The 141,383-nt window shown below is 54.9% G+C and overlaps 1 protein-coding gene and 1 long non-coding RNA gene across 3 annotated transcripts; one reads left to right on the top strand and one right to left on the bottom strand.

The window, feature by feature from the left end:
• Positions 1-15,997: 15,997 nt before the first annotated feature.
• OSBPL5 (oxysterol binding protein like 5) lies at positions 15,998-77,242 on the bottom strand. Of its 2 annotated transcripts, none has more exons than XM_050758284.1 (22): positions 77,042-77,242; positions 59,383-59,539; positions 56,881-56,963; positions 52,409-52,489; positions 52,073-52,174; positions 50,502-50,705; positions 49,601-49,685; positions 38,045-38,219; positions 37,537-37,729; positions 34,465-34,676; positions 33,003-33,084; positions 31,980-32,078; positions 31,429-31,525; positions 29,986-30,084; positions 24,063-24,160; positions 23,573-23,662; positions 23,354-23,490; positions 22,699-22,884; positions 22,264-22,390; positions 20,347-20,485; positions 19,628-19,730; positions 15,998-17,233 (listed from the first exon to the last, which is right to left on the bottom strand). In XM_050758284.1, exons 2-22 carry the CDS (start codon positions 59,516-59,518, stop codon positions 17,095-17,097), a joined length of 2,667 nt encoding a protein of 888 aa, XP_050614241.1. In that variant the 5' UTR covers positions 59,519-59,539; positions 77,042-77,242; the 3' UTR covers positions 15,998-17,094. The 2 variants fall into 2 exon arrangements, with proteins under 2 accessions (XP_050614241.1, XP_050614242.1); XM_050758285.1 differs by having other exon boundaries at positions 34,465-34,649; positions 77,042-77,240.
• Positions 41,398-48,274, top strand: LOC126936031 (uncharacterized). The gene is made up of 4 exons (XR_007719370.1): positions 41,398-41,650; positions 45,608-45,704; positions 47,194-47,341; positions 47,732-48,274. It is a non-coding gene; the product is annotated as an uncharacterized LOC126936031 (long non-coding RNA).
• Positions 77,243-141,383: the final 64,141 nt, after the last annotated feature.

Here is a 141,383-nt window from a genome sequence, read left to right on the forward strand (position 1 = left end):
CCACCTTGGCCTCTCAAAGTGCTAGGATTAGAGGTGTGAACCACCACACCCAGCCTTTGGACCACTTTTTAGTGGGATTATTTGTTTGTTGCTTGTTGAATTGTTTAAGTTCCTTATGGAGTCTGGATATTAGACCTTTGTCAGACAGATAGTTTGCAAATACTCTTTCCCATTCTGTAGATTTTCTATATACTCTGCTGCTAGTTTCTTTTTCTGTGCAGAAGTCCTTTAGTCTAAGTAGGTCCCACTTGTCAATTTTTGTTTTTGTTGCAATTGCTTTTGAGGACTTAGTCATAAATTCCTTCCCAAGGCTAATGTCCAAAATGGTGTTTCCTAGGTTTTCTTCTAGGATTCTTATAGTTTGAGGTCTTCCATTTAACTCTTTAATCCATCTTGAGTTAATTTTTGTATATGGTGAAAGACAAGGGTCCAGTTTCATTCTTCTGCATATGACTAGCCAGCTATCCCAGTAGCATTTATTGACTAGGGAGTCTTTTTCCCATTGCTTATTTTTGTTGACTTTGTCAAGATCAGATGGCTATAGGTGTGTGGCTTTATTTCTGTTTGTTGGTCTATGTGTCTATTTTTGTACCAGTACCATGATGTTTTGGTTACTGTAGCCTTAGAGTATAGTTTGAAGTCAGGTAATGTGATGCCTCTGGCTTTGTTCTTTTTGCTTAGGATTACTTTGGCAATTTGGGCTCTTTTTTGATTACATATGAATTTTAGAATAGTTTTACTCATTCTGTGAAAAATGATATTGGTAATTTGTTTTCTTTATTGTTGTGCTTTTTTTTTTTTTTAACAGGGTCTGACTCTGTCACCTAGGCTTGAGTGCAGTAGCATGATCACAGCTCACTGCAGCCTTGATCTCCCAGGATCCAGTGATCCTCCCACCTCAGCCTCTTGAGTAGTTGGGATTACAGGTGCATGCCCCCACACTGGGCTAATTTTTGTCTTTTTGGGAGAGATGGGGGTTTTGCCATATTGCCCAGGCTGGTCTCAAACTCCTGGACTCAAGCAATCCACAGGCCTCGGCCTCCCAAAGTATTGGAATTACAGGCGTGAGCCATCATACCTGGGCTCTTTCTCCTTGTTAAACCGTGACAGCAATGTTTCACTTGTTCACTATTACACCTACAAAAGGAGATTACCAAAAAAAAGCCTTCACAAAACCATGTTGAACGTTCAGCTCTTCCCACCAATACATCAAGTCTTAGGTTTTATTTATTTATTTTTTTTAAGATGGAGTCTCGCTCTGTTGCCCAGGCTGGAGTGTAGTGGCCTGATCTCAGTTCACTGCAACCTCCGCCTCCTGGGTTCAAGCAATTCTTCTGCCTGGGACTTCCAAGTAGCTGGGATTACAGGAGTGTGCCACCACACCTGGCTAATTTTTATTTATTTTATTTTATTTATTTTGAGATGGAGTTTTGCTCTTGTTGCCCAGGCTGGAGTGCAAAGGTGCGATCTCGGCTCACTGCAACCTCCATCTCCCAGGTTCAGGCAATTCTCCTGCCTCAGTCTCCCCAGTAGCTGGGACTGCAGGCGCCTGCCACCAAGCCTGGCCAATTTTGTATTTTTAGTAGAGTCGAGGTTTCTCCATGTTGGTCAGGCTGGTCTTGAACACTCGACCTTAGTTGATCCGCCTGCCTCAGCCTCCCAAAGTGCTGAGATTACAGGTGTGAGTCACCGCGCTCAGCCCTAATTTTTATATTTTTAGTAGAGATGGGGTGTTGCTATGTTGGCCAGGCTGGTCTGGAACTCCTGACCTCAGGTGATCTGCCTTCCTCACCCTCCCAAAGGGCTGATATTACAGGTGTTAGCCACCATGCCTGGCCAACTCTTAGGTTTTAGATAGGACCTGGGACTACTTCAGCAGTCTTAGAATAGAAAATTCTATGGCTGCAAAAAATAAAAAATAAATGAGGTAGATAAAGCTTTCCCACTCTGGACTTGCCTGTTCTAACTTTGTTGCCTTCATGAAATATTCCGTAAGAAAAGCAAAAATTCTTCATAATTGCTTGGCATAAGTAGCACCAAGGAAATTCAACAACAAAAAAATTAGTATGTTGGCTGGGCGCAGTGGATCTCGCCTGTCATCCCAGCACTATGGGAGGATGAGGCGGGTGGATCACCTGAGGTCAGGAGTTGGAGACCAGCCTGGCCAACATAGTGATACCTCATCTCTACTAAAAACACACACACGGCCGGGCGCAGTGGCTCAAGCCTGTAATCCCAGCACTTTGGGAGGCCGAGACGGGTGGATCACGAGGTCAGGAGATCGAGACCATCCTGGCTAACACGGTGAAACCCCGTCTCTACTAAAAAACACAAAAAACTAGCCGGGCGAGGTGGCGGGCGCCTGTAGTCCCAGCTACTCGGGAGGCTGAGGCAGGAGAATGGCGTGAACCCGGGAGGCGGAGCTTGCAGTGAGCTGAGATCCGGCCACTGCACTCCAGCCTGGGCGACAGAGCAAGACTCCGTCTCAAAAAAAAAAAAAAAAAAAAAAAAAAAACCACACACACACACACACACACACATACACACACACAAATTAGCCAGGCGTGGTGGCGTGTGCCTGTAATCCCAGCTACTAGGGAGGCTGAGGCAGGAAAGTTGCTTGAACCGGGAGGTAGAGGTTGCAGTGAGCCAAGATCCTGCCACTGCACTCCAGTCTGGGCAACAGAGCACTAAACAACAACAACAAAATTAGTATGTGAACCTTGATAGGAAACACGCCCTTCCATGAGTTTCTTCTCAAGAATGAAAACCCAGTTCTTCAATAGAGTAGGCCCTGGCAAACTCAATTAAGTCACCTGAGATTCCCCACTCAGGTGCCCACCTCTTCTAGGATTCGGGAAGAGGAAGGCGTCTAAGAAGCCTGGGGAAGACATTGCATCTCGGGCTCCAACTAAACTGTATTTAAGTAAGCAGCAGCACACATGTTGACTCCCTAAGGACTAACATAAGTCAATTCGAGGGCATCCTACTTAAGGTTCTGAGGCTGAAGCAATTTTATAATTCTACAACCTTAGTTTTTTTTTTTGTTTTGTTTTATTTATTTATTTATTTTTTGCACATTCAAATAAATAAATAAATAAATAAGGCTGGGCTGCAGTGGCTCACGCCTGTAATCCCAGCACTTTGGGAGGCCAAGCAGGTGGATCACGAGGTCAGGAGTTCAAGACCAGTCTGGACAAGATGGTGAAACCCCGTCTCTACTAAAAGTACAAAAATTAGCCGGGCACAGTGGCAGGCACCTGTAATACCAGCTACTTGGGAGGCTGAGGCACGAGAATCGCTTGAACCCAATGGGCAGAGGTTGCAGTGAGGTGAGATCGCACCATTGCACTCCAGCCTGGGTGACAGAGTGAGACTCCATTTCAAAACAAACAAACAAACAAACAATAAGATGGGGACAGGGGTGGGCATGCAAAACAGGTCCCTAAAGAGATGACAGATATTGGCCCTTTTCCCATGTCCAGTTACCATGGAAGTAGACATTACCCCTCTCTCCTTAATTAGGCTAAGTAGTTGTGTTTTCCACTGTGATTCAATAAGTTCCTCCGGTTCTACCTTGAAAGCGGTAATCCAGCAAGTACACATTCAGAAGCAAGCAGCCCGGAGAGCTGAGCACACTTCTCAGGAGCTGTTGTGCATGAATGCACTTGAAGTAAAAACACATGAAGGCCAGGAATTTCACACACACAAAAACAGATGTTGATACAATACCCATTGTTTAAAAGGACTAAAACAGGAAAGGCACTATTATCAAGGGAGAAAAATATCCATCCTGTGGAAAGTTTGGCTCAAAAAAACTCAGCGATGCAGGAGGGGTGGAAAGTCTGAGCCTCTCTGGGAGCACTTACAAGTTGAAAGGACAGAAGTCTGTGCAACAGGTCCCTGGGTGTGAACAATCCTTCTTTGTTTATTTTTCTTTAAGATGGAATTTTGATGTTATCGCCCAGGCTGGAGTGCAATGGCACGATCTTGGTTCACTGCAACCTCTGCCTCCTGGGTTCAAGTGATTCTCCTGCCTCAGCCTCCTGAGTAACTGGGATTACAGATGCCCACCACCACACCCAGCTAATCTTTGTATTTTTAGTAGAGACGGGGTTTCACCATGTTGGTCAGGCTGGTCTCAAACTCCTGACCTCAGGTGATCCACTCCCGCATCGGCCTTCCATAGCACTGGGATTACAGGTGTGAGCCACCGTGCCTGGCCGGCGATCCTTCTTTTACACTTTCTTGATTTGAGTTTACCGAGGAGTCAGTCATGTAGTAGTCATATTCTCTACTTGCTGCTTTTGGAAACATCCATCATTCATTATGACGATGTAACTTTGAAGAATAATGACCCTTGAAAAAAGACAGGGTGCAGTGGCTCACTCCTATAATTCCAGCACTTTAGGAGGCCGATGCAGGAGGATGGCTTGAGCCCTGGAGTTTGAGACCATCCTGGGCAATAGAGTGAGAGGCCATCTCTACAAAAATTACAAAAAGTGCTGGGCACGGTGGCTTACACCTGTAATTCCAGCACTTTAGGGGGCCGAGGTGGGTGGATCACCTGAAGTCAGGAGTTCAAAACCAGCCTGGCCAACATGGTGAAACCCCATCTCTACTAAACATACAAAAATTAGCCAGGCGTGGTAGCGGGCACCTGTAGTCCCAGCTACTCGGGAGGCTGAGGCAGGAGAATTGCTTGAACCTGGGAGGTGCAGATTGCAGTGAGTCGAGATTGTGCCACTGCACTCCAGCCTGGGCAACAAGAGTGAAACTCCATCTCAAAAAAAAAAAAAAATTACAAAAATTAGGCAGCCATGGTGGTGCATGCCTGTAGCCCCAACTACTGAGGAGACTGAGGTGGGAGGATCCCTTGAGCTTGGGAGGTGGGGAGGTTGCAGTGACCTGAGATTGTGCCACTGCACTCCAGCCTGGGCCACAGAGCCTGACCCTGTCTCGAGAAAACAAAGGTAGTGGGGAGATCTTGAGATGACAGCATTCTGGATTTAGGGTAGGCCCTAAATGCAGTGACAAGGTGTCCTTATAAGAAGAGTGACACAGGAAGATTGGACACAGAAGGGAGAAGGTCATGTGAAGATGGAGGTAGAGACTGAGTGATGCAGCCCAAGCCACAGAAGGCCACTGAAGCCAGAGTCAGGAAGGATTCTCCCCTTGAGCCTTCAGAGTTAGGAGAGAATAGATTCCTGAGGTTTTAAGCCATGTATTTATGGTCTTTTGTTCCAGCAGCCTCAGGGAGTGAAGGTACCAGCCATCCTGGCTTGCCTAGGACACTGCACTTTCAGTGCTAAAACCGAGAAAGTAATGGGTGAAGCCAGACAAGTGGGTCCCTGGTGGGTGCCCGGCCTTAGACTTGCCATTGGCATCCGGTACGTGAAGAAGCAGACACTGAGGGTCTCTCTGTAGCTGGCTGCCTGTGCCACCAGTGGTGATGTTGGCATTGGTGACAGAGCCCACATCTGGCTGTGGGGGGGTGCAGACTTTAGGGCCTGGTGTGTGGGTAGCAGGGCTCTGCAGGCATGCCATCCACACCTGACCCGGGCTGTGAACTTGAGCTTTGCCATCCCTGGGAATCACCACGACTGCACCCCCGTCAGCCCGGCCCACTGCCCAGCGGCTCTCTGGTGACCGCCTTCCTGCCTAAGCTGTTTGTGGAAGCTGCTTCTCTAGCAGCCAGACTGAATCGGAGGCCTCTCCCATGGCAGCAGGAGACCATGACCTCCGGGCACAGCCTCAATGGGGTGCCAGGTGCGGGTCTTGGGCAGTGGGAACAGTGCCAGGTCCATCATTGTGTATCTCAACTCACACCAGCCGTGCCTGCCGGGTGGGACTTTTACAGAAGAAACTGGGTTCTGGAGGTGATCACCCCGCCTGAAAGCAGAGCTGGCGGGGGCGGGGCGGAGGGGCACTGGAGTGGGTAAGCAGAGTCTCCTTGACCAAAGCTCTCTCCTCAAGCCTAGAAGATACTGTGGCCATCCAGGATTTCTGAGAAGGAGGAGCTAGAGATTTCTGAATCCTCCTTGTCTGCTCTCCTGGTAGAGAAGGGAGGAGGACAGAAAGTAATCCACCTACTTTTGTAGGGTGACTGTAAACTGATGCAAACAGGATGAGGCCAGTAGCATTTTATTACTGGCCTCATTCTGTTGGCATCAGTTGCATGGCAGCACATAACCAGAAAATAAATAAAAACAGAGCTTCCAAAGAGGAGGCAAACTCGCTCTTTATAGACCACCTCACTGTCTACCAGGTGCCTATGCACATGAACTGTTAGGACTGAGGCCTAAAGTCTAATTTTTTAAATCTTGCCCAAATTCTTATCTAAGGAGTCTGGGGAGTCATGCCCTACAAAGTATAAACTGTCATCAGGCTGGGCACGGTAGCTCACGCCTGTAAGCCCAGCCCTTTGGGAGGCTGAGGCGGGTGGATCACCTGAGGTCAGGAATTCTAGACCAGCCTGGTCAACATGGCGAAACCCCGTCTCTACTAAAAATACAAACTCAGCCTCAAAACAAAAAAAAAAACGTTGCTTTGAAATTTGGATCAGAATGTAAGTGTAATTCTTGTTACTTTGTCCCATTCTGAAAATACATTGGAAACAATTTTTTTTTTCTTTTTTTGGTGACAGAGTTTCAGTCTTGTTGCCCAGGCTGGAGTGCAATGGCACGATCTTGGTTCGCCGCAACCTCCACCTCCCGGGTTCAAGCGATTCTCCTGCCTCAGCCTCCCGAGTAGCTGGGGTTACAGGCATATGCCACGATGCCCAGCTAATATTTTTTTGTATTTTTAGTGGAGATGGGGTCTTTCTATATTGTTCAGGCTGGTCTTGAACTCCTGACCTCAGATGATCTGACCGCCTCAGCCTCCCAAAGTGCTGGGATTACAGGCATGAGCCACCGTGCCTGGCTGGGAACAATTTTTTATGCCAATAAAAATCCTACAGCCACATCTTCCCAGCAACTGCTGAGCGCCAAAACTGTCCTGGCTGATTCCTCTATCCAAATGCTGGATCAATGGCCATTTGCTGGATAGTTCCGTTCCTCTTTCCAAATGTTTGATCAATGGGTATTTGGCTTTCTCCTAAGTTTTTTTTTTTTTTTCTTTTTTTTTGTGTGTGACAGAGTCTTGCTCTGTCCCCCAGTCTGGAGTGCAATGCTGCCATCTCGGCTCACTGCTACCATCTTGGCTCACTGCAACCTCCACCTCCCAGGTTCAAGTGATTCTCATGCCTCAGCTTCCCAAGTAACTGGGACTACAGGCATGTGCCACCACGCCTGGCTAATTTTTATATTTTTAGTAGAAATGGGGTTTCTCCATGTTGGCCAAGCTGGTCTTGAACTCCTAACCTCAGGTGATCCGCCCGCCTCGGCCTCCCAAAGTGCTGGGATTACAGACGTGAACCCCTGCGCCCGGCCAAGTCTACCAAACATTTAAAGAAGAACTAACACCAGCCAGGTGCGGTGGCTAATACATGTAATCTCAGCACTTTGGGAGGCCGAGGCAGGAGGATCACTTGAACCCAGGAGTTCAAGACCAGCCTGGGGAACATAGGGAGACCCTGTTTCTACACAAAATAAAAAATAATCAGCTGAGTGTTGTGACGTGCACCTGTGGTCCCAGCTACTTGGGAGGCTGAGGGAGGATTGCTTGAGCTAGAGATTGAGGCTGCAGTAAGCTGTGATCATGCCACTGCACCCCAGTCTGGGCAATCGAGTGGGACCCTGTCTAAAAAAAAAAAGGTCAAAGGACTTGAACAGACATTTCTTCAAAGAAGATACAGGAATGGCTGGCCGGGCGCGGTGGCTCAAGCCTGTAATCCCAGCACTTTGGGAGGCCGAGACGGGTGGATCACAAGGTCAGGAGATCGAGACCATCCTGGCTAACACGGTGAAACCCCGTCTCCACTAAAAAATACAAAAAACTAGCCGGGTGAAGTGGCGGGCGCCTGTAGTCCCAGCTACTTGGGAGGCTGAGGCGGGAGAATGGCGTGAACCTGGGAGGCGGAGCTTGCAGTGAGCTGAGATCCGGCCACTGCACTCCAGCCTGGGCGACAGAGCGAGACTCCGTCTCAAAAAAAAAAAAAAAAAAAAGGAATGGCTAAAAAGCAGACGAAAAGATGCTTGGCTGAACGCGATGGATCATGCCTGTGATCCCCGCACTTTAGGAGGCTGAGACTGGAGGATCACTCGAGCCCAGTAGTTCAAGACCAGCTTGGGCAACATGGAGAGACCCTGTGTCCATTAAAAAAGAGAGAGAAAAAAGAAAAGAAAAGAAAACATGCTCAACATTACTAATCGTTAGGAAAATGCAAATCAAACCCACAATGATATACCATTCCAGATCCAGTAGGAGGACTATTATCAAAAAACGAAACAAAGCAAAACAACAGAAAAGAGAGTGTTAATGAAGAAATTAGAACCCTTGTGTACTGCTCCTGGGGATGCAAAGTGATGTCACTGTTGTGGAAACCAGTTCCTTGAAAAATTAAAAATAAGTCAACAAAAGCAGAAATAGACAAATGTGATTACATCAAGCCAAAAAGCTTCTGCATAGCAAATGCAACAGTCAACCGAGTGAACAGACAGCCTGCAGAATGGGAGAAAATATTTGCAAACCGTACAACTGATAAGCGGTTTATATCCAGAATATATAGCAACTCAATAGCAAGAAATCAGCCTAATTAAAAAAATAGGCAAAGGACTAAATAAACATATCTCAAAAGAAGATATGCAAGTCGCTAACAGGTATATGAAAAAATGCTCAATATCTTGATCATCAGGGAAATGCAAATTAGTACCACAGTGCGATACCACCTCGCACCTATCAGAATGGGTATTATCAAAAAGACCAAAGATAACAACTGTTGGTGAGGCTGTGGATAAAAGGGAACCCTTGCTCATTCTTGGTGGGAGTGCAAATTATTGCAGCCATTATGGAAAACAGTACAGAGGTTCCTAAAAAAAAATTTTAAATAGTACTACTATGTAATCCAGCAATCCCATTGCTAGGTAGATGCTCCAAACAAGTGAAGTCAGTATATCAAAGAAATATCTGCACTTCCTGGTTGATTGAAGCACTAGTCACAACAGCCAAGATAGAGAATCAACCTGTGTCCATAGACAGATAAATGGATAAAGAATATGTGCTATGTATATACAATGAAATACTATGCAGCAAGAAAAAAGAAGGAAATCCTGTCATTTGTAACAACATAGATAAATCTGGAGGACATTACGTTAGGTGAAATGAGCTAGCCCAAAGGTCAAATGCTGCATGATCTCACTCACATGCAAAGTCTAAAAAAGTTGAACCCACAGAAGAGAAGAGTAAAATGGTGGTTACCAGGAGCTGGAGAGGTGGTGAGGAGATGGCTGGGGAAATGTTGGTCAAAGGTTCCAAAATTTCTGTTAGACAGGAGGAGTAACTTCCATGTATAACATGGTGACTACCATTAACAACAATATATTGACCAGCCTGGTGGCTTACGCCTGTAATCCCAGCATTTGGGGAGGCCGAGGTGGGTGGATCACCTGAGGTCAGGAGTTCAAGACCAGCCTGGCCAACGTGGTGAAACCCTGTCTCGACTAAAGAGACAAAATTAGCTGGGCATGGTGGCGCGCGCCTGTAATCCCAGCTACTCAGGAGGCTGAGGCAGAAGAATTGCTTGAACCCAGGAGGCAGAGGCTGCCCTGAGCCGAGATCGCACCGCTGCACTCCAGCCTGGGCCACAGAGTCAGACTCCCTCTCAAACAAACAAAAAAACCCATGAAAAACCAACAATATATTATATTCTTGAAAAATGCTGACAGAGTAGATTTTAAGTCTTCTTATCACAAGAACAACTATGTGAGGTGTGCTTATGTCACTTAGCTTGATTTAGCCATTCCACAATTTATACATATTGTAGAAGATCATGGTGTACATTGTAATATATTCAACTTTATCTATCACTTTTTTTTTCTTTTTCTTTCCTTTTTTTTTTTTGAGACGGAGTTTCACTCTTGTTGCCCAGCTGGAATGCAATGGCACGATCTCGGCTCACGGCAACCTCCGCCTCCTGGGTTCAAGTGATTCTCCTGAGCCACTGTGCCTGGCCCTGTCACTTTTGAAGAATAAAGTAAAATAAGTAAAAATAGAATTACTGCATGATTCAGAGATTCTACTTTTGGGTATATGTCCATTAGACTGGAGGAGTAACTGCCATGTATAACATGGTGACTACCGTTAACAACAATATATTGACCAGGCATGGTGGCTCATGCCTGTAATCCCAGCACTTTGAGAGGCCGAGGCGGGTGGATCACCTGAGGTCAGGAGTTCAAGACCAGCCTGGCCAACATGGTGAAATCCCGTCTCCACTAAAAAGACAAAATTAGCCAGGTGTGGTGGTGGGCGAGAAGAGAAAAGGGGGCTCTTCGCTGGCCTGCCCTTCCCGAGCCCCTCCAGGGCAAGCACCACTTCTAGCCTTGTTCTCCCCACAAGATGTCTTGGGGGTCCCTTCCAGCTCTGATGCCCAACCAGCATCCCCCGCATCTGTCCCTCCTCCTTTTGGATATTATATACCCCAAAACAAGTGCTCAAACAGATACGTGTATACCCATGTCCATAGCAGCATTATTTATTTATTTATTATTCATTGTTTTCATTGCCGTTGTTCTTTTTTTTTTTTTTTTTTTGAGACGGAGTCTCGCTCTGTCACCCAGGCTGGAGTGCTGTGGCCGGATCTCAGCTCACTGCAAGCTCCGCCTCCCGGGTTCACGCCATTCTCCTGCCTCAGCCTCCTGAGTAGCTGGGACTACAGGCGCCCGCCACCTCACCCGGCTAGTTTTTTTGTATTTTTTTAGTAGAGACAGGGTTTCACCGTGTTAGCCAGGATGGTCTCGATCTCCTGACCTCGTGATCCGCCCGTCTCGGCCTCCCAAAGTGCTGGGATTACAGGCTTGAGCCACCGCGCCCGGCCCTTTTTTTTAATCTCTCTTTTTTTTTTTTTTTTGCGACAGAGTCTTGCTCTGTCGCCCAGGCTGGAGTTCAGTGGCTGCATCTCAGCTCACTGCAAGCTCTGCCTCCTGGGTTTACGCCATTCTCCTGCCTCAGCCTCCCAAGCAGCTGGGACTACAGGCACCCCGCTAGTTTTTTTTTTTTTTTTTTTTTTTTTTTTTTTTTTTTTTTTTAGTGGAGACAGGGTTTCACCGTGTTAGCCAGGATGGTCTCGATCTCCTGACCTCGTGATCCGCCCGTCTCGGCCTCCCAAAGTGCTGGGATTACAGGCTTGAGCCACTGCGCCCGGCTCTTTTTTTTTTAACTTTTCTGTTAGGTTTGGGGATACAGGTGCAGGTTTGTTATGTAGGTAAACTCGTGTCATGGGGTTTGTTGTACAGGTTATTTTGTCACCCAGTACCCAAGAGTTATTTTTTCTGATCCTCTCTCTCCTCCCACTCTCTACTCTCAAGTAGGCCCCAGGGTGTGTTGTTTCCCTCTCTGTGTCCATGTGTTCTCAGTATTTAGCTCCCACTTGTGAGAACATGTGGCATTTGGTTTTCTGTTCCTACATTAGTTTGCTAAGAATAATGGACTCCAGCTCCATGATCTCCTTCTTTTTTTATGGCTGCATAGTATTCCATGGTGTATATGTACCACATTTTCTTTATCTGGTCTACCATTGATGGGCATTTATTGATTCCACGTCTTTGCTATTGTGAACAGTGAGCAACATTACTTATTTCTTTATTTTTTTATATTTTGAGATGGAGTTTTGCTCTGTCACCCAGGCTGGAGTGCAACGGCCTAATCTCGGCTCACTGCAACCTCCGCCCCCTGGGTTCATTCGATTCTCATGCCTCACCCTCCCGAGTAGCTGGGATTTCAGGCACCCAACACCATGCCCGGCTAATTTTTGTATTTTTAGTAGAGACGGGGTTTCACCACGTTGGCCAGGCTGGTCTCAAACTCCTGACCTCAGGTGATCCGCCCGTCTCAGCCTCTCAAAGTGCTGGGATGACAGGCATGAGCCACCGCACCCAGCCGCAGCATTACTTATGATAGCCAAAAGGTAGAAGGAAAAAAACTGAGTATCCATGAACAGATGAATGGTTAAACAAAATGTGGTCTATTCATACAAGAAAATACTAATTCAGCCAAAAACAGGAAGGACATTCTGGCACATGTAACAATGTGAATATACCTTGAAGACATCTGAAGGGTTGACTCTTTGTAGTTTTGATTTGTATTTCCTTACAATTTGTCAAAGACTGAAATATAAGAGCTAAAACTGTAAAGCCACTGATTGGGCTTCAGAATTCGGCATCCACCAGGACAGGCCCTCCCCATCCCTTCCCCAGCACCCCCATCCCCCGCCCAGCACGAGAGGTTCTCCTTGCTGCCTGGTCACTTCCTAGGGAGGCGAAGAGGTATCTTGACTTTCTCCTGACCATGCACTCCAAGAGGGTCCAGGCTCCACCAGCGGAAGAGAAAAGGGGGCTCCTCATTGGCCTCCCCTTCCCCAGCCCCTCCAGAGCAAGCACCACCTCTAGCCTTGTTCTCCCCACAAGATGTCTTGGGGGTCCCTTCCAGCTCTGGTACCCAGTCAGCAGCCCCCCCGTGTCTGTCCCTCCTCCTTCCCTCATTCCCACAATATTTTCTGAGTGGAGTTGGGGGCAGGGGCAGGTTGCGGAAAGGTTGCAGTTGCTCCTGCACTCTCCTGTCCAGTCTGGGATGTGGAACAGAAGCCCAGGTGGTCTAGCCAGGCATAGCCCCTCACATGGAGTGGCTCAGGGCAGGGGAGGGCCGGGGACTGAGACCAGGTGCTCTGCTGCAGTGGGGCTGGAGGCACAGCTCTGGACACCCCCATCGTCAGCAAATATCACCACCCACTGTTTCATCTCCAGCGTCCGCATACAAAACTCACCTGGGGCATCCTTCACTGATGGACCCAAAAACCATGTTCAGGGTTTTATTATTTATTTGTTTTCATAGATTAATTTTATTCTACAGTTGTCTTTAAACCAAAACGACACTATTTTCTTCGTGCCAATCCCTGTACTTTCTGGAGAACGAGTGTACAGGCCCCTTGAGGGAGAGGCCTCCATGGTACAGTTTTGGTGAGGCTGCTTGGAAAAAACTCACGTCTGGACTGATTCCTAAAGCACACCGACCCACCGCGCCGCAGCTTTTGGCTCTAAGTATCGATTATTGTCATCACTGCCTGCTCCTCACTCTGTGTGTTTGGTGATGCACATATATCCTGGTTTCTCAGGATGTTCCCCAGGTCACCAGTCTTCTCTGCAGGTGCATCGGCAGGTGCAGTGCGCCGTGCTTTCCTCTGTGACCTTTCTCCAGGACATTCCAGGAACGGAGACACAGCATCATCATCACAGATGCTAAGCCCCATATCTTTGCCAGCAATTGCAGCAGAAACATTTGGTGTAAAGTCCTGCCTTTCAGAAATGTCTCTCTTAAGGCATGCAGACCACTTGAAGCAGCTCAGTCGAATCATACTCCATAAACGCACACAAGTCTCTCCACGTAAATAATAGCGGACTGACAATGGGCTTTAGTGGACATAGCTCTGCAGTCAAAATCCCAGATGGACAGATTTGGAAAATATGGGAGGCTTGGCCGGGGGTGGTGGCTCATGCCTGTAATCCCAGCACTTTAGAAGGCCGAGGCTGGTGAATCACTTGAATTCAGGAGTTCAAGACCAGCCTGGCCAACATGGTGAACGCCCGTGTCTACTAAAAATACAAAAGTTAGCTGGGCGTGGTGGCGTGTGCCAGTAATCCTGGCTACTGGGGAGGCTGAGGCGTGAGAACTGCTTGAATCTGGGAGGTGGAAGTTGCAGGGAGCTGAGATTGTGCCACTGCACTCTAGCCTGGGTGACAGCAAGACTCTGTCTCAAAAAAAAAAAAAAGAAAATAAAATATGAAGGCATCTGTCATCACAACCAGCAATAAGCACCATAAAGTGTCTGGCCAGCCTGTTGTGCTGGTTTCTGTCTTGCTTCCAATTAGAGATACAACGGGACACACAGGAAGAGTGTCAAACACGCATCTGGAATCAAACGCTCCTGGCGCATGAAATCCGTCACAGTCTGGCATCCGCAGTAAGCCCTGCAACTGAGACACCAGCACGGTTGGAGGCATGGAGGATTTTCTTCTGATGAGCTGGAAGCTCTTGCTGCGCCCTCTTCAATACAACCAGTGCAGACTGGGCTTTCGATTTCAGACCAGTTGATTTCCCCTGAACCTTGACAGCCTCTATGGCATATTCATTTGATGAATCCTGTCCCAAGAGTTGCAGAGTGACAACTGGAGCTCTCCAAATAGTGACACTGGCTACAATGAACCTTGCTGAACATTTGAAATGCTGGTCAGGTGCCCTCCCTTCCACCTCCTGCAAAGTTTCAAACCAAGGCCAGGTGATTACTGTTGTAAAGTGCTCCCTGAACACCTGTGTAGGCACCTCTTTGGGCATCTATTCCCTTAGGATTTTAGGCAATTATTCCCTTAGGATTATGCTCACCCTGGACACGTTGGGGTCTGGACTCTGTGTTTTTCCTCCTGGGATAGTTGCTTTCTCTTCCTTGTTGATGTAAAAGAGTTCTTAGCAAGAGGCTGGGAGCCATGGCTCACACCTGTAATCCCAGCACTTTGAGAGGCCAAGGCAGGACTGCTTGAGGCCAGGAGTTTCAGATGAGCCTGGGAAACATAGTGAGACCCCTGTCTCTAAAAAAAAATGAGCTAGACATGGTAGTGTGTGTCTGTAGTCCCAGCTATTCTGGAGGCTGAGGCAGGAGGATCACTTGAGCCTGGGAGGTTGAGGCTGCAGTGAGCTTCGATCAGACTACTGCACTCCAGCCTGGATGGCAGAGTGAGATCTTGTCTCAAAAATACATTAAAAAATAAACAGCTCTTAATAAGATAGAGGGAGAATTCTGGAGGGGATCCCAGTCTTGCCCCTGGGTGTGTGAAGCTGCTGAGGTGTGGGGGGAGGGCCTGCCCTGTGGTGAGCTGGAGCTGGTGGGAGGAGGACCCCTGGGTAGGCTGCCTCTGGGAAGGGCCATCTGGCTGAGCATGTTTGCTCTGCATGGGCCCAGGGTGCAGGAGGCAAGATAGGGGTCCCAGGTGGGGTGTCTAAAACAGCCTGCCCCGGCATCAAGATGCAGAAGGCCGTCACCCCCAGGGTTCACATTCTGAGCTCATGTTTGCCCCATGGCGTGTGGCCTCCACACAGGGGTGCTGGAGCCAGGCAGGGCCCCCCGCCCCTCCTCCAGGTGGTTTGGGGGGGTCTTGGGAGTCCTGGCTGTCTGAGGTGAACATGAGGCTCCCTAGAGGAGCTGGGGGCAGGACCCCCTGCCTCTCCCTCCACCCCAGCCACAGCCCCTCCTCTCCTGGGGCCTTGGGGGTCGAGGCAGGGAGGTGCTGAGGGAGGTGGTGACCCGAGGCCCTTTGCGTTCTCCTCTCCTGGGCACTGCCTGGCTGCCCTCGTCTTCTGGTTGCTGTGAGGGGTGGGCTGCAGTCTCCCTTTGCTGTCACATGGGGCCTGTGGTCAGGTGCCCCCACCCCTCCTTCAGGGGCACCCTGGGCAGGCCCACTCACTGGCCGTGGTGTCCGAGTAGCAGGGGCGGTGGCCACAGTGGAACTGAAACAAGGGGCAGCAGGTCAGGTGGTCCAGCCTGGGGGTCCCCTTCAGTGACTGGCAGCATTGGCCTCAGGGGCTGTGCCAATGCCCCCCAGCAGCCTCTGAGGTGCCTGGAGCGCCTGTGGGAAGTGTCACTCCGTGTCCCCTGCTGGCTCATTGGGCGGTGATGGGACCCCAGCCTCCCAGCATTTGCTCCACAGGGCGGGCCAGCTGCCCGTGGCTCCCTGCGAACTCTGCACCCTCCTCCCTCCCGGGCCCCTCCAGCCAGCCCCACACGGCTCCACGCTGGCCTTGAGTCTTCCTGGGAAGCCCCCATCTCGTTTCCAGAAGTCCCGCAAGAAGAGAACACACATGTGTCTGTTTATTTCAAGGTGTGGAGCACAGACACATCCCCAGATGGGGGAGGAAGGGAGACAAGGACATGGGTACAAAAACTGGAAACAAAACCATCCGCTACAGCTCAGACGGCACCGCCACGATGTAGTTTAAGGCTCTGTATGTATATACATATGTGTAGAGGCTCACACACACGCACACGCTCACGCACACGCAGAGCGGCACTGACACGGGGACTGAGGCCAGACGCGGAGGCTGACTGCGGCTCACAGCCTGCCGAAAATATTGCAATTATGTTTATTAAAAAAGTGTAAAATGGGAAGACTGTGCATCGGTCTGAGTAAAGTGGCGAACTTGAGCCTCCCCGGCCCACGTGCGGGGCCAGCTAGGCCACACCCCTGTGCCCCCCACACCCCTGCACCCACAACCACCTCCACCTGTGCGTGCCCCCACCAGAGCGAGTGTCCAGGTGTAAGGGTGGGTGGTTCCAGGACCTGCCTCTGTGGGGCTCCCATCCAAACTGCACATGGTAGAATAAAAAACCAAACTGCCCTCCCCAGCGTGGCCCTAACCTGTCCCTGGCACCCACCAGTGGCCCCACCAGGGTGGCCCCGGCAACGTGGACAGGGTCTCAGGAAGGCAGGCCTATGCGTCCATGTGTGTGGGGGGACTCCTGGGCCACTCGGGGCTCCCTGGCTGCTCCTCCAAACCTGCCCACTCACTGCTGCTAGGGTGTGACTGTCCAGGGCCCTGGCAGGCCCTCCCACCCTAAATCCATCCATCCCCCATGGCAAGTGGAGGCTGGACAGGGGGTGACACAGCAAGATGGCTGGGAGTGTGTTGCACAGCAGAAGCTGCATTTGGCTTTAGCATTAAGGCCGGCGCTGGGCAGAAGGCCCTGCAGAGAGGCCAGTGCCCCCCGAGAGGGGCCTAGCACACCTGGGCCCGCAGCGCCCTTGTGGCCCCGGGTCCCTCCTGCGCCTGGACTCCCCGTCACAGTGGCTGTGCTTGCCAGGCCTCTCTGCCTCCACGGAGCAGGCTTAAAGTGCTGGGTGCCTGGGAGGGAGGGCTTGGGGCTGGCCAGGAGCTCTGCCCTCAGGTCTCCTATTTGAGGATGTGGTTAATGAACAGCTGACACGCCAGGAACACACAGAGCAGGAACCAGGATCGGGGGCTCTGCAGGAGGCCTGGGGCCGGTGCCTGTGCTGCCCGTGCCGTGGAGCTCAGCATGGCGGAAAGGTGCCTGCAAGGACAGGGGACAGGTCATGGGGACTGTGACAATGCCAGCAAGTCCCCTTCCCACAGAACAGGATGGTGCCCTGGGTGCTTGACCAGGTGCTGGACCGAGGGCCGAGGTGGAGACAGGATGGCCCTCCAGGGGCATCGGAGCAGGTGGGGGTGGAAAGCGTGTTAGTGGGAGGGCCCCAGGGCACCATGGCTACACTGGGATTCCCTGGGCACATCCAGGGCAGAGGAGGGTCAGGGATCAGGGAGCCAACCTTTTACATCCTCCCTCCCACCTCTGCGATTATGGCTGAGTCATGCCTCTGCCACCTTCATATGTTGGAGTCCTAACCCCTTCCACCTCAGATAAGACTGTATTTGGAGATGGGGTCCTTAAAGAGGTATTTATTTAAATTGAGACCATTAGGGTGGGCCCTGGTCCCATAGGATTGGCATCCTTATACGACGAGGAGATAAAGACACAGACACAGTGAGAAGGTGGCGTCTGCCAGGCAGGAGAGGTCTCGGGATAAACGAGCCCTGCGGCACCGAGATCTCGGACTCCAGCCTCCAGGACCGTGAGGGAGCAGACGCTGCTGTCCGAGCCTCTTGCTGGCAGTACTCTGCCGTGGAGACCCTGGCCCCCGAGCTGGAGTACTCTGCCGTGGAGTTCCTGACCCCTGAGCTGAAGTACTTTGCCATGGGGACCCTGGCCCCCACGCTGGAGTACTTTGCCGTGGAGACCCTGGCCCCTGAGCTGGAGTACTCTGCCGTGGAGACCCTGGCCCCTGAGCTGGAGTACTCTGCCGTGGAGACCCTGGCCCCTGAGCTGGAGTACTTTGCCGTGGAGACCCTGGCCCCCGAGCTGGAGTACTCTGCCGTGGAGACCCTGGCCCCCGAGCTGGAGTACTCTGCCGTGGAGACCCTGGCCCCCGAGCTGGAGTACTCTGCCGTGGAGACCCTGGCCCCCGAGCTGGAGTACTCTGCCGTGGAGACCCTGGCCCCCGAGCTGGAGTACTCTGCCGTGGAGACCCTGGCCCCCGAGCTGGAGTACTCTGCCGTGGAGACCCTGGCCCCTGAGCTGGAGTACTCTGCCGTGGAGACCCTGGCCCCCGAGCTGGAGTACTTTGCCGTGGAGACCCTGGCCCCCGAGCTGGAGTACTCTGCCGTGGAGACCCTGGCCCCCGAGCTGGAGTACTTTGCCGTGGAGACCCTGGCCCCCGAGCTGGAGTACTTTGCCGTGGAGACCCTGGCCCCCGAGCTGGAGTACTTTGCCGTGGAGACCCTGGCCCCTGAGCTGGAGTACTTTGCCGTGGAGACCCTGGCCCCTGAGCTGGAGTACTCTGCCGTGGAGACCCTGGCCCCTGAGCTGGAGTACTCTGCCGTGGAGACCCTGGCCCCTGAGCTGGAGTACTTTGCCGTGGAGACCCTGGCCCCCGAGCTGGAGTACTTTGCCGTGGAGACCCTGGCCCCCGAGCTGGAGTACTTTGCTGTGGAGACCCTGGCCCCCGAGCTGGAGTACTTTGCCGTGGAGACCCTGGCCCCTGAGCTGGAGTACTTTGCTGTGGAGGACCTGGCCCCTGACATGGTATCTGGTTTGCTGCAGAAGCTTCTGGCTGAGCCCTGGCCACCTGCCTGACAGCTGACCTGCTTCTGGGGAGCCAGGCCTCCCTGTTTCTTTGCCCACACAGCCTCACCAGGGAGCACCTTCTGGAAATGCTCACACAGGGACAGTGACAGCTCTCGAAGGCTCTGGAGCCTCCCAGAGCCCAGGCCTGTGCCCTGGCTGCATCTCACCCGGGGATATCAAGCCCGCTTTACAGAGGGGAGGCTGAGGTCTGACAGCTGAGGTCCCACAGCCAGGGAGAGCCTCAGCCTGGCTCAGAGCCAGGAGCTTTGGACCCGAGATGGACCCTGTGCTCTGCTCCCCATCGGTGGCATCTGCTGACGGGAAGGGGCCATGTGGCCCTGGTGGCCTGCAACCGCCGGCTCTCGGCCACTCCCATTTGCTCCTTCCCCAGCCATTCCTGAGAAGCCACCGTGTGCAGGTGCGGGGCCACCGCAGTGAGCCCAGGCTGCGACCTCGCTCCACACACCTCAGGGTCTCTCCTGGGGCTACCCCAGGCCATGCTGGGCTGGCACCTTCCTCTGGGCTCCAGGACATCTCCGGCTCAGTATCTGCCAGGCATGGCCAACTTGGCTGGTTGGTCACACCGCACCGCCCGCCACTCCCACACCCTCTCCTGCCCTCGGCAGTTTTCCTCCTTTCATCACCCTGCAGGTCTTTTGCTTTCCAGCTCCAATGACAAGCCCGGCCCCGGCCTCCTGGCCTCCCCGCCTCCTGCCCTAGCTCTACCAGGTCTCCCGCACTCTCTGACCCAGAGCCTGGATGCACACAATGAGTGTGGCCCACCTGTGCAGCTCCTGCTGGGCCTCTCGGATGGAGAGGATGGCCTCGTGCAGGGCCTGCAGCCGCCGCGCCTCCTTCCTGCACCGAGGGCATGGGCTCTCACCGCCTGGGATGGCCCCGAAGGAGACACAGGAGGGGAAGGGAGAAGCGAGGATGAGCTGGAGGTCCGGAGGCACTGGCATGTGGGTCCTGGGGTCACATCCAGCTCGGGCCTCCACCCCACCTCATGGGAAATCTGCAGGGTCAAGCTGGAGACACGGAGATGAGGGAGGGGCGCTAAGGATGTTTCTGGAGGGAACTCCCTGGCTGGACCAGCCTCTAACAGGCCTGGGAGGCAGAAGTGGCCAAGGCAAGGCCCATCCATTACAGAGGCAGGGGCAAAGTCGGGGAGACACAGCTCCTGGTGACAGGAAAGGAGCAGAGGGCAGGGGCAGGATGCCACTAGACCTGCCCCTTATGCCACCCTCGCCGCTGGGGAGCCCCTGACCTGGGCCCGCTCCCTTTCTTCCCCGCCCCCACCATGCCCCACTTCGGCCCTTGGGCTGCCTCCCAGACTCTGAGAGGGCAGAGCCTGCTGGGGGCCCCTCAGGGCAGCAGAGGAGCTTTTGCTGGGAGGCTGCCCTACATCTGGGCAGGTGCTTCTCTGGCTTCCCCACCAGCCAGGTCAGCATCTGAGGCGCGAACCAGACAGAGGCCTTGGGGCTGGGCCCAAGGGGGCTCACCAGGAATAAAGTCACCATCTTGCTCCTCGTCCGAGAGCTCTGGGCAGGACTCAGGCGTGGATCCGCTGCTCTCCGTGGCCTGGCTATGGCCAGAGGGCTGGTCGCTGGCCTTCCGAAGCCGCTGCTCTGGGCCAGACCTCTGCGGAGAAACAGAGCTGCTGCAGCTGAGAGCCACCCACGCCCCCTGCCCAGGCCCCAGGGACATGGTGGCATGCTCATGCCAGGACAGTATTAGAGGCGGCTGGCAGGGAGGGCAGCTGCTGGACTGTGGAGCTGGCTGGAGGGGTCTGTCTCAGCCCCGGCATGGCCTGGAGTAGCCACGGCCCCTTTGGGCCTGTTTCCTCATGGGTGAGACAGAGCTGCTGACCCCTCACAGTGAGCAAGGGCCTGCAAGGTGGTGCAGATGCACCTGCCCTGGGCCCACCACGGGGTGGCATCCAATAAATGCAGAGATGAAGGCATGGGGGGCCGAGGGTGGTTCTGACCCCTGAACCACGAGGACAGATGAAAGCCGAGGCCACTGTGGGAGCTGGCGGGTCCATAGGAACCCCAGATGGCTAGGGTTCCCCATGTCAAGGGGCATCTCCGGGGGGAACCCCCAGACTCAGCTGGCTGCTCACAACCCCAGGAGTGCAGGCAGGGCTCATCCATTCAGCCCTTACTTGAGCTCACAAGGAACCCAGGACAGGAACCGATGCTCAGGGGTGGGGAAAGAGCAGAACCTGGCTGTGGAACTACCACGTAACAAGCCTTTTGGGCCAGAGAGGTGCCAGGGACGCTCTGCATTGGGTGTGGTCAGCGATGGTGCAGTTGGGTCAGAGCCAGGACAGGTGGGGTCAGAGGTGGGGCAGGTGGGTTTGGCCACAAGGTACTCCATAGGACGGTTTTTGAGGCATGGCGGAGCCCAGGCTGACTGCAGAGGCTGAGGGGTGGGAGGCTGCAGAGGGCACTGGGGATGGACATTTGCTGGAGATCGGTGGGGAGGGGCTGAGAAGTGGGACTGGGAGGGGCTGGGGCCAAGGGAAGGCGGGAGCTAGCTGTCTGGCCTGAGCTCGGGGGGATGGAAACTGTGCTGCAGACAAAGGGGGTGCAGGGGTGCAGGGGTGCATCTGTCTGCCTTCCTGAGGCTTCTTCCCTGGTCCCTTGGCAGGCAGAGCATGGGATATGAGGCCAAGGAGATACCGTGGTCCCCAGCTTTCTCGGGAAGTTAGGACCATCAGGCAAGCATGGCCTCTCATCTGAGTCTGGCCCAGACGGCATCAGCTGGGGAACATGCCCCATCCTGCCTGCCACGGGTGAGCACTGGCCGTACTCTGCATGCTCTGCACGCAGTAGGTGCACGGCTGGTGTGGCTCAGCACACCTGGAACGGGGGCGTGTGGGTTTGGCGCCACCTGGTGGCCGCTCAAGGCATGGCACCAATACACACCCAAGGCAGCTTCCTCGGGTTCCTCTGCGGAGCCTCCCTGCTGTCCTGCTTCCCCTTTCCAGACCCAAGATCTGTGCAAGTGCTGGCTCCTCCTCCTCCTACCTGGGCAGGGCCCTGGGCTGCCCTGACCTTCTGTTTCCTCATCAGTGGAATGGGATAATGTGGCTGCTAACTTGGCAGAGGGAGACTTTGGGGGCAGTGGACTGAGAGACAGTAGACACAGGGTCCCACATGCCAAGGTGCCCCTAGAACTAAGCATCCTGCAAATTCTGGTTTCCTGAGTCCCATGCTGGGCAGAGAGGGAAAGGGGACGAGGGGGCTGGGGGATAAGGATGTGAGGGCCTACGCTTGTGTCCCAGGTCCACTGGGAGACAAGGGCTAAGACTTAACAGAGCGAGGGGAAGGGAGGAGCGAGGTGAGGAGCGAAGGGTGGTGGTGGCCACACGTGCAGCTAAGAGCAGCCCTGGGTGGGGCCTCTGGGGTACTGACCTCAGGCCTGGGCCCTGGGCTGCCCAGGAAGGTGGTCTGGCGGGCCACAGCCTCCTGCTGCAGGGTCCGCAGGATCCCGTCTTGCTCAAACTGGGCGATGTCCTTCAGGGGGTCCCAGGGGCTGTGGCTGGAGGGTCCAGAGGGTGTCCGTCAGCACAGGCAGTGGCCTTCAGGTGAGGGGGCTGTCCTGGCCCAGCCTTCAGCCCCCCAACAGTGGCCAGAGACCTCCAGGAGAGTGACCACTGCCCATACCCCATGGGCAGGGCTTGCAGTAAGGACTGGCGGTGGGGGGTGTCACTATCTGACCCTCCTCCACTGGCTCCTCCAGGGGACAGGCTGAAGGTCAGAGGGAAGCTGGGAGCCCCTGGGCCCTTCTCAGCCCATCTGCTAGGCCCAGCCCCACCCTGTGGCCCCCAGGGCTTTGCCGGCACTCACTCCTCATATCGGTAGTGCCACTCCTGGGTGGTGGGGTCCAGGTGGAACAGCTGTGGCTTCCAGGGTGTGAGGCTCTCCTGGCGCTCTCGGGCCCGCCGCCGCTGTGCCTCCTCCAGTGCAAACTTCTCCTGTGTGGCTCTGTGCTGGTCGCCCTTGCCGATGGCCCTGGTGACGTGCTGCCAGAGCCTGTGGGCCAGGGACCCGCCCTGAGTCAGTGGCCCGGGCAGCCTGACTCCTAGGCAGCTGGGAATCAGGGCCCCTTGGCACCAGAAGGAAGGCACAGAGCAACCTCTGCCTGATTACCTCCAGTGACAGGGAGCTCACTACTTTGAAGGGAGCTTTTCTTTTGTCCATGAGATGGGTTTTTCCAAAACTAAGCTCCCACCTCCTGCCCTGCAGGGACCTCCCCTGTTGGTCACCCACCGGCAGTGAGGCAGTGAGAGGTCAGGGGGAGCCAGCTCCACTCCAGGCCACACCCCCTCCCTCCATCTGTCCTTTCCAGGACACGTGATCTGCCACCAGGGATGCACCAGGCCTGCCCTCCCTGCCAGGGACATCCTGGGGCCATGCTCACAGCACTGTAACCCTGCTGACCTGCCTGACCGGCCATGCCAGGCTGTGGTCAGCAGGGTCCCTGGGCGCCGAAGGGCCTCACCTCTCGGACTCCAGCTCCGTCTGCTCCTCCAGCGGCACCGTGTGCTGCCTCAGCCTCTGTCTTCGGACCTCCTCGCTCGGGGTCCAGAAAAGCGCAGCGCTTCCACTCCCTTCCTCCTTGATCAACACGTCCCTGTCCTGCCCCAGATGGCCAGCGGGGTCAGAGGCTGGCCTGGCGATGACCGCCCGGCCGTGCCTGCCCTGAGGGACGGCCCCTTACCCAGTGGCCACTGAGGCTCGCCAGGACTTCCTCTCCCGACGTGATCTTTCCCGAGATCTGGTTGATGCTGGTGCTACCCCCGAAGAAGGGCTGCAGGGCCACACCCAGAACACAGCCCAGTGAGAGGGGGCTGGGGCCTTCAGAGTCACATCCTCATGGGGGCACGGAACAGTTATTCTCTTGGGGTACCTGGGAGCCCAGGAGGACGGACCCAACACTAGCCAACAAGGCCTTGGGGACCCTCACGCCTCTGCCCAAGGATGCAGGGTCCCTGCCACAGAGACAGGGCCTGGACTGGCTCCGCTGTGTGGCTGCAGGCAGCAGCCTCCCCTCTCTGGGCCCTGTCTGTGTTCTGGGATGTCAAGAGCTGTTCCCTTCAAGTGCACTGCCTTGGGGAACCTTCCTTGGGGCCTGGAGAGGGTGTGAGGGGGATCGCCAAGGCCTCGTTCTTTCCCTGGCCTCGTCTCCCCCAGGCTGCAGCCAGCGCTACCTTGAGTTTGAATTCCAGCTCGGCCTGGAAGTTGTTCTTCGCACACTCGATGGTGACCTTCCCACCCAGCTCCATGGTCATCGTGCCATACAGGATTCCTGAAATGCAGCCAGTGTCAGGGGCCAGGCAGCCCCAGCCCTGCTGAGCCCCAGGCCCTGCTGAGTCCCAACCCAGCAGCACCAACCCCTGGGAGGGTGAGAAGGACAGGAGGCACTGGGAGCAGAGCCCACAGGGAGAGGCTGGTGAGGGTGTGGAGCCTGGGAGGCGTGGAGCCTGGGAGGCACGCCTGGTCCCTCAGGGGCCGTCTCCCTGACTAAGGGGACCCTGTCCTCGCCAGGGCCTTTGCTCATGCCATGTGTCGCCTCCTGTTCCAGGCTTCCGGGAGGCCACCAGCGCCGTGAGGCATGCATCGTGCTTCACTTCACTCCCCAGTTCCCGCTCCGACGTCAGGCTCCTGAGAGCAGGCATCTTCTCACTCACTGCTGCGTCCCCGAATGGCACCCGGAACACAGTGGGCACCGGCACCCACGAAGGCATCCCGTATGTTTAAAAAAATTAATACTTTTTTTTTTTTTCAATTAATGAAGGAAAGAACAACTCTTCCATTTCCGGCATATGGAGGAGTTAATCTAATTAAAGAAGCACCACCACCGCCGCCATCAAAACCCAAACATTTGCACTCTAAAAACCACTTAGAAATGTGCGGCAAAATATGTCTCTTAAAAATGAAGAAAAGAAACAACAAGCTACTTGTCGCAACAAAGGCTTGAAATACCCCCAAATCCCTCCAGAGGGCGCTGTGTGAGTGCACCCTGGTCCATGCACACGATGGAAAGCTATGCGGCCTAGAAAGACAAAGGGGCATTTCTGTGCAGCTCTGGGGGGGTCTCCAGGCTCCAAGGAGAGGAAGAAGGCCCAGGAGGTGGAGGTTGCAGTGAGCCGAGATCACACCACTGCACTCCAGCCTGGGCAACAGAGTGAGATTCTGTCTCAAAAAAAAGAAAGAAAAAAAAAAGAAAAACAAAACAGATCTGACCTCCAGATTGTGATCACTAAATATTATTTCCTACTGAAAGGAACCTGGAGCTTCCTGGAGAAACGGTCGATTTGAGGTCTAGTGTAGGAAATGTCCTGGGTCCACACGTGGTCAGGGCAGAAGGAAGGATGCCAGCCGAGCTACTGAGGTGTGCAGGGGGCCCCAGAGCCAACTATGGCCCCCACTGGCCAAAGATGGGGCAATATCAGTATCAATAAAGTTAACAACTGAAAGGTTCTGAAATCACCAAATATGTTCCTATCAAATAATACATGGCAATAATGACCTTTGCCAATCACCTTTGGAAGACAGCAGGGGGAAAAAGTCATTATTTTGAAAAGATAAAAAACCTGGGATTTATCCTAAAACAAACCAATCCCGTTGGGCAACCACGTAGTAGACAAGGGGGTTTCTCTTTCAAGAAGCCTTCCGGTGATTTAGTGAAAGAGGATGGAACGTCACCATCTAGCAATGCCTGATACATGAACGGATCCAGACGTTGAGAATCAATGTTCGCTAATGTCACAAAGAACAACAGGCCCTGTGCACTCTGCTGTGGAAAGACACGAAACCCCCGATTAAGCGTCGTGTTGAAAAAATTGTGCTGAACGTGATCAGGCGACTAGAGATCAAATCAATTGGTGGTTTATAGGAAATCCCCAGGGCAGAGGAATGCAGCCAGGAAAATCCATGCTGGAGGGGACTAGGAGGAAATGACTAATATACTGCAAGGGAAAAACAGGAGGGAGGGACACGAAGGAGATGTAAACACAGGGCAGTCATGCACAGAGCATGATGCAGAGACTTAGCCAAACGGCCAGCTGTCATGTGTGTGGGGGATCAAGACACAGGCACATGGCAGCTGGGGATCTGAACCTAGACTGCAGATTTGATGATAACAAAGAGTTTGTTTGTTTGTTTTTAGTCGGATGACAGTACTGTGGCTATGGTTAAGGGAAATCCTGGCCTGGCGTGGGGGCTCAAGCCCATACTCCCAGCACTTTGGGAGGCTGAGGCAGGCTGATCACTTGAGGTCAGGAGTTTGTGACAAGCCTGGCCAACATAGTGAAACCCTATCTCTACTGAAATACAAAAATTAGCTGGGTGTGGTGGCACATGCCTGTAATCCCAGCTACACGAGAGGCTGCGGTAGGAGAATCGCTTGAACCCGGGAGGTGGAGGTTGCAGTGAGCTGAGATCACACCACTGCACTCCATCCTGGGTGACACAGCAAGACTCTGTCAAAAAAAAAAAAAAAAAAAAAAAAAAAAAAGAAAGAAGGGAAATCCTTATCTTTAGTGATATAAAATAAAATACACAAATGACATGATATGACATCTGGGATTTACTTCCAATTAACTCGGGAGAGAGCATGAAGGTGGGCGGCTTGCTGTGCTGAGGGTACGTGGGGTGAACTGTGCTTCTATATATGTTTGAACTTTGCCATAATAAAAAGTTGAAAAAAATCTATGAAGTATGGAGGCGTCAATGAGCAAGCAAGAAAATATGGGAACTCCCCTACAAGAAAAAATAAAGAGGGAGAAGACGGCAGGAGGAGAGGAGGAGAAGAGGAAAGACGGGGAAGAGAAGGAGCGGCATTTGCTGATCTGAGATCTTGGTTTCCGAGGTTCCATGGGAAGCGGTAGACAGGTCCTTGGGTCAGAGTAACCAAGAGAGATTTTTTCCGAGACATTTCCACAGAGCAGGCGCTCGCACATGGCTACACACTCAACAAAAGGAACAGCCGCAGAAAGCCCGTTCATCCCAGAGGGAGAGTCAAGGAAACATTCATTTTGGGCCTGTGCTCTAGGGGTTAAAAAGAAACCCCAGAACTCTCCACGAACGTGTAGGGTGAGTTTGGGATTCAAATCTCTACTTCCTCTGTGCCCCATAAACAACCTACTAAGAAAATGTGAGAGCCAACAAAACAAGTTCAGCCAACAAAACGAAAACAAAGAAAAAACTAGCAAGTTAGAATCCCGAGGTTTTACTAAATACAGCCATTCTTCGAATAATTATTGAGCACCTTCGAGGGTATCACTATGGACAGTGAGGATACAGCAGCAGACAAATTATAATATCAGAATGACCAGCTAGAGATGACAAAACACTGTGTTTATTACAATGCTCAAAGATTTATCAGAAAGGATTGCAAACATGACCGAGGAACAACGTACGAGTATAAAAGAACAGGCAAGGCCGAGTGCAGTGGTTCACGCCTGTAATCCCAGCACTTTGGGAGGCCGAGGCGGGCAGATCACCTGAGGTCAGGAGTTTGAGACCAACCTGGCCAACATGGAGAAACCCCGTCTCTATTAAAAATACAAAAAATTAGCCAGGTGTGGTGGCGCATGCCTGTAGTCCCAGCTACTCAGGAGGCTGAGGCAGGAGAATTGCTTGAACCCAGGAGGCGGAGGTTGCAGTGAGCTGAGATGGCACCATTGCGCTCCAGCCAGGGCAACAAGAGTGAAACTCCAACTTCGTCTCAAAACAAAACAAAACAAAACCCCAAAAACAAACAAACAAAAAAAAACAGGCAGGTTTGATATGAAACCAAGTAGAACTTCTTGGGAAACAATATATCAAAATGGAAAACTCAGTGGATGAGTTATACATCAAGTTAATTAGAGTTAAAGATACATCTAAATAAATAATCTAGAATGCAAAGAGACAAGAGATATGATGGAAACATTAAGAGAGACAAAGCAAGATGGTTTAAATTCTATCTCATTGGAGTTCTAGGAAAAATGGGGAAATCAGGAGTGAGGCACTTAAAAAAAATGGCTAAAAATTTTCGGACTTCATCAAAGCCACAAAACCTCAGTTTCAAAGAGTTCAAACAAACAAAAACCCTCAATCAGCAAAAATTAAAAAGAAATCCAGAGCTATCAAGCTACAAAAAGACATGAAGGATTTTTTTTTTTTGAAATGGAGTTTCTCTCTTGTTGCCCAGGCTGGAGTGCAATGACATGATCTCAGTTCACTGTATCCTTCACCTCCCGGGTTCAAGCGATTCTCCTGCCTCAGCCTCCCGAGTAGCTGGGATTACAGGCATGCGCCACCACGCCTGGCTGGTTTTGTATATTTATTAGAGATGGGGTTTCTCCATGTTGGTCAGGCTGGTCTTTTTTTTTTTTTTTTTTGAGACGGAGTCTCACTGTGTCTCCCAGGCTGGAGTGCAGTGGCGTGATCTCGGCTCACTGCAAGCTCCGCCTCCCGGGTTCATGCCATTCTCCCGCCTCAGCCTCCCGAGTAGCTGAGACTACAGGCGCCCGCCACCACGCCCGGCTAGTTTTTTGTATTTTTAGTAGAGACGGGGTTTCACCGTGTTAGCCAGGATAGTCTCGATCTCCTGACCTCGTGATCCACCCGCCTCGGCCTCCCAAAGTGCTGGGATTACAGGCTTGAGCCACCGCGCCTGGCCTATCAGGCTGGTCTTAAACTCCCGGCCTTAGGTGATCCACCCGCCTTGACCTCCCAAAGTGCTGGGATTACAGGTGTGAGCCACTGCGCCAGGCAAGGATTTTTTTTTTTTTTTGAGATGGGGTCTTACTCTGCTGCCCAGGCTGGAGTGCACTGGTACCATGATGGCTCCTCAAAGCCTCTGCCTCCTGGGCTCAGGTTATCCTCCCACTTCAACCTCCCAAGGCTGGGACCACAGGTGCACCATCATGCCTAGTTAATTTTTTGGTACTTTTTGTAGAGACAGGGTTTTGCCATGTTGCCCAGGCTGGTCTTGAACTCTTGGGCTCAAGTGATCCCCCCACCTCTACCTCCCAAAGCACAGGGATTTATAGGCATGAGCCACCACGCCTAGTGGAGGAATCTTTAAGTGCATATTGCTGAGTGAAAGAAGCCAATCTGAAAAGGCTCCACACCATATGATTCCAACTACACGACATTCTGGAAAAGGCAAAACTAGTATTTTGCCAGGGCCTGGGGGGACTGAGGAATATGTGGATCCATCTATTCATGTTTAATCATAAGAGATTTTTAGGGTGGTGCAACTATTCTGTGAGATATGGTAATGGCAGATACATGTCCTTCTGTATTTATCAAAACCCACAGAATGAGCAACACAAGGAGTGAAAGGGAAGAACTCTGTACTCAGTTAGTAACAATGTATCAGTATTGGCTCATCGATGGTACCAAATGTAGCACCTCAGTGTGAGATGTTAGTAACAGGGGAAACTGTGTAGGGGATACACAGGAACTCTCTGTACTTCCTGCTCAATTTTTCTGTAAACACAACACTACTGTAAAAAGGAAAGTCTATTAATGAAAAAACAAAAAAGAAATCCCAACATTGAAGCACTATAGCAAGACTACAGGGTACCAAGGCAAGGAGAGTATCTTCAAAGCAGCTACAGGGAAAAGCAGATTATGTAACAAATAAGCTGACAGCTAATCATTCCCCACAGCAGTGGAAGCCACAAGGCAAAAAAGCACAACGCACACATTCAAAGGGCAGTAAAACAGCCTCCACCTGGAATTACCCACCTTCAAAAGTCATGGGCAAGGCTGGGCACAGTGGCTCATGCCTGTAATCCCAGCACTTTGGGAGGCCGAGGCGGGCGGATCACCTGAGGTCGGGAGTTCGAGACCAGCCCTACCAACATGGTGAAACCCTACTAAAATACAAAATTAGCTGGGCGTGGTGGCGCATGCCTGTCATCCCAGCTACTTGGAGCCGAGATTGCGCCATTGCGCTCCAGCCTGGGCAACAAGAGTGAAACTCCTTCTCAAAAAAAAAAAAAAAAAGTCACGGGTGAGTGAAGGTGAAGTAAAGATTTCTTCAAGCAACAACCAAAGGGTTTTAGCACCTAGCCGCTCTCACTGAGGGAGGAGCCTCGCTGTGCCCTCGGGGTGGGTGGCTGAGCCTCTCACCTTTGCAGTGGGCGTAGGGCATGGTGAGGGTGTAATCCTCGGCTCGGTTCAGGAAGGTGAGCGTGGCTTTGCCGTCCAGCAGTGCCGACAGCGAGTTCCCTGCAGAGACAAGAGGCAGCAGGACCAGTGAGTGGGGACAGCCCCTTTGCACCTGAGGCCACCCCTAAATCACAGGATCTGAGCCCCTTCCAACAGCTGAACACGCTCCTGGCACCTCCAGTGGTGTGACTGTGCGTGAGTCACTTAACCTCTCTGGGCCTCAGATTCTGTAAAATCCCTGTCCAGTGTGCACAGGACATCTGTGCTGAGAAGTTATTTCACCTTTGACATGTTAGTGGTTTATTGCAGTCACAAAACTGAAGATTCGCAGGGTGGGGTCTGCAAACTTTTTCAAACCCGCCTGAGCCCTGCTCAGATTTTAAACGTCCATGTGGAGGGAGCGCGCCCCGCTCGGGGCCAAGAGTCACAGGCACTGCTGGTGAGGAGAGGACAGCGGTGGAAAAGGTGGGCTGAACCTGAGGGTCGCACCTGGGACCCTCTCCCAGACTTCCACACACCCAGCAGAGAGCCGGGCACACAGAGGCAACAGGCGCACACCTGCCCATGGATGAAACTGATGAAAAAGGTACAACGGATGGGATGAAATGCAAATGGACACTTTCTGAGCACCCGAGGCTGCCAGGCCCCAGAGCAGCGCAGTCCAATGGGGCTGTCTGTGAAGACCAGAGCTTCCCTCCTGCCTGTCCCACTCCAGGGCCAACACTGAGCCTGTGTGATGTGGCAACAGAGGGACTGTGGTTTCATTTCTTTTTCTTTTTCTTTTTTTTTTGAGACAGAGTCTCACCCTGTCACCCAGGCTGGAGTGCAGTAGCACCATCTTGGCTCACTGCAACCCTCACCTCCCGGGTTCAAGCGATTCCCCTGCCTCAGCCTCCCAAGTAGCTGGGATTATAGGCGCGTGCCACCACGCCCGGCTAATTTTCGTATTTTTAGTAGAGATGGGGTTTCACCATGTTGGCCAGGCTGTTCTCAAACTCCTGACCTCAGGTGATCCACCCACCTCAGCCTCCCAAAGTGCTGGGATTACAGGCGTGAGCGACCGTGCCCGACTTTAAGTTTCATTTCATTTTAGCCAATTCAAATAGTCATGCAGTGCCGTGGGGCTGCTCAGCCCCAGTCCGCACCTTTCCATGTAGGTGCCCTCTCTCAGTCCTCACCACGTCCCTACAAAAGGTGCCCACTCTCAGCTCAGGGGAGCTACGGGCCAGCTCTGCCTGATGCCTGGGTCTGAGCACTTGACCACCACATGGTCTCTGACTACGAGGGGCTGGGAGGGACAGGCACACGGCCCCCACCTGAGATCTTGGTCCACTGGCTCCTGGAGCCCCCCTGACCATCGCATTTCCCTGAGGCCCCAGGCGGTGCCCGGGGTGACCCCCTCACCATAGAACCTGGACTTGGCTGTGATGCTGCCACTGATGCAGAAGCCGTCCTTCCGGTTGCTGACGTGGAAGGCAGACACGGGAGGGTGGTGGGACACCTGTAGGCAGGGAGGCGGCTCTGTAAACGGCCTCGGAAACAGGTAATCCCAGCTTCCCCGGCAAAAACCCCTCTCTGTCCCTGATGTCACATCCCTTCCCCTGGTCCCAGGATTCGGGTAGGGGCCTTCCTGGCTCTCTCTCACGACGGCCAGAGCAGGTAGGCCTCAGCTGTGGGGCTTGGGAGCCCTGAGTTGCCCTAGAAGGCCTCCTTGGGAGAGGGGACACACGGTCCTCCCTCTGGGGGGGCCACTGTCTGCTGTCACAGCCATGGTGGGTCTGCACTTTCTGCAAGAATCCCTATTGGCAGCGGCTGGGTCCACAGCCCTTCCACTGCGTAGGACGTGGGGCCCCCAGGAAGCGGGCCCTCGGGGTCACGCTTGCCCTTGCCTGCTGCCAGGGCCCCGCCCCCACAGAGCCCCGCGCCCAGGCCGGGTGCAGCGGAGGTGCTCTTACCTGCTCTGCTATGTAGAATGTACGGCTGTCAGTGTGGGGGTGGAACCAGCAGCAGCGGAAGGTCTCCCCCAGGATGGGGTTGTACGGCTTCTTGATTCCCTGTGGACAACAGAGACTCGTGTGAGGAACCAGGTGGGAAGAGGCCCGCTGTGCAGAGCAGGTGAGGGATGTGCACTGAGGGGCAGCGTGGGTGGGCTCCCCACTGCCTGCTGGCCTGGTTTGCTGCTGGCATCTGGGAACACCACCTCACCGCTGCTTTGGTGGGATAATGCTTTGCCTGTGGTTTACATTCTCGGGGGACAGCCTCAGGGGAACCCTGTCTACTTCTTAGCTCGGAGAGGGGACACAAGACCCTGATCTTGTCACACTCTCCCTGGACCTTGGGTGTAACCTGCACACAGCCTGCTGAAAGCCACGAAGGCACCAGGCCGTCAGGAGTCCTGCCTCCACCCCAAACCTGCTGTGCAACTCGGGCCATCCTTTCGCCTGAGCCTCAGTTTCCCCATCTGCACAACGAAGACATGGAACTAGGGTCGTGGTTTTCAAACTTGCTTCCCATGGAACCCCAGGGCTCCGTGGTGGGTCAGGGGAGCTGCAGGCCTTCTCCCTCACTACAACCAGAGCAGCCCTGCTGTCACTGGAGTCCTGGGTTTGGGGTTCTAAAAGGGGGTTCCATAGCTAAAAATTTGTGAAAACCACAGATCCCAAAGGTACCTTGAGGTTTAGGGTTGAAAGCCCCTTTCTTTTGGCACCACCTCTAGCACGGCCTGAGGCCTGAGGCTGTTTTCTTGCGGGGTGGGGAAGGGGTCCAGCTTGGGGCCTTGAGGGATGAGACTACCCTTGGGGGCCTGGCCTGAGCCATCCAGGGCCCCCACCCTGTCCCCTATCATCAAGGACCAGGATCCTTCAAGGCCATGTGGGGTAGGGGGTGGCCTGGGGACTCGGGAAAGTGCCAAGGGACGAGGGCTGAGCAGACAGACCCCTGGGCCGCAGCCCCGCCCTCCCTGGCTGGCAGGGGCTCACCTTGGGCTTCTTGTAGAAGCCAGACAGGTACCACTGCAGCACGAGCTTCATGCGGCTGTAGGCATCCTCCTCCACCGCAGCCCTGCCATGGGCGGAAGAACTCTGACCCCAGCTCCGGGGCTGTGGCCACCTCCCTTTCCTGACCCTCCCTCCTACCATCCCAACCTCCACCCACTCAGCTGGAAACAGGCCGCTTGGCCCAGGCGCTCTGGTCACCCCCAAGCAGGAGAATTTTCTCCGGGGAAGTGGGTTCTTCTAATCAGAAAGTGCCAGGGCTGCTCCCACGCTGGGGCAGAGAGGACACTGCTGACCTGGGCTGCCAGGGTGCCCCTGTCTCCAGGAAGCCTCCCTGCCCATGCTCTTGTTCCCACCCTGCTCCCTCTGCCTGGCTCCCGAGCCTGCAGCCCCCTTCCAGCCTCTGCAGCCCCCTTCCAGCCTCTGCTGCCCCCCTTCCTGCCTCTGCAGCCCCTTCCTGCCTCTGCAGCCCCTTCCAGCCTCTGCAGCCCCCTTCCTGCCTCTGCAGCCCCTTCCAGCCTCTGCAGCCCCTTCCAGCCTCTGCAGCCCCCTTCCAGCCTCTGCAGCCCCCTTCCAGCCTCTGCCCCCTTCCAGCCCCCCCTTCCAGCCTCTGCAGCCCCCTTCCAGCCTCTGCAGCCCCCTTCCAGCCTCTGCAGCCCCCTTCCAGCCTCTGCTGCCCCCTTCCAGCCTCTGCTGCCCCCTTCCAGCCTCTGCAGCCCCCTTCCAGCCTCTGCAGCCCCCTTCCAGCCTCTGCTGCCCCTTCCAGTCTCTGCTGCCCCCTTCCAGTCTCTGCTGCCCCCTTCCAGCCTCTGCTGCCCCTTCCAGCCTCTGCTGCCCCCTTCCAGCCTCTGCAGCCCCCTTCCAGCCTCTGCAGCCCCCCTTCCAGCCTCTGCAGCCCCCTTCCAGCCTCTGCAGCCCCCTTCCAGCCTCTGCAGCCCCCCTTCCAGCCTCTGCAGCCCCCCTTCCAGCCTCTGCAGCCCCCCTTCCAGCCTCTGCAGCCCCCTTCCAGCCTCTGCAGCCCCCTTCCAGCCTCTGCAGCGCCCCCTTCCAGCCTCTGCAGCCCCCTTCCTGCCCCTGCAGCCCCCTTCCAGCCTCTGCTGCCCCTTCCAGTCTCTGCTGCCCCCTTCCAGTCTCTGCTGCCCCTTCCAGTCTCTGCAGCCCCTTCCAGCCTCTGCTGCCCATCCCATCCAGCTCGAGGGTGCAGGGCTCAGGGTGTGTGGCAAGTGCTGGTGACTGACCCCCCTCTCACCACGGATGACCCTGGCTCCTCCCAGGCCCATCTTGGAGACAGGGCCCCCAGGAGGCTAGAGCTGCAGGAACAGTGGGCTGGGATCAGCCAGGGGATTCTCTGGAAGCCCCAACAGGGCAGGCAGGTGCCGAGGGGGCTGCGGGGTCTCATGCAGATGCAGGACAAGGTGTGGGGTGCCCCCCCCGGCGTGGCGCCCACCTGGAGAGCAGGTCTGCGTGGTAGTAGTAGTCAGAGAGCTTGTTCAGGAAGGAGCGCGGCTCCAGTACGAACGTGGGCAGCACCACGCGGGACAGGTCCATGCCTGGCCGCAACTGCTTCAGCAGGGTCCACATCAGACTCTTGTTCTCCTCTGACACCGTCTCCACCTGGGACGCCTCGCCCAGCTGCGGCAGACAGGCTGCAGTCAGGCCCTGCCCAGAAGAGCCGGGAGGAAGGGGTGGCAGGACAGTGGCAGCTCTGGCTGGAGGAGGCTGTACCTGCCACCCCTTTGGGTGTAAACCCCTGGCTCGGCTCCCATAGCCTCATGAGGCTGACTCAGCCCCATCAGATGTGAACTCTTCCCAATGTGTCTCCACCCCGCCCCGGGGCACCTGCAGCCCGGGTCCAGGCCCGCTCCTGTCTCTGCACCTGGTGCAGGGACCCCATGCCCTGCCCCTTCAAAGTCCAGGCTGCAGCCTCCCAACACCTGCAGTTGAAACCCGTCTGTGCATCGTGGGACCCTGGGCTCAGGGAACAGAGAGGCTGCAGCCCACCCTGTCTTCACGGCTGCCTGGGGAGGCAGGGATTTGGCTTGCTCTTCCATTTTTTAAAAAAGGTTATTGTAACATTTCTTTTTCTGTTTTTGAACCACTTTTTTGAGGTATGACTGGTATACAGGAGCCTTCAGATATTGAATGGGGACAAATGGGTGAGTTTGGCGGTGAGCCTACAACGCGAAACCGACACGGGCACCGTGGACTCACCCCTCACTTCCGAAGCCTGTGTGCCACTCACGAAGGCCCCTCATCTCCTCCTTTTCTGAGACACCTAACCCTCACCACAGCTCCCGAATAAGTGACTTCACTCCAGATTTGCACCTCACCGCAGCCCCGGGGTACCGGGACACTGGTCCTCCCCCTCCACAGAGGGGACAAGTGACTTCCCAAGGTCACACAGCTGCTATGCGGCAGAGATGAGATCTGAACTCTGCGCTCTCTGCATTTTTAGCCCGACAGCAGCTGCCCCAGGGAGGGGTCAAGATGGAGCGTGGCCTGTTGAGTCCTGCGTCAGGATCTCATCCCCACTGCTGGGACTCAGGCAAACGGCTTCGCCTCTCTGAGCATGCAGGGCCACGGACAGATCCTCATGGCACTGGCCTAGTGGATAGTGTGCGTGGACACCCAGGAGCCATGTCTGACCCCATGAGGGGTCACGGGGAGCCCAGTGCTATAGCTTTGATTTCCAAGCCAGCTTTGGGGCTTGGACATCATGGGTAGCTTCGGTGTCAGGAATCTTCCTGCTCTGTCCACGTGCTCCCGTCCTCCTTAACCCTCTCCACCAGGCTTCTGCCTTCTTCTCTACTGAGACAGTCTTGCTGTAGGTTCCCATCGCCTCTCACTGCTCCAGCAGCCATCCCTGCTTCTCATCCTGCCCCACCTCTCGGCCCAGCTGGCTCTGAGACACCTGGGCTCCTGGCTCCTGCCACCTCCCTGCCCTACCTCTGTGAAGCCTTATCTGTGCTTGGCCTCTGAAGGTTGGGTGCCCGGTCCCCTTGGCTGCCTGCTCCATGCCCTCTGCCCGGAGCCCCAGGCTCGCACCCACAGCAGCCCACCCTGCCTGGCTCACAGCAGCGTTGCTCATCACCATCTGGCTGAGATCTGCCCAAACCACCTTCCGAAATACCCTGAGTCTGCCCACTTCTCTCTTCTCCATCACAGCTGGGTCCAGGGCGCCCTCAGCTTTCTCCTAACAATGGCTCTTCCCTACGAGTGGCCCGGTGTCCACCCCCGCCCCTCGGCTATCCCGAGGCCCTTGCCTAACCCGCTGCTGGCTTCCCCAATACTCTCAGCCCAAGGCCCCCGGGGCCCTTGGTCCACTCCCCACAGGCCCATCCTAACCTTCCCATCCGTGCACGGAAGTCTGAGCTCTGTGGGAATGGCAGCCCACCGGGAGGCCATGGTGTTCCACTGAACACAAGGATTTCACAGACCACGGAGGAGCCCGCTCTGGGCCTGTGCAGAGCAAGATGTGAACACGATGCTGTCCAAACAGCAGCAAGGACCTAATTCCCCTTTCCTGCAGAAACCAGGACTGCCCCTTGCCCTCAGTGACAGCCACGGACTGCCCCTTGCCCTCAGTGACAGCCACGGCCTTGCTCTTGTCTCGCCTCCCGGATGAGAATGACAAGATCCCAGACCACAGAATCCCCTGTTCCTGACAGCGCCCACCCCAGAGCCCGGCTTCCTCAGCCTGCACCCAAGTTGCCCAGTGGAAGCTTAGATCCTGTGATTCCTTCCGGACTCCCCTTCCTGAGGCGCCCCACGGTGCCCAGGGCCACACGAGTTCTCTCCAGCTGCGGGGAGTCAGCCGCCCTGGCTGTTCAGCCTCAGGCATGCTCTGGGGACACTGCCGCCCGCCGCCTGCCCCCTGCCTTGGGCTCGTGCACCGGCCGTCCCTCTTTTTGGAACGCCATCCTCCCTCCCGTCACTCACATTTTCAGAAAGAGCCCATGGCCCGGCTTGCCTCCCTCACCCACTCCCCAGCCTTGTCTTGTGTTTGTGGGTTTATCGTCTGTGTTTCCTGCTGCCCATACACTGGAGGCCCAGGCCCAGGGCCCAGGTCTGTCTCGTTCACGGCTCTCCCAGGGCCCCAGGGGAGCACCAGGTGCGCAGGGGCCTGTGAGCATGGGACCCAGGTCTTGCATGCCCTCCTCTGTGTTCCCCCAGGAAGTGGGGCCGCCCACCAGATGGGGTCAAGGGCCCCTCCTGAGCCTCCTGTTCTCCCATCAGCGCATTCCAGCCTGAGGAGGGAGTTGCCTGTTTCCAGCGAACCCCTGCCCCATTCACGCATCTGCACCCCGGCAGGCAGCCAGCGAGGCAGCCTCTTTGGAAGAGAGGAGGAGCCTATTCACCTAAAAGACAGCTCCTGAGCTCACTGCCAAGTGATGGGGACAAAAGCCACCCCCTGGGCTCTGCCTGCTTCCCTGAGGATGAGGCATGGCTACCTCTGCTTCCAGAATGAGGGGCTGAGGCCGGGGAGACGTGTGGGGCTCCTGGTTAGGGGGGCTCTTACCTCCCCCAGCTCCTCCTGGACCTGCTCCACATACGTGGTCCCTCTCCGCGCCGGGACCCCAGGGGTCTCTGACTGGTCGCTGCCACTCTCCGTCTTCCGGCTATGTTCCTGGGTCTCGGTATCTGACTCCTCAGGGTTCTCTCTCTCCGACTTGTCTGAGAACGCGTCGTTCTCCAGGGAAGACCCGTTCAGCCTGGAAGGTGGATGGTGCCAGTGGGTCCGTCACAGGTGAGACCCCAGCACACGCCTCCGGGCCGCCCACCCCTCGCTGCTTGGTGCTTCACATACGTTCCTGCCTGTCATCACCTCCACAACCCACGTTTGACACGATTAGCCCCATTTTATAGAGGAAGAAACCGAGGCTCCCAGGGCACATGGCAGTAAACACGTCCCTGCCTGCAGCCCCGCAGCCCACCAGAGCAGAGGCTGGGGCCGTCCTCTCCCCCTCTTCCTTGCCTACAGGGAGACCCCATGAGTCAGCACCACCTCGTGCCCTCGCCGCACTCACGGGAACAGGTCTTGGTCTGGGTGGACGGTGGCCGAGGTTGGCAGCCCGCAGAGCGATGAGGGTGATGCATCTGGCGAGGTCCCTGGCTCCCCGTCTCGGCCCGGCTTGCAGGTGCCCAGTCTCAGCAGGCTAGAGCAGCGCAGGGCCAGCTCCAAGGCATCCAGCCAGCAGCGACCTGTGGGGGACACGGGGTGAGCAGGCCCCACCCCCACCTCTCTATATCCCCCATCCCCCAAGGAGCCACCAGGAGGCTCCCCTCACTCTGACTCTTCAGGGACCCACCCCCTCTATCCCAGACCCACCCCTGCCCCTGCCCCAGCAGGGACACGCCCTCTCTTCCCGCCCCGACATCCAGCTGCAGATTGTGTGGGGACAGACATCGGGAACCCCTGAAGATTGAGGACTTCCCAAGCAGGCAAGCCCGGCCTGGGGACAGGTGTGCCAGGGGAGGCAGCCCTACAGAGGTGCCTGGGGATGCTCACAGCACGTCCCCACCCACCTCCACCACCCACATTGCTGACAAGAGGCCAGCGTAAGTGACCCCTCCAGGTCACAAACCCAGGGTAGGAGCCAGCCTCCTACAGGTTTCTGCAGGTGGAGTCAGGAAGGAGGGTCCTCCCTCACTGGGAAGCACTGGTGGGGTCCCACCTGGAGTCCAGGGAGGAGGGTGGGGAAGTCTGAGGAGGGGTTTGCACACCAGGGAGGAGCCCTGCTGGAGGCCACCCAGAGGCTCTGTGGGTAGTGGCGGAGCAGAGGCCGGTCGACAGCTGGGCACCTCCAAGCCCTGCTCTGGGCCCTGTGCCCTGCTGTCTTCCTAAGCAGGGTGACAGCACCACCCGAGGGTCCTCCTGTGGGGCATGTGTCCATCTGGGTGACACCGGTGTCCCGGTGTGATTACTAACAGCGGCCCTTGCACTCAGAAGAGCATCTTGTGGTGGCCTATGACAGGTCACACTATTAATAAGTTTTTTTTTTTTTGGTTTGTTTTTTTGAGATGGGGTTTCACTCTTGTTGTCCAGGTTGGAGTACAATGGCACGATCTCAGCTCACCGCAACCTCTGCTTCCTGGGTTCAAGCAATTCTCCTGACTCAGCCTCCTGAGTAGCTGGGATTACAGGGGTGCGCCACCACACCCAGCTAATTTTGTATTTTTAGTAGAGATGGGGTTTCTCCATGTTGGTCAGGCTGGTCTCAAACTCCAGACCTCAGGTGATCTGCCTGCCTCGGCCTCCCAAAGTGCTGAGATTACAGGCGTGAGCCACCGCGCCGGGTCAATAAGTGTGTTTTTTGTTTTTGTTGTGGTTTTGAGATGGGGTCTCGCTCTGTCACCCAGGCTGGAGTGTAGTGGGGTGATCTCAGCTCGCTGCAAACTCCGGCTCCAGGGTTCAAGTGATTCTCCTGCCTCAGTCTCCCAAGTATCTGGGATTACAGGTGCCTGCCTGTAATTTTTTTTTGTTTTTAGTAGAGATGGGGTTTCACCATGTTGGCCAGGCTGGTCTCAACCTCCGGGCCTCAAGTGACCTGCCCACCTCGGCCTCCCAAAGTGCTGGGATTACAGGCGTGAGTCACCGTGCCTGGGCTATTAATTAGTGTTATTCAAAGAAGGCTTCTGGGGTCACATCAGGTGGGAAGATGGGGCTGAAGAGCATTGAAGGCGGTTCTGTGCCTCTCTGAGCCTCTGCCTTTTGGAGCTCCTGGAGACAGTGAGTTTCTCTCCCTCACTTTCAGATCCACGAAATCCTGCTCTTGTGGAGCATCCCAGGGTCCAGGGTAGGGAGGGACCTGCCTAGACAGTGGCTCCTGGGTCTCTAGAGCTGCCCTTCTCATTGGGTTGGAGGGATATCTGGGATCCTGCTGGTTCCATTGCAGGCTTGGTTGGTGCCAGAGTGGTCAAGCCTGGGCTGAACACTAGGGTTGGAGGAGGGATGGCAGTGGCTGGTGGTGGGGAGCTGGAGGGGTCACAACTGCCGAGTTGGCCCCAGGGCCTGAACATCTGTGCTTTGTAGCTGCCACAAAGGACTAGACATCCTGAATATTACGCATCCTTTGGAGCTCATTCTGAGACCTCTTCCTCCTCTTCCTGGAAGCCCACCCTGATACCCACAGGGGCTGGGGACATTCCTCCTCCCGGATGGTGGCCCCCACCCTATCAGGGGCTCAGCACATGCCTCAGCCCAACCTGCCTTATCAGATGGTTGGTTATCTACCTCACCCAGGAGCACAGAGGCTGTGGGCTACCCTGTCCATCCCAGGGCCTGCATGGGACCTGGCACAGAGTCGGGGACTCAGGATGGCCCAGGAGGAAGCACGGATCTGGCACCTGACCACCAGGGGTGATGTGGCACCAAGACTCCAACCTGACAGGCACCAGAGCCCCGTGGTCAAGGCCAGGCTGCTTTAGGTCTGCACCACTGGTGGGATGGGAGCCCCTCACCCTGCTGCTCTGGGAGGCACCAGCTGGGGTTAGAGGAGGTGGAGCAACCACATTTACCCAGAGCAGCCACTGGAGGGTGCGGTGGGGCAAGGCCCCAACCTCAGGTTAGAGGGAGGCACCGCCAAGAGGGAATCCCTCCAGGTGCAGGATCACCACAGTCACAGCTGCCTGAGCGGCCACTCAGGGCACACCAACAGCGTCCAATGCACTTGGCAGTCAGGGAAATTCACATTCATGTCCAGGCTCTAGCACTTTCTTGCTGGCAGTTTGCCTGTGCCTCAGTTTCCTGATCTGTCTAATGTGGATGATAACAGTAGAACCTGTTGGTTCAAAGGTGCCTGGTGTGAAAGAAAAATCTTGGGCCCCTCAAATCCCTAAGCTAAAGGGAAAAACTCAAGCTGGGAACTGCTTAGGGCCAACTTGCCTCCCATTCTATTTGAAGTCACCCCTCTGTTCACTTAGATAAATGCATATCTGATTGTCTCCTTTGGAGAAGCTCATCAGAAACTCAAAGAAATGCAATCATCTCTCTCTTATCTACCTATGACCTGGGAGCCCCCTCCCTGCTTGAAGTTGTCCTGCCTTTCCAGACCAAAACCAATGTTCATCTTACATATGTTGGTTAATGTCTCATGTCTCCCTAAAACCAAACTGTGCTCTGACCACCGTGGGCACGTCATCAGGATCTCCTGAGGCTGTGTCATTGGTGGGCATCCTCAACCTTGGCAAAATAAACTTTCTAAATTAACCGAGACCTGTCTCAGATTTTCGGGGTTCACGTTCTGGCATCCACTGAGGGATTCTGAGTGGAGATGCCCCTGACTTTTCACAAGTCTCCTATTGGTGCTTGGTACTAGCTTAAGCTAACTTTATGGCTCAAACCAGTAAGACAATTTGCTGAGTCCCGGAAGCACCCACCCCAGAGAATCCCTGATCTCTCAAAATGTGGCCGAGATCCAAAGTTTACTTTGCTGTACAACTTCTCTTTTTGGAGTTTTACTTGCTTCCAACACAACGAAGGCAAGTTTTTCCTGCTTCTATGACGACGGAAGGCGGGTAACTCCTTTATGGAATTTGAGCTCGCTTCCAATAGGGAAGATGAGATTTGTTTGTTTTGTTTTCCTGCTTCTAGGACAGTGGAGAGCAGTTTTCAGCCTGAGACCCATCCCTAGGTAAGTAACTGAATTGTGGTTTGTCTTGGCTAAAGTTAAGATTAACAACCAGCTGGTCTTAACTTCTCCTCACTATTAGAGCGCTCAGTAATCACAGAAGTTGTGCGATGGTTTGTTTCGCTTAACTGTTTTTTTGTTGTTGATTGTTTCTGTTTTTGTTGTTTTGGTCTTTTTCCCATTGAACTCTATCTGGCTTGATCAAATCCCAAGGAAGTTCCAAATTATGGGGAACAAGGCCTCTGAAGTGGCTAAATTACCCTCCCCGCCACACACACAATGGTGGTGTGATGGGGGGAGAAAAATGGCCAGCAAAAGGAAAAAAAAAAAGAGGAAAGATTTTGATTTTTGACTACTAAGGGGCTTTATTGATATAATAATGCCACATTTTCACTAGCCAGGCCAAACTGAAAGAGTAATGACTGTACTTCTGTGTCCTCATTAAAATTGGTCCGTTGAAATATGGAATGAGATTTAAAAAGATTTTTTTAAAGAAGCTCAATGGTTAAAAGTCAGTTTAATGAAAAGCTAACATCCAAGATGTGTGTGTGTGCATATGTGTGTGTTTGTGTGCAGGTGTGTGTGTGCGTGTGTGTGTGTGTGTGTGCATTTGTGTGTGTTTGTATTTAAGAGACCTTCATGTTTTTGTTTTTGTTTTTCTCCTAGGACCTTGTCTTTTTTTGGGCAAAAGGTTTTTTTCTTTTCAGTTGACTGAATTCTGTTTTCTTGATTTACTTCTGCTGTCTCTCCTTTCTCTTGCACCCTCTGCTGCGTGGGGGACCTAAAATAGTTTACAGTAGCCTGGGGTTCCTTAAAGAAAATGGAGAAGGCGCCAGACTCCCTCTGGGGGAGAAACTTGCTTTTTCTTATGAAACCCCAAGAATGTAAACAGACAAGTTTGTCTCAGCTCTTAAACTGCTTACTTTTGTATTGTGTAAACGGTTTTGTGTTTTCTTTTTGACTAAAATAGTTATTGCAACAGAGGCTACTCTTGGGTTTTTAAGGAAGAGTGTGGTTTAGACACTTAGAAATGTCTTTGTTTAAAAACTTTTTTTTAAGTGCACTATAAAAGCATTACGTAGTCTAACCTCATAATAATTCTCCCTTTTTGGAGACCCAGGATTCAGTGTGGGCTCTTCCCAGAGCTCAGAGATCCAGTTAAATGATAGGTAGTCCCTACTAAATAAAACTGGTCTCCTAATGCAATACTATGATAGACTTCTATAATTTTGTTTGATTTGGCATCCATCTTTAGTCTCCCTCTAGCACCACCAGACTTTTTCTCTCTGTACCTTATGATGCAAATTTTGCTATTTGACTTTCACCTGAGTTGTTTCCTTTAATATGCAAATTAAGACTATTTAGCTGACAATTGCCTAGGGTTGTGAAACAGGTTCTCAAGAATCTGAAAGTCTAAGATAGGAAAAAAAAGTTTTTATAAACCTATAAAATGTATTTCTATTGGCATGCCTAATATGTCTATGTATTTCTGCGTTGTGTACACAATGTTTCACTACTGAAAATATATAAAAGGGCTCTAATTGGCTTAAGAAAATAAACGCACTTGAATCAAATACTTGATCAAGAAAAAAGAAAAGATGAGTCCAGTGCTTTTTCAAGTTTATGTAACTTAAGTAAAATCTTTAATGAATAAGCTAGCTTTAAAATTATTGGTAAAGTAATATTAGAAATGTCTTAAGAATTGCCAGCATACATTTTTGTTTGCATTTATTAATCAAGCAATTTCATACTTATCCCTGCCAAACACCATAGGTGTCAAAATTTGGCATAAGAGTTATGAAACTGGCCGGGCGCAGTGGCTCACGCTTGTAATCCCAGCACTTTGGGAGGCCGAGGCAGGCGGATCACGAGGTCAGGAGATCGAGACCATCCTGGCTAACACGGTGAAACCCCGTCTCTACCGAAAACACAAAAAATTAGCCGGGCGTGGTGGCGGCACCTGTAGTCCCAGCTACTTGGGAGGCTGAGGCAGGGGAATGCCGTGAACCCAGGAGGTGGAGCTTGCAGTGAGTGGAGATGGCGCCACTGCACTCCAGCCAGGGCGACAGAGTGAGACTCCGTCTCAAAAAAAAAAAAAAAAGAGTTATGAAACTACAAACCCAGCCCAAGACAGAATGATCTTTGCTTGTGTAATCTTTAATAAATAAGACATTGATGGCTGGGCACGGTGGCTCATGCCTGTAACCTCAGCACTTTGGGAGGCTGAGGTGGGTGGATCACAAAGTCAGGAGTTCCAGACCAGCCTGGCCAATATAGTGAAACCCCGTCTCTACTAAAAATACAAAAATCAGCCAGGCATGGTGGCAGGCACCTGTAATCCCAGCTACTCACGAGGCTGAGGCAGGAGAATCGCTTGACCTGGGAGGCAGAGGTAACAGTGAGCTGAGATTGCACCACTGCACTCTGGCCTGGGAGACAGAGCAAGACTCTGTCTCAAAAAAAAAAAACAAACAAACATTGATATTGGTTTAATAAAAATAGCTACATCTTAAATTTAGTAAGATTACCATACCTTCTAATCTGGTGGCTTTAGGTAGTCTAGTCCACAGGCAGTAAGGTTTATTTTGAGAAAGACTGTTATAGTCTTTGTTTCAGCTAAACTATAAACTAAGTTCCTCCCAAAGTTAGTTCAACCGATGCCCAGGAATGAACAAGGACAGCTTGGAGGTTAGAAGCAAGATGGAGTCAGTTAGGTCAAATCTCTTTCACTGTCTCAGTTATAATTTTGCAATGGTGGTTCCATAATTTAAATAATGACAATTGCAGTTTTTATAAATAATCTAGGTAAATGATTAAAATAATTAAGTGAATGTAGTAAGACAAATACTTGCAGACAAACTCATCATAATTTAGAATTTAAAGTTAGATTAAATAATAGATAATTCACTATTTGGATATTTTCCAATAAAAATATATTTGTAGGAAAACATACTTTCTAAGAAAAAGTGTGTCCTTTTTAAAAAGATGAACAATTTTTGCCTAATTCAAAGCTTATTTAAAGGTCATGTATAAAACAAGGTAAAAGGAACCAGGAAATAAAATAGTAAAAGAGATGTAAAGAAAGTTACAAAGAAGTTTTTTTGGTGGGGGGTAAGAAAGTTTAAAGAGAAATAATTTCATATGAGAAAGAATCTTGTATGGTAAATTTAGTCCTAGAGTAAAATGACTGGTTGTTTAAGAAAGAGGGATGTTCAGGACAAACAAGAAAGTCCAAGTATGTCATGAATGATCTATGTAAGTCACAATAAGAGGATCTATTAAAAAAACAAAGCCTTTTATACGATCAAGTTGTCTATGACTAAAGGGAAATTATAATGGTCTTTCTAGATATTGGGTTTGATGTAAAAAAACAGTTACAGACTAAATAATTGGTTAGAACAATGACATTTTCTTAAGGGGTTGATTTACTCTGAATCAATTACAAGAGATTTTAATTTTTAAATTTTAATCCAAAGTTCAACTTTTATTGCATCTTGCCAGTTTCAGTTTTCTCTTCCCTTTTAAAAGGTACAAAATAGTAACACTTCCCTTCAACTCATTTTCAGCTCATATAAGTTTTGTTTTCCTCCTCAGGTTCTGTTTTTTTGTGTGTATGTGGCCTGATGCTAACAATGTTTTCTTAAAGAAAATGTTTTTTTCTAACATAATATTCTATACACTGTAGAAGGTATTTTCTTCTGCCTTTTGGTAAGTGGCCTAACAGATTTTATGTTTTATCAAAATAATTCCTATGCCATTATTATTAAGTTTGGCTTGCTTAGGAAAAACTGAGATTAAAAAATTTGTTTTAATCAAGGTTATTACATCCTTGTATCTTCTTGTATGTGCTTTTAAAATCCTTGTGACATCAAGTTACAGGGATTTGACTCGTGGGTATAAAAAGAACACCAAGTCCTCCTAAATTTTAAACACTGACAGCAATTAAATCTTCATCTTCAGGCCTGGTAGAAGATGCCAATCAAAATAAACCACATTCCTGAGACACGGAAATTAAAACTCTTCAACTCCTCAAGGCCCAGAGACTATCCCAGAAGAGGTAGGCATGTGAGACTGTAAGAGCTGACTTTGAGAGATAAAATAAGTTCAGTTTCTCAGCCAGGTGCGGTGGCTCACGCCTGTAATCTGTGGATGGCATGAACCCAGGAGGTGGAGCTTGCAGTGAGCCGAGATTGTGCCACTGCACTCCAGCCTGGGTGACAGAGCGAGACTCCATCTCAAAAAAAAAAATAGTAAGTTCAGTTTCTCTATAAATTAATCATTAATGTCAAAGACACACTGATGCAAGACTGGCATATGGGCCCCTGTGTCAGATAAACAAGGTTTTCATGAAACAATAACTGACTCCTTAATAAAGGTTATAAAGGCTTATGGAAGTTATATCTTATGATGAAGATGAAAGTTTTATAGACTGTAATTTTGGAAAATAATTTAATTGGCTTCATGATGTTATTAGGGCTTATTGTTTGGAAAACTAAGTCTCCTGTCTCAAAGAATGAAGGTTTTTGCCTTTCTAAAAAAATCCTTGAGTTATCACTTTGTTCAAATGAATGATTTTACAATGACTTGTAATCCTATTTTGTAATATCAAGTGTTTTAAACCTTTAATATTTGACAAACTTTCCAAAATCAAATTATAAATTATATCTTTTTCTAACCTAATCCTTTAAGATATTATTAATAGGTTCCCTAAAGTCCAAAAAGGACATGTTTGGCTTTTATTTGGTATAAAAATTATACACGAAGCATTGTCAAATACAAAATGGTGTTTGGTTTTCTTTGGGCTGTATTTGTATAAATATGTTACTGGTATGTGTTCCAAAATTATGGGAAACTCCTATAATTCTGATATGACCTAATGTACGTTATCAGTAATAATTATAATTGTTATGTTAAATTACTTTGTGCCACAGAGGTAACAAATTTCCTTGTCAATTATGTCTTTGACTATGGCTGCCCTAAAACTTTTTGTCATCCACAGACAATCGTTGTCTTGTTTTGGTCCTCTTTAGAAGGTGGTTTTATAATGGTTTTATAATCAGCTATAAAACTTCAGCCAACATAGTGAAAGCCCATCTCTACTAAAAATACAAAAATTAAATGGGCATTGTGGCGGATGCCTGTAACCCCAGCTACTCGGGAGGCTGAGGCAGGAGAATCGCTTGAACCCGGGAGGAGGAGGTTGCAGTGAGCCAAGATGGCGCCACTGTACTCCAGCCTGGGGAACAGAGCGAGACTTCATCACGACAACAACAACAACAACAACAAAGAAGTATGAAGTAATCTTTTTGACTTTTTGCTTAAAATATTGCTGATCCTTTGTTTTGTTTTTCAGAGTCAAGAAAACTTTAAGCTATTTATGGCTTTTAACAATTGAGTAAAGTATACTCCTATGAACAAAATTTGGAGCATATTTGTTTCTCTCTACCTGATTTTTACAGAATTTGGAAACTATCTGAGTATTCGTAACTTATGACAATGTAATTATTTGCATAAGTGCAATAAGAATCTGTTTTCATTTGTAACAGGACACAATTGGAGAAATGGGTTATTTTACCAAGGCTTTGCCTGGAATGATGTGCTTTCCTTTAAGGACTCAAACTTGACTTATGGAACCAATGAAAGCCCCTTGGAAAAACTGGCCTCTTACCTCGTCCACACAGTCCCTGACCTGTGGTAAGTAAAGAATGTCACTTTCTGACAGGCCCAGGAGCTCCAAATTTATCTTGGAACCTCAAGAAGATGATAATTCACCCAACTTATAGGCATTTCATGGCACAAATCCATGACTGGGCTCAGTTTTTTAAAAATCTTATCTGAGATTCCTTCTATGGAACAAAGTTCTATCAAAGACAATTTAAAAGCCTATGGAAAAAATAATTACTCTTGCTGCAATGTATAGAAATAATTAGTCCAAGTATAATAAAGCAAACCAGTCCTACCATGATTCGTCCTTAGTTAAAATGGGAAACTGGAGAGAAAAAAATGTGTTTCAAAATCTATAGTACAGCTGTTGTTAGATTCTAGTCTTCCCTAATGTTTTTCAATTTTTGTTATTTTCTACAGTTTGGACGAAATTCTAACTTTTCTTGGCTACGAGTCTTCAAAATAATGTTTTCAAATTTTTTCCTTCTTTTTTTTCCCCATTTTTCCTAATTTGGAGTCACTGAAGACTAAGTTGTGCTTTCTTAAAGCCCTGCAAACTGAAGCTAGGCAACTTAAACTTCAGAAGAAAATAACAGCAACCTATTACATACATAAGCCACTTTCATACCTGCCTCCTGATGTATGGACTTCAGAGTAATGTGGCCTATACCAATTTCCCAGGATTGTTCTTTTGTTTGTTGTTGCTTTTCTCCCTTCCTCCCCCTATTTTCTCTTCATAGGACACAAGACTTCACAACCTTCTAAAAATGAGCTTTCCTAATAACTTGGGACCTACGTGTGTAGGAATAAACCATCCTAGCCATGAGAGATCAGGTGGAACCTGAGACCAGAGACTCGTTTTCTTCTAAAATGCTTTCTCCAAAAGATTTTTAAAAAGAAAAAGGGGGGAAATGTGAAATGAAAATATCTTGGGCTCCCAAAATCACGAAGCTAAAGGGAAAAGTCAAACTGGGCACTGCTTGGGGCCAACCTGCCTCCCATTCTACTCAGTCACCCCCCTCTGTTCACTGAGATAAATGCATATCTGATGGCCTCCTTTGGAGAAGCTCATCAGAAGCTCAAAGGAATGCAACCATTTGTCTCTAATCTACCTATGACCTGGAAGCCCCCTCCCTGCTTTGATTGTCCTGCCTTTCCAGACCGAACCAATGTTCATCTTGCATGTGCCGATTGATGTCTCATGTCTCCCTAAAATGTATAAAACCAAACTGTGCTCTGACCACCTTGGGCACATCGTCAGGACTTCCTGAGGCTGTGTCACAGGCGTGGCCTCAACCTTGGCAAAATAAACTTTTTTTTTTTTTTTTGAGATGGAATCTCCCTCTGTTGCCCAGGCTGGAGTGCAGTGGCCTGATCTTGGCTCACTGCAACCTCCACCTCCCGGGTTCAAGCAATTCTCCTGCCTCAGCCTCCCGAGTAGTTGGGATCACAGGCACCCACCACCATGCCCAGCTAATTTTGTATTTTTAATAGAGACAGGGTTTCGCCATGTTGATCAGGCTGATCAAACTCCTGACCTCAGGTGATCCACCTGCCTCGGCCTCCCAAAGTGCTGGGATTACAGGTGTGAGCCACTGCACCCAGCCTGGCAAAATAAACTTTCTAAATTATCTGAGACCTGTCTCAGATGTTTGGGGTTCACACTGGCATGTGGTTGCAGCTCAGTAATTGTTATATGAGTGCTTTTATAATGTCACTGGGTTCTCACACCATTGAGGTGACAGGTGTTTTTATTTATTTATTTTTTTTAAGATGGACTTGCATTCTTGTTGCCCAGGCTGGAGTGCAATGGCACGATCTTGGATCGCTGCAACTTCCACCTCCCGGGTTCAAGCAATTCTCCTGTCTCAGCCTCCTGAGTAGCTGGGATTACAGTCGTCTGCCACCACACCTGGCTAAGTTTTGTATTTTTCAGTAGAGTTGGGGTTTCACCATGTTGGCCAGGCTGGTCCTGAACTCCTGACCTCAAGTGATCTACCCGCCTCGGCCTCCCAAAGTGCTGGGATTACAGGTGTGAGCCACCATGCCTGGCCTTTGACAGGTGGTATTTTAATGTCACGTTTTACTCATGGGGAACTGAGGCTAGGAATGGGGGCTCTGCAAGTGCAGGCCTAGCTCTGAGCCAGACTCATCCTGGCCAGACTTCAGGCTGCCCCCAGGCAGTGGAAGGGACTGAACTGGGGCCACCTGTACCTGGGCTACAACCTCAAAAGGGGGCCCACTTCAGGTGGGGGCACTGGAGAGAGGCGCAAGCTGTCAGGCACTTACCATCTGACTCGGAGGCGGCCCTGAAGATCAGGTAGCTGCTGGGCAGGGGCTGTGTGATGGAGCCCACGCTCTCGCCTTTGGGGCCCTGGAGAGAGAGGATCTGGGTGTCACCCAAGGCAACACCCAGGGCCAGCTACACAGACAGGTCAGGCAGAACCATGCGGACCCACACCCGGGACCACCTGGATACCCCCAGGGCCACAGGGCTACCAGATGGGGCCAGGCACCTGGCCAGGTAGACACTTGGCTGCCGAGAGGCGGGTAGGTGAGGGAGCTCTGTCCCTTTTCTTAGCCGGCAGCTCTGCCCTCAGCTTTCCAGCTCTGAGCCTCCCAACTCGGGGTGGCCAGAATCAGCAAATGCACATCCAGGATGCCCAGTGATGTCTGAATCCCAGAAAAACCATGAGTAGCTTTTTGGTCTAAGTATTTCCCATGCACGACTGGGGTCAGACTCGTATGAAAGAACCCTGATGTTTCGCTGAAATCCAAATGTAACCAGGTGTTCTGGGTTTCTCTGGTTTCCTACCCATTAGACCTGGCAGGGCAGCCCCGGGTTAGGAGGGGTGAGGGCCAGGAGCTGTTCCTCAGCCACCCCTGGGGAGTGGCTACTATTCTCCCTCCTGGACAGCAGCTGGGTGAGGGGCTGGGGTGACCTTGCTGCCAGCCGGCCACCTCCTTGCAGCCTACTGTTTGCTTCTTGGAGGACCAGTGACCACATCTGATCATCATCCCCCGCCACCCCGCCCCCCCCACCGCATGTGGGGCTCAGAGAAGGTGAGAGACCTGCCCAACGCCCCCAGGGGGCCATTTAGCTGGCTGGCTCCACCCTCCACCGAGGCCCCAGGAATGAGCCCCTTGGCCCTCCGGGGCCTCTATCTTCAACCCCGTCCCTCTGCAGCACCTTCACGGCCCAGACGGACTGATCCAGCGGGTGGAAGAGCTTGAAGCAGAAGCCGTCCTTCTTGGAGGGCCGCTCGATGAGCTCGCAGCAGTGCAGCAGCACCGTGCCCACCCACTGGCCCACCTTGGGCGTCTTGTAGATGAGCAGTACCCCCGGCTTCAGCACACACCACAGCTTGGTCCAGCTCTTCAGGGTGCCACGGATCTGCAGGGAGGGTGCCGGCGTCAATGCCCACCCTCCGGGGCCACCACCCCGGGGGGCATCTTGAGGGCTTGGCAGGGAGCCGGGCACAGACCAGAGTGGGCTGCTGAGGGGCACTTCTCTTCCCTCACTCCCCCACACCAGCTCAGAACTCACCCTTTCCTCACCCCCACTCCCTGGGGTGGTGTCCTGTGTCTGTCGCATGCCCGAGCAGGGGCCAGGCCACAGTGAGCAGGGCCCCAGGACTCAGAGTGGAACTCGGGGCAGGGTCCTCATTTAGTTTTTAAAAGGAGCCCATGTGTTATGGCGAATGCAAAGAAATATGTGGCAGCAAGGACAAATTTACTTGTGAAGGTCATGTTCAAGGTCAAGGCCCTTAGGGAGGAACCAGCAATGAGTGGCGTGACTATTGTAACTGACAGCTTTGTAAACTCTTTTTTTTTTTTTTTTTTTTTTGAGACAGTCTCTGTTGCCCAGGCCAGAGTGCAGTGGCACAATCTCGGCTCACTGCAACCTCCGCTTCCCAGGTTCAAGCGATTCTCCTGCCTCAGTCACCCGAGTAGCTGGGATTACAGGCACCCATCACCATGCCGGGCTAATTTTTGTATTTTTAGTAGAGATGGGGTTTCACCATTTTAGACAGGCCGGTCTCAAACTCCTGACCTTAGGTGATCCACCCACCTTGGCCTCCCAAAGTGTTGGGATTACAGGCGGGAGCCACCGCGCCTGGCCTGGCAGCTCTGTAAATTCTGAAAGTAGTTGTCACTTCTTTTCTCATTCTGAATACTCACTTTTGCACCTAACTTTTGATTCATAATTTTGGTATGTGGGTAGAAGGAGCCCACATGGGCCAGGGCTCTGCAGACACCAGGGCCGGGCACACTTATCTGTTATGTGCTGCCCAGCAGCCTTCGAGTTGGGTAGTTTTACCTCCACTGTGCGCAAGGGGAAATGGAGGCTCAGAGGCTGAGTGAATGGCCATGGTCTCCGTGAGGTCTGAGCACAGGACACCCCGCCCTGATGTGGGGTCCTCTCCCGGAAGCTGCAGCAATGCCTCCCTCCCCAGTGCCCTCCACCCACTGGCCAGGCCCTACTGTATTCAGAAATGGGGCCTTTGCAGACATAATCAGGTGAAGATGGGGCTACCCTGGAGTAAGGTGGTCCTAATTCCTACCACCAGTGTCCTTATAGAAAGGGGGAGACAGGTGGATAAGGAAAGGCCGCATGAGGATGGAGCAGAGGCTGCAGTGATGCGGCTGGATGCAGGGAAGTGAATTTCCATGGTTTCAGGCCACCCCACTTGTGGTCCTTTGCTATGGCAGCAGCATGCTGACCCGTGTCCTGGGTGGCCAGAGGCCGGTGTCACCTACCTTCAGGCTGTCGGCCATGATGACCACGCTGGGGTCTGTCAGAGCGCTGAGCAGCTGCCGTGTGGCACGCTTCTTCTCCTGCCGGTAGTTCTCCTTCTGCGCCTGGGCCCAGGGCACCCACGGTGGGTCATGGGAGAAGGCACCAAGCTGCCCCAGGTCCTCCCACCGTCCGGCCCAGTGGGGGGTCCAGGGGCAGGGGAGGAAGCAGGGGGCGTGGAGGCGACCAGGTGTGGTTTGTCCCCCTCCTTTTGACAGGCGGGGAGGGTGATTTCCCTGGCTCAGGTGGCCATCGGTCTGACAATGACACGGCTGCACCCTTCCCGGGCCTGGACTCACCTTGAGAGTCTCCTTCTTGGTGACCCTGGTGGTGGGGGACACACATTCCTTGTCTGACCCGTTGCACAGCCTGTACTCGGCCTACAAGAGAGAGGTGGGTATGGCGGACCGGGCACAGGGGCCGGCCCAGGGCTAGGAGCCCAGGTTGGCCTGATGCCAAGGATATGAGGGGCAGAGGTCAGAGAAGGGTGCTCTGCTCCCCCCCCACCTGGCACCCTCTGTCCCCCCGACCAGAACTTCCAGGGCTGCCATGGGGGATGGAAGAACAAGGGCGGCTGACAAGAGCCCCTCCATGGGCGCATGCCAGTGACCGGGGGAGACCCATCTTCCTCGGGGCACAAGCTGGGATGCGGCAGGGCGGTCAGGAAGGAGGGACATGTGGGGACATCAGGGTCCAGGGCTGACTTTCCATGGGTCTGACTGAGCCCTGAGGGACGGTCCTCTTTGAGGGGACACCTGGGAGGCCTCTGAGGAAGGCAGTCGGGGAGCCAGAGGGTGGAGTTTGCAGAAGGGGAGCTCGGCGGTAGCCACGAGATGGTGGTAACAAGCACTCAGGCTGGGTCTCTGGGGACCAGCCTTGCATCCACCGAAAAGAACAGCTTCCCTGCCTTGTCTTCCCTGCACGGTACCCAGCATGGCTGCTCCTTGGCCACTGCATGTGCCCAGCTCTGGGCAGGGCCAATGTGCTGGGGGGGTGTGTAGTGCAGGTGCCCACCCCATCTCTTGGGAGCCAAGGGCAGGCGTCACTGTCCAGGCCCGAACCCGAGTCCAACACGTGGCTGACTGCACGGGCCCAGGGCAGCAGTCCCAAGATCTTGGAGGCAGAAGGGGCCATGGTTCTTCTATAGATGGGGAACCTGAGGCCAGGTAGGGGGGTAGTTGGGACACAGAACCAGGTCTAAAGGCTGTAGGCTGGGGACAACAAGCTACGACCTGAATCCTGCCTGCTGCTTCCTTCCATGTGGTCTGCAAGCTAAGAACAGCTTCCACAGTTTTAATCAGTTGAAAAAAAAATCACAAGAATATTTTGTGAGATGTGAAAATTATATGAAATTCAAATGAGGAGTCCATAAATAAGGTTTTCTTGGCACACAGCCAGGCGATCTGGCACGCGTTGTCTGTGGCTGTTCTCACGCTTGGATGGCTGCACCGAGAACCTGGAACGGAGCCTGCGCCATGGCGGGGCCTAAATGCTGTCTGGCCTTTTCCAGAGAAAGCGTGCCCGCCCTGCCCTGCTCTGGCTGGGCATCTGTGGGTGCTCAGCACTTTCCAGGGGAGCCTCCAGTGCAAGGAAAGCCTCTCTCAGGCCTCCTCGTGGCTGGAAGCCCAGGACGCTGGGGACTGCCCACCACCCCAATCATGATGGTGCTAAGTACAGAGCTAAAGCCTTGTCTGCTGGGGCACCAGGTCCTGTTCGGGTGCTGCCTGTATTCATCCCCTTCATTCTGCAGCCAAGCATGAGGTGAGGCCGGTTATGGTCCCTATTTTATTTGTGCCTGGGAAATCAAGGCACAGAGAAGTGAAGAGCTAGCAAGGGGCAGGGCATGGAACCATTCCAAGGACTGGCAGTCCTGGCAGCACTGGGAGCCAGGCTTGGCCTTAGGCACTGAGGTTAGAAAGTAAAGATGCCAGTGTCCTGCTCTTTCAGGGAGAGACAGACCAGCCACCAGCACGCAGAGGCGGGAGGGGCCAGGGGTCAGGTGAGTGCTGCGGTTCTGCAGTCCTGCGCGTGGATGTAAGCACATTAGATCCCACAGCTCAGATCATCATTGTTACTATCAGCATTGTGCAGAGGAAGAGCTTACACACAGAGAGGTTCAGAAACCTGCCCAAGGTCACACAGCTAATAAGGAGCTGAGCTGGGACTGAACCCAGGCAGTGTCACTCCAGTGTGGCACTTTCTTAACCAAGTCAGAGCATTCAGGATCACAAGAAAAGGGCACAAGACGGGGCGCCCGGAGGGCTCTGACTTGGAAGCAGTCTTTGGGCTGATGATGAGTGATAAGGAGGAGGCAGATCTGAGTGACGAGGCATGTGCCAGACCCTGGCCAGGTGACAGGTCTCCAGGGACCCAGGCTGGCAGAGAAGGTGTCCTAAGTTGCCCTCCTGGGAGTCCCCTGAGCTACAGTCTTGTTCACGGTGCCCTTAGTTACCTTGGCACATGCTGTTCCCAGCCTGGAATGCTTTTCCCTGTGGCTGGGTAGCCCCTGCTCCTTTCTTTCTCCCTGAGCTGCTTCCCCAGAAGTAGGACAGCTCATATCCCTGCTGGCACAGGTCCTGGTGACACATACCACCCTGGGCCCGCCCAGGACTTTTGCAATACAGTCACACAGCCGTTTCTGTGGTGAACTGATGATTGTGTATGGCTCCTACCAGTGGACGGTTCCACCCTACTGCCCATTCACACTGGCAGCTGGGGGCTTAGCAAGCATCTCGAATGAATGGATGGATGATGGATGGATGGATGGATGGATGGATGGATGGATGGATGCATGGATGCATGAACCTGCTGCCAATTCCCCTCTGCCCAGTCTCCCACTAGATGCAGCTGAATGGAGCTGTGTTTGTTTGAGGTAACAGGGGAAAATAGAGGCAAGACTGTGGGGCATGGGATGGAGCACTTGCAACCCCTGCTCCCCAAATGGGCAGGACCCTTGGGGTCTGGTCACTGCAGCCCCTGCAGCCCCAGCATTGCAGAGAGTGCCTGCCCACTCCTCCTTCCTGCAGACCAGGTGGGTACCCCATCCAGGCACGCCAGGTCCTCTGCTCACTCCTCAGCGCTACTGTGCATCAGCGCACGGTGCCACAAGGAGGCACCTGAGAGATGAGAAGTGCTGCTCAGAACCGTGAACTTCAGTCTGACCAGAACTTTGCAACCTATGAAAATTCCTTAAAAATATAATTTAGAGGCCAGGCGTGGTGGCTCACACCTGTAATCCCAGCACTTTGGGAGGCCGAGGCGGGCAGATCACAAGGTCAGGAGATCGAGACCATCCTGGCTAACACGGTGAAACCCCGTCTCTACTAAAAATACAAAAAACTAGCCGGGCGTGGTGGCGGGCGCCTGTAGTCCCAGCTACTCAGGAGGCTGAGGCAGGAGAATGGCGTGAACCTGGGAGGTGGAGCTTGCAGTGAGCCAAGATCGCGCCACCGCACTCCAGCCTGGGCGACAGAGCGAGACTCCGTCTCAAAAAAAAAAAAAAAAAAAAAAAAAAAAAAAAAAAAAAAAATTAGCCAGGCGTGGTGCCGGGCGCCTGTCGTCCCAGCTACTCAGGAGGCTGAGGCAGGAGAATGGCGTGAACCCGGGAAGCAGAGCTTGCAGTGAGCTGAGATTGTGCCACTGCACTCCAGCCTGGGCAACAGAGTGAGACTCCATCTCAAAAAAAAAAAAAAATATATATATATATATATATATAATTTAGAACAACCTACAAAATGGGAGGAAGTAGTCGCAAACCATGTATCAGATAAGGACCTCGTATCCAGAGCGTGTAAAGAACTCTTGCAGCTCAGCAACGAAAAGGCAAACATCCCATTCCCAAAATGGACAAAGAACTGGAATAGACATTTCTCCAAACAGGACATACAAGTGGCCAACACGTGCATGAAGATGTTCAATGTTACCAGTCATTAGAGATGCAAACTGAAGCTGCAGTGAGATGCCACTTCATACCCACTAGGAGAGCTATACAAATAATGCCAAAAAGAACAAATCACGCCTGTAATCCCAGCACTTTGGGAGGCTGAGGTGAGTGGATCATGAGGTCAGGAGATCGAGACCATCCTGGCTAATATGGTGAAACCTGTCTCTACTAAAAATACAAAAAATTGGCCGGGCGTTGTGGCGAGCCCCTGTAGCCCCAGCTACTCGGGAGGCTTAGGCAGGAGAATGGTGTGAACCTGGGAGGCGGAGCTTGAAGTGAGCCAAGATCGTGCCACTGCACTCCAGCCTGGGTGACAGAGGGCGACTCCGCCTCAAAAAAAAAAAAAAGAAAAAAAGAAAAGAACAAATCAGAAAACAGCAAGTGTTGGTGAGGATGTGAGGAACTGGAGCCCTTGTGCACTGTGTGGGTGGCCATGTAAGATGGTGCAGCCGCTGGGAAAGGAGTTTGGCAGTTCCTCCCAAAGTTAAACCAGAGAATTTTGAGAATTCTATATTATCACGGAATTACCATGTGACCTAGCAATTCCACTCTAGGTTTATACCCGAGAGAACTGAAAACTGATACTCAAATACACGTGCACACATGTACACAGAAGCATTTTTCATGACAGCTATACGGTGAAAACAGCCCAAATATCCATCAGCAGCCCTCCCAGAGCAGCACAGTCTGGGATTGCAAGCTGTTTCCCCGGAACAGGCTGGAACGGTAGGCTCAGCTGGACGCCCTGCTGTCCTTTTCCCCAGCCATTTCTTGCTGTCCCCAGGGCCAGGCTCTGGCTCATGGATCCCCCCATACCCAGGCTCTTACCGGTGGCACCTTCGTGGCAGAGCTTGGGGTCGGTGGCCCTTCATCCCTGGGCAGCGGCGGGCCGTTGGGCTCCATGTCCTTCCCTGCAAGAGAGCAGTGGGAGTGAGGACCCAGGCATGGTGGGCGGGCCGGGCTTCTCAGGCTGGTTGCCTGGTGTGCTGCAGGCGAGGGGTGGGTGTGGACGGCCTGGGAGGGGCAGGAAGCCAGCCGGAGGTGGTAGCAGGAACAGGACACTGCCTGAGAGGTGTAATAAACGCCAGCGAGCGTCACTGTGGGAGGGACCCAGGAGATCTGGCAGGGCCTCCAGGACCTACAGGGAGGAAGCTGGGACAGGGGCTGGTAGGAACCGGTGCCCTGGGCCTGCTGTGGTGTGCAATTTGCGTTCTGTTAAGGCCAGAGTCCCCAGTTTTCAGACAAAGAACGTGACATCCAGTCTCAAAGGCACACGGCAGGTTTGGGGCCCCTGGACTGTGCATCCCTCTGGCCGGGGCTCTTGCTGGGAGCTCTTGCTGGCAGGTGGTCAGTCCTGTCTGTCATCCCACCCTGGCAGGCTGGGTAAGGAGGGAGAGGCGAGGGAGGGAGACCTGAGGTGTCTGCGTTTGCTTCTGGGGGAAATGGCCTCCCCTTTCCTGGCTCTGTTTGCTTTAGCGCCAGTTTCCCAAGGTACGATTTATGGACAGGAGGAAGGAGGGCATGGCTGCAGGAGAGGCCTGAGGCCTGAGGCCTGCCCAGTAGGGCTACTTCCGCTGCTTTCTGTGGCTGGTGGGTGAGGGTTGACTGCCCCGGTCCCTGGCACTGAGACTCGGAGGGGCTGAGGGCTGCAGTGAGCCCCATCCTGCCTAGGCCACAGGCGACAGGCCAGCAATAGGCTGGGTGTACGGACAGACGCCACAGACCAGCTGGAAGGCCTGGGGTCTACAGCCGTCCTTCCCTGACAGCCCTGGGCAGGGACTGGGTGGGGACGAAGAACGGAAAAGCCAGAACAGTGACCTGAGGAAGTGGTTCTGTCCAAAGGTCCTGGACTGTGGCCACTCACAGTCACAGGACATCACTGCCTCTGGCTGGCGGTGGCTGCTCCCCTACCCGGGAGAGCCTCTGCTTCCCCATCTGCAGGGTGCCACGCGCCTGACCCGGAGTGCTGGAGGGAGGCCAGCAGCGGCGCTCTTTCCTCTGGTGCTTTCTCACAAGGTTCTGGGGCCTTGGCCTGTGGCCACTAGCAAACTACTTCCCATGTGGATGCTGCCTCCTGGCCAGGAGGACTCAAAGGCGGGGGCCCTAGGAGCATTCAAAGGGACAGGGTGCAGGTGCCCTGGGCAGGGGGAGGCCAGCACTGGTCCTTCTCCTCGCAGCCTGTCCACACCCACCCCACTCCTCTGGCCCGGGACCTGCTGCCTCTGTTCCTCGGAGAAGGCCCTTCCCAGCCCGTGTTCTGCACCACCTGGGCCAGTTGCTCTGCAGTCCGAGTCCCTCGGAAAGTGACCAGCAGCTGGGACCGGGCCCTTCCTCCCCACCCCTGACTCTGCAAGTGCTTCTAAGGCTCCGGCCAGGGTGAACGTGACAGCAGAGAATAAAAGGTGTGGGATTTACCTCGTCGGGTGTCTAGTGCCCCTGCCTGCCACAGGACCTTCAGCAAGGCCACCTCTACGCTGGGACTCGGTTTTTCCATCTATTGGATGGGACTTTGGCTGTGACCATCCACACGCCCCTCGAGCCTGGATGGTGGGTCTGCCCGATGCTCTCCCACTCCCCCCAGGGCAGAACAGATGACCATGGCCAGGCAGGGCTGGGGCTCCCACTTCCTCCGCCCCAAAGCAGACAGTGGGAGGAGCAAGGGTGGAGCTGGGGAGAGGCCCTCCAGGCAGGTGCCAGCCCCTACCTCCTACTCTCAGGGGAACAGGGGAGGAAGGGCTGGGTTTTCTGGGGGACAGCAGTCACAGCCCAAGGGGCAGGGGTTGTGAATAGTTAGGTGCCAGGGAGGGGCCTGGAGCGTGGCAGCATTGGTGGGCAGAGGTTCTGAGTCTGTGTGCTGGGTGCTTTATCCACAATTGCATGAAGGCAGACCTGGTTCCAACGGTTCCCTCCCAGAGCCCAGGACCCGTGTGTAGCTGGAAGTCGGTACTAACATTGTCCCGTTTTACAGATCAGTCAACTGAGGCCGAGAGAGGTCAAGTTGCTGGCCTGGGGTTACCCTGCCAGGACTGGGGCTCAGGCCACCTGTCCCTGGAGCCTGTTTTGGGATGACTGCACTACACAACTCCCAAAGCCTGGGCTGTGGGAGCCCCCTCCTCAACCAGATGGGCTTCACCTGGCCCCACAGGTCAAGCCAAGAAGCCGTATTACCTGGCCCTCTACCAAGCTATCAACCCTTTGATCATGAAACCTGTACAGTCCCCAGCATGGAGGCTGTGGACCTCGAGGGGCACGGAGGGGTTGGGCCGCCTGGGGTCACCCCACCGGGCCCAAGCTGGGGGCCAGGATGCCCTGCCCGCGGCCGGCACTGACCTGGGCTGAGTGGGTAGAGCTCATTGTCTCCGCCGAGGAGCAGGTTCCGGGTGAGCTTCCGGGGGTCGACTTTCTGAGGGGTGGAGGAAGGCGGACACAGGGAGAAGCGGCGCCGGAGGAAGGCCTCCTCCTTCATGCTGTGGGCACTCGGGGGCTTCTGGAAGGAAGGAAGGAGGGGCAGCAGGAGGTCACCGCCTGGGAAGGGGCTTCAGAGCCACGCGGTGGGGGTGCCCCTGGCTGAGAAGTCCCCGCCTCAGGGGACTTCCGAGGCAGGGTGAGGAAGGCCTGGGCCCTGGGAGCCTGGTCGTGGGTGGTTGGCCAGGGCAGCCCAGCTCAGGAGAATGGCTTTGGCTGGTGCCAGCCCTTTCCAGGCCTGGCAGGAGGGCTGGATGGAGCCCTGGTCAGAGAGGCTCATCAGCACCCTCAGAAGACGTCCTTCTCAGAACCCCCACCCCAGGTTCTGTGAGACCCTGGCCGCAGCCAAGCAGACCCACCTGGGGACACAGGTTTTCCCTCCTGCATTTCCCTCCCATGTGACAGCGCTCTGTGGTGGGGAGGGGTCTAGAGCTTGTCTGCTCATGGAGAAGACGCAGCGGGGTGAGACCAGGTGGCCCCTGAGCACCAGGGAGTGGCTAGCATGGCGCTGGGCAGTCCGGGAGCATGGCCTGCTGTCCACCTAAGGGTCCCAGGAGTGCCTCTGGTCAAGCCCGCCTGATGCTTGGGTACCACAATGGTTTCAGTTGTACCCACATGCACCCCAGCAAGAGAGGGAGTTCTGGGCGCTCACAGCCAGGCACATCTGCGTCTACGCCCAGCCCAAGACGTTGCATTCCCAGTGGGAGCTTCCTCCCTGCTTCACAAAAGAGGGAGGCCCCACAGCCGGACCCTGACACCCACCTGCCTCACTCTCCCAGCCCCACCCACTGGCAGACCTGCCTTTCCCCTGTGGGTTCAGAAGCGGGTTTCTCGTCTCCTCCCCTGGAAGGAGGTTGGTTGTGGACAACAGGCGGTCCCCTCTGTCCTGCTCCCCCACACCCCTACCCCTAGCAGTGCTGGGCCAAGCAGAGGATAACTGACTGCAGTCATGCCTTTGCAGGCACTTGAAGTTGACGGCGCCAAAACCACCGAGGTCTCAGCCCATTTTACAGATGAGAAAATCATGGCTCAGGGAATGGAAGACCCCGCCCTGTAATCGTGACTGACCTGATAGGGGTTGGCAGAGCATCCTCTCCAGTTCCTAATCTTGTGTCCACTTCGTAAGGACGAGCTCCTTAAAAACTACTGGTCAATTTTCCTCCTTTCCCAATTTTCTGGGGCTGCTTCCTGCCAAGCCCGGGACAAAGGCCTCGATTTCTCTCATGGCCCTGGGCTTTGCTGGGCGGGGCCTCAGACACACAGCGCCTTTCCTGCTGTGCCTTCAGGAGTGGGCTGGGTGGTTCAGGGTGTCTGTGATCCTGGGGGCTTCTGTCCACCACCCCAAAGCCCCCTCTTTGCCCCCAGTCCCGAAGTCAGAGTTGGGAGGAGCTCCAAGGCTGCAGCCAGGCTGGGCCAGCCCCTCTCTCACCCGACACCTGGCTCGGCTCATGACCTTGGCCATCTTACACACAAGGAAGCTGGTTTCAGAGAGGCTGGGGTTTTGGCCCAGGTCACAGAGCTAACAATCAGCAATGCTCGTCCTTGAGCCAGGTGCAACCGATCCTAAAACCCGGCCGCTGAGCGTCTGCCCCTCAGTGTCTCAGCTCGGCTCAGCGAACCTGCGAACCTGCTGCAGGGAAGTGGGCAGGTGAGAAGTCCTGCCCCTACTTGTCAATCACAACAAACATGTCCTACCTGCCCAGGTGCGGCTCAGGCTGGGAACCAGCAGCTGAGCGGAGGCCGGGCTTACTCACTCAGCCAGCTGAGATTTTCCGAGCACCCAGGCTGGGCTGGGCACCGGGCAGCCAATGTGTCAGCAGCGATTCTGCTCTCAGGACCCACAGAGAGCCCCGGGATGTCCCAGGCAGTGTGGTGACAGTGATGCCCAGGTAGGTCTCCCTCACTCGGAACCTCCTGAAGCAGGGAGAGGAGCTCACAACCTAGCCTCAGCTGCCCTGTCTGGCTGTCTGCTCCAGCTCCACCTGGGCCAAAGTGCAGAGGGCATAGGGATCTTGGTGCCTTTCTGCTCAGACACCCCACATGCCTTCTCCCAGCACCAGTGACAGCCAGTGGGACTTCTTAGTCTGTGAGCACCATCATCCACTCATCTACACACCACACTCTCCCACTCCCTTGTATCCCTCCATCTATACATACATACGTCTTCCCTTCCAGGCATCCATCCATCCATCCATCCATCCATCCACCCACCCACCTATCCACTCACCCATTCACCCATCCACCTATCCACCCAGCCATTCATCCATCCACCTATCCACCCATCCATCCATCCATCCATCCATCTACCGTCTTCCCATCTATCCATCCATCCACCTATTCATCCATCCATCCATCTGCCGTCCTCCCATCCATTCATCCATCCACCCATTCACCCATTCATATATCCATCCATCCACCCACTCATCCATTCATCCATCCATCCATCCATCCACCCACCCACCCACCTATCCACCCACCCATTCATCCATCCACCTATCCACCTACCCATTCATCCATCCACCTATCCACCCAGCCATTCATCCATCCACCTCTCCACCCACCCATCCACCCACCCATCCATCCATCCATCCATCCATCCATCCACCCACCTACCCACCCACCCACCTATCCACCCACCCATCCACCCACCCATTCATCCATCCACCTATCCACCCACCCACCCATCCATCCATCCATCCATCCATCCATCCATCCATCCATCCATCATCTACCGTCTTCCCATCTATCCATCCATCCATCTGCCGTCCTCCCATCCATCCATCCATCCATCCATTCATATATCCATCCATCCACCCCATTCATCCATTCATCCATCCACCTATCCATCCACCCATCCTCCCAGGCATCCATCCATCCATCCATCCATCCACCCACACATCCATCCACCCACTCATCCATTCATCCTCCCAGGCATCCATCCATCCATCCACCATCTTCCCATCCATCCATCCATCCATCCACCCATTCATCCATCCATCCGTCCATCCACCCACCCACTCATCCATCCATCCTCCCATCCATCCACCCACCAAACCCTCCATCCATCCATCCATCCATCCATCCATCCATCCATCCATCCCTCCATCCATCCATCCTCCCAGGCATCCATCCTTCCATCCATCCACCCACCCACATACCCTCCCTCCCTTTCAGGCATCCATCCATCTTCCTGTCCATCTGTCTGTCCATCCATCCATCCACCCACCCACCTGCCACCCCTTTCTCCCTCCACGAAGCTTTCCAGCCAGTCAGTTGACCAGCCTGATTCCGCCTTCCTTCCCATTTACCTCACACTCAGACACATCTGAGGTGGTATTCAAATAATGACTGAAACACTGATACGGAACACTCACCAATCCAGACGTACCAGCGACTATCACTTTGTGTGCCAACAACCCCAGACCAGCGTCCAGTGCCCTGCGCTCTGCAGACCACCTCTGACCCACTCAGACAGGGTGGGCAGCAGCTCGTATCACAAGGCATCCTGGTCTGTGGAGCCCTTCTGGAGTCCCCCATCCGTTGCCCTACAGCTGAGAGGTGCCGGCTGAGTGCCCCCATATGGTCACCTGATGGGGAGGTGTTTTGTTCATGTTAAAGGCCACATGTCCCCAGTGGCTCCACACGGCATTTAGAACAAATCCAGTCTCATCTCATCCCCCTGTTCCCCAAGCCCTCCCTGCCACCCCATTCCCCAGCCCACTCTGGCGCCCACTCTGCTCCAGCCACACTGGCCCCTTTATGCTCCCGTTCCTGCTGAATGTGCCCGCCCACCGTCTCCACACGGCCGGGTCCTCCTCAAATTCCACTCTCAGCTTCCATGTCACTTCCCAGAGGCTTGGCCACTCGGGGAGTCAATTCGGATTCTCCACGTAACACTGGGAGTCCTTGGAGGGCTCCACATTGCACTTCTTTGTTCTTTGCACACTCTCTTCTCCCAACAGATGCAGTGCAGGTGAGGGGTGGCAGGGTCTGATCATGGCTCTGTCCCAGCAGCCAGGGCAGGGATATGCGGCAGGTGCTTCCCGTGTTTGGATTCACACAGGCTGCCTGTCACGTGTCACACGGCTCCGGGGTGGAGACCCTGGGTGGTGTGTGGCAGGCCCTCCCCAGTGGAGGTGCCTGGGGCGCCCGTCTGCCTCCCCACTGTTCCTGACGTCTCCAGATCAGGGCAGAGTCCTCAGAGAGGTGAGCAGGGTTAGTTTCAGGGCTGATTTCCACTGGAACCCTAGTGAGGTTCCCATCCCCCGGCCACCTGCCACACCAGGTGTTGCCTAAGGAATAACGGACAGTTGGCATCTGCAGGGTGTGAGCTGCTGAGGCCCTCTCGGCGCTGGCAGGACTTTCATCCACGGCAGTGAAAGCTGAAGGCTGGGAGCCCCAGGGAGCACAGCCCCCCATGGGAACCCCCCGTGAGGGGAGGGAGAGAGGGAAAGGATGGGTGGACAAGGAAACAGACACGCTGGCTGAGGCAGCAGCAACCTGGGATCCCACTCAAGCTGGGAAACACAAAACGCCTGCAATCACCACTGGCCTGCACTGCCTGTGGGGAAGCCCCGGGCCAGGCTCCAGCGACCAAGGACTCCAGGTGGACCCTCTAGGCCCAGCCCTCAGGATTCTGCCTGCCTGAGGCCGCCCAGGGTTGATGTGGGGGTCACTCTCAGCGGCCTCCATTCCCTGGGGGGCTGGCCCGTCCCTGATGCCAGCAGCACCTTCACCCCCAGAGCCCCCAGTGACTATCTGCTCATCTGTACACAGCTGGGCCTCAGCCTGCAGTTGTCAAACCCTTTTCCACCATTGTGCACGGTGCTGTGTCCACCTCCAGCTGTGGTCTCCACTGTGCGCGGTGCTGTGTCCACCTCCAGCTGTGGTCTCCACTGTGCGCGGTGCTGTGTCTACCTCCAGCTGTGGTCTCACCCTGCCCCCACAGTCCTGAAGTCCAAGTGCAGGAGGGACGCTGTGAGTCCTGGGAGGAAGGAGCCCAGGAGTGCCCCTCCCATGGCGAGACTGTCCCTGGGGCCAGAGAGGAAGTGTGGGCAATTCCAGTCTGAAAGGTCACATTTCTGCCTGGTGGGGTCCCAGCCCCAAGACCCCAAGGTCCCCTAAGGAGGCTCACTCTGGAGGCCAGGCCAGGAGGCCAGGGAACAAGGAGTGGCTGGGGAAGAAGGCAGGGCTTGGTGGGTGGGGGGGTCACTAAATGTATGTGGTCCCCAGTGCCCAGCTCTGGCCAAGCCTGGGAGGATGGAACGGTGCAGGCCTGGAGCTCAGCAGGAAACAGGCAGGTGACAGGTGGGCCTGGAAGCCACCACCTGACCCCAAGTCCAAATCAGCCACGACCCTCCTCTGCAGCTTCCATTCCTGGGGGGCCTGAGGAAATTTCCTCTTCCAACGTCATGTCAGGTGCTGAGTCGCTTTGTGGGCCTCCTGCTGGTCACCAGACAGGACAGGAAGGGCCTCCTTCTCTCCTCCAGGGGCCCTGTGTTTGCCACTGTAGCCATCCGCTGGCCACCCAGCAGGCACGACTCCCAGCGTGGGGGGTCGCGTGTGCCCTCAGGAACCAATTCTCCAAGTGCCCCTTGCCTGGGGCAGCGCCAGGTTTTGTTCAGCTGTTGGGCAGACCTAGTGACCAGGGTGGGGGCCACTCTTCCTAGTCCAGAGTGAGCCAGGCCCACTCCCCAGCCTGTGAAGTCTCACGGTGAGGCAGGGCTGGCCCCCCAGCCCCTCCTCCTGCTGGCCCCTGGCCCATCCCAGGTGGCTGCCCTGCCCAGCCGCTCTTCTCAGTCATGACTTTGTGCCACTTTGTGCCTCTTTGGGCCTTTTGGAAAGGAGGGAGGGGGGCACCAAAAGGGAACACTTTGGATTTGGGTTGGGCTGGAAACCCGCTGTCCACTGAAAGAACGGGCTCTGAGCAGAGCCTCCTCTGCCATATAGCGGGATGGGCTAGGGAGCCCACAGGGGCTGCGTGAGTGGGTCTCCTCAGAGGTCTGCTAGGACTTGGGGGTGGGGTAAGGGTGATCCTGTGACCCAGAGAGGGGTGAGGCTGAGGGTCGGGGAGGGGCGTGTGTGGGTGCCAGGTGCAGGTCAGTGGGCAGAGCCACCCACCAGCCTCCCACTCATGGTCCCACTAGGCTGGAGAGGGAACGTGGGAGACGGTTGGCCCACAGAAGGCCCCCCTTTCTCTGCACCCCAGCCCCCGAGCTGGGCTTTTGCTTCTGCCTGGCCCTCTGCAGGGGGCTCCTCCTTCTTCCTTGGAGACCCAGCCCCTTTGTCCAGGATCCTTTCCCCTGCTGTCGGTCCTCAGGAGCAGCTGACTGCCCCCGCCCGTCTCTTTGGACCTGAAGTGCACCGTGGCAGTGCTTCGCTTTGGCCCAGGTGGGTTCCCCTTAGCTGAGCCTGGCTGGGCTGGGCAGGGCTGTGCTTCCGCTGAGGGGACACAGGCCCAGCTCTGGACTCAGTCGGGTGAGGTACACACAGGGGCCAATGCTGCATCTCTAGAATGAATTCGCTCATGGCTGGAAGGGGGCTTGAGAGACCCTGGAGCTGCTAAGGGCCGGGGAACGTTCTGGAGGGCCAGGGAGTAAGTGGGACAGAGAGCCAGAACCGTGGCAGCCAGGCAGAGGCCACTCCCGAGGCCCTCCTCAGGGCCTCCTCAGGGCAGGCAGGGATGGGTGCCCCTTCCAGGTCCCCTCCTGAGACCCCAGCATCCTCCTCCAGGCCGGCCCCAGACTCCCACCCCTGCCTGTGCCCAGGGCTGCAGAATGCCCAGGCCAGGCGGACACGTGGGGCTCTTGGGGACTGCAGGTGGCCGTGATGGTGTTGTGCAGCTGCTGCACTCCTGAGACCACAGCAAAGCCACCGCCCCATGGTGGCAGCGCCTGGGGGCCGCCCTGCCCGCGGCAGGGTCCCACCCATGCCCAGAGCCACTGCTTGACCGCCCTTCCTGTTAACCACAGGCACCTTCTGGTCCCCTCCTCATGGCTCCCACTTCCTCCTGCCCTGCTGAGTTTCCCGGGCCACCTAGGAGTTGCGGAGGGGACAGAGGCGAGGGCACAGGAAGGAAGTGAGCTCTGACACTGGGCTGACCACCCCTCCACAACCCCCACTGCGTAGGCTGCAGCATGCTCTTCCTTCCGTTTCTCATGCGGGGCACGAAAGACCCCTCCCATCACTGGGGGACAAGAGGTCCCATGTGGTGCCAGCCCAGAGCAGGTGGGGAGGGACAGGTCAGGTTGCCTCCACCTGGCCAGCCCTGTGTCCCAGAGGATGCTCGCCTCTGGACACCCAGGGAGGGGCCATGCTCTCTGACCCCAGGCCACGGCCAGCTGTTTGGCAGCATGGGGCCCAGGCCCCTCAGGGTCCCCACCCAGAGCCAGTGCACATGGCCCCCCTGCCTCCCTTAGCTGCCTTCCCAGCAGTTATCTGGCCTTCAAAGTGCTCCCCACCCCCTGCCTCCCAGACGCTCGCCTTCAGGCTGGGATAAAGGGATTTTTGTAAAGAAAGGTCACTGGCGCCTCGTCGGGCCACACAGAGCTGTCAGCTGGGACCACACTCAGCTGAACCTCGGCCGGGGCAGACACTGCCTCCGCTCTGGGAAAGGCTGAAGCTCTGAGAAGGAATCCAACTGAGTCCTGGACTCACTCTGCATCCTCCCTGTGCCCAATTCCTCCCGTCCTCCTGCAGAGGCCCAGGGACCACAGAGCTGGGGAAAAGGGCTCAGCCCTGCCTCCAACAGTTGTGTGGCCTCAGCTGGCCACATTCATCTCTCGGGCCCTGTTTGTAAATCAGGGCGTGCTCTGAGTCAGGGAGATGATGTCCCAGACCCACAGGAGGCCCTGGGGAAGGCGCTTGCAGAGGTGAGTGTGAGCCCAGACCCAGCCCCCTCCATGCCTGCGTGGCCTCCTCACCCACGGCCCAGAGTGACAGGGCTGGGCTGAGCTGCACGGGGGCAGAGAGGAGGCTCAGCCACTGGGGTGCTCCATCAATTGGCAGGGGCCAGAAAAGCAGGAGCTCGCGGTCAGCCTTCAGCAGCAGCATCTGGCACAGATACTTCTGCCTAAACCAGATAGATTCTCATTCAAGACTGCGGGGGTGGAAATGCTCTGAAATCACAAGGATAAAGGAATGTAAGCCCACATGCTTGGCTCTTCACACATGGGATGGAGAGGTCAGTGGGTCCCAAGGAAGGACAGCAGCCATCAGTTAAAGGACAGCAGCCATCATGTCAACACCACACAGTTGCATTCCAGAAACTTACTAAGGTCCCAGTGCAAGTGACCATGAAGATCCTGCTGTGAGCAAACCACCCAGGCCTCCTGAGTCACCCCATGGAGACCACCACAGCAGCAGATGCCCTCCCTGAGAGCAGACGGCAGCACAAGGGACCAGGCTGCTGTGTCTGGGTGGACCGAATGCCTAGTGCTAATGTGGGCAGCCTGCCCACCCCTGCAGGAGCAGCAGCCTCTTCAGAGAGCCGTGGCATGCACTTCAGCTGTGGCAGCTGGGCCCCGGGGGGCTTGGGACAGGGGCTTTCCCAGCACATCTGCTGCATTGATGGACCTTAAAGCCCCCAGGCCCTCCTGGATGTTCTATCCCATCTGATATGATTCTCAGAACGCTCGCAAGGTGCGGGGAGCAGGGGTCATCATCACATTTTAAAGATGCAGTGGGCCGGGTGTGGTGGCTCACACCTGTAATTCCAACACTTTGGGAGGCTGAGGCAGGCAGATCGCTTGAGCCCGGAAGATCGAGATCAGCCTGGGCAACATAGCGAGACCCTGTCTCTACAAAAATAAAAAAATTAGCTGGTTGTGGTGGCACATGCCTGTGGTCCCAGCTACTAGAGAGGCTGAGGTGGGAGGATGGCTGGAGCCTGGGAGGTCGAGGCTGCTGTGAGCTGTGGTCAAGTCACTGCACTCAGCCTGGGTTACAAAGCGAGACCCCCATCACACACACACATACACGAAGAAGAAACTGGGGCCCCAAGAGGAGAAACGGCCCATCCAAGGTCTCGTGGGCCACACCGTGCCTGGGATCCCCTCAAAGGAGCACAGCTCAAGCCCCAAATGCACTCTGGAGATAGCAGAGGAGGTGAGAGGGGAGGGCAGGCCTCCTACTGGGAAGACATTTCTCAGAGGCAGCCATGGAGTGGTTGGACCTCAAGAGGGGCGTATGAAGTGGCCTGCCCCGCTGAGGACGCTGCTTCGAGCCATGCCTGGGTGTTCTCCGGGCTGCCTCAGCCAAGTCCTGTGCCTGTGGGCCCGGCCAGGCCAGCCCATCCCCGGTCCTGTTCACCTGTCCTCCTGATCGACACCAGGCCACTGAAGGCTCAGAGCAGCTACCGGGTCAGCTGCCGTTCGTACCCCGACCCCACACCCACTTAGCCAATCACTCCACCAGCCCTAGGAAGCCCTGGCCATGGGGGCTGGGCTGGGTGTGGTCTCTGAGGCAGGCCTGGCCCCACCAGGTCCCAGCCAGACCCAGCACCCCTGTCCCAACTGAAAAGAGACTGATTTTCAGTTGCAAGCTGCAGCCAGGTGGCAGCAGGGGTCCGCCGGGGAGCGGGTAAGGGGGTGGGGGCCATCACTTGGAGGCAGTGCAGCTGGAGGCAGGGGCCTGCTGGGGTTGTGGACACAATCTCAAACCCGCCATGCTGAGCCTCAGCATTTACACTGGAAATAGGACATGAACCTGGGCCCCCAGGGGAGCCTAGACACCCATTTCCAGAAGAGACGCTTGACCGCTGTGCTGTGGGGCTGGCCTCTGTCCTGAACGCCCTCAGGCACACCTGGGGCCTCTTCTGGGTGGTGCCAGTGCCCCCTCGCCTGGCCCTCCTGGTGAGGCTCCTGGGCTCGGTATGCCACCCCCAGTGGACTGCCCTGCTGGCCGCTGACTACCCAGGTTGGGGGACAGAGGGAGAAGCGCCTGGGCTGTGGCCACCTAGGGACACGAAGCTGAGAAGCTGAGCACATGGCTGTGTCTCCTCATCTGGCCCCAGCCTGCTCATCCTCCTAATTCCAGCACAGCCTGGAGCCAGGCGTGTGGGCAAAAGCTCCAACAAGAAGACCAGAGCGAAACAAAGAGGATGCGGCTGCTGTGGGCTAAGACTGAGGTCTCTCTCCGCCCTCCAGGGGCACCTGAGCTCCAAGGGCAGGGACTGGGTGACGGGTCATCGCTGACACCGAGTGGGGAGCCTGGGGTGCAAGCAGGCCCACACTCTCCCCCAAAACCCTCCAGCCTCAGTCTCCCCTACTGCCCACCCACACACCACCTCCATGGGGACCTTCTGCAGCTGTTCCTGTTCAGGGGACCCTGGGGTGACCATGAGGCAGCGGGCCTGAGAGCCAGACAGGTGGAAGCCTCCAGCCCTGGAGGAGCAGGTGGCCACCGGCCAGCTGGGTGAGCAGAGACCAGGAGGCCGTGCAGCAGGGGCGGCCCCAGGGTCCGGGGCCATGGCCAAGCCTACTGGGGTCTACCAGGGGCATCAGCTCTGAAGGTGCCGGCTGCGCTACTGCCAGCGTTCTGTGGGGCCACGTGTGACCTGCCGGGGTGATGGGGGAAGGAGGAGCCACCGGGCTGGGGCAGAGGTGGAGACAGACCCCAGTGATGGAGTTGAGCCCATTCTGGGACAGGCAGGGAGGAGTGGCCTCCAGTGAGCTGGGGAAAGCCAGTGAGCAGGGGGCTTTAATCACCAGCCCAGGCACCCAGCCCTGCCCGCAGGTGTTTGGGGGCAGGATGGAGGTAGCAGCCCTTCCCAGGGCCTCCGGACAAGCCCCCGCCCCAGGGAGGCCTTGCTGCCTTGCTCGTGGTGGGGAGCCACTTCCAGAGGCCTCCTGAGGGCATATCCAGCCTCCCCTCCTCTCTCTCTGTCCCTCGGCTGCCCTCTCTGGGCTCCTGGACCCTGGGTCCAAGCACTGCTTCCCCCCGGCCTCTCTTCCTTCAGGCAGCCAGCCTTCCCTGCTGGAGGCCCCGTGGCCCAGCCACGCGCCCGAAGGAACACAAGCTCCTAGGGTGCGTTCACTTGCAGAGGCGGAAGGTGGTGGCGGGGGTGGGGCGCTCACTGCCTGGCCTGTGGTTGGTTCCTCTGTCCTTGTGGCCAAGGACACCAACAGGAGCTCTTCCCTGTAGCTCCTGGCAGGACTGCAGAGGCGGCCCCCCTGCTCTGAGGAGCCAGACTCACATGAACGTTCATCGAAAGCCCCGGGCCCACCGCCTGTCAGTGCAGCATGAGTGGGGTCTGCATGGGTCTGCCAAGGAGCTCCCTCTGCAGAGGAAAACCTGGCCAAGGTCTCCCAAATTGCAGCCACCATCTCGGGCTGTATTAACAGAGATTGAGTCCTCAGAAGGAGGGAGGGGATAATTGCAGTGGAGTCTCCCTGGCCAGGCTGCTGGGTTCAGCTCTGGGTGCCTCAGGAAGGGGCAGCCCACAGCAGTGCTCTCTGTGAAGGGCCAGCGTGGTGCCACCCAGGTGTGACACACACAGCCAAGCTCTCCCCTGTATCCCTCAGGTGCTGGACAGGCAGGGTGGCACTCACAGCCGAGCCAGGACACCCTTCCCAGGGCCAAGGCAGCCCAGGAGAAGCCAACACAGCATGTCCTCCTGAGAGGCCTATGAGGACACTCAGGGGTCCCAGTCTGAGGGGGAACACAAGGCCATGACCTGGTAGCCCACTTTCAACACTCTGTGAGCACGCAGGGCCTCCCCCAGCAGAGAGGGGCACCGAGGGAAGCCAGGACCCCGGGCAGTGCCCTCTGCCCACCAGGTACATGGTACCCCGCCAGTACCATCGTCATCCCGGCTCCCCTCTGTCACCCGGCTCACATTACCCAGGACTGGCTGTAAGAGCCTTTTTTCCAAGACCAGAGAGATCACAAGGTCACCTGCTGCCCACACGTCCCACCCTAGCTCTCCTTGGGGTATGCAGGTACCTGGGGCCCCTCATGTCCAGGAGCTGAGGCTGCCCCTGGGTGTATCAAGGCCAGGTGGCTACCCCACTCCCACCCGCCAATGCAGGGCTGCAGTTGGTGCTCTGGTCAGCCCATGGGTGTGACAGCCCAGGGGACCCCAGGGCCAGGTGGCCACCTCAGAGCCACTCCTTCCCCGATGCCATCTGTCAAGGGTCAGGGGTCACACACTGCAGATAAGACACAAAGCCTGACAGGTAGGACCCTGGGGGCACCAACTTGGGTGGGGGAGGTCAGCCCAATGTCTTGTACGGAGAGACCCCCAAACAGGAATAAAAATCACCTAACAACAGAAACAACAAAGTCAACCCGTAAAGCCTCATTCCAGGCTGTTTCGATCGCTTCGATTCTGTTAGCCACCCAATCCTCACCCTGCCCAGCAGACAGTATTGTCATCATGCGTGACGCAGGGAGGGCACAGGGGACGCCAGCAGGTCGTGACCGCTCCTGGACAAGTGTGTGTCCCTTGACGAAGCACCTCCTGCTCACCTGGGAACGGACCCTCGGGTCCAGCTTCCTCCCTGTGACTCTGCACAGTGGGGAGGACACAGACTCTAGAAACCCCTCCTGCCCCAGCAGGCAGGTCCAGCCCCGAGGCCTCCTTGGTTCCCCTCAGAACAGAGCTTCCAGAAGGGCCCCCAATCTGTCTCACACAGGAAACGGGGGGGTCTCCAACAGAAGGACCCCCAATCTGTCTTCCGCTGTGGTGGAGGGCTTGCCAAGGTGTTCAGGAAAAGGGATTAATGGGGTCCATTATGGCCCGAGTTGCACAGAGAGGACAGGGAGGGGCTGGATTTTGCTGACCTCCAAGGGGAACCCTTCTATGAACGGAAAGCTCGTGCCTTGCTCAATGCGTTGCCAAGTTGCGATTCCCATGCGTCCCAGTGCTTCACCAAGGTGTCCACGCAACCTTTGCATGTGCATCCTCCCCTGGGCACAGGATGCTAAATGGGGTGGCAGTAGGAACACCCACTCCCCACCCACCTCCCACCCAGGGCAGGGACTGGGAGGTTTCTACGCTCTGGAAGGAGAAAAACCCCAAGAGAGCAAAGGCGCCATTTCCCCACTTTCTCTCCATGTTACAGCTGCAGTTTCTTTTCTTTCTTTCTTTTTTTTGAGACGGGGTCTCACTCTGTTGCCTAGACTGGAGTGCAATGGCACGATCTTGGATCACTGCAACCTCTGCCTCCTGGGTTCAAGGGATTATCCTGTCTCAGCCTCCCATGTCGCCGGGACTACAGGCACTTGCCACCATGACCGGCTAAATTTTTTTGTATTTTTTTCAGTAGAGATGGGGTTTCACCATGTTGGCCAGGCTGGTCTCGAACTCCCGACCTCAAGTGATCCACCCACCTTGACCTCCCAAAGTGCTGGGATTACAAGAGTGAGCCACCGCGCCTTGCCGACAGCTGCAGTTTCTGGGGCCAAGAGAAGAAGCTGACTCGCCCAGGGCCACACAGCAGGTTGGTGCCGGAGGTGCTGGGCCCTGGCGTGACCCCAAAGTCCACGGGGCTGCCCGCAGCTGGGGGAGTGCAATGCTCGGATGGTCCAAGAGAACATTTTCTGGGCTGCTGGTCTGTACAACTGGGAAGCCCCTGCCTCTCCACCATGACCCCTCCACGCCCTGCTGCCACAGGGCCCAGGATTCCTCCCCACTCACCGCTCCGTGTCCCAGGAGGTCAGATTTCACCCGGATGTTTAGCTCCCCTCCAATTTTACAGATGAGGAAACTGAGACCCAGAGAAATGAAATGAATGAATCTATCCTACAGGCCTGAGAGTTACTGTCTCGCGGGCGGAGAGCCTGGGTGGTGCGTTTATCAACAGGGCTGCTGGTTTCATGTCTCTGCCTCTCCACATAGACCCACTCAGGTGGAGACCTGTCCCTCTGTCTCCGTGTCCACAGGGCCTGGAAGGAAGTCGTGTGCAGGGGTGGAGGCTGGAAGACCAGCAGGTCTCCCTTCACCTGGGGATCCCTGATCCCCATGCAGCCTTGCGGGTGTAAGGGCAGTGACTGCCCATCCCCTGCACACACAGAAACAGTGAGGCCAGAGGAAAAGAACAAAATCGGTCACCCAGGACAGCAGACAGCACGCGGGGTTGGGGTGTGTGAGCAGAGACCCTAGGGACCCCGCATCTAGGTGTGGACGGTACTGGTGCCTGCAGAGCAGGGCAGAGGAGGCAGGTACAGCCCAGTGCATGGACCAGTGACTGACTCCAGGGGCCCACAGGGGGCTGCACTGTGGGTGAAAATGCACGGACACAACACACCCAAGAGAAATAAGCACAGGAACCCAAGAGAAACGAGCACACGCCCAAGAGAAAGGAGCACACACACCCAAGAGAAAACGAGCACACGCCCAAGAGAAACGAGTGCATGCCCCCAGGTGGTACGCGCACGCACGCTCCCAGCAGCATGGCTCAGGCCCATCAGAAAGTAGACACGGCCAGACGTCCACACGGGTGAACGGATAAACATGGGTCACATCTGCGCGACGGACGGAAGAACATTCGACCTTCAAGAGGAAGGAAGCACAGCACTCACACATGCAACAACATGCGACAACATGCGACAACAGGCCGGGCGCGGTGGCTCACGCCTGTAATCCCAGCACTTTGGGAGGCCGAGGCGGGCGGATCACAAGGTCAGGAGATCGAGACCATCCTGGCTAACACGGTGAAACCCCGTCTCTACTAAAAATGCAAAAAATTAGCCGGGCGAGGCGGCGGGCGCCTGTAGTCCCAGCTACTCGGGAGGCTGAGGCAGGAGAATGGCGTGAACCCGGGAGGCGGAGCTTGCAGTGAGCCGAGATCGCGCCACTGCACTCCAGCCTGGGCGACTAAGCGAGACTCTGTCTCAAAAAAAAAAAAAAAAAAAAAAAAAAAAAAATGCGACAACAACATGCGACGACACAGATGAGCCCCAGAGATGAGTCAAGTAAAAGAAGCCAGATACCAAAGGCCACACATCTTGTCTGCTTCCACGCCCACGCAGTATCCAGGACAGGCAGGTCCAGACACGGAATGCAAACTGGTGCTTGCCAGGGCCCGGCCCGGTTCTTTCCCGGTTTCCTGGGGCTCTTTGGGGAAAGAACACGGGCTTTGGAGTTCACTAAGACTGGAGGGTGACCAGATGATTCTGGAGCCCTGAGCCCTTGGTTTGCTTTACTGCAGCCCGGGGGGTCCTCCTAGCTCCTGGCTGTGGTCAGAGCTGGGCAGGGCCCGAGGAAGGTACCCGGGCTGCAGTGCACAGCAGATGCTGTGAAATAGGCAACTCTTTTTTTGTTTTGTTTTTTGAGACGGAGTCATGCACTGTTGCCCAGGCTGGAGTGCAGTGGCGCGATCTCGGATCATTGCAAGCTCTGCCTCCTGGGTTTATGCCATTCTCCTGCCTCAGCCTCCCAAGTAGCTGGGACTATAGGTGCCCGCCACCTCGCCTGGCTATTTATTTATTTATTTATTTATTTATTTATTTATTTATTGTACTTTTAGTAGAGACAGGGTTTCACCTTGTTAGCCAGGATGGTCTCGATCTCCTGACCTCGTGATCCGCCCGCCTTGGCCTCCCAAAGTGCTGGGATTACAGGCGTGAGTCACCGCGTCTGGCCGGAATCAGCAGCTCTTGGGATCATCCTGTACCATGGGAGCTCTGGGGTGGGCACTGGGTTTGGGCAGCAGGACGGAGGGTCGATGGCCTCAAGCCACACTGAGTCAGGCCTGGCGGGGGGCAGCTGCTCCAACACCCACTGAGCCCGGCAAGCCTCGATGGCTCCCCCATCCTCAGGGCGTCCCACAGCCCTGGGACCAAACATGGGTTTATTGTTTGGGAGGTGGTTCAAGCAGGCTGCATCAGGACAGAAATACACAAAAAACCCATCGCGGGTAGAAGTGACAGGCAGGTGGGGACAGAAAGTGCCCCCTCGTCTGCAGCTCACACCCTGGGGGATACAATGAAACTGCTGACAATGACAGCCCCAGGGAAGTTGGGTGCCACGGTGCCGAGAAACAGGGTGAGGTGCCCTCGACATGGTAAAGCCCCCGTGATGGGGAGCTGGAGTGCGCAGAAACGCTGGCGGCGGTGGACTTTGGGTGACCAATGCTGTTTCTTTAAAAAACAAAGTGGAATTTCCACAGCTCTTCACATTCCCATCAATGCATTGATCGTGATCACAGCCAGCAGCGAACCTGCCAGGCTCCGTGGCCGGGACCAGCTGACCTCTGCAGGGGAGTGCGGGCTGGGCCCGGCCTGACCCCGTTCCACCGACATTGAGACAGCAGACGCCGGCCCCAAATTAAACCACCTGCATCTGGCCAAGCAGCCACACACGTGTGGGTCCTCTGACTTTGGGGACACCCCATGTTATGTTGCCTCTTGGGGATCATTTTATAATGGGAAAAACACGCCCCCCTTACAAATCCTGCAAGTCCGGACCAAAGGGCATCCCCACGCTCCAGCAGCCACCCTGGCGGGAGGTCAGGCCTGGGGCCAGGCTGTAGCCCATTCCCCAGGCCCTGTGAGAATCACCCCCCTGGCACCCGGATCCTCCAGGAGGGTCTCATACCAAGATCTTCAGTTACATCTGCAGAGACCCGGATTCCAAGCAAGGCCACGTCCACAAGTACCTGGGGTTAGGACCTGGACACATTTTTGGGGGACACTGTTCACCCCATTACAGGCAGCTTCAGTAGCATCTAGCCCAGTGGAGGCCTCTGGGGGGCAGCCTGGCTCTTTGCAACTCCCCACGGAAGGAGCATTGTGCGCCCCCAGCCACAGAAGCCCATCCCTCCCTGCTCTGCCTGGCCCTCACATTCTCCGCGTGCAGCTGTGCCGGCCCCGTGCCCACCTGGATTAGGCAAAGCCTAATCAACTTGCCCCACTGCCTCCCATCGCCTGTGGCAGAGCCACCTTTTCAACCCCATCCGCCCCTTGATGAACCTCCCCCAGGCTCCAGCCTCCAGATGAAGCCTCAGGCCCTGCTCCTCCCTCCACCACTGGCTGTGCCAGCTCAGTGCCCACCACAGCAGGGCCCACAATTCTGTCACACTGGCAGCCCCTGCAACCAGTCCCACAAGCCAGGCCGCTTCACCAGCCCCAATCCCTTGGTCACATCCCCTCCTCCCGGGCCAGCAGTGTCTCCCACTGCCCCACAGCCTCCACTGAACCTTCTGGAAGCCAACCCTGCCCAGCGACTTGGCACTCTCTTGCCTGCTGTCCTGGCCATGATGTTCTTGGGGTGGGAGTTTGGCCTCCTGAGGGCTGGGAACATGCAGTCCCCGCGCCGGCTGAGACCCACACACCACGGGAACGGGGGTCTGCGCTGGGGGCTGCTTCCTGGGGGACACTCACAGACTCGCACCCTCAGACCCCAGATCGGCAGGGCCAACGTGGCATTTAGAGCCCCTGTGCAGTTTACAGATGAGAAGGGAGGCCCTGGTGGGAAGCGGGGCCTGGCCAACCAAGACCGGACCAGAACCCCAGCCTGTCGACCTCAGTGGTTGGCAACGGGCACCTGGTAGCCCATCCTGTATTCACTTAACTTGGTTACCTGGAGGAAGGTCACGACTCCACGACACTCCCAGATGACTCTGGGTGGGCTGAGAGTTACAGGGACGCTGGTAAATGCTCCCGGGGTCACAGTCGGCAAACGTGCTTTGAACACCACCCTCAGCTGCTGTTCCACCTGCGGAAGGGAGGATCCACCTGGGGCCCCTCCGACCTGCTGGGACCACGCCAGACCCAGTGGCCTTGGCCCCAGGAGCCCACGGAGGCCGCGCGTTATTTCTAGTCCAGGCCCTTCCATCTCACCATATGCTAGGGGTACACAGAAAAATAAGCCAGGGTCCAGCGGCCCCGCAGGAGCTCTCAGACCAGGGCGGGCAGACCAGCGAGACTGACACACTGCCCTTAGGAGCCGCACCCCCGGCACAGCCGCCTCTGGGGAAGACTGTTGTTTCCTGCAGGAAACTCCCAGGGCATGTGGGACTCTGAGGAGCCAGAGCTCACTCCCAGGGTGGGGGAGAAGAGGGCAGCCGAGGAGGGGAACTCACGGGAAGGTAGGAAAGGGGTCTCTTTTGTGGATTCCTCTACAGGATTTGGTGGGAACTCTGAGAGTTGGGGACAGAGAGAATGCAGGTGGAGATTCTGGCCTGAGGAGAGGCTGGGTGGGACATGGTGGTCAGAAGCCCCCCGCCCGTGGGCACGGTTGTTGGACCCTGTCACAGCATGGCTGGGACAAGGGACCTGGTGTATTTCTGGCACCCGGTTTCCATCGCACCCGGTTTCGGGCACTCCATCGCTTGCCTTCTGCAGAGCTGCTAAGCCACTGGGCACACAGCTGCGCCTGAGTGCCTGGGGAGAGGCCAGCTCCAGGCTGCAGGCTTCTCTCTGGGGAGGGGGACAATCCTGGGGCCCCTCTGGGGTTTGGGAGATGACTGAGTTGGCCTTTGTACAGCCTGTTCTGAAACGGTCTGGCATAGGGCAGCACAGGGCAGCAAAGACTGCGGGGTCCCTGGCAGCCAGGAGCCCCTTCGCTGTGGCTGGAGCTGGTGTTTCTATTTGTGATTCGCCTCCCATGCCCCTTCCCAGCACACCCACCTCTGGTCTTGACAAGGGGCTGGGATTTTCGAGGTGGCTCAGCTGAGGGCACAGGGGTCTTGGCAGCTGTCACAACTCTCCTGGGCTAAATGCACAGCCTGTACCTTGTTACCTCTGGGCGGGCTGAGGCCCCAGCTCTGTCCTGGGCTTCAGTTTTCCCCAAGGCAGAACCACAGCCGTGTGACTCACCCTGTCTCAAGCGGGCCGCGTGGGTGGGAGGCTGCAAGGCCTCTATGAGGCCTGAGCGCTGGACTTAGGACTCTTGCTCCAGAGTCAGGGGCTAGGGCTGGGCCGGGCCCACCCAGGAGGATGCTGGCAGAGGCCCTGGGAGGAGGGGGAGCAGTGGCCAGCTTGAGTACTGGATGTGTCTGACACTCTGTGTCCCACAGGGCTGGCCACAGGCCTGGGCACGGCTCCTGCCTCTGCAGGCCAACCTGGCTTGACCTCAAGCTGCCTGGGCCGGGACAGCCGCAGCCGAGGCCAGCCCACGGTGACAAGGTCTGCTTCCAGCCTCTCCCTCGTGTCCCAGGCTGTGGGTCAGCCCAGTCAGCCCTGCTATGGGCACACAGCCCCATGCAGGCCCAGCTGGGACGGCAGCGACGCAGGCAGAGCTGCACTGACCTCTCCAGAGGGCCGTTTGTGAACTCGAATCAAGGCGCCAAGTGCTCATGTATCCTTTAAGCCGGGGATGGACTTCCAGAAATTTACCCTTGGGACTAAAACGCTCTGTAATCAATATCTGCCAGAAGAGAGGCGGATGGCTGGCAGTGGCTTTTATGGGAGTGAGCGTGTCCAGGGACACGCGGGTGCGGCCCTAGACGGGGCACAGGGGCATGCAAGGTGCGGGGAGGAACGGGACCAGCCTCAGCGAGTGGGAGTTGATGCGCACGACCCAGGCCCTTCCGTCTTGTCTGGGTCTCCACCACCAGGAGCCTGTTCTTGCGACTCAACGTCCACCATGGCCCCGGCCTCACCGAGCTGCCCTTGCTTCCCAGGACCTCTGGGGCCACTAGCTGGGCTCCTGCCTGGTCACTCTCCTGTTCTTCATCCTCCCCACTCCCCCGGCACCCAGCACTTGGCACACTCACTGCAGAGGCTCCCATTCCATGGAGTAGACAGCTCTCCCTGTACCCCCAGTGCCTGAGCATGGAGTAGGTGCCAATGAATGCCTTCTGGGTGAGTCTGACCGTGATGTGTATACAGTACAGCGGGGACTCCCTAGGAAGCAGGTCGGAAATCGCACCTGCTGACTTTCTTAGGTGTCTTTTGGGAGGGTGGACTGGACCCCACCACATACTCCCCAAGGTCATGAGGGGCATCGGGGTGGGACCTTCCAGAACCTTCCCCATTCCTTCTGCTACCCAATGCTGACATGTGGGCCCCCACCCCTGACCTGGGGAGGCAAGGGCTGAGGGGCCAGGGAGGGTGGAGAGGAAGTGCCCCTGCCATGACATGTGCTTTGCCCCCCACACCTTCCTGCTGGCCGCCCTGAAGGTGGGTAACAAGATGGAAGAACAGAGGTCACAGAAGAGAGAGGACCAGAGGTGCGCACGGAGTCTCTTTCCAGTGGCTGTCCGGGTGGAGGAGACGGGGCGCTGTCTGGGACCCACTTCCATGACGGCGGGGCGGGGGCACTGCCCTCTGCACTTTTGTACGTCTTTGACGTTTTCTATCATATGAAGCCAAATAGGAGAAGCCATAGATTTCTCTTGAAGGCACAACGTGAAGGGAAATCCACTACCCGGATGGGGTTTTAAGAGGAGAATTTTGGAAGAGCCTCAAAGCAGGAGAGGACACTGGGTGTAATAGCAGAATCCCATCCCCCAAGGGAGGCTAAGGGTTTTTAAGAAGGCAAAGGTGACAACCAGCTAGATTAGAGGCTTCAAACAGGTGAAAAATCAAGTAACTGGCACAAGATAAAAGAGGTTATTAAGATAAAGGGATTAAGACTCAGGATGAGCTGGAGAATTAGCAGAGAAGGAGCTGAGTAGCCTCTGCTGTGGGTTGGCAGGGACCGGCCAGGTCTCCTCCGTGGGCTGCAGCCTCCAGAGAGCCTGGACCCCCAGAGGCTCAGAACCTGCCCCAGCCCTGACCTCCCCGCTGGGCCCACCGCAGAGCCACCTTTATATATCAGCTGCCAAAGCCACCTCCTGGGCCCCCCAGCCCTGTGTCTTAGCAACCGCCCTTTCCAGAGGCTTCCGGCCTTATCAGAATGGCTCTCCCACTGTCCAGGGAGTATCAGACTTGAAACAGGCCCCCTGAGCATCCACACCACCGTGCTGGAAGCCCCCAAGTCCAGAATGCAGCAGAGGCCCCAAGTCAGGCCCCCCAGAGCAGTCTTCTGTTCCCACAGGCGTGGGCTGGTGGCGGGGCAGTCGCCCTTTGGGAGACCTCCCAGCCCCCCTACCCTATCTGGTGGCCAGGAAAGGGGCAAGATCTTGTGGTGTGCTGGGCTCTGGTGAGGGAGGCAGTGGGCGCTGTGACCGTGGCTGACCCTCTTGCCAGCATCCTCCCTGTCCCCATCAACATCACCTAGTGCTTGCCGCTCCATGAGCTTCCCCTGCCCACGTGTGCCTGTGGCGGGGTGCCGCCTACGCAGGCCGTGGGGACAGTTGGTGCATCAGGCAAGCAGCAGGTGCCTGCTGCAGCCTTGTCCGGGCTCCTTTGATCTGATTTGGTCCTCACAGTCATCCTGGGAGGCAGGTCCTATCAGGACGTGTGGTTTCCAGCACACAATGGTGCTCCCCGAGGCCCCTACTCCCTGTCCCTTCTTCCTCTTTGATCATCAAATGACCCCACCCTCACTGACCAGTCAACGGGTGGTCACTGCCCTGGCAGGCACCACATAGCCCGGGGCACAAGGGCCCGCTGTGGCTGCTGGTGAGTGTTCCCTGTGTGCCAGGTGCTGACACACAGGAGTGCGATGGTGGCCTTGCATTCCTCTTTTATCCTGACTGCTCACCGCCCCATCCCAGGCACACACACAGATGCATGGACACACACAACCACAGGCACGGCACACACACATACACATGTGCACAGATGCATGCCTGCACACACATGCATAAGCACACAGATATGCATGCACACACACAGACACACACGTGCACACACACATAGCAAATCAGGATGCAGAAGCCAACCAGCGGCTGTTTCCCCTGTTGGCATAGCTGCTGCCTCCCAAGAGGGCACTGTGGCCCAGAGGCCCAGGTGGGAGGCTCCAGGCTGAGCCAGTACAAAAAGGCAAGTCGCCCTCGGGAGCCAGGATCCCAAGTCCCCGGGGGAAGCAGACAGTACTTTTTTCCCCCTCACTTTTTAAAGACAGCTTTGTTTAAAAAACGTTTTCTGGTTCCCAGGTAAACATGTCTGATGCAACCACAGTCCTGTCCCAGGTTGTCTTCCGGGGTCCTGGGACAAGGCTGCAGCCTTGGGGAGGAACCCAGCAGCAGCTCCTCCTCCTCCTTAGGGAGGAGCCCAGCAGCCCCCAGGTGGGCATCCCCTCCTGTCCAAGCTGGGCCGCCATGTCAGTAGCATGTAGGAACTATCTCAGGGAAAGGCCAGGGGTCAGGAGGCCAGGGGATCAAGGTGTCCCACCTCACAGACACAGAGGCCAGCGGCCTGTGGTGTCGTGAGAGCTGGACAAACATGCCTCCAGTGGGAGCAGAACTCTTCCCTTCCCTGGGGTGGGGCTCCCTGGTGGCCACCCCCAACTTTCATTCCCAGCTCACTGCTGACAGCCTGGGTGCCCCAGGCAGCTCCTGGTTTCTTGAAAGGCCTCATTATTCTCATCTGTGAAATATGGCAACCCCCTGCTCCCTAGAACTAAACACGACTGTGATCACGCACGCCTGCCTCTGCGATGTCATCCCCACGCCCCAGAATGCCACCCCTGGTCTCTCTACAGGTTCCGATCCTAGTCCATCTTCCCCGGAGTCACGGCAGGCTGCCCACTGTGGCCACCTTCTCCCAGCGGTGGAGGGTTGCATTGTGTCTTCATGAAAGATGTGTCCAAGTCCTAACCTCAGTACCTGTGACCCTGACCTTGGAAAGAGGGTCACTGCCTGGGGTCCTCGTCCAATGACTGGGGTCCACGTGTGACAAGACAGGGGAGGAGACGCAGACAGAGGAGAATGTGCTGTGAAGACAGAGGCGGAGATCGGAGCGATGCAGCCACAAGCCAAGGAACACCTGGAGTCCCCGGGAGCTGGAAGAGGCAGGAAGAATCCTCCCCCAGCGCCTTTGGAGGGAGAGCAGGCCGGCCAGCACTGGGATTTCAGACTTCTGGGCCCCACCACTGTGAATGAATGAATCTGTGTTGTTCTAAGCCACCCAGTTTGTGGTCATTTGTTATGGCAGCCCCAGAGCACCCATGCCCTGGGTACAGAGCTGGGAGCAGGGAAGAGCCTGGCCAAAGGTGCGAACGCCTCTTCCTCAGCCCCTCTGCCACCGGCATGGAAGAAACCGCAGAAAAGCGCACCCCCTCCTCCACACACACACACAGCAGGCGACCAGACAGACCCGGCACCAGCCTGACCTGGCCACTTCCTGTCAGCCCAGCTGTCTTCCCCACTCCCCATGTGCTGGGGACGCGACCAAACCGTCCTCCTGCCCTTTCCCCCATGAAAAGCCAAGGGGGGCCGGGCGCAGTGGCTCACGCCTGTAATCCCAGCACTTTGGGAGGCCGAGGCGGGTGAATCACGAGGTCAGGAGATCGAGATCATCCTGGCTAACACGATGAAACCCTGTCTCTACTAAAAATACAAAAAATTGGTCGGGCGAGGTGGCGGGCGCCTGTAGTCCCAGCTACTCGGGAGGCTGAGGCAGGAGAATGGCGTGAACCCGGGAGGGGGAGCTTGCGGTGAGCTGAGATCGCGCCACTGCACTCCAGCCTGGGCGACAGAGCGAGACTCCATCTCAAAAAAAAAAAAAAAAAAAAAGAAAAGAAAAAGAAAAGTCAAGGGATTGAAGATGAAGCCTCATGTACCTTTATTTCCCCCACGGCACAAAAAACGGTTCTTACACCCCTCTGGAATCCCTGCTGAACACACTGTCCTGGCATTAATCCAAAAAGAAAACCGGTGACTCCTTGGAGAACGGTCCGTGACTCGGCAGATGCCAGTCGACCCCGTGGGAAGGGGTCTCCAGGCAACACAGCCGCACTGTGCTGGGAACCTGGATGGGCCCCGTCACTGGGGTCACCTTCTCCCGCCTCCCCGGGGCAGGCTTTGCAGCCCCGACAGCTGCCTGTTCCTCAGGCTGCTCCTGGAGAGGGGCCCGTTCTCAAATCCCCTGGAATTGGCCACTGAAACGCCTCCTCTGCCTCTCGAGCCAGCTTGGAAGTGTGCACGTCACCGATGCCCCCGGTGACACCAGCAGTACAGGCGGCCTTCACCATTAGGTCACAGTGAGAAAGCGAGGCCTTCTCCATTCTCTTCCCAGCCTCCTGATTACATCAAGGGACAAGAGAATGGGTCTTTATGGTGGCTCTGCCCCTGCTCATCATCTCTCTATTTAAGGAAGGCAGGGTGGCCCTGGGCACAAAGCTCACAGCAAACAATGTGAGTCCCTGTGGCCAGAGCACCCAAAAGCTAACATGTAGTCAGTGGTTCGTGTTTATTGTGCATGTTTTCATAGTTACCTGCAATTTACCACAGGTGATGTTGATTTTTTAACTGCAGCAATGATTAACACGTCTTCTAGGTTATAAATAGACTTCAAAAAGAAGTGAGTTGATTTATTAAAGAGCTAGGTCTTAAATAACAGTATAGGTGACATTGGATTGCCAAGGTGGTCTGCGCACACTGAAAGCTGTTCTAAAAATGCCAGAAGCTGCTCAAAGTGTGGGACTCCTTCCTGACCAAGAGACCCCTATGTTCCCTTCTCCTGCGGGCAGGGACCAGGCCTCGGTTTTCACCAGGCCCCCTTCCAGGGATCCCACCCGGAACACCAGTGGGGGCCTGCAGGATTATCGGAGTAGCCTGCAGGGTGCGATGGGCTTGGGCTCGGGCGAGGCACGCAGCGTCCCTAACCCTGGTTCTATCCTGAAAGGGCACTTAAGTGTGAACAGAACCAGTGCCTGCAAAGCCTCCAGGAAGAGCTGGGCGCAAGCAGGCGTTTGATACACGCCGCTGGCTGTCAATACCGTGTGATCCACACTGGATGTTGAGCGAGAATCAGAAGAATGAGAAACACAGAAAAGATCCCCCTAAACAGCCCAATCAAGCATCATGAAACACCGCATGCCAGGTCTCATTCACGCCTCGCTGGCACTTCCTGGGTTCTCCCGCCACGTCCGTCCGCTCCTGATTTGCTCACTTTTCTAACAATCTTACTCATCTGGTTTCCTAGACAGCAGTGGGCGGGAATGATCATTGACAGCCCTTCCGACAAGGAGAAGAGGAGGAGTCTGGGGCCATTGAGTACAGCGAGAAACAGCCCACAGAGTGCAACATCCCCCGGGCGCCAGGGAGTCCCAGCTACGAGGTGAGCTGCTTCCAGTCCCAGTCCTGTCACGTAGGGGTGGGTGACTCCGGGCAGGTTGCTTCACCTCTCTGAGCCCCCGTGTCCCCATTTGTAAGATGGGGACAATAATAGAACTTATGGCATAGGGTTGTTTCAAGGGTTAAAAGAGATAAGTCATTCCAAAAGCCTCAATAAAATACATGTTAATCATTATCAAAATTAACTGTTATAATGACACAAGTCAGCAGGAAGAAGGTTCCAGTGTCTCTCATGTAGACCTCAAGGTTGCACGTAATGCATTTTGGGATATGCACGGAACAGCGCAAATGTGTGTAAAGATCTGAGCCTCCGTGGGATAAGCTGCTCTTGTGTGGGAAAGCTCGCTCTAGCCTGAAGATGTGGCTCACTGAGGTCACAAATTCCCGGGGCTATTCCTGTTCCAGCAAGCTGCGGGGGGCTGATGACGCCAGCACCATCGCTAGGGCTGAGGCCCCGGAATAATGAATGGCCACAGCCAGGAGAACAGGCGCCCACCAGAGACAAACAGCATGTTCCTTGCACATTCAAAGCAGACACAGTTTAAAAATAATGAACAGGGCGGGAGGACAGTTATTTGCCTGCGGTCATTCGTTAAACCTCAGTTTAAAAACTGACCACCGGCTCAAGCTGCCGGGAAGCAGCGGCCCACGTTGGCACGACTCCCGAGCGGCCCACCAGGCCCGGCTGTGAGTGACGGGTGGGTGTCCGCAACGGCTGCTCGGGAGAAGTCTTTCGTTTTCATTTTCTTTTTTGCTGCATTTGGAGTTCTCGTCGGAGCTCTGGACAGCAGAAGCTCCATATAGGTGAAGCCCAGATAAGGTGGCTGCAGCTGGGAGCCCCGGGGTTACCGGCTCCCCGACAGTGCTGCCGACACTGCACACACAGCAGGGAGCCCCAGGGCAGGCCCGCAGCCCCTGAGGAAGGTCTGTGCCCGGGAAATACACGGCATTCAAACCCCTGCTGGTGTGTGGCCCCTTATCCGCCCTCCCTGGGAGGAAAGGCCCCGTGTGGTGTCCAGAGGGCTGCTGCAGGCGGTGTTTGCTGAACGGGAGGGCAACAGCGAAGGGGCGGCTGACACACTCCAGCCCGCAGATGCTGGCCCAGGATGCTGGGACCTGGAGAGCACGGCCCTGCGTGCAGCACCTGCCAGTGGGTGGCAGGATGCATTGTAGAGGGCTTGCTGACCCCACACACACCTAGTGACCCGCATCCCGGCCTCCCTGCCCACTCTGCCGGTGGGACAGAGTGGCTGACGGCGTGTGGCCCAGGAGGGGTGAGCCTGGAAGGGTGAGCGTGTTCCTGCTGACGCTTCGTTCACCAAGCAGGGGTCTCTACAGCTCCCCCAGGTTCCAGCTGAGCTGGGGCTCTTGAGAGGGCATAAAACAGTCAAGATTCAAGCAGGTGAAATCTGAGAACACTGCACACACTCAAGGGTGTGGAAAGCCTCTGATCACATCAAAATCTCACTCCCAGCAAACGCTGGGTCCTCACAGGAAATAAAAACAGAACCCACTGACGAGACGCCTGGGGTTAGTCTGGCTGCTCCACTACCCACGGTCACGGGCTAAATTGTGTCCCCCCAATTCATGTGCTGATGTCTTAGTCCCTAGGACCTGAGAAAGTGGCTGTACTTGGAGATGGGGTCTTTAAGGAGCATATTAAATTAAAACAGGTCATGAGGGTGGGCCCTAGTCCAATCTCACTGGTGTCCTTATAAAAAGAGAAGATGGCCGGGCGCGGTGGCTCAAGCCTGTAATCCCAGCACTTTGGGAGGCTGAGACGGGCGGATCACAAGGTCAGGAGATCGAGACCATCCTGGCTAACACGGTGAAACCCCGTCTCTACTAAAAAATACAAAAAACTAGCCGGGCGAGGTGGCGGGCGCCTGTGGTCCCAGCTACTCCGGAGGCTGAGGCAGGAGAATGGCGTAAACCCGGGAGGCGGAGCTTGCAGTGAGCTGAGATCCGGCCACTGCACTCCAGCCTGGGCGACAGAGCCAGACTCAGTCTCAAAATAAATAAATAAATAAATAAATAAAAAATAAAAAGAGGAGATGAGGACACAGGCACACAGAGGGATGACCCTGCAAGGACACAGGGAGAAGGTGGTTGCCTGCACGATCAGGAGCGAGGCCTCAGGAGAAACCAGCCCTGCAAGGCCTTGATCTTGGACTTCAGCCTCCAGAACTGAGAAAGAATCAACGTCTGGGCTGCTTAGTGGTGGAAACCCCTGCAAACTCACACACCCGCCCAGGAGGGCCTTCCTAGGACAGACGGACTATAGCACCAGCTTCCTTGGGAAAAGGGGATTTCTCCCTGGCCACATCAGGAGGTGCCACAGGGCCTCTCTCCCAGGAATAACGCCTGGCACAGCCTGGCAGACTCGGGCTCAAATCCTGCCTGGGCCACTTCCCAACTGGAGACCTGGGGTGATCCCAAGCACCGAGGGGAGATGGGTACCCTAGCTCTGCCACTCACTCACCCCAGCTCTGCCACTCACTCATCCCAGCTCTGCCACTCACCCCAGCTCTGCCACTCACTCGTCCCAGCTCTGCCACTCTCCCCAGCTCTGCCACTCACTCGTCCCAGCTCTGCCACTCTCCCCAGCTCTGCCACTCACTCGTCCCAGCTCTGCCACTCACCCCAGCTCTGCCACTCATATCCCAAGCGGCCAGATGGCTAGGGCAGCAGCCACTATGCCGACAGTTCGCTTCCATTTAACCCAGCTTTGTGGAGGTGCTGCGGGTCTGAGGCTTGGCCAGTATTCCCAAGCCCCGTCTCCCCATCTTTGGCAAGGCCACACACGTGTGGTTTCAGCAAGGGGATGCAGTGCTGGAACAGGCTGTGAGCAGACCTGCAGAGTCTCGGCCAGACCCTGCCCTTCCTGGACCCTCAGTCTCAGGCTCAAGCCTGTGTTTCTGGTTTTAACTAACAAAATGTGTTGGTCACTGAGAGGCCCCTGGGGGGCCCTGGCAAACATCTTTGTAAGGTATGTTCCTCGGGGGCCAGGATGCCTCCCGCTGCCCTATGCTGAGGCAGAGTAAGGGGGGGCGGTAGGGATGATTCCCTCTGGGACAAGGGGGCAGGGAAGGCAGCACTGAGCACAGGAGGGACTGGGCCCCATCCCACCGGGCTGCTGACCCCACCCCAGGTCCGTCCCCTGGGGGAGTGCCCTCGGCCGTGCCCAAGGAAACCGGAACGCAGACCTTGCTCCAGGGACGGAATGGAACTACCAGAAAGTCCTTCCAAAGGATGGAAATCCATGTGATTTATGTATATAAAGCAAGGAAAATGTACAAGACATACAGAACCACACAGACAAGAAGAGGTTGCAGAGGGCGGTGAACTACTGTTTTTGCGACTTCTCTGTGACTCTAAAACGATCAGAAAGAAGGATGTGAGCAGAACATCGGTGGTCACGTGACCTCTGTCTGTGTGTGTTTACGGATCCATCCATATATAGTAAAGCCCAAAACTCGCCTGGAAGCATGAGCCTGGAAACCCAGGATGGCAGCTCTGGGGAAAGAAGGGAGCTCTGGGGCCCTCCCTACACACAACTTGTAGCTGTTGAAAGACACCTAAAGCAAATACGGCCAGGTGCCAGGACCTTGACAAGGCTGGGGTTGGTTCTGTTATTCTGTATGGTTCCTGTGTTTAGATCTTTCACAGTGAAAGTTTTCATTAATGATAGGCATGATAGGAGGTAGCCCCTCCCTGCTCTGAGAGCCCGTGCCACTTCCACACAGGCCTAGGGCCGGCGCTCACGATGAGCTGGCTCATGCTCCCACCACGTCCTGAGGCACCTCCAGGAGGCTGTCCCTGCAATGGCCCATTTCACAGACAAGGAAACCAAGGTCTGGGGCTTTAGGACTTGCCCATGGCCCCACAGGGTGGAGATTCCCACCTGCTTTGCCAACTGCTAAGCCCATGTTCTAAGCACTGTGCCCCTGTCCACAAGGTCAGACGGGTCACTCCTCGGGGCCCCCAAGGGCAGCAAACTCCCAGCTCGCACACGTCAGAAAGTGAAGGGCGCCTTTACTGGGCGGTGCTTACGGCCCAGGGCACCTGGCTTCACGCACCAACGATCAGAGAGCTGCGTGCCTCTGTGCAAATGACACAGGCCAAACACACAGGACCAGGCTCACAGCCCACGAGGGAGGAAAGCAAGCGGCGCTTCCTGAGCACGTGGGAAAAAGTGGGCCTTGCAGGGCCCAGATCTAAGGGAGTCAGGGCCAGCAGCAGAGAGACCCTGACCGGTAAAAGGATGGCAAGGGGCAGATAAGGAATGAGGCTGGACTTTTGAGAGGTCACCCTGATGAGACAGGGTTCCAGGAGAAGGTGACACCCCCAAGAGACCCAGGGAGGCCAAGAGGGGTCCTGGGTACCAAGTTAGCTAGCCTAGATGTCATGTGTGCTGCGGGTACTGAGGCAGTGCCCCGATGGAAGCAGGCTTTGCAGGCCTGGGAAGGGCCTGTGCCAAGACAGACGGGGGCAGGAGAGACCCAGCCAGCTTGGCTCCATGACTAGGGTGGCTCCACAGGCCAGCCCTGTGCCCAGCGGGTGGGCGCCACAAGGCCACTTCCTGCCACCCACATCACTTTAGAGTGTGAGCACCCAGCAGCCACGGAGCAGAGACGAAGGCGGCCCCGCCCCCGGCCGGCTGGGGACTGAGTAACTCGTTCTCCTCTGCTCACAGCAACCAGATGAAGGAGAAACTGGTCCAGCCTGCTGGGCTTGCAGCAGCCGGAAGGTTCTTCTGGCTATTGGTGGGCACCTGCGAGCAGGGAGGGTCTGGGCAGGAAAGAGCCACACAGCTGCACTCGGTGCAAGGCACGAGGGTGGGGATTCCTGATGGCCTCGACCACGGCAGCCATGTGTGGTCAGCAGCACACTGGGGCCAAGCACCCTTGGGTGCTAGTCACCAACAGAGAGCACCTCTGTCCTCCTCTCTCTGGGAGCCTTCGTGGTGCCAGGCTGGGGAGGATGACCCACTGTGGCACTGTAATGGGACAAGAAACCAGGCCCTGTCCTGAAGCGGCCTCAGCCTCAGGTTTCCAGATGGGGCCCACATTCTGACATTTCTAGGTGTTCTTCATGCTCCCAACTCTCCCAGCCTCCTGTGGCCAAGCTGCCTGCCCCGGCCTGCCCTTTGGGGACAGCTGTGCCGTTCCAAGGCAGAATCTAGGTCTCGGAGCGAGAGGGATCTGTGCGTTCCTGCAGGAGCTGGGCCCAAAGTAGAAACCCAGCATGGGCGCTGGAGTGGGCGAGGGTTCCCGTCAAAGCTGGCTGCTCTTTTCCTCTGCCCTAAGGAGATCAGAGGGTGCCATGTGGCAGCACGCGATCCTACAAAGCACAAAGGGCTCTTGGTGCCCACAATGGCACCTGCTTTTCCAATCCGCAGGGCGCTCTTCCTGTCCTGGCCCCAGGATGTGCAAGACAGCAGGGTGGAGCTTTGTGGGAAAGTGGGGCGTCCTTGGCAGCATCAGGCCAGTCCACCGCCCCAGGACCAGCCACAGGGACACTCCACATGCAGAAGTTAGACTCGTGGAGTGTCAGTGACACATGAGGCCTCTTCCCGGCTGCACACTGGTACGTGGTCAGTGACACATGAGGCCTCTCCCGGGCTGCACACTGGTACGTGGTCAGTGACACATGAGGCCTCTCCCGGGCTGCACACTGGTACAGGAGAGAGGAAGGAGGAAGGACGAGAAAGATTTCCAATCACTCAGTCTCAAACCTTTAAAAATTAGTGGACGCTTCTTTCTGCATAAAACCTGGGGTGCCTCCTCAAGATATAAAACAGCTCAAGGCGTAGGAGCAGATGGACAGAAGCCTTTGGAGAAGTTGAGGCCTCGGGAGTGGAGAGGGAGCTCTGGATGTCCAGGTTTCCGTCTCAGTTCCTGCTGGGGTGTTGCTTGTGTGCGGGTGCCTTAGCCCCGCAGGTGTGGGGGTTGGGAGCAAATGTCAGGGATGGGGGTGGCTTAAGATGGAGAAACTGAGGCCCAGCGAGGAGTAGCACCATGACCCTGCCATTCTTGGGGCCCCATTTCCTCCGTCTCAGAGGGGAGCCTGTCAGATGCTGTGAGCCCTTGGACCAGCCACACTCTGAACACAAGGGACAGCAGGGTGAGGGCCCAGGCAAGAGTGCACACACCCTGAAGCCACAGAGAATGCAACATGAGGGTCGGTTTTTGCCCAGGTATGTTCTTGAGGCTGGCGTGGGGAAGACGTAGAACTCTCAGGTGTCCCTGCGGCTGGGAGATCTCACTACCTCTGTAGCTCATCTTTGAGCATTAATGCTAAGTCCCAGCACCTTGTCCACAGCACCCCAGCCTCAGGCTAACGAGGTCTGGTACCTAACCCACAAAGTGCTCGCTGGTAGGGAGTGTGTGGGCCAGAGACTAAGGCATCCCAGTTCTCCCTGGCCCTGTGCCAGGCCACTCATTGGATCCGCTACACTCAGGAGCACCATGTGCAGTGGTCCCTGCTCTACAGGTAAGGACAACAGCCTCGAAGAGCCCAGGCCAACTGCCTCCCGTGGACTCGCTGCCCCTTCACGGGTCAGGAGTCCCCTGAGACAGCTCAGGGCAGCCTGGGACCAATGCCAAGTTCAGGAGCAGAGGAGAGAGCTAGAGAGGTGGAGGGTCTGCCGGCAGGGACAGGGTCCACCTGGGGAGGGCCAGGGCCACCCAGGACTATCTGAGCCAGGGAGATGGTGGCTGGAGGGTGGAAACCTTTGACTGGCAGCCTATAGGGGTGGGGTAGTGGGTCATGCCAGTCACCCACACAATGGCCGATGCTCACCCAGCGCTTGTGTACAAAGACCATCTCGGGACTTCTCACGGGCCAGCCATGAGCCTCACTTTACAGACGGGGTAACCAAGGTTTAGGAGGCAAATAAAATCTGCTGACCCTGGCACCTGGGGTGAAGAATTCCAGCTGCGTCTTCCTCGGCTAGGCCTTCTGATCAGATCCCAGGTGGCGCCTGCCACCATCACCACCATCAATCTCTTAGGCCCGGGCCCCTCCCTGCCCTGGCCCCGCCAGCCCTCCAGAACAGGGTCACATGCCCCGCCCTGGTGCCTGCTGGCTGTGGCTTGAATTTTGCTAAATTTGGGTGACTTCCTAAGGCAGCAGGGGGTGGGGTGGGGGTGAGGCTCACTCATCCTGTAAGAAGGGCACCTAGCCTTCCTGCCCGACGGGCCAGCGTCTCCTGGTCCGTCCAGGACCAGGAGCTGCCCCAAAGCAGCACAGTCCAGCAAGCAGGACACCAGGACCCTTTAAGCGACCCGACTACTGCACCGTATTCACCGCAATAGGCGGGCATGAGCGGGACGCACTGCTGCCAGAGTCCCGGCCCTTTAAGCGACCCACACTCCCTGCGTCACATTCACCCTAATAGGCAGGCATACAAATGCCTTTGCCTGGAGCCGCAGCCCAGCGAATAGGACCTACAGTGGCGCGCCCTTTAGTTGACTCTCTGTCTTATTCGCTGCAATAGCTAGACATGAGAAATTCCGCTGGCTGCCAGGAACGGGGCGCGGAGATGCGGATGCCCCGCCCCAACACCACGCCTTCCTCTGCTGACGATCCCCAAAGGCCCCTTTAAATGACAACCCTCCCGCCCCCACCCCCACACCGAGTGCCGTATTCACCCCAATAGCACATCAATACCTCCGCAGCGCCGGGCCACTGAGTGCTCCCTCCCCTGGCCAAGGAAGGCCCTTCCCCAAGAGGAAGCAGCTGAGAATGGGCCAGCGAGAGAAGGGACAAAGGCACGGGCGACAGAGTGCCCTCTGTGCTGTCCCCGAGCGCCTGGAGGCCCGTTCCCTCCTTGCTCAGAAGCACAGGGCACTTCCCAAGGGGCCATCCATGGCCGGCAGTCAGGGGCCTGCTCTCTCCAAGCCGGGGTGGTGCTTCTGCTCTGCCAGGTACAGCAGGGCTTACTACAGGTTTGCAAACTGCCCTGGCCTTGGATGAAGGGAAGGTGACCCCAGGCTGGTCACAACGGCAGCCTGACCAGCTGCCTGCCGAGGTGGGGTATGCCCCACATCTCCTCCCTATTTCCCACTTAAACTCCCGAAGAATGTACATAGTTAGAGGGAATACTGTTCAGGTGTTGAGCCTCATCTTTCCCCTTCATCCTTCTCTTCGTGTCAGCAGGGTCAGAGGAGATCGACGGGCCAGTTAAGTCCATCTGCATTCACCAAATAAAATATTAGGCACCCCGAGGAGGTGAGACACCCTAAGGGCTCCATTCCTAAATCAGAGATGATGGGACCCTGGGAAGAGTCACACACACACTCTTGTCCTCGCCATCCTAGGGCATGGAGGAAATGAGCTGGGCACGTCCCACACCAGTCGATGCTGCTGAAACCCGGACATGGTGGGTGGGACTTGCTAGATGGGGGCAGCCAGTCTCAACCTACTGACCTCCCTGGGATGAGACAGTATGCTGGCTTTCCACATGTGCCTCACTTAACCATAGAGCACCTACTGTGTGCCAGCCCCTGGGAAGAGAGCCCGGAGCAGACTGGCAGGCAACCGTGCACGGGGACAGATGCCACGCAGCAGCGGCGCCCACCATGGACCTGGCTTGGCTCAATCGCTTTCTCCATAGGAAGCCATTCAACTAAACAAACAAGATCATTTCAGTATAAATAAAGAGAAAACAAAACACACAGCTGAGAACTGCTTTGGAATGGATATCGTGTCAGGAACAGAGACTCTCTCAGGGGAGGCGGCATCCGAGCTGGGACCTGAATTAGATGGAGCCCACCAAGTGTAGATCCAAGGAGGGGCCAAAAACAGAGGCACAGGCAGTGCGAAGGCCCTGAAGTAAGAAGCCAGGGCTGAGGCTGGACCCCTGGGAGCAAGGAGGAGAGAGGGAGGGCAGGGAAGGGGGAGAGGAGGACATGGGAAGGGAGGTGGAGTGGAGGGGTGTCCAGGGCCTGTGGGGTCTGGAAAGGGGTCAGGACTTACTGAGTGAGACCCATGGCAAATCTCAAAGGGCTGTAAGTAGGCAAACTACATGAAGTGGTTTATCTTTTTAAACACCGTGCTGGCTGCTGGCTGGAGAAGGGCTAGGAAGGCCATGAAAGGGGAACCTTGCAGGTAGCTGATGTGGAGCTCCAGGCAAGAGCTGGTAGGGCCAGGAGGGGAGTGGAGGCCAGCCCTGGAGGGAGCAGCCGGATGTGAGGCGGGCTGGGAGGCCGAGCAAAGCATTTGCTTTCAGCCTGGGTGGCTGTGAGATTTGCAACAAAGGTCCTCTAGGAATTCTAGATCCCTCTAAACCAGCCAACAAGGCTCATGTCCCATCCCCTCCCCATCTCCCACCTCAAGCCCTGGTCCTGAGGACACAGCTGGTGCCCAGGGCTCCATTTAGTGTAGATGCCAGCACAAGGCAACCTCACACCCTCGTGGACATGATCCCAGAGGTCCTGGCTCAGAACAACTGTGATGCTAAGAGAATGACGCGGTCCTCAGTCCAAGTCCTTTGTACTCGACCGCCAAGCCTACCACTCTGCAGCAGCTTCTCTATCTGCCCATACATCTCCACGGGAAAGGTGACCCAGCCGTGGCCAAGACCCAGCCACCAAGGCCGCAAAACCCTTAAAAATCTTGACCAGCCCAGGAGCCCCATCCTCAGGCTGTCAGTTGCCTCCTCAAGCTGCAGGCTCGGTAGGTAAGTCATCAAGCAAAGCTGGCATCAAGAACAATATTCTTTTCCTTTGTGCTGGTCACAAGCAGCACGAGGACATCCAGGGCAGCACGCCTGTCCCTGTTGGGAGGCCAGTGGCCCTCATCTGCACCACCCAACATCTACTCCCCAGCACACCAGTGTGCTCCCTGGGCTGCCCTGCCAACCCTGCAAGCAGTGAGCACTTCTACCCACCTGGCCCTTGGGCTCCACAAGGGGAGCTGCACCTGACGGCTCCCTCCCTGACAGCTCCCTTCCTATCAAAATGACCGGGATCCTTTTGGCACGATGCACCCCTGGGCCTCGGCCCCTCTACAACCCCCTGTCCAGGAGGTCAGAGCTTCCAGCTCCCCAGGCCTCTCTGGGAGAACCCTGAGCTGGGTCCACAACATTTCTTAGCTGCGGTCACAGACTCAGATTCACCTGTCCCTTGAACAATAAATGGGAACGGGGTGGGATGCACCTTCTGTCATCTTGGGTAAGTTCTCCACCTGCATGCTGTGCCTGTATGTGTGCAAACGCGTGAGGGCTTAACCATAGAATCAGCAGAGCACCAGTCCCCAAAACACAGCTGTCAGAGACACACACAGCCCTTCCACCCGCCGGCTTGTCACGGAGTGTTTCTCCCTCCCCCAAGCGTTACATGTCAGATTACTATCAGAGCTCAGAGCAAGGCCAAGATTTCAGGAGAGAAACTGATACCAGGCATTCTCAGCATAGTAAATACAACCCTGGGTGGGGGCGGGGCAGGGGTTCCTGCATTTGCATTCTGTGAAGAGCTGAAAGCAGTTCTTTGAAGAACTTGGCCTATTCATGGCCCAATCTGGACCCAGAAAGGAGCCTCCACTGGACATGCAGGATGGCTGTCCAGGGATCAACATCTGCAGGGCAGCCTCTCCAAGACCAGGCCCAGGACTGCGGGTCAGAGGCTCCTCATCCGGCCCATCTGCTGTGTCACCTTTCCTAAACACCGCCTGGCAAGACAGACACACGCAGTGCCTGCCTCCTGGGCACCCCGGGCCAGCCCCACACGCGTGCAGGCAGACAATAGGATCTGCAGTTCTGGAGCCTGAGGCCTGAAGGGAACAGCCGGGCACCTGACGCCACCCCAGGTTGCCCCAGACCTGCCTGATGCCTGCAAAGCCCCCTCTCACCTGGCAGGTTCAAGGAACAGCAAGGCCCCTGTGTAACAAGGAGGTGGGATAAAAACATGCAGAAGGGCCTTACTCTTGGGGGTGGGGGGCAGGGTTTCTGTTCAGTCCGGGATCTGGATCAGCCCTGGTGCAGGCAGACCTAAAAGCATCTACCTAGGATCCCAAAGGCTGGCCCACTTCTCCAGAGTTTGGGAGGCTGTATCAGGTGGGGTGGGACCCTTACAGAAGTCTGCCTGTAAAAGGCACCTTGAAGAGACTGGGGCAGACACACAGAGGGGAGCAAGTTACCAAATAGCAAGACACGAAATCCACCCAGCCGCTTCGGCAGGGCAGACCCGCTCAGCCCAAGGATGAGGGAGGGGCAGTGGGCTCAGCCCAGGGATGAGAGAGGGGCAGGTAAGCCCACCCTCCATACCCCCAGGAGTCACCCCAAACCCTAACTCCAGCTGGCTTCTGACAGCAGGCGGCCCAAAGGTCTGGGTGGGGGTCGGGGCGGTGCCTGGGAAGCCCAGGACGGGCCTGTTGCCCGGGGGGCTGCAGACTCCAGCCTCCTTCCTGCCTGCCCCACCCTCCTGCACCTCGCTCCCCGGGAGGAATCTTCAAGTGCACCAGACCCTCTTGAGGACTCAGGCACCTCAACAGTCCCTGAGGCTCCATATCTTCAGGGGGTCAGTGCCCCAGAGATGGGGACTGTGGGCAAGGGTCCTTCTCTAGCCTGTAATCCAGGCAGCCCCTGACTCTGCGGACTCAGACACAGCCGCCCTCCCAAGCCCGCAGCTGGGACGCCAGACTCAGATCCCAGACCCCACGCAGGCTCCTTGGAGCCCGCGTCGGCCGAGGTGGGGACACAGACCCCCGCACTGGCCAGGGTCTGGGCGGTCAGACCCAGCCACCCTCCCTGGCGGTCCCGTCTCCTTTAAGCCCCACCAAGTGGGGAGAGCCGTGCTGGGCGCGCCGCTTCCCACTCGCGGGCCCCACCCGCCCCAACCCACCAGGCGCCGACCCGCCCTGGCCCGGGGCGCCCCCAGGCTCCCCCGCGCACGACCGGCCCCGGCGCGGCTCCCCGCACTGGCCACTGCCAGGGTCCGCGGGGCTGCGGCGCGGGCTCCCGGATCCCTTCGGCCGGCCCCCCGCGGCCTCCGGTTCGCTCCGGCCCTGCCCGGCCGGGCCCTCCGGGTCCTTCCCAGTCCGCCATCCCCCCGCCGTCCCCCGCTGCCCCCCGGGCCGCCGCGCTCCTACCTCCTACCGTGCCGCGAGCTCGGTGCTCCGGGACGGCCGGGCGCGCGGGGGCTCCGCTGGCGGCGCGGGCCCGGCTGCAGGAAATGCCAGCAGATGGTCCCTCCGCGCGAGGCGGAGCGAGGGCGCGGCGGAGGGAGGAGGCCCAGGGAGCCCGGAGGCGGGAGGAGGAGGCGCGGCGGCCGCAAAACCCGGGCCGAATCGCCGCGCGGAGCGGGCGCCGCCCAGGGGCCCCCCCTACCGGCTGCCGCTTCTCCTCGCCCCCCAACCCCGCGCGCGCTCCGGGGCTCACACTCACCCGGGCGGCCGGAGGTCGGGACACTCCGCTGAAAATGGCCAGGAGGCTTGGCGGGGTGGGCAGTGGTGAGTGGGGTCAGCTTAGTGGGGTTCTCCAATTTAGGGGTGCAGGCCCCCAGCCCACCCTAGCCAGAGTGTGAGGCGCCTCCTCTCCCTCTCTGAACCCAAGAAACTGTCGCCGTTTCTCCCCGTCTCAGGAACCATCAGAACACAAGAGGAGCCCCAGACATCTAAGACTATTGTCCTTGCCCCTTACGTGCTAAGAAGGACCCTCAGTCACACTCTGTTTCTAACTGTACGTCTTTCTCAGGACCCTTTCGACAAGAACCTACCCTCATGTGCATTTCTTCCTGTGTTTCCTCCTCACTTTTTTCTACCCCCCAGAGACCCTTTTAGACCCCTCAGTTCTCTTGTATATAAAATACATTCTAATTCCCCTAAACAGCATCCCCAGTGGGAGCTGAGAGGCCCTCCCCTGGCCCCCGGCTCGCTGGCTGTAGACCCTGAATTGGGTGTGAGCCCAGGGTTGGCCCCAAGGTTTGCAGCCGTAGTATACAAGCCTGAGGTGCCCTGCAGGTCCTTCCTATGGTATGCCCCCAAATATCAGAAAAACTGGGAGCTGGGCTCTGGCATCCCCAGATGTAGGTAGACCCAAGAAGGCGCCTAGCCTTTTCCACGCAGAACCTTAAAAGGGACAGAACTGACCCTCCGCAGAGAGCCCCGGGCTCCTCCCCGCACGGAACTGCCACTGACACGCGTGTTTCCACGGTTTCACGCTGCAGGTGCATTCGGGAGGCCCTAAACCTGGCTATCATGGGCCTGTGCAAGACCTCCCAACAGGGCTGTGGAGGGCGAGCCGCCCAGGAAGGCTCCTTCCAGCACCTGAAGGGGGAGTGGCACAGCATGCAGGTGCTCTGCCCACAACAAGCCAGACCCCTTCTCCTCTCAGCCCTGGCCTCACCCACCCCATTAGACAAGTTGGTGGGTATCCTCCTGTGGATAGCAGCACCAGCCCCTTGTGCGCCGATCACAGGAACCCACGGCTTATGGAGGTGAGTTGGCTACTCGGACTTGCCCTAAGCTTACCCCCAGGGCTAGCCTTGCCATTCCATAGTCACCTTGTGAGGTCTTGGGATGCAGAACTGCTCAGTCAAGATGCTCAGGGCCATGGTGGGACCCTGCTCCGCGTGGCCTGTGGCAGGTGGCCTCTGCCTCTCCAGGAGAGGGTCTGTGCAGCCGGGATCCACAGACACCTGCTGGGTTTGCTCTTTGAAGACTCCGCCCAAAGCTGGGGTGCTGCTGCCTGGTAAATTGCTGGTTGCTGGGGCCAATCCAAAGGGAATTAGGGAAGAAAACAAAGCCCCTATCCCTAGGGCAGAGGTCTCAGGGGCGAAGTATGGAAGGTTGCCAGGTGCTTGATGCTGGCTGTCCGGGGCCTGGGTTTCATGAAATGACACTGCTGAGGGCAGAGGTCAAAAGTCAAAGAGGCACCTGACGGGGTGGGGAAAGGGGCCATAGATGACAGCAGGTTGGGGCTGGGGCGGAGCAGGACGAGGGTCGAGCCTCTCACTGGGTTGAGTGTGACAGCCAGATGACCACACAAGAAATGAAGAACACGCCACCTGCCAGGCTGAGCGACAGGTGTCAGATGTCTGCCCTGCTTCCCAGCAGGGTCTGCATTTTTCCAGAAAGCCCCATTTCCAGCCCCTTGCCTGGTTTTGGAGAGGCATTGAGCCGAAGAGGTCGCCCCCAACAAGAGGTAGGTCTGAATTCTGCTGCTGCCAGAAAGAAGTTCCATCACCAGACAGTGGCTTGTTCCTCCCAGGCCCCCACTTCCTCTCCTGTCAGATGGACACAGCATCTGTGCCTGGTGGTCAGCGCAGGAAATGAGGGCATGAGAATTCTCAGAGATGGGCAGAGCCAGGTGCCAACGGCACCAGCTTTAGGGGGGCATGCCCAATAGGCCCCACCATCCAGGAGCCCTTGAGCAAGTTTGTGCAACTGGCTGTGCCTCAGTTTCCTCATCTGTAAATGGCAATGATGACCAGAGCAGTTTCCGCTGCATGAGCTTCCGTGAGTCCCCCGTGGGCTAACAGACTTTGCAAGTGCTGGCTGTTGGTGGGCATTGGAGACCATGAGTGAACTATGGGAAGGAACGGCTTGCAGCGCCCAGCTGGTTAGTTTGGAATTTATGGTAATTCAGACAAATATGTCTGTGATAAGTAAGAATTTTTAAAATGCTTTGCAAGCAGAGTGCAATTTAAAATCAGGGCAGCTCCAATCCAAGTCTCCAGAATGGCAGTTCTCTGCTAGGGGTGGTTTTGCCTCCAGTTTCCAGGTGGCATTTGGCACTGCCTGGAGATAGTTGTCCTTGGAGGTTGCTACTGGTGTCTAGTGGGTAGAGGCCAAGGATGCTGCTAAACACGTTGTCATGCACAGGACAGCCTCCACCACAAAGAGTGACCCGGCCCCAAATGCTGGTCATGCAGTGGTCAAGAATCCCTGCCCCAGAAGTGAATACATGTCCACCTGCTGGCATCACTCCTTGGTTTCGGGTGGTTGGTCTAAGCCCCCAAGGCCTCCTGCTGATGGAGCCCCTACCCTGTCCCAGGTTCTTTGCATCTCATCTACTCCTCCTGACACCAACTGAGGGGTGAATAAGATGGCTGTGGGCACCTTTCTTCTGTCAGACCCTTTTCTGAGGGCTTTAGACACTTGGTGCATTTCATCTGTCTCACAAACTTATGAGCTAGTTCTGTCGTGATTGACTCCATTTTACAGATGGGGAAGCTGAGGCACAGCAGGCGAGGCAGTCACCAACCTCTCTGGCTCCAGAACTGTGCTCTGATCCGCTGTGCTCTGCCACCTGGTTCATGATGAAGACCCACTGGCTCAGAGGAGACCCCCCAAAGCCCCTGCCCCTTCTGCTACATCTGGCTGCCTCCCTGGAAAGGGCTGGGGTGGCCAGGACACGTGGGAACAGGGCTGGGCCCAATCCAGAGAAAGTGCCACCAACCAGGAAAGCCTTGCTCAGGGCTGCAGCCACTGCAGGAGCCCGCGGGGCTGGGTGTGGCCCCCTGGGGAGAGACCTTCAGCAGGTGTGGGCCTGTAAACTGTCATCGGTTATCTCCTTTAGTCCTTCTCAGCCTGCTTTTTTTTTTTTTTTTTTTTTTTTTTCTGAGATGGAGTCTCACTCTGTCTCCCATGCTGGAGTGCAGTGGCGCAATCTCAGCACATTGCAACCTCCGCCCTCTGGGTTCAAGCAGTTCTCCTGCCTGAGCCTCCTGAGTAGCTGAGATTACAGGTGCCTGCCACCGCGCCCAGCTAATTTTGGTATTTTTTGTAGAGGCGGCATTTCACCATCTTGGCCAGGATGGTCTTGAACTCCTGACCTCGTGATCCATCTGCCTCGGCCTCCCAAAGTGCTGGAATTCCAGGCGTGAACCACCACGCCCGGTCCTTTTCAGTCTTCGGAGGCAGCAATAACCACTTCTCTCCCTTGGACAGATGAGGAAACTGAGGTCCCAGTAGTAAGGGGTGAACCTGGACTTTGGTGGGTCTCCGACTCCTAGAGGGGCACCTGCCCGGTTTCCCTGGGCTGCAGTGGGGAGATCCAGGGGTGAGCCTGGGCTCTGCTGCCCTCCCTGCTACCCTGAGGGCACATCCACCCCCCGGTGTGGTCTCTTGTGGGAGCCTTTGCTGCTAATTCTGTTTCCTCCCCTGTGCAGGGGGATGAGATGACATCTCCCGTAGGCAGTGGGGCGTCAGTGAAACTCAAAGCGTCCAGGTAGTCTCCATGGCACAAAGCTAATCACAAGAACATTGCAGCATGTATAGACCATTTGCTGTGCACTTGACACTATGTCCTCAACTTCACGTGACCAGATTGCATCCCCCCGCACTGCCGGCAAGCCTGTGGTTATTAGCATCCCCAGCTTACAGACGCCGAAGTGGAAAGTCAGGGAGGTGATGCCACCAGCTCCAGGCTGGCCACTGAGGAGCGTCCCAGGCAGGACTGGAAGCCAAGCTGGCGTTCAGGTTACAGGAGGCAGGATTTCCCCGCTGTTCTCTCCTTCAGGGCTGGACATGACTGCCTCTTTGGGCCACCAGCCGTGGGAGGGAGCCAAGTCCTTTCCTCTCCTGGATCCCACAGGGGTGCAGGGGCTGGGGGCCTAAGGAGGAGCAGGGACATACTGGGTCCCCACATGCGTTCCTCCTCCTCTTCCTAGGGAGACTGTGGTGGCGTCTCCCGGGCTGAGTCACAAAGCCAGGTGTGGGGAGCGGGACGGAGCAGTGGCTGTTTTCTGTTCTTTTGGTTTTTTCCTGGGGCAGCCTGCAGGACTCCCTTCCCAGCTTTGGGCCGCACTGTCCACAATGTGTCCTGAGCAGGCCTGCTGCCTGAAGGCTCGCCCCAGCTCTCTGGCTCTGTCTGCCTGTCTGGCTCTGACTCTGTTACTCTGTGTCTCTGTCTGTCTCTCTCTCTCTCTCTGATGCACACGTGTGCACACACACACACACGCACACTCACACACACTCCTGTCTTCCAGAAAGCCATATCTAAACCTGTGATACAGGCATTGTAATATGATCATAATAAAAACGGAGTTTCCCACCTCTCTTGGTGACAGTATTTGGACTCCTGCCTGAAAGGAAAAGAAGATGCTATTTATAGGGTCAAAACCTCCGCAGGACTCGGTGGGAAGCTGAGGTGGCTCCAGGGGGCTGTGGGTGCCGCTGAACGGCATTGGATATGTGGGATAAGCTCGTGCTCAGACCTCCCCACGAGCGTGGAGCCAGTCCTCAGAGCTGACTCCGAGGGCGACGGGCTCTGCCTATGGCCCTGCTATGTGCAGCCAGCCCTATGCCATCCTCCACCGCACCTGGTCAGGAGGAGGAGCAGGGCCTCGTGGGCACTGCAGGGAGGTTGGTGATACACCACAGAAACCTCACGGGGTAAAGAAAGACATGCCCAGAGGTTCCCAAAGCTGGCTGGTGCCCAGGTTGAGTGGGGGCAGCTGCTCCGGGGATCTGCTGGCTGGGGGCACTGACTTGGGCTCCAGCCGGGCCTCTTCTCAGGGGTCAGGGGCACACCCAGCTCAGGACCTGGATTTAGGAGCCCCTTGCCTGTCACCCTTGGCCATGGGCTGCATCTGCCACAGTCATGGGCGTCCGCCTGCCCCACGGTGCTGCTGGAGGCAGGGAGGGAGGCTGGGAGGGGGCAGTTCACGGGGGCCCCAGGCTCCTGCTTGGGGCTCAGGGGAAGCTTCTGTCCCCGCTCTGAGGAGGGAGGCAGTGATCCTCCCCGCCCAAGGAGCAGGCACAGCATGTGGGTGTGGTGAGAGCCCTGGGTAAGGCCGCAGGGAGCTGGGGGCAGGGTCTCCTCGGTGCTGGTACCTGAAGGAGCAGATCAAGGGGCATCTGGAGCAGACACGTCTCTAAGGGAGGCACATCGTGTCCAAGTTCTCACCCAGGAGGTCCAGTGTGTCCACTTGGAAGGCTGCAGACCCCGCAGGGATATGGCTATCTGAGGGGCAGCCTCCTGGAGCCTGCTCACTCAGGCGGTGCTCCCTGGCACTGACTCCTGAGATCAGAGCTGGGTCCTGAACCTCCCCGTTGGCTTGGGGCTGAGGACCTGCTGCAGGAAAGCAGGCCCTCCTGGGACACAGACAAGGAGGAGAGGGCTGAAGGCCTGAGAGGCTAAGGCCTGCCCCCTGCATCCTGGGTGCGTGTGCCCCTCAGGAAGAACTAACAGCACCTGCCATAAGCCAGAAGTACGCAGGGTCACCTCACCTAGATCTGGCTCCAAGTTAATGAGACCTGGAGCCTTCCTAATAAGTCGCTGACACCCCATGAGGACGACCCCATCCCTGACTTCAGAATGCTGGTGCTCGAAGACACGCAGTGACCTTAGTGGATGTGATGACCAAATAAAACCCCGGTGTTTCTCCTCAACCCTCAGACCAACTGTAAACAGGTGTGCTCACTTCCCGGAACCACCAGAACAAACAGCTGCCACACGCCAGGGGGCTTGAATCAACAGGAATTGCTTCCCCCACAGTTCTGGGGGCTGGAAGCCTGAAATCAAGGTGTCAGCAGCTGGGTTCCTTCTGGAGGCTCTGAGGGAGGGTCCTTCCCTGCTTCTCCCCAGTTTCTGGTGGCCGGCAATCCTAGGCACTCCTTGGCTTGGAGATGCGTCCCTCCAATCTCTGCCTCCGTCCTCAGCCATGGCATCCTTCCCTTTCTGTGTCTATGTCTCAAATCTCCATCTCCTTTCTCTTATAAGGGCACCAGTCGTAGGATTTAGGGCCCACTGGGGTAATCCAGGATGATTTCATCTCTGAAAATCCTTCCTTTGATTACATCTGTGAAGACCCTATTTCCAAATAGTGTCACATTCACAGGTACTGGGGGTTTGGCCCTGCGCAAGGTAACCTTGGCAGTGTTGTGTTGATTTTCCCATTGAATGCCGTTGGTTTTGGTGAGCCGGTTGAACTTCTTTCCTGTCCTAAATGCTTGTGTTCTGGGTCTCTGTTGAGTGCACAGCCTCGGGGCCTGGAAGCCTCGATGGAGCAGATCCTGGCTCTGTGCCTCAAGCTGGAGGCTGTTCTGGCCCCTACTAATGGAGAGGGTTGAATGGGGCGGTCAGCACCTCCCGGGAGCAGTGGAGGGTCTACGCTTTTGCTAGAAGCTGCCCTTTCGGCTTGCTGATTTCTAGCCAGGAACAACTGGGTACCCCGAGGAGCAGGATTTTGGCAAGTGCACATTGGGGTGGAAGGCTGGCTTCCCTCCAGGGATCTTCAAACTGCCCTCGGGAGGATCATGGGGAATCTAGCACGTTCTGTCTTCCACCTGTTGGGGAAGGCCTGGGGCTGCTTCCTGGTGACACACAGTGAATGGGTGGGGAAAGGAAATGACTGCCCCAAGGCAGGATCTGACCAGAGAATCTGCAGTCTTAGTGGCCACCCTGTGATGCCCAGGAGAGATGCCGCCTTTTCCTCTCAGGATACAGAAACCCAAGACTGCAGAATCGCATGGCCAGGTCTGTGGGGTAGGAGGAGAGTCCCGGATGCTGCAGACCCTGCTTGTACTCACAGGGCCACCACTGAGAAGTCACTTTCTTACGGAATTGGGGTTGGTTGGCAGGTGTAACTTGTGCACTGAGAGGCAGATGGAAAGGCCCTAAAGATGACCAAGACCTGGAGGGAGGGTCACCCAGGACTCAGGGCAAGTCAGTATTGGGGCACGCATGACCTGCGGCTCTCCTGTCACCCCTGCAGGAACAACGAGACAACCCACAGCTGGAGATGGCTACTTTTTTTTTTTTTTTTTGAGACAGAGTTTCTTTCTGTCACCCACGCTGCAGTGCAGTGGCATGATCTTGGCTCACTGCAACCTCTGCCTCCCGGGTTCAAACGATTCTCCTGCCTCAGCCTCCCGAGTAGTTGGGACTACAGGCATCCACCACCACGCCTGGCTAATTTTTGTATTTTTAGTAGAGACGGGGTTTCACCATATTGACCAGTCTGGTCTCGAACTCCTGACCTCCGGTGATCCACCTGCCTCGTCCTCCCAAAGTGCTGAGATTACAGGCATGAGCCACCATGCCTGGCTGATGGTTACTCATTTAAGAGGAGCTAGAGCAGTGATTTTGAGTGTGTGCCTGGAGTCTCCCAAGTGGACAGACTCAGCCTCTTGGGGTCCTTGAGACCCTTTCAGGAGTCCAAGAGGTCAAACTTATTTTCATTGTAATACTAGGATGCTATTTGCCCTTTCCACCCTTGTTCTCTTACAACGTACAGTGGAGTTTTCTGGAGGCAGCCCGTGTGTGATATTGCGACGGAGAGAATACAGAAGCAGATGCAAGGATCCAGCTAGCGTCTGTTAAGCCAGGCATTAAGGAGACTCACAAAAATGGACAACAATGCCACTCTTTTCATAAAATATTTTTGTTTTGTAGAATATGGTTGGTTCTCATAAATAATGTGTTATTTACATTAACAATGTAATGGATTTATAGTAGTTACTTTTTAAATGAATAATTAAATGCAGATTTTAAAACATTTGGTGAATACTGATAGACATAACCTACAGAAACAAATGTTCTTTGTGGTTCTCAGTAATTTTTTAAGACTATAAAGGACCCTAAGACCAAAAGGCTTGCAAACCATGGATGTAGAGGATGCTGGAAGGCAGAGTAGGGATTCCAGTATGATGTGCTGAAGAGGGGTTGGGCTTTGGGGTCAGAGCTGGGTGTGAATCTAGGCTTTGCCATCCTCACCTATTCCTCTACTACCATTGTTACCTCAATCTCCACCATCATTATCACCACCAGCACCGTCATTACCGCATCAACCATCATAGCTTTCATCATCATAATCACCGTCACCACCACCACCATCATCATCATCACTATCCTCACCATCACCATCATCGCCACCACCATCATCAACCATCATTGCTTTCATCACCATCACCATCATGATCACCATCACCATCTTCATCATCATCACCATCATTACCATCATCATCATAATCACCATCACCATCACCATCATCAACCATCATTGCTTTCAATCATCATAATCACCATCACCACCACCATCATCATCATCATCACTATCCTCACCATCACCATCATCACCACCACCACCATCATCACCACCACCATCATCAACCATCATTGCTTTCATCACCATCACCATCATGATCACCGTCACCATCTTCATCATCATCACTATCATCACCATCATCATCATAATCACCATCACCATCACCATCATCAACCATCATTGCTTTCAATCATCATAATCACCATCACCACCACCATCATCATCATCATCACTATCCTCACCATCATCATCATCACCACCACCATCATCATCATCACCATCATCAATCATCATTGCTTTCATCATCATCATAAACACCATCACCACATTCATCATCATCGTTATCACTATCACTATCATCATCACCACCATCACCATCATCACCACCACCATCATCATCAGCCATCATTGTTTTCATCACCATCACCATCATAATCACCATCATCATCATCATCACTATCATCATCATCATAATCATCTCTTTCATCACCATCATCACCTCCTTCATCAGTATTACCATCACCATCACCAGCATTACCACAATGCCACCACCATTTCCATCATTACCACCACCATTATCATGACTATTCTCACGATTACTGCCTCCCTTTGGCTGAGCATGAGCTGTGTGCCAGACACTGTGTCAGGTCTTTATAAGTCATTTTCTCTAATCACCATAGAATTCTACCAGGCAGGTAGTATTATCCATTTTTACAGGTGAGGAGACTGAAGCTTATAAAAGTTAAATTGCTTGGTGGAGCATGCTCTGAATATCAATCTGTTTGTCTCTGTTCTCTCTGATCCTGGGAAGTTACTCAAGCTTGGTTTGTCTCTATTTGTTGCTTGTTAGTTGGGAATATTGCTAATGTTAATAGTTTATCTGAATATCTACTAAGGACCAGGCACTGGCTATGTGCATGTCAACGTTAACATAATCCTCTTGATCATGTAAAACAGGCATTAAAATTACACCCATCTTGGTGTGGGAGAGTCCCATGTGAAAAGCATCATCCCCCAGGCGTGGCACACTGTGGCACTGGGTGAATGCTCACCCCTGTTGTCACAGCTGCCCCAGCTGTAAGACTTGCATGGGGGAGGTGGCCAGGCCTATGGAAGACAGCAGAGTGGGGTGTGGCAGGGTGAGGTGCAGGCTAGTGATAGTGAGGCGTCCTCCCACCTCTCAGCTCTGCTCTGTTCTTTGGGCTGGGGATACTTGCAGGCAGGCCCATGATGCTCCCTCTCCCTAATCACTTATTTTTAGAGTACCTATTGGGTGCTAGATAGTGTCTAGGCATGGGGACATGGCTGTGAAGGGGACAAACAGGACTCCTGCCTGCATGTTGCTCAAACTTTTGTGAGAAAGACAGAAAATGAGTGCATGAACACAGCCCCAGCGACATTGGAAGGAAGGAAAGCCAGTCCGGGGCAGGAGGTAGGAGGAGGCATGCAGTGTTGAATGGGCTTGGAGAGGGGGGCCAGTGAGGACTTTTTCTGGGGAGAGAACATTTGAGCAGAAACCCTCATGAAGCAAGGGAGTGGGTGAGCCACAGCATCTCAGGGTTAAGTGTGTCCCAGGCAGAGGAAACAGCAGGTACCCAGGCACCAGGAAGCCATGAGCTTGGTGTGTTCACATAATGGCCAGAGGCCAGGGTGGCCAGGGGGAGGGAGAAGGGCAGGAAGTAGATCAGGGAGGTTGCAGGGGCCGTCACACCTGGCTTCCTGTGCCCCATGTGGAGTTTGATTTTATTCTGATTGTGATGGAAGCCATTTAGGGAGTTCTGAGGAGGGAATGTGACGGTCTTTGTTTTTGTTGTACAGACAGAATGGAGACAGGAAGTCTTGTAAACAGAGTCAGCGTTGTTTCGGGTTGTTTTGGGGTGCTTGAATGGGAGGTCAGGAGAAGTGGACATATTCAGGTACATTTTGAAGTAACATAATTTATGCCTCCAGTGTTGGAAATGATATGAAGATGAAATACAGCATGGCAAATTGGCGCTACGTGTGAAGGGGCGGAAACTGCACATGATGGAATAATTTGGTGGAAAAGACTTCCCAAATGTTTCACCTGCATTTTCACTTCTTCTGTGATCTCTGAAACATTTGCTGCACTTGGAGAGTGGTTGTGGCCTACAAATTATGTCTTTGCTGTCCATTTGCAAGTCTGGTCTTGGTCAGCAGTTGCAGTTAAGTGATATCTGCTTTCACAGCCTTAATAATAATTAGCTTTAAATCTTTAATATTCCATCGTTCAGTACACTTATCACGGCATTTTTGCAAGGGATCACTTTCACAGCTCTGTATCATTACGTTGTGAGAAACACAGTAAGAAGGAATATTTGACTTCCCCAGAACCAGATCTATACTAAGCTTCTCCAGTGAGACAGAACTGATAAGATAGGTATACAGATATAAGAGCGGGGATTACCCTGGGGAATGGACTCATGCGATTATGGTGGCTGGAAAGTCCCATGACAGGCAAGCTGGAGACCCCGTAATGCCAGGGGCAAGGCTCAGTCCAAGTCCAAAGGCCTCAGAACCAGGGACGCCAGTGGTCCAGTGGTCTCTAACTCTGAGTCCACACAAGCCTCAGGACCCCAGGGGGCTGCTGATGTATGTCCTGGGGTCCGAAGCTGGCAACCCTGGATTTCTCATGTCCAAGGCAGCAGAAGAAGAGTCTGTCCCAGCTCTCAGAGAAAGACTGATTTCCGTGTCTGTATTTACTCTTTCTAGGCCCTGGTTGACTGGATGGTGCCTGCCAACACCGAGGGCTGATCTTCCCCTGAGTCCACTCAGACTCACGCGTGAGTGAGTGAAGTATTATCAACTCTGAAATAGGGGCGATAACTAATAACAGGGTGGAAATGCACTTGTACGATGCCAGCACAGGTTTGTCAGGGAGGACATTCATTCCTGCTATTCTCAAGTTTTGTGATGAAGCAAGTGCATTTAGATGCTGCTTAGCTGAGAATGTTTCCATCTCCTCTGGAAACACCCTCATGGATACAACTGAACTACTGTTTTACCAGGTTTCTGGGTACCTCTTAGCCCAGTCAAGTTGACACCTAAAATTAGGTCCACAGGTCTACCTCGTAGTTCTGCCCAACACGGTGCAACTGCCCTGTGTACAGACAGACAGGCACCAATCCTTTCCCCAGGACTCAGCTTTCAGGATTTCGGCATTCAGGATTTTAATCTGACATGAGGGATTTTCGACTTAGGGATTTCAGCATTGCGGATTACGCAGTTCAGGATTGTGTCTTTGGGGATTATGATTGACACCGAATACAACTATACCTCAAAAAAGGCATAAGAAGGGAATGCTGAAAAAAAGATCCGGGCCCCCTCAAAAAAGGCGTATGAATGGAATGGTGGAAAAAGGATCCAGGCCCAAGAGCAGCCCGTGCTCAAATCCTGTCTAATGCACAAACCACATTTGCTTGCTTTCAAATCGTTGCTTATTACTTATATGTGATTAAAAAAAAAAAAAGCAGTAGGCATCAAAAACACTCCCGAGGTGGCCCTTTCCAGAGACACTTTCTTCCGGTCCTGGCATGCTGGAGTCTGGTCGCCAGGGCTCTGCTGGGGGCCCCAAACTCTCTGAAGACGTGCTTTCTGGCTCATGAGGTGGGGGGCCCACAGATGTTGGTCATCTGTGGAGGGTAGCAGAACAGCCCCAGGGCCAGCTCAGAACCGGGGAGCCATCGATTCTGGCAGGTGAGGACTGCCCGAGGGCCTCTACAGGCCGGGCCAGGGGCTGGATGGGTGCAGCCACTTCAAAATCCCTGAAAGCAAATGTGGAACCTCGAGTGAGTGTCCTGCTGGGAAATGACCACAGCCTTGTCCTGAGCTGGGTGAGGGTGGGTCTGTCACCGCAGGGCTGAGGGGCACCTCTGTGTGCTCCTTGCCAGAGGAGCTTGGCAGCAAGTGTGGGGTGGCCCTCCTAGACAACAGCAGCTCTGGCTTGGGTCTGGCCCATCCCCAGACACAAGTGCATGCAGGCAAAGGCCAGGGGTCAGGTCCTGCCCAGTCATTGGTCTCCTGAGCTGTTGGGTGCCAGGTGTGCCCTGTGATAGGACAGTGGCAGAGCTCAGCTGCTCCACCTCGTACTCTGGCCAAAGATGAAGGGGCACACAGTGGCCCTGCGGGGCTGGGGGACAGCGCTGCAAGCCTTGGCTATGGCGGGGCAGGGGCCAGTCACCCTCTGTCTTAGTCCTTTCTGTGTTGCTATTACAGAATACCTTAGGCTGGATAATGTATAGAGAAAAGAGATTGGTTCATGGTTCTGGTGGCTGGAATGATCAAGATTGGGCAACTGTGTCTGGTGAGGGCCTCAGCAGCTTCCACTCACAGTACAAAATGGAAAGGGGCAGGCATGGGCAAGGAGACCACATGGCAAGAGAAAGCAACTGTGCCAGATTCTCTTTTTTTTTGACTTTTAAATTATTATTTTTAGAAATAGGATCTCACTCTGTTGCCCAGGTGGGAGTACAGTGGCACTATCATAGCTCACTGCAGCCTTGACTTCCTGGGCTCAAGTGGTCCTCCTGCCTCAGCCTCCCCAGTCACTGGGAACACAGGTGTGGCCACCACACCTGGCTAATTTTAAAAAAGTGTGTTTTTTTTTTTTTTTTTTTTTTGAGATGGAGTCTTGCGATGTTGCTTACACTGGTCTGGAACTCCTGGCGTCAAGTGATCTTCCCAACTCAGCCTCCCGAAATCCTAGGATTACAACTAGACTCTTTAACAACCTACTCTCCAGGGATTGAATCATTTCTTGAAGGACTCACTCCCGTGGGAGGGGTTGATCCATTCATGAGGGATCTGCCCCCATGACCCAAACGCTTTCCACTAGGCCCTTCTCCTGTCACTGCCACACTGGGGACCCAATTTCAAGACAAGTTTTGGTGGAGACAGACCACATCCAAACCACCCTCTCTGACCCTCTCCTGGTGCCAGGCTCTCTGGCCAGGGAGGAAAGGGGTCCTCACTCTTGCATTTGCTGAGGGTGGAGATGAGGGTGGGCTGGCAAGAGCAGTTTAGTGAGGACAGAGTGAGGGAAGGGGTAATTATGTCCTACCTTGAAAACTCTGTGTCCAACCCATGCTGCACCACGGCCGGGCTAGGCCGGGCCTGCAGCTTCTGGTCCTTGCCTTGACCTCCTCAGGATGGGACTCCAGAGAAGGCTTTGCCCAGTGCCCATCCGCCTCCTTCTTCCTTCCTAGTAGGCACCGTGTCCTCTTCAAAGTGCACACTCTCTGCGAGACAGAATTGTAACTCCACCTCCCAACAACTCACCAAGGCTCTCTTTGTTTCTATTCGAGGACCTATTTTGTGGAAACAATCTCAGCCCATTCAGAGCCTGTAAGCATTTGGGATCACTTTTCCAATGCTGGCCTCTTGCAACCCAAAAAAGGTCAAGAATGGCTCCATCCAGTAGAGCTTTCTGAAGTGATGACAGTGTCCCACAAGCTGCCTGGCTTGCTGTAGGAGGAACTAGCTGCACACAGTTCTTTAGCTCTTAAAATGGGGCTGGTGCCACCATGGAACTGAGTTTTAATTAATATTGTCGGTTTAAATAACCCTGTGTGGCCAGTGGCTACACTATGGACAGTGCAGATCTAGACTCTTAAAAGTGGTTTATCTGGCCAGGCAAGGTGGCTCACACCTGTTATCCCAGCATTTTGGGAGGCCGAGGTGGGTGAATTGCTTGAGGCAGGGAGTTTGAGACCAGCCTGGTCAACATGGTAATACCCTGTTTCTACTAAAAATACAAAAATTAGCTGGGCGTAGTGGCGCATGCTTGTAATTCCAGCTACTCAGGAGGCTGAGGCATGAGAATCACTTGAACCCAGGAGGCAGAGGTTGCAGTGAGCCAAGATTGCGCCACTGCACTCCAGCTTGGGCAACAGAACAAGACTCCATCTCAAAAAAAAGTGGTTTATCTGGGGTTGGGACTGGTGGCTCACACCTGTAGTTCCTGCAACTAGAGACCAGCCTGGGCAACATAGTGAGACCCCATCTGTACAATAAAATAAAAAAATTAGCTGGATGTACTGGTGCATGCCTCTAGTCCCAGGTACTTCGGAGGCAGAGACAGGAGAATTGCTTGAGTCCAGGAATGTGAGGCTGCAGTGAGCTATGATTGCACCACTGCACTCCAGCCTGGGTGACAGAGGGAGACCTATTTCTTAGATTTAAAATAAAGTGGTTGATGTGCTCTTTTTTGAGTGACTTCAACAACAAGTATTTGTCTTTCACAATTCTGGAGGCTGGAAAGTCTAAGACTAAGGTGTGTACTTGTCTGTTCTCACATTGCTATAAAGAACAACCTGAGACTGGGTAATTTATAAAGAATATAGGTTTGATTGACTCACCGTTCCACAGGCTGTACAGGAAGCAGAGCTGGGAGGCCTCAGGAAACTTACAATCATGGCGGAAGGCAAAGGGGAAGGAGGCATGTCTTACATGGCTGGAGCAGGAGGAAGAGAGGCCAGGGGGAGGAGCTGCACACTTCAGAGCAACCAGATCTCATGAGTACTCATCCCTATCACAAGAACAGCAAGGGGGAAGTCCACCCCCGTGGTCCAATCACCTCCCCCTGAGCCTCCTCCTCCAACACTGGGGATTACAGTTCCACATGAGATTTGGGTGGGGCCACAAATCAAAACCATGTCAAGGTGCAAGCAGGCTTGGTGTCTGATGAGAGCGTGGTTGCTGGTTTGCAGATGGTCACCATTTTCCTGTATCCTCACCTGGCAGAGGCAGACAGAAAGCTGGCTCTCTGGTGTCCTTTCTCATAAGGACACTTGTGAGGAAGGACCCCTCCCTCACGACTTCACCTAGATCTAATTCACTCCCGTAGGCCTCACTTCCAAATATCGTCACATTCCGGGGGAGGGTTCCGACCTACAAATGTTTCAGGGACACACACATTCAACCCATAGCAGTAATGATGCTGCATCAATTTGGAGCTGATAGTAAACTAGCCCAAAGTGGTTCTCCAGTCTCTCTCTCCCCTACCATAGTGACAGAGAAGGCCACATGGTCTCAATAACACGGCTAGAAGTTGGTTGGTAGAACCTTCCCCAGCATGGCCTCTGGGTGACTAGCAGAGTCAGTAGACATGCAGTGTGACTTAGAAATAAACTTTCGGGTTCAATCACTGAGATTTGGGGATAGTCGTTCTCTTTTCCTTTCTTTCATTTTTTTTTTTTTTTTTTTTTTTTTTTTTTTTTTTTTTTTTTTTTTGAGACGGAGTCTCGCTCTGTCGCCCAGGCTGGAGTGCAGTGGCCGCATCTCAGCTCACTGCAAGCTCCGCCTCCCGGGTCTACGCCATTCTCCTGCCTCAGCCTCCCAAGTAGCTGGGACTACAGGCGCCCGCCACCTCACCCGGCTAGTTTTTTGTATTTTTTTAGTAGAGACGGGGTTTCACCGTATTAGCCAGGCTGGTCTCGATCTCCTGACCTTGTGATCCGCCCGTCTCGGCCTCCCAAAGTGCTGGGATTACAGGCTTGAGCCACCGCGCCCGGCCTCTTTCATTTTTTAAAATACTTCCAACTGTATTTATAGTGAAAGAGAGGGTTCTTATTTTTTTGGGAAACACATTCGGATATTATTTTATTTTGTTTTTATTTTACTTTAAGTTCTGGGATACATGTGCTGAACGTGCAGGTTTGTTACACACATATACAGTGCCATGGTGGTTTGCTGCCCCTATCAACCCGTCATCTAGGCTTTATGCCCCTGCATGCATTAGATATTTGTCCTAATGCTCTCCCCTCCCCTTTTCCTCCAACCCCCTTTCCTTGTCTTTTTAAAACAAGTTTCCATTTTTCTTTTAGATTTAGGGGAAATATGTGCAGCTTTGTTACCAGGGAATATTGTGTGGTGCTGAGGTTTTGGTCTTCTACTGATCCCGTCACCCAGGTAGTGAACGTAGCACCCAACAGGAATGTTTTTGGCCCTTGCCCCCTCCCAGCCTCCCTCCTTTTGGAGTTGCCAGTATCTGTGGTTCCTATCTTTATGTCCATGTGAACCCAGGATTTAGCTCCCATGGGTAAGTGAGAACATGTGGTATTTGGCTTTCTGTTTCCATATTAGTTTGCTTAGGATAATGGCCTCCAGCTGCATCCATGTGGCTGCAACAGATATTATTTCATTTTTCATGGCTGCACAATATTCTATGGTGTATGCATACCACGTTTTCTTTGCATCCACCCTGCTGGACACCTGGGTTGCTTCCACGTCTTTGCTCTCGTGAACAGTTGCTGTGACGGGCAGGCAGGTGCAGGTGTGTTTTTGGTCGAATGTTTATTTTTCTTTGGATATGTACCCAGTGATGAGTGGGACTGCTGGGTTGAATGGTAGTTCTGGCCGGGCGCGGTGGCTCAAGCCTGTAATCCCAGCACTCTGGGAGGCCGAGACAGGCGGATCACGAGGTCAGGAGATCAAGACCATCCTGGCTAATACAGTGAAACCCCGTCTCTACTAAAAAAATACAAAAAACTAGCCGGGCGAGGTGGCGGGAGCCTGTAGTCCCAGCTACTCGGGAGGCTGAGGCAGGAGAATGGCGTAAACCCGGGAGGCGGAGCTTGCAGTGAACTGAGATCCGGCCACTGCACTCCAACCCGGGCGACAGAGCGAGACTCCATCTCAAAAAAAAAAAAAAAAAAAAAAAATGGTAGTTCTGTTTCAGGTTCTTAGAGATATCTCCAAACTGCTTTCCACAGTGGCCGAACGAACTTACACTCCCACCAATAGTGTATAACATAAGCATTCCCTTTTCTCTGCAGCCTTGCCAGCATCTGTCGTTTTTTGACTTTTTAATAATTGTTTATCTGCTTTTCTGCTGAGACCTCTCTCCCTTTAGACATGCGTGGGTGATTAGCAGGTGAAAAGGGTCTGGGGTAAAAAGAAATTGCCCATTAAGATGTTGAGACAACCCAAACTGAGTTTTTTGTTTTTTTATTTGCAGAAATAGAAAAGCCCATCCTAGAATTTTTATGGAATCTCATGGGACCTAAATGGCCAAAACAATCTTGAAAAAGGACAAAGCTGGAGGACTCACATGCCCTGATTTTGAAAGCTTTTGCAAAGCTACAGTAATCAAGACACTGGCACTGGCATAAAGACGCCAAGACCAGCTACACAGAATAGGAGCCCCGAAAGAAACCCTTGAATATGCGGGCAAATGATTTTTGATAAGGGTGCCAAGACCCTTCAATGTGGAAAGAACAGTCTTTTCAACAAACGGTGCTAGAAAAACTGAAAATCCACACGGAAAAGCACCAAGCTGGACCCTTCTCCTAAACCGCATACAAAAATTAACTCGAAATGGATCCGAGTCCTAAACATAAGAGCTGAAAACATAAAACTTTTAGAAGAAAACGTAGGGGAAAGGCTTCGTGACATTGGATTTGGCAATGATTTCTTGGATATGACACCAAGGCCCAGGCAACAAAAGAAAAAACAGACAAATTGGACATCATCAGAATTAAAAACTTTTGTGTATCAAAGTCACCATCAAGAGTGAAAAGGCAGCCCGCGGAATGGAGAAAATGTCTGCAAATCACGTATCTGAGAAGGGATTAGTGTGAGAAGATGTCAAGAACTCCTACAATTCAGCCACCACCCGGCAGAAACCAAACAACAGATTCAAAAGAGGGCAAAGGACCAGAATAGAGATTGCTGCAAAGATGATACACAAATGGACAGCCAACACGAAAAGGTGCCGGACGTCGCTAATCATTAGGAAAATGTGAATCAAAACCCCACTGAGGGGCCACCTCTCCCTGTCAGGATGGCTGCGCTCAAAACACGGCACCTCTCTGTGTGCTCTCAGCACCTCACTGCAGCTCAGAGACTCCCCCAGGAGTCCCCTGCACCCCCAGGGGCGTCTCCAGGGTGCAGGAATGCATTTAACTGTTGTTGCCACATCTCGATGCTCATGGATCCATCCATGCATTAGTGCCTGTGCTCATCATTCCATGTACACGGGAGGAGACCCAGCTTGGGCCCCAAGGTGCTCTTCAGCCGGGCAGCGGGGGAGGAAAAATCTCTCACAAGGCCGGGCGCGGTGGCTCATGCTGTAATCCCAGCACCTTGGGAGGCCGAAGTGGGTGGATCACTTGAAGTCAGGTGTTGGAAATCAGCCTGGTCAACATGGTGAAACCCCATCTATACTAAAAATAAAAAAATTAGCCAGGCGTGGTGGTATGCGCCTACAATCCCAGCTACTCGGGAGGCTGAGGCAGGAGAATCGCTTGAACCCCGGAGGCAGAGGTTGCAGTGAGCCGACATCGAGCCACTGCACTCCTGCCTGGGTGACACAGCGAGACTCTGTCTCAAAAAAAAAAAAAAAAAAAAAAAAAAATCTCTCACAAAAGCTCATAACAGAGTGAGGGCGTGAATGCGTGGGATGGGGGCTGGCAGGGTGCTGACTGGTTTTGTGTTGCTGAGAAGGAATGTGGAAAGGCATCTCAGGAGGTGGCATTTGGGCTGAGTGTGGTCACCCAAAGCAATTGGCCTCTGTCCTCGGCTCTCAGTCCTAGGAGGAGAGGTTTGGCAGGGATGGTCCTTGGCAAGGTCCTTCGGGGAGCTGCAGGGGACCCTGAGCCTGGTTAGCCAATCGCATGCCTCCCAGTTGCTGGACCTGACAGGTAGAGAAGGCTGCCACAGTGTCCCTGGAAGGGCTGCGGCCTTCTTTGTGTGTGTTTATTTATTTCAGTCAGGGTCTCGCTCTGTCATCCAGGCTGGAGTCCAGTGGCATGATCATGGCTCACTGCAGCCTTAACCTCCTGGGCTTAGGCAATCCTCCCACCTCAGCCTTCCAGGTAGCTGAAATGATTTGCAGGCATGTGTCACCACACCCAGGACATTTTATTTTTATTTTTTTGTAGAAATGGGGTTTTGCCATGTTGCCCAGGAGGGCCTCAACTCCTGGGCTCAAGCGATCCGCTCCCCCCACACCACTGCCTTGGCCTCCCAAAGTGCTGGGATGACAGGTAGGAGCCACTGTGCCAGCCTCCTTTGTTATCTCTGGTCTTATTGCTAGTTTTTCTCGGCAGGGGGTAAGTGACTTGCTGTGTTGTCACTGGACAAGTGCTGGCGAGGCAGGCCATTTGCCTTGGTGGGGGTGGGGAGGGCTTTGAAACTCCATTTAAACGCTAATGAACTCTGGCCCAGGGCGGCCGGTGTGTTGTAGGGGAGTGTGGGGGTTGGGGGCTGGGTGGCTGCACAGCTTAGAAATCCCCATGAACTCTGTCCTGACACCCAGCACACAAGCAGCCCAGTGCTTTTCTTTCTCAGGAGTCTCCGTTTCCACCAGCAGAGGAGGAGACAGATGCCTTTCAGCTGCTGGCTGGTCCCCGGGACCCCACTGCCACTGAGAGCTGACGAGTGGTCAAGTGCACATGAGTGACATGGCCCCGGAGGCAGGAAGAATAGCCCCACTGGGGCTGTCATGTGTGTCATGTGCGTCTGTGTGAAGAGACCACCAAACAGGCTTTGTGTGAGCAATAGAGCTTTTTAATTACCTGGGTGCAAGTGGGCTGAGTCCGAAAAGAGAGTCAGCGAAGGGAGATAAGGGTGGGACGTTTTATAGGATTTGGGTAGGTAAAGGAAAATTACAGTCAAAGGGGGGTTGTTCTCTGGCAGGCAGGAATGGGGGTCACAAGGTGCTCAGTGGGGGAGATTTTTGAGCCAGGATGAGCCAGGAAAAGGAATTTCAGAAGATAATATCATCACTTAAGGCAAGGACCGGCCATTTTCACTTCTTTTGTGGTGGAATGTCATCAGTTAAGGCGAGGCAGGGTATTTGCACTTCTTTTGTGATTCTTCAGTTACTTCAGGCCATCTGGGCGTATACGTGCAAGTCACAGGGATGCCATGGCTTGACTTGGGCTCAGAGGCCTGACACTGTGGTCTTCAGCACAGCCCATACCATTACTCCCTTACGGGCGAGGATGTGCAGCTCAGAGAGGTGCAGTGACCTGCCTGAGGTCTACAGCCCCAAATGGCAGATGACAGGCTCAATTCCAGGCTTGTCTGCGGGGTGCCTTCCCTGGGCACAGGGGCTGCCAACCCTGTGTGAATGTGAGGCTCATGAAGGAGACGGGTGAGAAGCCTGAGCACTGGTGGCTGTGAGCTCCTAAACTGTAAAGACCAATAACATCCAAAGGTGAGTCTCATTAAATTGTGATTGGGGCGTGGGGTGCAGATGTATGTGCACATGTGCATGTGTGTGTGTGTATGTATACACACATTTATAAAATTTCACTCTTTGGTCACATTAACAGGGATATAGTGTGCATATCATAGGAGGTGATAATCCCAATGTATTGTAACTTGATCAAATCACACCTGAGCTTGTGGATCAGCAATGGGCGCAAAGACATAGATAAATAGGGATGAACCTAGAATAGGGCAGGCTGGCTGGTGACGGACCAGTCCATTGGGTTTTGTGGGGGAATATGAAGGAAATGGAGAGCTTGCTGCCCTGCTTTTAGGGCTCCCTGGAGCAGAACTGGGTCTGGAGTGTCCTCTTGAGGATTCAGAGATTACAGCCAGGCTCAGTGGGAAAGATTCCACTGTCGGTTCTTGGAGTCTGTGTGGGTGAACCAAGGCATTGCTGGGCCACATTCACTCAGGAGACCATAGCTGGGTGGGAAAGCCAGGTGGTGACTTTTGCATCCTTCCAACGCTAGGATTCGATTAAGAAGGTGTTTCGGTCCATTTTGTGCTGCTCTAACAGAATATCTGAGACTGGGTAATTTATAGACAGAAATGTATTTTCTTGCAGTTCTGGAGGCTGGGGACGTCCAAGACAAAGGTTCCAGCGGGTTTGCTGTCTGGTGAGGGCCCCCATCTCTGCTTCCAAAACGGTGCCTCGTTGCTGTGACCTCTGCGGTGCAGGAGTGCTGTGTCCTCACAGGGCAGAAGGGAGGGGAGGGCAGAAGGGGGCCAAACCCCAGGCAGCGGCATTAACCTATTCATGGGGCACAGCCCAGGAGCTAAACACCTGTCAAGAGGCCCCGACACCCCGCACTGTCGCACTGGGGGTTACGCTTCCAACACATGAGCTTTGGGGCCACATTCAGTCCACAGCAGGAAGTGTCTCCTTTGAAGATTTTTTTATTAGTGAAAATAAACTTGGCTGAAAATGGATTCGTAGATTTTAAAGCCGTCAGATTAGGATGTTTGTAAGATGCGGCTGACCTAGAAGTGAATGGTAGCGTTAAGTAGGGGGAAAAGTGTAGCAAACTGCAACTTTCTGAGTAGATGATGATTTTATAAAATCACAGGCAAATCCCACAGAAGATTAGCTCCCCTGCCACATCAGCGGTCACCAACTGTGGCTGTAGTGGTGAAGAGACAGGGAGGGGGTGGGGCTGATGAACGGGCAGGTTTGGGGCCTCCACCCCTGTTTTAAGCAGAATGGCTCCATGTTCACCGTAGTGTTGCTTTGGTGAGTTTTCACGTGATGGCCAAAGCCAATTCCTGCCCTAGAAAAAACGTGAAGAAGCCCTGGGGCTCTATTAAAATATAAAATATTATACTTAGGCCAGGCACGGTGGCTCACGCCTGCAATCCCAGCACTTTGAGAGGCTGAGGTGGGCAGATCACACGGTCAGGAGATCGAGACCATCTTGGCTAACATGGTGAAACCTCATCTCTACTAAAAATACAAAAAATTAGCCAGGCGTGGTGGTGGTACACATCTGTAGTCCTAGCTACTCGGGAGGCTGAGGCAGGAGAGTTGCTTGAACCCGGGAGGCGGAGGTTGCAGTGAGCTGAGATCGCACCACTGCACTCTAGCCTGGGTGACAGAGGGAGACTCCGTCTCAAAAAAAAAAAACAAAATTGTACTTAGTGGTGGGGTGGTGCCTTTGGTCAGCAGCCCTCAGGACATACTTGTGAGCTGGCAGAGGGTGTGATCTGGTGCCAGATATGCTCTAACGGGGGTTCCAGTGACAAGGATCCAAGGGCCCACAGCACAGAGCCAGTGAAGGCAGACTCCAGGGTCCCAGTGGGGACTCCCCAATGTCTGGAGGAGACCAGGGAATTAGCATTTTCAACAAAGGTTCAGGTGAGTCTTAGCTTATTCAACCAAAAAACCGTAGTGCTATGGTCTGGATCTGTGTCCCCACCCAAATCTCACGTAGAATTGTAATCCCCAGTGCTGGAGGTGAGGCCTGCTGGGAGGTGATTGGATCCTGGGGGTGGATTCCCCACTTTGGTGCTGTTCTTGTGACAGTGAGTTCTCCCCAGACACCGTTGTTAAAAAGTGTGCAGCACTGCCCGCCCCCCACCTTTCTTCTTCTCCGGCCATGTGCAGCGCTGGCTGCCCCTTTGCCTTCCACCATGATTGTAAGTTCCTGAGGCCTCCCCTGAAGCCGAGAAGATGCCGGTAGCATGATTCCTGTATGGCCTGCAGAACCGTGAGCCAATTCAACCTCTTCTCTTTATAACCCAGTCTCAGGCATTTCTTTATAGCAGTGCAAGAAGGGCCTAATACATGTAGCTCCAGAGGGCAGCCCAGCCGAGAATGGAAAGTTCCAGAAGGGTCCTCAGCAAGAGTGGCTCTGACACAGGAGGGGAACAGGCCTCATAAATGGGGGCAGCTGCTTGGGAATCGGTGGCTTCTACAATGAAGCCGAGGGATGTGGATGTGGGAGCTACACACGAGGAGGTGATGGCTCGAAAGCCAAGAATATTCAGGGAGAAAGCATAAAACAATGGACAGACACCACCGCCAGCCAGGTGTGTTTCTGGTGGCCTGCACAGAAACCCATCTGCCCCTTCTCTGCTGCTTGTAAGCCTACTCCTCCTTCAGCTCTGGGCTCTGGCCTCACCTCCTCCTGGAAGCCCTCCCAGATCTCCTCCTAGTTCAGCTCACCTCCCTGAAGCCCCGGGGTGGGAATTGGAGGTGACTGTGGCTGTAAGCCCTGGGAGATAGACCCCAGTCTGGGTTTGTCTGCCAGGGTCTGAAGAATGTGGGGTTGCTTAGCAGGACTCCGTGCCCAGCTGAGGCCAGGGGACTTGGGGGAGTGATGTGGTCAGAAGGGACTCTGATGTCCTTGTTCTTGGGACTTGTTATCTTCCTTTTCTCCCAGCTGGGGTGCTTTTGCTCGGTGGAGCATCCACGTGCAATTTGTAAACAGGAAAGCATTCACTGCAGGTGAGGCTGGCTCTGGTAATCATCCATACACGTAGGGAGCGTGCAGGTGGAGGCTTGTGAGTTTCAGGTGGCAGCATCCTTTCCTGAGAGCACCTCCCTTCTCCTCCCAGCCCCTGCCTCCCCCTGTCTCTTCCTTCCCCCGGGGACCCGGCTCAGGCCTGTGGCTCGGCAGCCAGAGCTGAAGTGAGTGGGTGTGGGCAGATCTGCCCTGGCGGAGAAGAGGGTAGGGTGGGCCTCGGTGGGGTGACCCAACTGCTCCCCAGACAACCTCTCCTGGGGCCACTGTTGCCCCCTCCTCCCTCCAAGCCAGGTCATTCAGGCTCTGGTGCTTCTGTGAGCACCACCTGCTTTCCATAGAGCCCCTCGAATCAAGCAGCACTTCCCTGTACAACGCCAGCTGCAGGCTCCCAGGAGGCACCCAGAGAGGGTCTCCCTTCCCAGCTCTGGGATTCCTACTTTATTGGTGGTGGCACTTGCGGGGTCCAGGCCTCAGGGATTCTACCAGTTCCCCAGTGGTGTGGAAGTGTAGTCAGGGTGAAAACCTAGAAGGAATGGGTTCCCTTGGGATTTCCAGAAACCCCCAAACTGGACAGGGAGGCCATGGACGACTCAGCTCATTTTCTGGGTCAGGGCTCAGCAGGCCCCAGGGAACTGAGCCCCTGACACTCAGAGGGGACAGGGGTCAAAGGGAAGATCCCTCCAACTTCTGAAGGGCTGTGCGATATGACGAGCAGGAGTAGGGGGCGGCTCAGCCCCTCCAGGGCCACAGTCGGCTGGAATTGGCCACCGTTCTTTCTCAGAAGCAGAAAGTCCAGGAGAGGTGGGCACACCGGCTCCCCAGCCCCCGACACACGCACAGATGCCTCTCTACGGTGTGAATAAGTCACTTGGCACAAAATGCTGTGAGTGGGTACCCACTGGGACTTCAGCTCCAGGCATGAGGGGGATTTGAGGGCAGAGGCAGGGTAAGGGGACCTACCTGTGCTGCCACCCCAGGAGGTTGTTGCTCTGGAATCTCAGGGAGTCCCCCTTCCCCTTGCTTTAATGATTTTCAGCCTGGAGCTCTACCCGGGAACCTAGATGCTACCCGCATCCCAGAGAGGAGGACGTGGGTGGAGGGTGTGTTTGGGGTGAGATGGGAGGCCTGGATTGAAGGGCCAATGGTGGTCTGGGAGCACAGCCCCCACTTCTCCCTTCTCCAAGGACACGTTCCCCAACACTGCATGGGCAGAGGGGCGTGGCCGGGCCAACCAGAAGGGAGGGCACCCCCAGGCCTGTGGCCACCTCCACCTTTTCCCACTTGGCCTATTTGTTCTTTCCAGCTCTTTCTGGCATTTTCCGGCATTTTCTGGCCAGAGTAGAACTGTAGAGGTCCTTGATGGACGAGATCCTTCCTGACGAAGAAGGAGGGATAGTTACCCTCGTCCCCTGCCAAGGTTAGGCCTCTACCTTCCTGACCAGAGGGAGGCGCAGGAGGAAGGGGACCCTCCCACTGGGGCAGCTCTACCCCAGCCCCGGGTCCAGGGTGTCTAGGGAGGGATGTGGCCTCCCTGCATCACCTCCCCTGCCCTCCCCTACCCCCCTTCCCTCCTTCCAGGTTGGCCCCAGGACCAGGCCCCTTCTGAGACAGGGGTGCGGGGGATGCTGAGGACAGAGGGTATCTTAGGAACCGGGAAACAGTCTCTGCAGGGCTGCTGCGCACCCCTGCTCCCAGGGTGTGGGTAGGGGGGAGGTAGATGCTCCTTTCCTCTGGGGCTGCCTGTGCTCCTGCTGCCTTTTAGGCTATTTTGCAGGGTGCACCCTCTACATAGAGACCCCCTCGAAATCCGGGAAGATGCCCACCGCTCTGCCTGGTCCTTTGCTGTGAACTACTCGGGCAGCGTTCCCTAATTCACACTGGGGTGTGACTGGTCGCTACTCGTTTATCTTGAGTCTTTGAGAGGCTTTTACATTCTTACTGAGAAGCAAAACCTTCATCCCCTTGACCCCAAAGGAGCACGTGGTGGCCATCTCCTCCCCTGAAGAACAGCTGCCGAGGGCTGGGAAGGAGAAGGATAGGGACCCCCCATCGCGGGTCTCTCCAAAACCTCAGCCTAGCAGACAACCCAGCAGGCCGTTTAGCCTTCCCGGGCCTCAGCCTTCCCATCTGTGAAATGGAGATCGTCATAGCACCTTCCCGGCAAAGGTTTTGTAGGAGTGAATGTGAGAGTGCCCACAAACATCAAGGCCCCGTGCCCAGCATGCAGCTGGCACCCCATTAATGCTCCACTAGTCCCAGTGGCGGGGACCAGTGAGTAGCGGCGCTGGGAAGGGTCCAGGCCCACGGGGTCACTCATTATGGACAGGGTGGGCTTCCGCCTCCAGTCCCGTGCAGCTCCCATCCAGCCTCTCCCGCCTGCTCTTCCTAGCAAAGGCCTTGGCCAAACCCTCCCACACTGACCCCTGCCGGGAAGAGAGGAAGCTGCTCTGGGAAATTGGGGAAGTGGGAAAAACTCATTGCACCTTGACTGAGACAAGAGCCGGCTGGAGGGCGGGCAGGCTCCCTGGCACCCCCGAGGCCTACGCCTGACTGGCCGGGAGACTTCTCCCATGGCCCCCGCCTTCCGGGACTGTTGTAGGCCGCCAAAAGTCTCCCTGTCACCGTGCGGGGCCGGGTGTAGCACCTGTGGCTCAGCTCACCTGCAGGAAGCAGTCGGCCCAGGACGCTTCTGCCTTGGGCCCTGGACCTGCCCCGGGACCCTGATTGAGCGGGGAGCAGGTAGGCTGCAGGTCTTTGCTGCAGACCTTGGTTCCTCCCTAGCCAGTGGGATGTGCTTGGGGCCCCACCTAGGTGGCTCTGGGGCCAACCCTGGACAGTCAGAGGCAGGCTGGTGCTCAAAGACCTCCCTCCTGTGGCAGCTCCCCTGCCTGTGGCCTCTGGATAGGGCCCCACGGGCTGTCCCCGAGGCTGGGAACCAATTCTGCCTCACAGTCTCAGTGGGAACTGGCCTTGCCCACACCTTGACCTCAGACTTCTGGAGCTGTGAGACAGTAAACTCCTGTTGCCTGGATCATCCAGGCTATGGACTTGGTCAGGACCACCTCAGGTCACTAGTGCACAGCCCGGTTATATGGACCGATTGAAGGTGGAGGCACCCAGGCTGTGATTAGGGTCTCAGGACTTGTGAGTCGGGATAGGGAGAGAGAGAGCAGGTGGGCGTGGGTCCCTGACGTAACTCTGGCTTTTGCCCACAGGGCCTGTGACTAGGTCAAACGAAAGTCCACACAGCAGAAAGTGGGAGGGGGTCTCGCATGCAGGAGAGAAAGGGGCTGGGGCAAGGGATCTGGCTCTGGCTCTGCGACTCTGTGTGGGGACACACTATCCTCCCTCTGGAGGGGCCCAAGCCCTCCCGACCACCTCGGTGGTGAAGGCACAGCAGCCAGGTGGGTGAGCTGGCATATGAGCAGCTGGCCCGGCCCATCTGTGCCAGGAGGCCTGCACGACCTTGCTTCTCCTTCACAGCCCTGACAAGGACGGCTCAGATGAGGCCTGTAATGACTGCAGGCTGCAGGGTGCCAGTGACGGGGGCAGGTCCCTGGGCCCGGGGGAGAGGGCTCCAAGCCCTGCAGAGCTGTGGCTCCCACTGTCCTTGGGTGTGGGGGACCGTCAGAGCTCAGATCCAGGACGGGCTGACTGTGTGGGCCTGGCCCTGTGGGATGCCTTTCCTCTGCCTGGGTGGGGTCCTGGGAGCCCCATCTGCTCTCCAGGTGGGCTAGTGGGCAGCTCAGTGCCCAGGTATAAGTACAAGGCTGCCTGGCACCAAGCACCATGTGCCCTGGGAACCCTGCCCAGTGGTGAGCAAAGCATAGACTGTCCCACCTGCTGGGGCTGCCACAGGCAGCTTGGGCTGAGCTCAGGCAGCTCAGGTGCAAGACTAAGCTGGCCTGGAGACCGCACTCAGCTGCCCTTCCCTGCTGGCTCCCGATAGCAGCAGCTTTGCTCACCACCTAGAGTGGCACAGGGAGGCTCCAGCCCAGCCAGTCCCTAGATGGCAGGGCAGGGTCCCCACAGGCCTGCAGATGGAGCTGAGAAGATGCTGGAGCCTGGGAGGCCCAAGGAGGGGTGAGGGAGGTATCAGCACATGAGCTGGGTGCTGTGGGCTCCTGGAGTGAGCAGGGTCTGGGGAGATGGGCACTCATGTGACAAGGATGAACTATAGGCCAGCCAAGGACAGTCGTCCTGAAATGCAGGCTCCTGACGCAGCCGCCAGCCAAGACGAGATGTTTGCCAGCTGGAAAGGAAGGCCCAGGAGGGCCCAGATTGTGTCCCAAGTCCCAGGGTCACCCTGGGCTGGTGCCGTGCAGGCACGAATGACTGGCAGGATCTGGGTGTCCTTATCCTAGCCCAGCCTCACCCTGAGGGGTGTGAGCAGGAGGCAGGTGGGCAAGGTGGGTGCAGTCTTGTCTGACCCACGGAGTGTGTGTCGGGGGGCCACGAGGCAGCCAGGGTCTGTGTGCTGTGATGTGTTGGGGGAGGAACCCCCGGAGCTGAGGGAAGGGACATGAGTTTGAGTATTCCATTGGGTTGTCCCAGCTCAGGGATCCCTGTGGGGCCTGTGGGGGCCCCTGGAGCAGGAGCCCAGGCTGGATGTGAGGTTTGAGGCTGCTCGGCTCTCTTCTAAATCCTCCCCTATAAGCCCCGCTCCACTGTGGCCGGTACCAGCCCAGGGACCCCTCAAAGTCCCCCCATAGTCACCACCTTCCTCTGGCTCTTGCCAGCTCCTGGACCCGCCTCTGCCCATTGGCATGGGGTTCCAATCAGGAGAAGAGTATGGACTTGACCTCAGCAGCCCGTGGTTTCAACTAAAGGCAGTTCTAGCTCTGCAGGTCCCTTGCTGGAGAGGCCCATTGAGGCAGGGCAGCCTCTGGGGACGCCTCGGGGAAGCTGACAAGGGATACTCAGGGAGGCCTACTTGCCTTCCCCCTTCTCCCTCAGGGGCACCAAGCTGTCTCGCATCCCCTGCAGCTCCCCCTCCCCTTGCTTGGCCGAAGGAGAAGTGCTGGAGGGCCCGGCATCCGCTCAGCCCCATTACTAGCCTTTCCTCACCTCCTCCTCTCCGGCCTGGTGGGAGCCCCGGGCAAAGGAGATGCTGAAGAACTGTGCCCAGTGGTTCAGCTTCCTGGGACCAGCAGGCAGCGCCCCCTGGGAGGATGTGGGCCCAGCCCAGGGGTCTTCTGGGGAGATGGGGAGGTGAGCAGAACCAGTGTCCCCTTTCTGTATGGGCTGGGAAGCTTCTTGGAGGAGGTCTGGGTGCTGCCTCTGCCTCCGGGGTGTCCTGCCATCGTAGCTGGGTCCCCTGACTCCTAGCTGCTGGGGTTTAAGGCTCAGACCCTGGACTGACCACTTCAGAGCCCAGTGGATCCCACCCCCTGGGGACAGCTGTTCCTGCGGGCAGAGCCGGGAGCAGACGCGCCCTCAACGGATGCCCCTGATCACTGCATTTATGGAGCCTGTTGCTGTGGGTCACGGCCCTGGAGCCCAGGGACTTTTCACTACCTGGCCTCCTGTACCTTGGGCTTACACGAATTTCGATAACTACCAAAATATCAGAGATGTAAAGCTGTGGCTCCCGGTGATGAGTAGAAAATGCAACATCAAAATTAATTCTCTAGCAACAGCAGCCACCCACACAAAGCGTCAGATTATGTGCCAGGCACCACACACAAGGCAGCTCACTTAATTCTCAGGGAGACAGTGAGGTGAGATTATTAGCATCATTTCCCACTCCACAGATGGGAAAACTGAGGCAGAGAAAGACCACAGGTGCTTGCCCAGGGACACGCGGCTGGGAAGTACTGGGGCTGGGATTTGAACTCAGATCCTGTGAGCACAACCTTCACCCTGCTGTGCCTCACTTCAAGGCCCTATTCAGTCAATTAGCAGAGTCTAGTGTGGCTCTTATGTCCCGCATAGACGTATTTATCATTTGAGGGCTGCTTCCGGGACTGATGACAGGCGGCAGGGTTCAGCACAGCGCCCCAGGGCTCCAGCTCAGACTCCTTGATCGCCCCAGCCTCCATCTCCCCCTGAGCAGTCCCCACACCTCAGTTCTCTGAGAGCCAGCGTGGGTCTGCCCTGGGAACAGAGCTCCATCCCTGAGGGTTTGCCAAGGGTCCTAAGCTGCAGCTCGGGGGCATCCGGCCCGCTCAGGCCACTGGGAGTCCCCAGTGGTTTGACACGTCTCGGGAAGCACTGGTACCTGGGACCCTAGAAAACCTGCTGCTCAGAGGGTGCTAGGTGCAGGGTACAAGGTGCAGGTTGGGGCCCAAGAGGCCAGAGAGCCTTCGAGTGGATGGCAGAGGGCACCGGCCACAGAATCACAGGACCACAGACTACAGGCCTAGGCCCTGCTTCCTTGTCACCCCAAGGCCCTGGCCCTGCCCTGCTGCCTGGGGCCTCCCCACAGCTCCGTGGAGAGGCAGAGAGGCTGGGCCCTGCGCAAGGAGGCGGCTCAGTTGGGCTCAGCTGCTCCATTGCAGCCCGTTTGCCCTCCGGCCCCAGTTCCTCGGGTGTCTCCAGAATGGAGATGGCAGCGGCGGGCACTGGGTTTCAGGGCTGTTTGCTACCCAGGTGGGGAATACACCAAGGACAGCCCAGGGCCGAAAGCCCAGGAACAGATTGCTCTGCCCTGGGGGCTAAAGAGGGTGACGGGTCAGAGAACAATGAGAAAGAAAGCAGCAGGGGTGCTGAGTGGAAGGGTCTGCCTGGCATGACCAAGGTCCTTGAGCAGGGTCATGGGAGTCCTGCTCGGCCCCCTCTGCTCCTCACCTCCTGCCTTCCCCACACCTTGGGAGCCCCCAGGATGCAGCCTGAGGACCTTCTAGAACCTACATTGTCCACATCATTCCCTGGCTTGGAACCCTCCTGCCTCTGCTGTTCTTGGGACCGACTCTAAGCTCATGAGCCTGGAGTCCTACGCTCTCCTTGATCTGGCCAATGCTGGCCCCTCTGGCCTAGTCCCCATCATCCCAGGCACACACCCTCCTTGGTGCCCAACAGAGCTCCCTTAGAACAGAATGAGGAGGGGGAAAAGTGTCCACACCACCATGCTTTGAATGTGGAGCCGCTTGGCCTGGAATAGGGCAGGGCAGTTCCAACTCCCTGGAGAGCCTGGGTGAGCCTTCCCTCCTGCAGGAAGCCCCCTTGACTCTCCACCACCTCCTCCAGGAAGCCCCCCTGATTCTCTATCACCTCCTTCAGGAAGCCCTCCTGACTCTCCATCACCTTCTCCAGGAAGCCCCCCCTGACTCTCCACCACTTCCTCCAGGAAGCCCTCCTGACTCTCCACCACCTCCTCCAGAAAGCCCCCCGACTCTCCACCACCTCCTCCAGGAAGCCCCCTTGACTCTCCAGGCAGATCTGTGCCTCCTCGAGGGTAGCGCAAGGCTGAGCTTTTCTCATGGGTTGGAGCCACCAAGTCACAGAGGAGGCAACGCCAGTCAAGGAACCTGGCAGAGGTAGGAACGAGGCTCGGCACAGCCCAGGCCCCCTGCAGGGAAGGGCTCTGGGGGTCTCCTAAGCTGAGATGGTCAGAGAAGTGAGAGTTGACTGAGCCCCTTGCTACCTGGCCCCCATGGATGGGGCTCGGCCCTGCTGGGGAGGGAGGAATGAGCCAGTGGCCTGCTTGGAAGGCCCTTGGGGCAGCTGGGGCAGACGTGGAGGCTGTGAGGTCCTTGGCTCTTCTGAGGCCCCTCTGGCCGTGCGGGGCTGGGAGTCTTAGTTCTGGGGCAGGACCTGCCTCTAGGATCAACCTCCACCCAGGACAAAACCCCATCAGCTCCCGTGCTGGGGAGGTGAAGACCCCCACAGCCCCTGGCCTCCTCTTCCTCTCCCCTCCCCTTCCTCTCCCCTCCCCACACTGCCACCTTCCAACCTCAGGACACCTCTGCTGCCATGTGGGCTTCCAGAGAGTTCTGAAGGAGAGTCGGGGCAGGCCCAGGGCCGCAGCAGGGGCTCGCTGGTGTGGGAGAGAGGAACACTGGCTGGAGCACAGCTGCAGAGCGAAGGCTTGGAGGAGCCTCCTGGCGGAGCAGAGGATGGCAGGCGGTCGCTGCCGCTCTGTGCTCTCCACCGTAGACTCCCAGAGCCTGAGAAACTGGGGGTCCTGGGGGCAACCTCATCCAGCCCGCTCAGTTCAACCATTTTCTCTGGGCGGCAGCTGGGTCCTGGGTCTCGTGTCCCAGCCCTGGACCACATCACGTGAACCGATGAGTAGTCCCAGCCACGATGCACAGCTGCCTAGTGGTCCTGGTTAACTTTATGTCATTAACTTGAAAAGCGCCATGCTCGGAGCCTTAGGCACCACCTCTTCCTCTCCTCACAGCCTCCCGAGGCTTCTACGACGGGGCCTGTTCTCCCTCTCTACAGAGGAAGAGACTGAGGTCAGAGAGGCTCAACGCCCCGCCTGAGCCTGCACCGCTAGGACCCACACCCCGGCGCTGGGTCCCCACAGTGCGTCCTCTGCCTTGAAGCAAGTTGGTCAGAGAGGAACATCCCTGGCAGTGGACTGCCTGGCATGTGCTGCTCTGCTGGGACACTGTGAGGACTCCTCTGTGGAGGCCGCCTGCTGACCACACTCCTGTAAGTGCCGGAGCACAGTGGTCTCCAGCAGGCGTCGGGACCCCCCACTGGCTCTTGGGACTTGCAGCTGAGCGGATGCAACAGGGCACGTGAGAGCAGAGTGGCTTCTGAGTGGCTGCCAGACAGCCAGCGGATTCAACCTGTAGAGTGTGCTGTGCAAATGTGGGCAGACAGCGTGCAGCGGTTGCCGTCAGCGTCCCTCCTGGCCTCTGGCCATCGTGAGGCCACGGCTCTGACCTCTTCCAGCACCGTGAGCATGAGGCCCCGAGAAGGTACCATCACACCCAGGGTCCTGTTTGTCATGACTACCTGGATTGCTCAAATTCCCATTTGACACAGGAAGACGTGGCATCTCTGGAAATCGAGGCCGAGCTGGCAGGAGGGAGCTGGGATTCCCATCTGCACCTGCCCCTTCCCTGGGGATTTGCTGGTGGGACCTACAGGGACAGGTGGGAGGCTTGGTCCAGTGTCGCCGCTCCTCATGCGCCCCTCAGGAAAACGTCTAGAGCCATGGGGAGCTGGCCATCCTTTCTTAGGAAGCTTTAGGCCAAAAGACAAAAAGGTGGCACTGCCCTGCCTCCACGACGCCAGGGACCCTGGACCTCAGGCCGAGGGTCAGCACCCCCATGATCTCAGGCCTGAGGCTGGCTTCCCTTGAGGGGTGTCGGCCTGGCAGTGTGTCCCAGACAGCTCAGCTCTCTCCAAAGGCCCTGGGAGGCTGGGCTCTGCCGACCCCACGCTCTGCTCCCAGGACCCCTGTCTGTTCCCAAGGGTCCTGCCAAGTCCCCCTGCCAGCTCAGGGTGTGTAGCAGACCCCCCCCCCCACTCACCACCCCGATCTCTCAGCGTAAACTCCATTCTGCCAATGCAATATTAAGTCAAATTGAGAAATATCCCCTTTCAAGTCTGTTTCTTAAAAAAAAATTTTTTTGAGCAAAAGAAGTCAAAAGTCAAAGGCACAGGTGGTGAACAGATGCTTCAGAAGTGACCTTGCACGTCCTAATTTGTCATGCCCCACATCCTGCCTGGTGGGCGTCCCACCCCTGGAGGGAGGTTGGGCAGTCCCCTCGCCACCACGGTGGGCAGCGCTGCCCTGGAGGAGGGAACAGGGCACTGGGATGTGGGTGCAATGCAGCATCCCAGCCCTGGGGGCACCTCGCGATTCTGCCCTGGAGCCTGCTGCCTGCCCTTCCTGCCCGCCGCGCTCCGACCAGGCTGAACACTGTTGGGGGTCAGCGGGCGAGTGAGGTGTCCAGACAGAGCTAGTGCCCTGCTGGCCAAGGTTCCAGCCCTGGGGAACTTTGAAGCAAAGTCAGCAGAAAACTGGCTGGGGCAGGGTTGGGGGGCCCTGCACTCCCCGGCAGAAGCTGCTCCCAGCCCCCTCCCCAACACACTATTCCAGACCCTTGAACGCTTCCTCCACAGTGTCCCCTCCGACACCACCGGCAGTGTGGCCCGTGGAGAAAGGGAGCCCCCTCCACAGATGGCGCGAGGCTCCCAGGCGGCGGACTGGGGGCTGCCCGGAGGCGGCACTCACCGTGCAGCAGGGCATGGGGGCGAGGCTGGGGTCCCTCCTCCGGCCGGTCCTGTGCCTGCTCTGCTCTGCTGCCTGTCTGGGTGGGCTGTGCCTGAGGCACGACCACTCCCCTCCCAGGCCGACGGGCTGCTCCAAACGGAGTATCCAAGACTCCCCCGGCACAGGCGGGTGTTTCGGGAGAGCAGGTCAGGCTGGGGATGGGGGTGCGGGTCACTGCAGGCGACAGTGGCTCTCACGGCGTGTCCAGGAGACTCGCATCCCAGCTGCACCCACAACTGCCTCTCCGTACGCTCGCGTGGGGCTGCCAGCTGTCCCTCCCGCAGGACCTGCTGCTGCTGCAGCCGCCTTCCGGGCGCTAGGCGGACCTGGCTGCATCCGCTGCAGTCCAGGAGTTGTGCGCGCTGCTGTTACCTAACACCTCGGAACGGCTCCGTCTCCGTAGCGGGCTCGCTTAGGGATTGCAGTGGGAAGCAAAGGCTGCATGGAGAAACACACGCAGGGAAGACCCGCTGACAGGGCACGGCACCGCAGGACCACCCATGGCCTCTCACCTCAAGGAGAGGTGCGGCAGAGCACAGAGACGGTGGGTGGGCGGCAGCCTGGGGTCCCACAGCGAGTTAGCTGCCTCCCCAGTTCAGGCTGACTAGAATTATTCCCCATCGCCTGGGTACTCGGGTCCCTCCATGCCCAGCCCCCTCTGCCCCCCCACCCACAGTCCCCATGTTCACCCTTCCCCAGGGAATGCCTGTAGCTTCTAGCAAGTGTCTTTTGGGAGGCAAAGCACTGAGGCTGGGCCCAGGAAACTGCAGGCACCCAACACCCAACACACAGGAGATCCTGGAGGCTGCAGGCACCCAACACACAGGTGATCCCGGAGGCTACAGGCACCCAACACACAGGTGATCCCGGAGGCTGCCCATGGGCGGGGGTGCGAGAAAGCAAGTGGACACGTCGTCTCAGAGCCCTCTCCCTTGTACCTGGAATGTGTCAGCTGAACCATACCTGGCCTCTGCTGTGGGCATGTCTGCCTCCTGTGCACCAGTGAGGGGCAGGGCCAGCCTCTCCTTTGCACAGCTAGATCTCCTGCTGGCCCAGGTGCCAGGTGACCACCTCAGCGTGCTGTGGGAAGTGGCCACAGCCACAGGAGCCGGGGCTGCAGGGGGTTCCAAGAGGGGTGCATAGCGTGCCCCCCCCGCCGCTAGGCACCATCCTGTGAACGTTGTGTGAACACAGTGCTCAGACCACTCCTGCGCCCATCAAGGAGGGAGCAAAAGGCCTTGGAGGCCACGGCCTGGGTTTTGCCACCGGCTGGCAAGGCCACTCAGCTGCCCTGTGCTGACCTCATGAGGATCAGGGGAGGCGATTTCTGTATAGCCCAGTTCGTGGCCTGTAGTCAGGCTCAACAAGCACACGGTGACATGGTGACACACTTTCTCTCATTCGGTCTCACAGAACACTGCCTGCCATTCACCCGGTTCCCCATTTGACAGATGTGGACACCAAGTCTCCGTGTGGCTCACTGACTGGTCCCAGGTCCCTGAGGAAGGGTGGTTTGGGGGATGGCGAGCTTCACACCCCGTGTGCGCCTGAGCTGGGACAGCTAAGGCAGAAGGAGGCTGCTCTGTGGGGCTGGATGTGGGGAGGAGGATGGAGTACAGGTGAGGGGCTTGTACATGTAATCATCTGTCCTTTCCGTTTTCATCTTGTCCATCTTGGGGAACCCTGGCATTCCAGGACATTCTGCACTCACTGGCCAGGGCCAGGGGCTCCCCACATCAGTCACCGAGAGCACCTACGTCCCTGCATGGCCTCTCCCCTGTCTGCCCCAGTAGAGAACCCTGACAGGACAGACTTCCTGTGCACTAATAGAAGCCAGAGGGGCCAGCTGGAAGCTTCCAGATGCCACCGACTTTACCGAGCAGAGTGTGGGTCATTGCCAGCATCCTGCCCACTGATAAGGAAACAAGGTGGTCGGGGGAACCACCCAGTGGTAACCTGTCTGGGCAGGTCTGAGGGACAGGGGATTGGACCACCGCACACACAGCACAGCTGCCCCATCCTGCGCCTTTTCATACCCACTGCAACCATGGGAACTCTGTGGCAGGTCCTGGGGCCGGGAGCTGCTTGCAGTGTGGCTTTCTCCAGGGCTCGCTGGCCCTGAGATCCAGAGTTGGAAGTTCTTGCAATGGACTTTGGCCAGTGTCCTCCATGGTTCGATGGACACAGAGGATTCATTTAGTTTATCGAGGAACAGAGAAAAACTGCCAGTCTCACGAACAGGCGATGACAGGGAGATTCACTGTGATTTGGGTTTCCTTTTATTCAGCTGAGCAGACATTTTATTCTCTCTGTAGCGGAGAATGAAACCAGTCTCAGAGAGCCCCAGGATTTGTCAGTGGCCCTTAGTCAGGCTGCTTGTGGCTTGGGAAGTTTTCACTTTCCAGGGAATTTATGAGTCTGAGCCAAGAGCGAATATTTGGTCTATTCTTCAGGCACCTTGTCCCCTCCCTTTCTCCCCTCCCCTCCTTCCTTCTTGACTTCCACACTCCTCCCTTCCTTCCTTTCTGTCCCCTCCCTTTCTCCGTGATTCTCTCCTCTCCTTCCTCCCCCTTCCTTCCCCATCCCTTCTCCCCGGCTTCCCTTTTCATTTCCCTGGCTCCATCCCCTGCCTCCTCTCACCTCCCTCTCATCCCCTTCTCTCTCTCCCCCGCCCCACTTCTGTTGGGCAGTGGTTGAACCCCTGGCAGTCCTGCACCCAGTCCTGGGAGCCTCAAGGTAGAAACATGGCCCCTGACTCCAGGCGCTCCTGAGCTTGGAAACAAGCTCAGTGAGTACACCTGCCAGGGAGGCTGCTCTCAAGGCAGGATGTAGAGACTGATGGCGTCAAAACTGGGGAATTTGGAGACCTGCCCAGTAGAGGAGGTTTCTCAGGTGTGAAGAGCGTGCGCCAAGGTGCATGGAGAGTGGTGTAGGGCTGGCTGTGGGCTGAGGCGTGGAGTGTGGAGGAGGTATGGGTGGCTTGTTTTCTCCCTCATCCCTTCTTCCTTGGCAGAGAGTTGGGAATACTTTGAGGAGGATGTGGAGAAGGAGGAGGAGTGATAATGATGATGATGGTTATGGTGATGGTGGTGATAATGGTGATGGTGATGATGATAGTGATGGTGGTGATGATGTTGATGGTGATGGTACTGATGATGGTGATGATAATGGTGGTGATGGTGATCATGATGATGGTAATGGTGATGATGGTGATGGTGATAATGGTGGTGATGGTGATGGTGATAATGATGACGATGATGGTGGTGGTCATGGTGATGATGATGGTGATGATGGTGGTGATGGTGATGATGGTTGTGATGGTGATGACGGTGATGGTGGTGGTGATGATGGTGATGGTGATGATGGTGATGGTGGTGGTGATGATGATTATGATGGTGAAGATGATGATGATGGTGATGATGATGGTGATGATGATGATGGTGGTGATGGTGGTGATGGTGATGGTGGTGATGGTGATGGTGATGATAGTGATGATGGTGATGATGATGATGGTGGTGGTGATGGTGGTGGTTATGATGATGGTGATGATGATGTTGATGGTGATGGTGGTGATGGTGATGATGATGGTGGTGATGGTGATGTTGATGATAATGGTGATGATGGTGATGGTGATAATGGTGGTGATAGTGATGGTGATAATGATGATGATGATGATGGTGGTGATGGTGATGATGGTGATGATGATGATGGTGGTGATGGTGATGATGGTGATGGTGGTGATGGTGATGATGGTGATGATGGTGATGGTGGTGATGGTGATGATGGTGATGGTGGTGGTGGTGATGATGGTGATGATGGTGATGATGATGATGGTGGTGATGGTGATGATGGTGATGATGGTGGTGATGGTGGTAATGATGATGATGATGGTGATGATGTTGATGGTGGTGATGATGATGGTGGTGATGGTGATGATGGTGATGATGATGGTGGTGGTGATGGTGATGATGGTGATGGTGGTGATGGTGATGATGGTGATGATGGTGGTGGCGGTGATGATGGTCATGATGGTGATGATGATGATGGTGGTGATGCTGATGATGGTGATGATGATGATGGTGGTGATGGTGATGATGGTGATGATGGTGGTAATGGTGATGATGGTGATGGTGGTGGTGATAGTGATGATGGCGGTGGTGATAATGATGGTGATGGTGATAATGGTAGTAATGATGATAGTGATGGAAATGATGATGGTGATGGTGATAATGGTAGTAATGATGATGGTGATGGAAATGATGATAATGGTGGTGGTGATGGTGATGATGGTGATGTTGAGGATGGTGATGGTGATGATGGTGATGATGATGATGGTGGTGATGGTGATGATGGTGGTGATGGTGATGATGGTGGTGGTGATGGTGATGATGGCAGTGGTGATGATGATGGTGATGGTGATGGTGATAATGGTAGTAATGATGATGGTGATGGAAATGATGATGGTGGTGGTGGTGACGATGGTGATGGTGATAATGATAGTAATTATGATGGTGATGATGATGGTGATGGTGATGATGGTGATGGTGATGATGGTGATGGTGATAATGGTAGTAATGATGATGGTGATGGAAATGATGACGATGGTGGTGGTGATGGTGATGATGGTGATGGTGATAATGGTAGTAATGATGATGGTGATGGAAATGATGATGGTGGTGGTGATGATGATGGTGATGGTGATAGTGATGATGGTAGTAATGATGATGGTGATGGAAATAATGGTGGTGGTGGTGATGGTGATGATGGTGATGTTGAGGATGGTGACGGTGAGGATGGTGATGGTGAAGATAAGATGATAAGAGAAATGGGTGCTATGTCAGGCACCTGGTGTGAGGTGGCATCACTGACGCTGGGCTTTCCTGGAGGCCTAGTTGGTCCCCCACTACCTCTCAGCACAGCAACTGGGGTGGCACTTTGAAAACCTGGTCTTTCCACTTCATGGTTTCTGGCCAGCCCTGGTCCCAGTCCATGTGTGGGACCTGCCATTTAGCTCTCTAATTTGGTAGCTCCGTCTATCTCACCTTACCCCAAAAGTGTGATGCTAAAGGTGGAATTTCTCATGAAGGACAGTGGAGGCGATATTTTGGGAACGTGGATAGCTCTATCTGCAAATCAGCTCCAAAAGGCCACACTGTGCAGGGTGTGGCCCCCCTCCTTGTGCATATGCTGAACAGCTTCGTGATGACATGCTGACGAGGAGGAAGCCTTGCACGGCCAGCCTGGCTGGCTTCAGAGGGGACAGCTCCATCTGTCTGCTCCGGGTTCCCGGCCTCTTTGGCGAGACTGGGCCTGGCTCCCTACAGGAAACTGTCAAGTATTCTTATATTGTGTCTCTGCAGCCGCCTCCCTCCTCCTGCGGGCAGCCTTTTCCAGGCCATTAGCCCAGCCACAGGCCATCTGCCACCCTTGCTGGAGCCCCACAAGTTTGTCTGGGGGACAGCGCTGGGACAGCACATCTCTAAGAGGCCTGAGTCCACTAGAATCCTCAGGCCCTGGGAGACTGAAACAAAGTCCTCGTCAGAGCCCTGGGGTGTGTGGCTCTGAGCATTACAGATGTGCTCACATACCCATCAGAGGAGACTGTGGGTGCCACCGGGTCCCCAGGCACCGCTGCCGAGCTGCTGTTTGGCTGTGTGACCTTGGGCCGGTCTCACCCTGCCTGGGCCTCAGTTTCTCCATTGCAGAAGGATGGGGTCCAGACCAAGGGGGATTAATTCTTATCCTGGCAGGGGAATTCGGTGCCAGACACGTCTTGTTACCTACTCATTTCATCCACAAAGAAATAGGCCAGCTCCAATTTTTTCCTGAAACAAGAGGCTTCTGAATCTGTTTTTCCCTATTCTCACAAAAAACGGTGGCAAAAAACCCACTCAATTTTATCTTCAATCTAGAAATGAACAGTGTGGTGCCGTGATGGCTGACCTGGGACTCAGGATGACAGTAGAGAAGGGCTCATGGGGGTAGAGCGCATGCCTGCCTGAAGCCCCAGACTCTCTCCAACCCCTCCTTTGTGGCCAGGTGGCATTGAGGGCCAGGTTTGCCAGCTTCTGATGTTCTGGAGGGCTAGAAAGCTGGATTTTAATGTAGAATCTTCTTATTGTTCAGTGCTGGCAACAAACGCCAAAAGACTTTAATCACTGAATGCCAGCCAAGCGCATCTGCAGGCTCCACTGGTTTGGTCTGCAGGTCAACTGTTGCTGACCTCTGACCCAGGGGGATGGCCCGTGAGGGCCTGCCCTTTGCTGTGATGCATCTGGTGAGCTCTCTGGCCAAGCAGGGTCTCTGTGATGCTCACTAGGGATGCCAGGTGGTCTCGAGGTATGAAATATCTTCTGGCAGCAGTTCCACACAATTTGGAGGAGTTGGGTCTTTACTCAGGGCCGCTGCTGTGGGGCCTGTAGCTATTGGAGGAGAATCCAGTGCAGACATATGGGTCTCTGGGAAGCTTTGGCTGGCTAAGCTCAGCCAGTAGGTGGGATGCCAGGATGCAGTGCAAGGCAGGGCAGGCAGGTGGAATGGCACAGGGCCTCCCTGGACCTCAGAACAGTTTCCCTCCAGATCCAGTATCTATTTATTCTGCAAACTCTTAGCTCCTGCCTGGGACTGTGCTTACATACTTTCTTCCATGTCTGCAGAAGGAAAAAACTGACTTGGCAGTGTGGCTGCTTGGAGGAGGAGGCACGGACAGACAAGGAGAAGGGAATGGGAGGACGTTCCAGGTGCAGCCTGTACAAGGCACCCCTAAACCCAGCCTGTCATTAAGTCCTGTGGATCCACCTATAAATTGTAGGCCTGGATGACCCCCTTTTATTCTTCTGACCATAACTAGCATGCCTGAAGGCTCAGTTCATGCCAGCTTCCTGTAACCCACCTGTGCAGTGAATTCTCTCATTTAACTCTCACACATCCTATAAGATAGGTACAGATTTGCAAACCCTTGGGGACCCACATGCTTTGGAAGTCAAAAATATCCTTTTCATTTTAGAAAGGGTAACTCGAGTTCTGTTTCTGGTAATGGTAGGGTAGCTGACATCAGAGCAGCCCTGCTGTTATTAAATAACTGTCAACTCTGGGAAGAATCAAAAGCAACTGTTTGAAGATACAGGAGAGCAAATAAAAGAAGACAGAAGCTGGAAGGGACATGGTCTGTATGAATTTCCTGTTACTGATGTCACAAATGACCACAAACTCAATGGCTTAAAACAACATGCCTTTATCATCTAACAGCCCTGGAGGTCAGCAGTCTGAAACCAGTCTCACCGGGTTAAAACCAGGGAGTCCATGGGGCCGCACTCCCTCTGGAAGCTCTAGGGGAGGGTCTCTTCTTTGCTTTTCCAGCTTCCAGAGGCTGCTTGCCTTCCTTGGCTCATAACCCTGTCCTTGCATCACTCCAGCCTCTTTCTTCCATCGTCACATCTCCTCCTACTAACCCTGGTCTCCTGCCTCCCTCTTAGAAGGATGCCTGCGGTTACCTTGGGCCCACCCAGATAATCTAATATCATCTATCCATCTCAAGGGCCTTAATTTAATCATATCTACAAAGTCACTTTTGTCATAGAAAGTCACATTCACAGGTTACAGGGGTTAGGACATGGATAGGTTTTAAGGGGGCTTTGTTTTTAGCCTACCACAAGCATATATGTTTATAGTTGTGGTATCTCTTGATGGACTGATGCTTTTGTGATGGTAGAAAGTCCTTATGTGTCTCTAGTAACAATTTTTTTACTTAAAGTTTATTTAGTCTGATATTATTATAGCCATTTCAGCTCTCTTTTGGTTGTTATTTACATGGAATATCATTTTATATCTGCCTGTAATCCCAGCACTTTGGGAGGCCAAGGCGGTTGGAACATGAGGTCAAGAGGTAGAGACCATCCTGAACAACATGGTGAAATCCCGTCTCTACTAAAAATACAAAAATTAGTTGGGTGTGGTGGCACATGCCTGTAGTCCTAGCTACTTGGGAGGCTGAGGCAGGAGAGTCACCTGAACCCAGGAGGTGAAGATTGCAGTGAGCTGAGATTGCACCACTGCACTCCAGCTTGGCAACAGAGCAAGACTCCAGCTCAAAACATAAATAAATAAATACATAGAAATAAAAATTTATCGAGACAGGCTGGAGTGCAGTGGTGTAATCACAGCTCACTGCAGTCTTGATCTCCTGGGCTCAAGGGATCCTCTGGCCTCAGTCTCCCAAGCAGCTGGGGCTACAGGTGTGCACCACTGCATCTGGTGAATTTTTTATTTTTTGTAGTGACAAGGTCTCACTGTGTTGCCCAGGCTGGTCTCAAACTCCTGAGCTCAAGTGATCCTCTTGTGTTGGCTTCCCAAAGTGCTGGGATTACAGGCATAAACCATTGTGACCAGCCTCATTTTATATCTTTCTGCATTTAACTTATTTGTGCCTTTGAATCTAAAATGTGTCTCTTGTAGGCAGCATATTGTTGCATCATGAAAAAAATGCCTATTCTGGTAATCTATGCTTTCATATGGAGTGTTTCTATATTACAAGTGGGTGAACATCTTGGTAGGGAGCATTAGGAAGTCTACAAGAAAATATTTTTAAAAAATTGTCTAAGCTGCTTAACTCAAAAAGCTAGAAAAAGAAGAACAAATTTGACTTTCATGATTTAGAAGGAAAGACATCATAAATATATATAAACAGAAATTAATTAAATAGAAAACAGATGAACACTATAGGAAAAATCAATAAAAGTTGGTTCTATGAAAAAATTACTAAAATTGATAAGGCCTTAATGAGAATTATCAGGAGAAAATGCAAAGTACCCATAGTAAAAATAAAAAAGAGATATGTGAATTTGATAGACAATAAAAGATTAATAAGGGGATATTGTATGCAAGTTTATGCTAACAAATTCAAACTCAGGTAAAATAAAGCGGACAAATTCCTTGAAAAACAAAACTGACACAAGAAGAAAAAGAGAATCTGAATAGCCCTATATTTGTTAAAGAAATTGAAATTGTGTTTTAGAACCTGTTCACAAAAACTCAGTTGGCTTCACCGGTGAAATAATATTGGCTTTATCTAAAGTCTTACACAGAGTTGAGCCCAAGAGGAAATAACTGATGCCCAAACCTGAAGAGAACATTACTAGAAAATAAATGAGACAGCAACCTCTCTTGTGAACACAAATGCTACCCACATCAAAATGTTCATAAATTGGTCGGGCGCAGTGGCTCACACCTGTAATCCCAGCACTTTGGGAGGCTGAGGCGGGCGGATCATGAGGTCAGGAGATCAAGACCACGGTGAAACCCTGTCTTTACTAAAAATACAAAAAATTAGCCGGGCGTGGTGGTGGGCACCTGTAGTCCCAGCTACTCAGGAGGCTGAGGCAGGAGAACGCTGTGAATCCAGGAGACAGAGTTTGCAATGAGCCAAGATCGTGCCACTGCACTCCAGCCTGGGCAACAGAGCGAGACTCCATCTCAAAAAAAAAAAAATGTGTGTATATATATATATATATTCATAAATCAAATCCACCAATATATAAGAAGGATAATACGTCATGGCCAAATGGGGATTGTCAGGCCTCTGAGCCCAAGCTAAGCCATCATATCCCCTGTGACCTGCATATACATCCTGATGGCCTGAAGCAACTGAAGATCCACAAAAGAAGTGAGAATAGCCAGTTCCTGCCTTAACTGATGACATTCCACCATGGTGATTTGTTCCTGCCCCACCCCAACTAATCAATCGACCTTGTGATATTCTTCTCCTGGACAGTGAGTCTCAAGATCTCCCTACCCTGCACCTTGTGACCCCTGTCCCTGCCTGCAAGAGAACAACCCCCTTTAACTGTAATCTTCCACTACCTACCCAAATCCTATAAAACTGCCCCACTCCTATCTCCCTTTGCTGACTCCTTTTTTGGACTCAGTCCGCCTGCACCCAGGTGATTAAAAAGCTTTATTGCTCACACAAAGCCCGTTTGGTGGTCTCTTCACATGGACACATGTGACGGGGACTATCCAAGGAATACAAAGTTAACATTTGAAAATAAATCAATGTAATTCCTCCCATTAACAGACTAACAAAGACAAACTGTATAGTCGCCTTTATAAATGAAGGAAAAAAAGCTGATGCAATTCAATACCTATGTGTGATGAAAAGAAGTCAGAAAATTGGGACTAGATAGGAATCATATCACTACGATGAGGGGCACAAACAAAAAACCTGCAGCTAATATGTTTAATGGCAAAATACTGAGCACTTTCCTGAAAGGCTGGGAATGAGGTGAGGATGTCCACTTTTACTGTGTCTATTAACATTGTATGGGAGGTCTTAATGAGTGACATAAAGCAAAGAACAAAAAGTGCAAATACCAGAAATGAATTAGTAAAATTATTTCTAGTTATTATTATTTATAATAACTATTAA

The sequence above is a fragment of the Macaca thibetana genome, chromosome 14 (assembly GCF_024542745.1).
Source record: "Macaca thibetana thibetana isolate TM-01 chromosome 14, ASM2454274v1, whole genome shotgun sequence".
NCBI classification, from domain to species: domain Eukaryota; kingdom Metazoa; phylum Chordata; class Mammalia; order Primates; family Cercopithecidae; genus Macaca; species Macaca thibetana.

What these genes read in the sequence shown, in the direction of transcription:
- OSBPL5 (XM_050758284.1), bottom strand. Translation starts at nt 59,518, where the DNA reads ATGAAGGAGGAGGCCTTCCTCCGGCGCCGCTTCTCCCTGTGTCCGCCT. An exon ending in CCAAGAAGGAGACTCTCAAG is followed by an intron (nt 52,175 to 52,408) that starts GTGAGTCCAGGC and finishes CCCTGGGCCCAG; the next exon opens with GCGCAGAAGGAGAACTACCG. An exon ending in ACGGAGCTGGAGTCCGAGAG is followed by an intron (nt 22,885 to 23,353) that starts GTGAGGCCCTTC and finishes CCTGGCCCACAG; the next exon opens with GCTCTGGCAGCACGTCACCA.